Source organism: Ranitomeya variabilis, chromosome 4, assembly GCF_051348905.1.
Source record: "Ranitomeya variabilis isolate aRanVar5 chromosome 4, aRanVar5.hap1, whole genome shotgun sequence".
NCBI lineage: Eukaryota > Metazoa > Chordata > Amphibia > Anura > Dendrobatidae > Ranitomeya > Ranitomeya variabilis.
In genome coordinates, this window is record NC_135235.1 from 144,890,088 (window position 1) to 145,034,266 (window position 144,179).

Genomic DNA, 144,179 nt, shown 5'->3' on the forward strand with positions numbered 1-144,179 from the left:
TCGGAATTCCGATACCGAGATCCGATACTTTTGTGGTATTGGGTATCGGTATCGAAACAACATTAATGTGTAAAAGAAAGAATTAAAATTAAAAATATTGCTATACTCACCTCTCCGACGCAGCCTGGACCTTACCGAGGGAACCGGCAGCGTTCTTTGCGTAAAATGCGCGCGTTTACTGCCTTTCGTGATGTAACGGCTTGTGATTGGTCGCGTGCCGCCCATGTGGCCGCGACGCGACCAATCACAGCAAGCCGTGACGTAATTTTCAGGTCCTGAATGCAGAATTAGGCATTCAGGACCTGAAATTACGTCACGGCCGTAATTTTAAAATGCGCGCGTTTCCTGCCTCCCATGACGTCACGGCTTGTGATTGGTCGCGTCGCCCATGTGACCGCGACGCGACCAATCACAAGCCGTAACGTAATTTTCAAATCCTGAATGCCTAGAATTAGGCATTCAGGACCTGAAAATTACGTCACGGCTTGCTGTGATTGGTCGCGTCGCGGCCACATGGGCGTCACGCGACCAATCACAAGCCGTGACGTCACGGAAGGCAGTAAACGCGCGCATTTTAAGCAAAGAACGCTGCCGGTTCCCTCGGTAAGGTTTAGGCTGCGTCGAAGAGGTGAGTATAGCAATATTTTTTATTTTAATTCTTTCTTTTACACATTAATATGGATCCCAGGGCCTGAAGGAGAGTTTCCTCTCCTTCAGACCCTGGGAACCATCAGGGATACCCAGTTCTGAAAAAACTTTTCACAATTTAAAAAAAAAATAAACAAATAAATAACATTCTTTTTTGCTGCTGTGCATTTCACACTTCCAGGCTGATCTACAGTCCAAATGTCACAATGCCAAGTTAATTCCAAATGTGTAAACCTGCTAAATCTGCAGGGGGTTGAATACTACTTGTAGGCACTGTAGGTACCTTATTTAATTGTATGCAAGTCTTGTTCAATACCATGAGGCACCTCAGAAAATATATGACTTTAATGTTACTAAATTGTAAAATGATACCTATAAATACATAGGAAGCAGATTCCAATTATTTGATGAAAAGATTAGCACAAATGGTTTACTGACCCTCCTTTAATATCATTAAATCACTTGAATTTATTGCTTTGAGAAGTCTAGTGATGTAGGGAATCATTACTTATTGGAAAATCCTATGTTTACGTACTTACGTCAAACTTTAAAAGCACTAACCGCGTGAAAGTTTTTTTTCAAAAATGTAACTTTATTAATGTTGATTCCTCCTCTGTCCTAACTTAGCGACACAAGACCAACTTATCTAAAAGAAAAAATATTGTACACATATATCTTGGCAAGAATATTCCTGTGTTTGCAGATCCGTTTGGTGTATACCCACTGAAAAATATTAAAAAAAATTAAGTGTTTGTCCTACAGTGTTTAATAAAGATTCTTGTAATTTTGAACTTACTTGGCATCTGCTTCCTATGTATTTATAGGTATAGTATTTAATGTGGAAGTGCCATTAATGGCTAGGCCAACTTTTGTTTGTTTTGTAAATTGTAAAATTGCGTAATATAATAGCCGAGTTTCCTACGAGAGAAAAAGCAGTGCAAGGCACATAAAAAATAAAGATACCGTACATCTTATATAGAGATGGGCAAATTTATTTGACTAGAAATTAATTCTAGTCAAATTTTACAAAAGTATGTGTTCTGTTAAATATGGATTTTTTTGTAACTCACTCTCAACTGTGACAATGAGTGTGGACCCACTGCGCCACTGTCCGGGCTTGCCCTGGAGGGATCATAGCTAATTGACTGCCTGGTCTTCACTAGAGCCTCTTGTAGTGAGGTTAGTCTTCGGCGTGCAGTAGCTGACCAGTAGGTTAAAGGCACAAACATGAGGCATAGATGGCGAGAGAAGAGACATGGTCAGACAGTCCGATGATGAGGTGGGTCACACAGATTCAAATACAAAGCCAGGAGCAGAAAGATCAACCTAAAAGAATAAACAGGCCATTTCAGTCACATGAGAGTCAAAACAGATATGCAACTAGACAGGAAACTAGTGACGAACTTCAGCTAAAACCTAATCTCAGGCATAATGAACAGGAAGGAGCTGCTTAATATACCCACTGCTGACAGAAAATATGCCAGACTCTGCAGAACACAGTGGCTTTAAATTCCTGCAGAGGATGACCGCATCTCTCAAAAGCTGGGTGGAGACTCTCCAGCAACAGGAAGATGCAGCAATGCTGGAAGCATATGCATGAGGCAGTTTAGCAAGATGGTCTGACACTGAGAGGAGGGGAGCGATGCACACAGTTAGTAGGATGGCGCTTAAAACTTATGAGCGTCTCCGGCATGACACAATTGAATTCAGTAAACTTGTTGTCAGTTTACTGAACCATAAAGTCCAACAAATGATAAAAAATACCCATCTCACGTCTCCGGAAATCTTGATTCTCACAGACCACTGTCCAATCATTAGGACCTCTTCTTTCCCCAGTTGAGCAAAGTATCTCCAGTGTCTTCACTTTTGAATGGGACTTCTGGTGATGTTACAACATGGTGAGACATCACAGGCCTGGTCATAACCGAAATTCTCCTGAGGAATAGGTGACAGGTAGTGATGGGTGAGCACAAAAATGCTTGGGTCGAGCAAATTGGAATACTCAGCCAGAACAACGAGCCTAATGTAAGTCTATGGGAGACCTGATTATTTTTACCGCAATCCCCCCCCGGGGTCATTTAAGGTCTAAAAACGTCTGAAAATGATGGAAACACTGCTCAAATGACACAGGGACATCAAGGGGTTCGCCCCTGGAAGCATTCCTGACTCCTAGTTGACAGCTTTAAACAATTTTTTCTGAGATTCATGCCATTTTTCCCGATGCCACAAAGAACACATTAAAACAAAACCAAAACGGGTTTTGCTTGGAAATATATCAAGGTACATCATTTGCAGGTTAAAGACTTGCCTGTAAGGCCAAATATTTAACACCTGACAGAAAATTTCCTCCCCCACTTAGGCTTAGTTCATACGCAGCGTTTTTGAAGCGTTTTTCAACTTTAACATTGCTTTCAATCACTACAAATGCCTTCACTGGGAAATGTCATTATAACATTTAAGAACCATAGCTGGCCATGTGGTGTGTGACACATAAGCAGACCCATCTTGTTTCATTTACGAAGGAGGGACTCTTAAAGTCACAGAGCCTATTTTTAAAGGTGCATCAGGTGGGATTAATCTTTTTAACAGGCCATTATGAAACAGTGGATCTCCTAAACTGTTGTATCCTACGCTGTGAGTGGATGGGCTGCCAAGAATTACGATGCACCACAATACCCCTGTGATAAGATGTTGAGGGGGGACTCCTGAAAAAGTGTTGCACTGAATTCAAGGCCTGCCCTGCTACCAATTCATATGCATCCCAATAAGCCTTTGAACCAACATACTGTATAGGCCCATGAAAATCCACTTCACAATATGCATTTTGTGCTCCATACTCCTTTCTTTTACACATTGGCATCAAGGTCAGCCCTGCTGCATAGTCAGTCATATGCACCCCATTACGCCTTGGAACCCACATACTGGATGGGCCCAGGAAAATCCACTTGACAATATGCATTTTGTACTCGCCTACTCATTTGTTTTACACATTGGCAGCAAGGCCAGCCCTGCTGCATAGTCATTTGCACCCCATTAGGCCTTGTAACCCACATACTGGATGGGCCCATGAAAATCAACTTCACAATATGCATTTTATACTCTGTACTCCTTTGTTTTACACATTGGCAGCAAGGCCAGCCCGGCTGCATAGTCATATGCACCCCATTAGGCCTTGTAACCCACATACTGGATGGGCCCATGAAAATCAACTTCACAATATGCATTTTATACTCTGTACTCCTTTGTTTTACACATTGGCAGCAAGGTCAGCCCTGCTGCATAGTCATATGCACCCCATTAGGCCTTGTAACCCACATACTGGATGGGCCCAGGAAAATTCACTTCACAACATGCATTTTTTACTCCCGTACTCCTTAGTTTTACACATTGGCAGCAAAGCCAGCCCTGGTGCATAGTCACATGCACCCCATTCGGCCTTAGAACCCACATACTGGATGGGCCCATGAAAATCCACTTCACAATATGCATTTTATACTCCGTACTATTTTGTTTTACACATTGGCAGCAAAGCCAGCCCAGCTGCATAGTCAGTCATATGCACCCCATTAGGCCTTGGAACCCACATACTGGATGGGCCCAGGAAAATCCACTTCACAATATGCATTTTGTACTCCGTACCATTTTGTTTTACACATTGGCAGTAAGGCCAGCCCTACTGCATAGTCACATGCAACCCATTAGGCCTTGGAACACACATACTGGATGGGCCCATGAAAATGCACTTCACAATATGCATTTCGTACTTCCGTACTCCTTTGTGTTACACATTGGCAGCAAGTCTACCCCAGCTGCATAGTCAGTCACATGCACCCCATTAGGCCTTGGAACCCACATACTGGATGGGCACAGGAAAATCCACAGCACAATATGCATTTTGTACTCCGTACTCCTTTGTTTTACACATTGGCTGCAAGGCCAGCCCTGCTGCTTAGTCACATGCAACATATTAGGCCTTGGAACGCACATACTGGATGGGCCCATGAAAATCCACTTCACAGTATGCATTTTGTACTCCGTACTCCTTTGTTTTACACATTGGCAGCAAGGCCAGCCCAGCTGCATAGTCATATGCACCCCATTAGGCCATGGAACCCACATACTGGATGGGCCCATGAAAATCCACTTCAAAATATGCATTTTGAACTCCGCACTCCTTTGTTTTACACATTGGCAGCAAGGCCAGCCCAGCTGCATAGTCAGTCATATGCACCCCATTGGGCCTTGGAACCCACATACTGGATGGGCCCAGGAAAATCCACTTCACAATATGCATTTAGTACTCCGTACTCCTTTGTTTTACACATTGGCAGTAAGGCCAGCCCTACTGCATAGTCACATGCAACCCATTAGGCCTTGGAACCCACATACTGGATGGGCCCATGAAACTCCACTTCACAATATGCATTTTGTACTTCCGCACTCCTTTGTTTTACACATTGGCAGCAAGTCTAGCCCAGCTGCATAGTCAGTCACATGCACTCCATTAGGCCTTGGAACCCACATACTGGATGGGCCCAGGAAAATCCATTTCACAATATGCATTTTGTACTCCCATACTCCTTAGTTTTACACAATGCAGCAAGTCCAGCCCAGCTGCATAGTTGTATGCTCCCCAATAGGCCTTGGAACCCACATACTGGATGGGCCCATGAAAATCCACTTCACAATATGCATTTTGTACTCTCGTACTCCTTTGTTTTACACATTGGCAGCAAGCCCAGCCCTGCTGCATAGTCATATGCACCCCATTAGGCCTTAGAACCCACATACTGGATGGGCCCATGAAAATCCACTTCACAATATGCATTTTGAACTCTGCACTCCTTTGTTTTACACATTGGCAGCAAGGCCAGCCCAGCTGAATAGTCAGTCATATGCACCCCATTAGTCCTTGGAACCCACATACTGGATGGGCCCAAGAAAATCCACTTCACAATATGCATTTTGTACTCCGTACTCCTTAATTTTACACATCGGCAGTGAGGCCAGCCCAGCTGCATAGTCATTCATATGCACCAAATTAGGCCTTGGAACCCACATACTGGATGGGCCCATGAAAATCCATTTCACAATGTGCATTTTGTACTCCATACTCCTTTGTTTTACACATTGGCAGCAAGGCCAGACCTGCTGTATATTCAGTCATATGCACACCATTAGGCTTTGGAACCCACATACTGGATGGGCCCATGAAAATCCACTCGTATTTTTTAGTGGTATGATGGTTCCCTCTTTGCACAATTATTTACATTAGTATTTGGCAATTTTATTTGTCATGATTTTAACACTACGGCTCAGATATGGCTTTAGAAAAGGCTAATACTTGCAATACAAGGCAATTTTATAGCAAACTAAAAATTTTGAGGCATAGTATGATTGAATCGTGTGAGTGCATACACTTTTGTACATGTTAACATACGCAGGTTAATAATTACATATAAGGATTAAATAAATATAGTGATTACGTATATATGAAGATTAACTGCATACAGTATACTTAGATAATCACCAAGAGGCTTTTAAACATCATCCGTCTGGAATATCAGAGAAGCAACATGAAGACAGAGAACCCCTGGGAGATTACCTACACTGCATGGGCATCCCCAATTATGCAGATATCAGCACACTGTACATGTACAGGTACCCCAGTTTTGGGATCTGTCTTAGTCATGTTTCTCTGGTCTTATATAGCTATTTACAGTATGTAGGAACTCTAGTCTCACCCACACCTTCAAGTGGCCACTTTTCAAGGTTGGATGAAAATGAGATATCATGGAGTCATCAGACGAGGGGCCATAAACCCCCCTATTTGATTTAGATCAAACCACCACAGGCATTGTTTCAGTAAACCTTAATGTTTTACAATGACAAACAGCAAACAGCAAACATATATAGGCTTAGAACTGTTTGTGAAGTGATTAAACAAACATTTATCAAGATTGTGTCACTATGAGCATTGTCTGTCACATCTGTAAATGTTTTACAAGAAATGCAGCTATGTTATTGTCTGAATGCATTCGGTGTACAGTATTTCAATCTTGTTTACATATCGCCATTTGTATATTCACTATTTGTACATTTGAGGCAGCCAAAGTTAAGGCTCTCAAGGAGAGAAACTAATATAGTGGACAAAGAATTAATTTTAAAGAACTACTGAGCCAACTAGCAGCATGGCTTTATCATATTTATATCAAATGTGTTGTGTCCAATGTTAGCAACCAGGCAACACAAAAAGGAGCTTTTCAAGTGAGCTCTTTAAGGTACACAAATGTTATGAAGTGCTTGCCAATAAGGATGTGGTTTCACCAATGTGGGGTACTTTTAAAAAAATATATATTAGTGCCATCACAGCCCCCTTGCCCAAACTTCACCAGCCTACAACAGCACAAATCACGCTCACCCTGGTGATCTAGTGGAAGTTATTCAAGAGATATTGCAGGAGACAGAGTTAAGAATTAGTCCCAGTGTAGTGTTGTTTCTCTGAGACTTGCAATGCAGTGCATGATCTGCCAAACAATTCCCCAATGGGGGTACCTTTTTTAAAAATAGACTAACGCCATCGCAGGCCCCTTGGCCAAATTTCAACGGCCTATAACAGTACAAAGCACGTTCACCCTGGTGATCTACTGGCAGGTACAGGATAGATTCCAGGAGACCGAGTTAAGAAGAAGGCTCAATGGAATGTCATGTCCAATTCCCCAATGTGGTGTCCATTTTGGACTTATTAAAATAGTGCCATTGCAGCCCCCTTGCCCAAAATGCCTAGTAGAGAGCACGTTCACCCTGGTGATCTAGTGGCAGTTAAATTACACATTTCAGGAGACAGATTTAAGAGGTAGGCCCAATGGAATGTCATGCCCAATTCCCCAATATGGTGTCCTTTTTAGACTTATTAAAATAGTACAGAGCACGTTCACCCTAGTGATCTATTGGCAGGAACAGGACAGATTGCAGGAGACCGAGTTAAGAAGAATGCCCAACATTATGTAATACCCAATTCCCCAATGTGGGGTCCTATTTTTACAAAATAAATAGTGCCTTCACAGCCCCGTGCCCAAAAATTACTGGCCTATAACAGTACAGAGCAAGTTCACCCTGGTCATCTAGTGGTTCTGGATGATGAAGATGAGGATAAGGAGGAGGATAACAACAAACAGACCAAATGTGGAAGCGTATACCCATTTGTGGCTTTGAAGAGGTGCATGAGAATACACCTCTTCAAAAGTGAGAATGTATTTGAGGTTATGTTTCGCTGTTTTCACTTGGTGGTGTACAGAAGTCTTTCCCAATCCAGCCCTTGTTCATTTTTATAAGAGTCAGCCTGTCAGCATTTTCAGTTGACAGGCGATGTGCTTATCTGTTATAATTCCACCCGCGGCACTAAAAACACCCTCTGACAGAACGCTAGCAGCAGGGCAGGCCAGGACCTCCAAGGCATAGAGAGCCAGTTCATGCCACGTGTCCAGCTTGGATACCCAATAATTAAAAGGCACAGAGGAATCACGGAGGATGTTTGTACGATCTGCAAGGTACTCCCTCACCATCTTCCCAAACATTGCACTTCCTGTGACTGCATCCCTTGCCTCGGTGCCGCCACGATGGGAGGGTCTGAGAAAACTGTCCCAGAACTTGGCCATTGTTCCCCTGCCTGAGCTGGATTGTACTTCTGTCTCTCTCGCTTGGACTCCTTGGTTGTACAACAAACTCTGACGTCTGCTGCCAGCATTCTCAAATGTGAATTTTCTAAGTAATTCCGCTACAAGGGCCCTTTGGTACTGCAACATTTTAGTACACCTCTCTGCCTCAGGCAGAAGTGATTAAAAGTTCTCCTGGTAGCATGGGTCTAGAAGTGTCACCAACCAGTAATGAGTGTCACCAAAAATTTTGATAATCCGAGGGTCACGTGAAATTCAGCACAGCATAAAGTCAGCCATGCGTGCCAGACTGCTAACGGGCAAGACTTCCGTGTCCACACCAACAGGATGACTGACCATGTTGTCCTCCTCCTCCTCATCCTCAGGTCATCCCCGCTGAACAGAAGCTAATGGAGATATGTCTGCAGTACCGTCTGTGGCGCATGAAAGTAGCTCCTGTTCTTCCTCCTCCTCCTCATTGCCTACCAATCCACATTGAGAAAACATGAGATTGGGCTGAGTTTAATCCCCCTGTATGTTTCCAAAACCTTGCTGCATGTCCTCGTGCTCCGCCTGCAATGCATACTCTTTGATTGTGAGCAGAAAGGTTTTCAGAATGCTGAGAAGCAGAATGGTGAAGCAAATTATGGTGTCATCACCGCTCACCATCTTGGTGTAGTCCTCAAAGTTTTGGAGGATGTTACATACAGTTAGGTCCATATATATTTGGACACAGACAACATTTTTCTAATTTTGGTTATAGACATTACCACAATGAATTTTAAACAAAACAATTCCGATGCAGTTGAAGTTCAGACTTTCAGCTTTTATTTGAGGGTATCCACATTAAAATTGGATGAAGATTTTAGGAGTTTCAACTCCTTAACATGTGCCTCCCTGTTTTTAAAGGGACCAAAAGTAATTGGACAGATTAAATAATTTTAAATAAAATGTTCATTTCTAGTACTTGGTTGAAAACCCTTTGTTGGCAATGACTGCCTGAAGTCTTGAACTCATGGACATCACCAGACGCTGTGTTTCCTCCTTTTTGATGCTCTGCCAGGCCTTCACTGTGGTGGTTTTCAGTTGCTGTTTGTTTGTGGGCCTTACTGTCTGAAGTTTAGTCTTTAACAAGTGAAATGCATGCTCAATTGGGTTGAGATCAGGTGACTGACTTGGCCATTCAAGAATATTCCACTTCTTTGCTTTAATAAACTCCTGGGTTGCTTTGGCTTTATGTTTTGAGTCGTTGTCCATCTGTAGTATGAAATGACGACCAATCAGTTTGGCTGCATTTGGCTGGATCTGAGCACACAGTGTGGGTCTGAATACCTCAGAATTCATTCGGCTGCTTCAGTCCTGTGTGACATCATCAATAAACACTAGTGACCCAGTGCCACTGGCAGCCATGCATGCCCAAGCCATCACACTGCCTCCGCTGTGTTTTACAGATGATGTGGTATGCTTTGGATCATGAGCTGCACCACGCCTTCGCCATACTTTTCTCTTTCCATCATTCTGGTAGAGGATGATCTTGGTTTCATCTGTCCAAAGAATGTTCTTCCAGAACTGTGCTGGCTTTTTTAGTTGTTTTTTTTTAGCAAAGTCCAGTCTAGCCTTTTTATTCTTGATGCTTATGAGTGGCTTGCACCGTGCAGTGAACCCTCTGTATTTACTTTCATGCAGTTTTCTCTTTATAGTAGATTTGGATATTGATACGCCGACCTCCTGGAGAGTGTTGTTCACTTGGTTGGCTGTTGTGAAGAAGTTTCTCTTCACCATGGAGATTATTCTGCGATCATCCCCCACTGTTGTCTTACGTGGGCGCTCAGGTCTTTTTGCATTGATGAGTTCACCAGTGCTTTCTTTCTCAGGATGCACCAAACTGTTGATTTTGCCACTCCTAATATTGTAGCAATTGCTCCTTTGACCGCATGTTTACTTCACAGCAAAACCTTCCAAATGCAAGCACCACACCTCAAATCAACTCCAGGCCTTTTATCTGCTTAATTTAGAATGACATAACGAAGGGATTGCCCACAACTGTCCATGAAATAGCCTTGGAGTCAATTGTCCAATTACTTTTGGTCCCTTTAAAAACAGGGTGGCACTTGTTAAGGAGCTGAAACTCCTAAACCCTTCATCCAATTTTAATGTAGATACCCTCAAATGAAAGCTGAAAGTCTGAACTTCAACTGCATCTGAATTGTTTTGCTTAAAATTCATTGTGGTAATGTCTATAACCAAAATTAGAAAAATGTCGTCTCTGTCCAAATATATATGGACCTAACTGTATGTCTGACATCCATGTCCACTCCTGAGGTCTTATGTATGGAGTCTGACCTGAAATTTGATGGCCTTGTTGATGTTGGTAGTCAACAACAGCACTCTTCTGCTCACAAGTCCTTTCCAACATATGTAGCGTAGAGTTCCAGCACATGGGGACATCACTCAACAGTCAGTGAGCTGGAAGTTGAAAACGCTACTGAAGCACGGCAAGGGCGGCTGAAGCTGTAGCTGACTTTCTAAAATGGGCAGACAGATGAAGTACTTTCACTAGCAGATCCGGCAGTTCTGGGTAGCTTTTCAGAAAACGTTGAACCACAAGGTTAACCACATGGGCCAAGCAAGGTACGTGTGTGAGTTCACCTTGCCTCAGAGCCGCCACCATTTTAGGCCGGTTTTCCTCTTTTTTTGTTGTCTGTTGCTCTACTTACATACAGCACTATTTTGCATTTAAAAAAATGCAATAAAAAAATACAGGCCACATATTTGGCAGTGTGGTATTTTCGTGACAGGCCTCATATATCTACTTGCTCCAAGTTTGGGCATTTTAGGCTGGTTTTCCACTGTTTTGGTGTCTGTTATTCTGCTTATATACTGCACTTTTTTGCATTAAAAAAATGCAATAAAAAAATACAGGCCACATATTTAGCAGTGTGGTATTTTCGTGACAGGCCTCATATATCTGCGTGCTCCAAGTTTGGGCATTTTAGGCCGGTTTTCCACTGTTTTTGCTGTCTCTTACTCTAGTTATATGCAGCATTATTTTGCATTGAAAAAATACAGGCCACATATTTGGCAGTGTGGTATTTCCGTGATAGGCCTCATATATCTGCGTACTCCAAGTTTGGGCATTTTAGGCCGGTTTTCCACTGTTTTTGCTGTCTGTTCCTCTACAAATATACACCACTATTTTGCATGTAAAAAAATACAAGCCATATATTTGGCAGTGTGGTATTTCCTTGACAGGCCTCATATATCTGTGTGTTTCAAGTTTGGGAATTTTAGGCCATAAGTCCAGTTTTTTCCAAGTCTGTCACTCTACTTATAAACAGAACTATTTTGCATTTAATAAATATGTCACTCTACTTATATACAGCACTATTTTGCATTTAAAAAAAAAAGGGCCACATATTTGGCAATGTGGTATTTCCGTGACAGGCCTCATATATCTGTGTGCTCAAAGTTTGGGCATTTTAGGCCTGTTTTCCATGGTTTTGTTGTCTGTTACTCTACTTATATGCAGCAGTGCTTTGCATTTAAAAAAAATACAGGTCACATATTTGGCAGTTTGGTATTTCCGTAACAGGCCCCATATATCTGTGTGCTTCAATTTTGGGCATTTAAGGCTGGCTTTCCACTGTTTTGGTTTCTGTTACTCTACTTATATACAGCACTATTTTGCATTTAAAAAAATACAGGCCACATATTTGGCAGTGTGGTATTTCTGTGACAGGCCTCATATATCAGTGTGCTCCAAATTTGGGCATTTTAGGCCGATTTTCCACTGTTTTGGTGTCTGTTAATCTACTTATATACAGCACTATTTTGCATTTAAAAGAATATAAAACACATATTTGGCAGGGTGGTATTTCAGTGACAGCCCTCATATATCTGAGTGCTCCAAGTTTGGGCATTTTAGGCTATTTGTCCAGTTTTTTCCAGTCTGTTACTCTACTTATATACAGCACTATTTTGCATTAAAAAAAATCTACAAAATCACCCCAAAAATTTAAGACAGTCTGTTATGTCAGACTGAGGCCTGTTGCATCTGTGGTGGAAAAATCGTAGCTTGACAGGCATAAGTTTCAAAGGTCTGTCTGCTAGCCTTGTTCTTTTTATTATATTTTTATTAATTATCCAAAACCCCAAAAAAGTTAATACAATCTGTTATATCAGGCTGAATTCTGTTGTATCTGGTTTAGAAAAATCATATTTCAGCAGGCATACTTAGCATAGTCCTGTGTGCTAGCCTTGTGCCACTTTTTGGGGGGGTTAAATGCAACAAAAAGCCACCAAAAATTTAATACAGTCTGTTATGTCAGGCTGAGGCCTGATGTTTGTGTTTGAAAAATTGTAGCTTTGCAGGCATACTGATCAGATATCATTTCGCTCCAAATATATACATTTGTGTTAAGCTTTTGAAATAGTGCAGTAGTCCATTTAAAATGGGCAAGGCAAGGGTCAAGGGAAGGGGAAGTGGACGTGATGATGCATGCAGAGTACGAGGCCGTGGCCAAGATGAAAGTGGGCCACAGCAAAGAAACACATCTTCTCACTCGACCTTCCTGTCAAAGTTTCTAGGGGACCACAGCACACCACTATTGAAGCCAGAGCAGTGTGAAATGGTTGTTGGTTGGATAGCGGAAAATGTTTCCAGGGAAGGTGCTGTTAGATCTTCCCGAGTCTGGTTATTTTTTAAAGACTCTGCCGATAACCCCAAACAGGCCATTTGCAGCACCTGCCATGCCCGCATCAGAATTGGTATTAAAATAACCAGCCTGACCACCACTAGCATGATCAGGCACATGGCAGCAAAGCACCTGACATTGTGGGCCAAACCCCAGGCTCCAGGAACACTGTCTGCAGGTGACACCACTGCTTCTTCCACTGTTTTGTATAGAAGCCCATACACAGTCCACCGTGTATGTCAAGATGCCTCTAGCTCTGCACCTGTTGTTGCTCACAGTCAAGCAGCACCATCATCAAGCCCGTCCACGTCCTTGTCCCAGCAGAGCCTTCAGTTATCTATACCCCAGTCTTTGTTATACAAATACAGAAATACCCAGCCAATGCCCCACAGGCCACAGTCCTAAATTGCTTGCACTCGAAATGTTGCCTGTTAGGCTCATTGAGACAGAAGCTTTCCACAACCTGATGGCGGCAGCCATCCCACGGTACTCAGTCCCCAGTTGCCACTACTTCTCCAGGTGTGCCATACCGGCATTACACCAGCATGTGTCCCACAGCATTACCCGTGCCCTCAGCAATGCTGCTACAGGGAAAGTCCACCTAATCACGGACATGTGGAAAAGTGCTTGTGGGCAGGGATGGTATATCTCAATGACGGCACACTGGGTTAACATAGTAGAAGCCGGGACCCAGTCAGACCTTGGGATGGAACACATCCTCCTCACGCCAAGGATTGCTAGCCCTACATTAATCAGGGTTGCCCCCACAGTCTACAGCTCCTGCACCTCCTCCTCCTCTTCATCCTCCATCTCTGAAATCAACACATCAGTCAAAGGTTGGACGCACTAGAGCACTGCCTCAGCCAAGTGGCAACAGGCTGTGCTAAAGCTAATCTGCATAGGTGACAAACCGCACAATGCAGAAGAGTTGTGGACAGCGCTGAAAGAACAGTCAGATATTAGGATGACACCACTAAATCTACAGCCAGGCATGGTCGTGTGTGACAATGGCCATAACCTGGTGGCGGCTCTGAGGCAAGGTGAGCTCACACACCTTGCTTGGCCCATGTGCTTAATCTCGTGGTTCAACGTTTTCTGAAAAGCTACCCGGATCTGCTAGTGAAAGTACGCCATCTGTCTGCCCATTTTAGAAAGTCAGCTACAGCTTCAGCCGCCCATGCCGTGCTTCAGCAGCATTTGCAGCTTCCAGATCACCAACTGGTGAGTGATGTCCCCACGTGCTGGAACTCAATGATGCAAATGTTGGAAAGGATTTGTGAGCAGAAGAGGGCAGTTGTTGACTACCAACATCAACAAGGCCATCGATATTCAGTTCAGACTCTACACATAAGACCTCAGGAGTGGACATGGATGTCAGACATATGGACCATCCTCCAAAACTTTGAGGACTGCACCAAGATGTTGATAAATAGGGTCACCATCCCGCTTCTCAGCATTCTGAAAACCTCTCATCTCACAATTAAAGAGGATGCATTGCAGGCAGAGCATGAGGACATGGAGCAAGGAACCATAAAGGGGGATTATGCTCAGCCCATCCTCATGTATTCTCAATGTGGATTGGGAGGCAATGAGGAGGAGGAAGAACAGGAGCTACTTTCATGCTCTATAGACGGTACTACAAGAAAAGCTGCCATTCCATCTGTTCAGTAGGGATGGCCTGACGACAGAGAGGAGGAGGATGAGGATGACGAGAAGGAGGACAGTATCGTCAGCCATCCTGTTGGTGAGGAACCAGAAGTCTTGCCTGTTATCAGTCTGACACCCATGGCTGACGTCATGTTGCACTTCATTGCAGGTGACCCTCACATTATAAAAATTTTGGCTGACACTCATTACTGGTTGGTGACACTTCTAGACCTATGCTACAAGGAGAACTTTCAATCTCTTCTGCCAGAGGCAGAGAGTTGTACTTAAGTGTTGCAGTACCAGAGGGCCCTTGTAGCGGAATTACTTAGAAAATTCCCATGTGAGAATGCTGGCAGCAGATGTCAGAGTTTGTTGTACAACCAAGGATTCCAAGCGAGAGAGACAGAAGTACAATCCAGCTCAGGCAGGGGAACAATGGCCAAGTTCTGGGACAGTTTTCTCAGACCCTCCCATCGTGACAGCACAGAGGCAAGGGGTGCTGTTACAAGAAGTGCAATGTTTGGGAAGATGTGAGGGAGTACCTTACAGATCGCACAAACATCCTCCATGATTCCTCTGTGCCTTTTAACTATTGGGTATCCAAGCTGGACACGTGGCATGAACTGGCTCTCTATGCCTTTGAGGTCCTGGCCTGCCCTGCTGCTAGCGTTCTGTCAGAGTGGGTTCTTAGTGCCGCTGGTGGAATTAAAACAGATAAGCACATCCGCCTGACAACTTGAAAATGCTGACAGGCTGACTCTTATAAAAATGAACAAGGGCTGGATTGGGAAAGACTTCTGTACACCCTCAAGTGAAAACAGCAAAACACAACCTCAAATACATTCTCTGTTTTGGGGAGGTGTATTCTCATGCACCTCTTCACAACCACACATGGGTATACGCTTCCATATTTGGTCTGTTTGTCCTTATCCTCCTTCTTATCCTCATCCTCATCATCCAGAACCACTAGATGACCAGGGTGAATGTGCTCTGTACTGTTATAGGCAGGTGAATTTTGTGCAAGGGGGCTGTGATGGCACTTTTTTACTTATTAAAAAAGGTACCCCCATTGGAGAATTGTTTTTCAGCTCATGCCCTCCATTACAAGTCTCAGGGACCCACACCCATACATTGTGCCTGCTTCTTAACTCTGTCTCCTGCAATGTCTTCTTTAACTGCCACTAGATGACCAGGGTGAATGTGTTCTGTACTGTTATAGGCAGGTGAATTTTGGGCAAGGGGGCCGTGATGGCACTATTTTGTTTATTGAAAAATGTACCCCCATTGGGGAATTGTTTGTCAGCTCATTCACTCCATTACAAGTCTCAGAGACCCACACCTCCCCATTGGGCCTACTTCTTAACTCTGTCTCCTGCAATGTATCTTCTTTAACTTCACTAGATGACCAGGGTGAACGTGCTCTGTACTGTTATGGGCTGGTGAATTTTGGGCAAGGGGGCTGTGATGGCACTATTTTGTTTATTGAAAAAGGTACCCCCATTGGGGAATTGTTTGTCAGCTCATGCACTCCACTAGAAGTCTCAGAGACCCACACCCCTACATTGGGCCTACTTCTTAACTCAGTTTTCTGCATTGTCTTTTTCTTATCTCCGACTACATGACCTGGGTGAACATGTTCTGTACTGATATAGGCCAGTGAATGTTGGGCAAGAGGGGCTGTGATAGTAATAGTATATTTTTAAAAAAGGTACCTCATTAGGGAACTGTTTGCCAGCTCATACACTCCATTACAAGTCTCAGAGACCCACACCCCTATATTGGACCTACTTCTTAACTCGGTTTCCTGCAATGTATCTTCCTTATCTCTGATGACATGACCTGGGTGAACGTGTTCTGTACTGTTATGGGCCACAGAATTTTGAGCAAGGGGAGCTGTGATAGCAATAGTATATTTTTTAAAAAGGTACCCTCCATTGGTGAAACTACATCCTTGTTGGTAACGACTTCATAACATTTGTGTACCTTAAAGAGCTTACTTGAAAAGTTCCTTTTTGTGTTGCCTGGTTGCTCACATTGGACACAATACACTTCATATAAAATTGATAAAGCAATGATGTTAGTTTGGCTCAGTAGTTCATTACAAATATTTCTTTGTCCACTATATTAGTTTCTCTCCCTGAGAGCCATAACTTTGGCTGCATCAAATGTACAAATGGTGAATGTACAAATGGCGAATATACAACTGGCGATTTGGAATCCAGATTAAAATACTGTATACCGAATACAATTACATAGCTGCATTTCTTGTAAAACATTTACAGATGTGACAGACAATGCTCATAGTGACTAGTGTTGAGCATTCCGATGCTGCAAGTATCGGGTATCGGCCGATACTTGCTGTATCGGAATTCCGATACCGGGATTCCGATACTCTTGTGGTATCGGGTATCGGGTATCGGAACAACATTAATGTTAAAATGTGTAAAATAGAGAATTAAAATAAAAAATATCGCTATACTCACCTGTCCGACGCAGCCGGGACCTCAGCGCAGGAACCGGCAGCGTTGTTTGTTTAAAATTCCCGCTTTTACATGGTTACGCGAAGTCCCGGCTTGTGATTGGTCAGGGCGGCCATGTTGCCGGGCCGCGGACCAATCACAGCAAGCCGTGACGAAAATACGTCACGGCTTGCTGTGATTGGTCCGTGTCCCGGCAACATGGCCGCCATTAACCAATCACAAGCCGTGACGTCACGGGAGGCTGGAAACGCGCTCATTTTAAAAAGGGCGCGTGTCCAGCCTCCCGTGACGTCACGGCTTGTGATTGGTTGCGTCGCGGTCAACCAATCACAAGCCGGGAGGCTGGACACGCGCCCATTTCAAAATGAGCGCGTCCAGCCTCCCGGCTTGTGATTGGTTGATCGCGGCGCAACCAATCACAAGCCGTGACGTCACGGGAGGCTGGACACGCGCCCATTTCAAAATGAGCGCGTCCAGCCTCCCGTGACGTCCCGGCTTGTGATTGGTCAGGGCGGCCATATTGCCGGGACGCGGACCAATCACAGCAAGCCGTGACGTAATTTCGTCACGGCTTGCTGTGATTGGTCCGCGTCCCGGCAACATGGCCGACCTGACCAATCACAAGCCGGGAATTCACGTAACCAAGTAATAGCGCGATTTTTAAACAAACAACGCTGCCGGTTCCCTCGCTGAAGTCCCGGCTGCGTCGGACAGGTGAGTATAGCGATATTTTTTATTTTAATTCTTTCTTTTACACATTTATATGGTTCCCAGGGCCTGAAGGAGAGTTTCCTCTCCTTCAGACCCTGGGAACCATCAGGGATACCGTCCGATACATGAGTCCCATTGACTTGTATTGGTATCGGGTATCGGTATCGGATTGGATTCCGATACTGTGACGGTATCGGCCGATACTTTCCGATACCGATACTTTCAAGTATCGGACGGTATCGCTCAACACTAATAGTGACACAATCTTGATAAAAATTTGTTTAATTACTTCACAAACAGTTCTAAGCCTCTATATGTTTGCTGTTTGCCATTGCAAAACATTACGGTTTACTGAAACTCTGCCTGTGGTGGTTTGATCTAAATCCTTGTGGCTTTTATATTCTAGGGGTTTATGGCCCCTCATCTGATGACTCCATGATATTTCAGTTTCATACAACCTTGAAAGCTTGCCACTTGAAGGGCTGGGTAAAACTAGAGTTACTACATAGTGTAAATCACTATATAAGACCAGAGAAACATGACTAAGACAGATGCCAATACTGGGGTACCCGTACATGTACAGTGTGCTCATATCTGCATAATTGGGGACGCCCATGCAGTGTAGGTAATCTCCCAGGGATTGTCTGTTTTCGTGTTGCTTCTTTTATATTCCAAACGGATAATGTTTAAAAGCCTCTTGCTGATGATGTAAGTATACTTTATGTAGCTAATCTTTATATATACTTAATCATTATATGTATTTAATCCTTATATGTACTTATTAACCTTTTTATGTTTAGTACATATACAAAAGTGTGCGCACTCATACTATTCAATCATACTATTCCTTGAATTTTTGTACTTTGCAATAAAATTGTGTTGTATTGCAAGTATTTGCCTTCTTTAACCCCTTCACCCCGAAGCCTGTTTTCACCTAACTGACACGCCAATTTTTACAATTCTGACCACTATCACTTTATGAGGTCATAACTCTGAAACGCTTCAACGGATCCTGGTGATTCTGAGATTGTTTTCTCGTGACATATTTTACTTTATGATAGTGGTAAAACTTCTTCGATATGACTTGCATTTATTTGTGAAAAAAACAAATTTGTCGAAAATTATGAAAATTTCGCAATTTTCAAATTTTTCGTTTTTATGCCCTTAAATTAGAGAGTTATATCACATAATATAGTTAATAAACAACATTTCCCACATGTCTGCTTTACATCAGCACAATTTTGGAAACATAATTTTTTTTTGTTAGGGAGTTATAAGGGTTAAAAGTTGAAAAGCGATTTCTCATTTTTGCAACAAAATTTGCAAAACCATTTTTTTTACGGACCACCTCACACTTGAAGTGACTTTGAGGGGTCTATATGACAGAAAATGCCCAAAAGTGACACTATTCTGAAAACTGCACCCCTCAAGGTACTCAAAACCACATTCAAAAAGTTTATTAACCCTTCAGGTGCTTCACAGGAATTTTTGGAATGTTTAAAAAAAATTGAACATTTAACTTTTTTTTCACAAAATTTTTACTTCAGATCCAATTTGTTTTATTTTACCAAGGGTAACAGGAGAAATTGGACCAAAAAAGTCGTTGTAAAATTTGTCCTGAGTACGCCGATACCCCACATGTTGGGGTAAACCATTGATTGGGCACATGGCAGAGCTCAGAAGGGAAGGAGCGCCATTTGACTTTTCAATGCAAAATTGGCTGGAATTGAGATCGGAACCCATGTAGTGTTTGGAGAGCCCCTGACGTGCCTAAACAGTGGAAACCCCCACAAGTGACACCATATTGGAAAGTAGACCCTCTAAGGAACTAATCTAGATGTGTGGTGAGCACTTTGAACCTCCAAGTGCTTCACAGAAGTTTATAATGTAGAGCCGTAAAAAAAAAATAACAATAATTTTCACAAAAAATGATATTTTTGCCCCCAATTTTTTATTTTCCCAAGGGTAGCAGGATAAATTGGACCCCAAAAGTTGTTGTGAAATTTGTCCTCAGTACGCTGATACTTCATATATGGGGATAAACCACTGTTTGGGCGCATGGCAGAGCTCGGAAGGGAAGGAGCGCCATTTGACTTTTCAATGCAAAATTGGCTAGAATTGAGATCGGAACCCATGTCGTGTTTGGAGAGCCCCTGACGTGCCTAAACAGTGGAAACCCCCACAGGTGACACCATTTTGGAAAGTAGACCCTCTAAGGAACTAATCTAGATGTGTGGTGAGCACTTTGAACCTCCAAGTGCTTCACAGAAGTTTATAATGTAGAGCCGTAAAAAAAAATTAATAATAATTTTCACAAAAAATGATATTTTTGCCCCAAATTTTTTATTTTCCCAAGGGTAGCAGGATAAATTGGACCCCAAAAGTTGTTGTGCAATTTTTCCTGAGTACGCTGATACTTCATATATGGGGATAAACCACTTTTTGGGCGCATGGCAGAGCTCAGAAGGGAAGGAGCGCCATTTGACTTTTCAATGCAAAATTGGCTGGAATTGAGATCGGAACCGATGTCATGTTTGAAGAGCCCCTGACGTGCCTAAACAGTGGAAACCCAAACAAGTGACACCATTTTGGAAAGTAGACCCTCTAAGGAACTAATCTAGATGTGTGGTGAGCACTTTGAACCTCCAAGTGCTTCACAGAAGTTAATAATGTAGAGCCGTAAAAAAAAATTAATATTAATTTTCACAAAAAATGATATTTTTGCCCCAAATTTTTTATTTTCCCAAGGGTAGCAGGATAAATTGGACCCCAAAAGTTGTTGTGCAATTTGTCCTGAGTATGCTGATACTTCATATATGGGGATAAACCACTGTTTGGGCGCATGGCAGAGCTCGGAAGGGAAGGAGCGCCATTTGACTTTTCAATGCAAAATTGGCTGGAATTGAGATCGGAACCCATGTCGTGTTTGGAGAGCCCCTGACATGCCTAAACAGTGGAAACCCCCACAAGTGACACCATTTTGGAAATAAGACCCCCTAAGGAACTTATCTTGATGTGTGTTGAGCACTTTTAACCCCCAATTGTTTCACTAAAGTTTAGAATGTAGCGCTATGAAAATTAAAAAATCATTTTTTCTTTACACTAAATAATGTTTTAGCCCGCAATTTTTTTTACCCAAGGGTAACAGGAGAAATTGGACCACAAAAGTTATTGTCCAATTTGTCCTGAGTACGCTGATACCCCACACATTGGGGGGAACCACTGTTTGGGCGCACGGCAGAGCTCGGAAGGGAAGGAGCGCAGTTGTGAGTTTGGTTTTTGGGCTCCCCCGGTGGTCACTGGTGGTACTGGACTTGTGTGCTTCACTTTCTCTGTTCACCTGTTTCCATCAGGATATGGGTGTATCCTATTTAGCCTTGCTGCTCAGTTATTCTAGTGCCGGCCATCAATGTAACCAGAGCCTTTCTGTTGCATGTTCCTGCTTCTAGACTACTATCAGCTAAGTTGGACTCTTAGTCCTAAGTTTGTTTTGCATTTTTGTTCCAGTTCACAGTTATGTTATTTTTCTGTAGCTGGAAGCTCTTGTGGGCCGAAATTGCCACTCCGGTGTCATGAGTTGACACATGAGTCTTAAAGTAATTTCGGGATGGTACTTTAATAGGGTTTTCTGCCGACCGTGAAGTTCCCTATTATATCTTCTTGCTATCTAGTAAGCGGACCTCGCTTTGCTGAACCTACCTTCATACTGCGTATGTCTTTTCCTCTGAACTCACCGTCAATATATGTGGGGGGCTTCTGTCTCCTTTTTGGGGGAATTTCCCTAGAGGTAAGCCAGGTCTGTCTTTTCCTCTATTAGGGTTAGTTAGTCCTCCGGCTGGCGCTAGGCGTCTAGGGATAAAACGTAGGTACGCCACCCGGCCACTGTTAGTTGTGTGGTAGGTTTAGCTCACGGCCAGCTCGAGATTCCATCACCCAAGAGCTGTTCTGTTATTTATGTTCTCTGACGTTCCCTTGCCATTGGGAACCATGACAGTATGGCCGGCCCAGTGTTAAAACCGTTGGCAGAAGAAAGGAGAGAAAAAGAAGTCTGCAGATTTTTTTATTTTTTTTTTTTCCTCTGAGCTTGCTCTATAGTTGACTTAGTTGCATTTCTGCTCTAATTGCAGCCTTTGTCTCTCTCTCTCCTTCTAATCCTTGAATGGCTCTGATCTCACCTGATTAAAATGGATCCTCAGAGTTCGGCTACAGGTTTGAATAATCTTGCTACGAAGGTTCAAAATTTACAGGATTTTGTTATTCATGCTCCTATATCTGAACCTAGAATTCCTATACCAGAATTTTTCTCCGGGGATAGATCTCGTTTCCTGAATTTCAAAAATAATTGTAAATTATTTCTTTCCCTGAGATCTCGCTCCGCTGGAGATCCCACACAGCAGGTTAGGATAGTAATTTCCTTGCTGCGGGGTGACCCTCAAGACTGGGCATTTGCATTGGCACCCGGGGATCCTGCGTTGCTCAATGTGGATGCGTTTTTTCTGGCTTTGGGGTTGCTTTATGAGGAACCTAACTTAGAGATTCAGGCTGAAAAAGCCTTGATGGCCCTATCTCAAGGGCAAGATGAAGCTGAAATATACTGCCCAAAATTTCGTAAATGGTCTGTGCTTACTCAGTGGAATGAGTGCGCCCTGGCGGCGAATTTCAGAGAGGGTCTCTCTGATGCCATTAAAGATGTTATGGTGGGGTTCCCTGCACCTACAGGTCTGAATGAGTCCATGACAATGGCTATTCAGATTGATCGGCGTTTGCGGGAGCGCAAACCTGTGCACCATTTGGCGGTGTCTTCTGAGAAGGCTCCAGAAAATATGCAATGTGATAGAATTCTGTCCAGAAGCGAACGGCAGAATTTTAGGCGAAAAAATGGGTTGTGCTTCTATTGTGGTGATTCAACTCATGTTATATCAGCATGCTCTAAACGTACAAAAAAGGTTGATAAGTCTATTTCAATTGGCACTTTACAGTCTAAGTTTATTCTGTCTGTGACCTTGATTTGTTCATTATCGTCAATTACCGCGGATGCCTATGTCGACTCTGGCGCCGCTTTGAGTCTAATGGATTGGTCCTTTGCCAGGCGCTGTGGGTTTGATCTAGAGCCTCTGGAAGTTCCTATACCTCTGAAGGGTATTGACTCTACACCATTGGCTAGTAATAAACCACAATACTGGACACAAGTGACTATGCGTATGAATCCAGACCATCAGGAGATGATTCGCTTCCTTGTGTTGTACAATCTACATGACGTTTTGGTGCTCGGATTACCATGGTTACAATCTCATAACCCAGTCCTTGACTGGAAAGCAATGTCTGTGTTAAGCTGGGGATGTCAGGGGGCTCATGGGGATGTACCTTTGGTTTCCATTTCGTCATCTATTCCCTCTGAGATTCCGGAATTTTTATCTGATTATCGTGATGTTTTTGAGGAGCCTAAGCTTGGTTCACTACCTCCTCACAGAGATTGCGATTGTACCATAGACCTGATTCCGGGCAGTAAATTTCCAAAGGGTCGTTTATTTAATCTATCTGTACCTGAACATGCTGCTATGCGAGAATATATTAAGGAGTCCCTGGAAAAGGGACATATTCGTCCTTCTTCATCTCCCTTAGGAGCCGGTTTTTTCTTTGTATCTAAAAAAGATGGCTCTTTGAGGCCGTGTATTGATTATCGACTCTTGAATAAAATTACAGTCAAATATCAGTATCCTCTGCCACTGCTGACTGATTTGTTTGCTCGAATAAAAGGGGCTAAGTGGTTCTCTAAGATTGATCTCCGTGGGGCGTATAATTTGGTGCGAATTAAGCAGGGGGATGAGTGGAAAACCGCATTTAATATGCCCGAGGGCCATTTTGAGTATTTAGTAATGCCTTTTGGTCTTTCAAATGCCCCTTCAGTCTTTCAGTCCTTTATGCACGACATTTTCCGTGAATATTTGGATAAATTTATGATCGTGTATCTGGATGATATTTTGATTTTTTCGGATGACTGGGATTCTCATGTCCAACAGGTCAGGAGGGTTTTTCAGGTTTTGCGGGCTAATTCCTTGTGTGTGAAGGGTTCTAAGTGTATTTTTGGGGTTCAAAAGATTTCTTTTTTGGGGTACATTTTTTCCCCCTGGATCCTGTCAAGGTTCGGGCTATTTGTGATTGGACGCAACCTTCTTCTCTTAAGAGCCTTCAGAAATTTTTGGGCTTTGCTAATTTTTATCGTCGATTTATAACTGGTTTTTCTGATGTTGCTAAACCTTTGACTGATTTGACCAAAAAGGGTGCTGATGTTGCTGATTGGTCCCCTGCTGCTGTGGAGGCCTTTCGGGAGCTTAAGCGCCGCTTTTCTTCCGCCCCTGTGTTGCGTCAGCCTGATGTTACTCTTCCTTTTCAGGTTGAGGTCGATGCTTCCGAGATCGGAGCTGGGGCGGTCTTGTCGCAGAAAAGTTCCGACTGCTCCGTGATGAGACCTTGTGCGTTCTTTTCTTGAAAATTTTCGCCCGCCGAGCGAAATTATGATATTGGTAATCGGGAGCTTTTGGCTATGAAGTGGGCTTTTGAGGAGTGGCGTCATTGGCTTGAGGGGGCTAGACATCAGGTGGTGGTATTGACCGATTACAAGAATTTGATTTATCTTGAGTCTGCCAGGCGCCTGAATCCTAGACAGGCGCGCTGGTCGTTGTTTTTCTCTCGGTTTAATTTTGTGGTCTCATACTTACCAGGTTCTAAAAATGTGAAGGCGGATGCCCTTTCTAGGAGTTTTGAGCCTGATTCCCCTGGTGATTCTGTACCTACAGGTATCCTTAAGGATGGGGTGATATTATCTGCTGTTTCCCCAGACCTGCGACGGGCTTTGCAGGAGTTTCAGGCGGATAGACCTGATCGTTGCCCGCCTGGTAGACTGTTTGTTCCTGATGATTGGACCAGTAGAGTCATCTCGGAGGTTCATTCTTCTGTGTTGGCAGGTCATCCCGGGATCTTTGGTACCAGGGATTTGGTGGCTAGGTCCTTCTGGTGGCCTTCCCTGTCTCGAGATGTACGAGTTTTTGTGCAGTCTTGTGATGTTTGTGCTTGGGCCAAACCTTGTTGTTCTCGGGCTAGCGGATTGTTGTTATCTTTGCCTATTCCGAAGAGGCCTTGGACTCACATCTCTATGGATTTTATTTCTGATCTCCCTGTTTCTCAGAAAATGTCTGTCATCTGGGTGGTGTGTGACCGTTTTTCAAAGATGGTTCATTTGGTGCCCTTGCCTAAGTTGCCTTCCTCATCCGAGTTGGTTCCTCTGTTTTTTCAAAATGTGGTTCGCTTGCATGGTATTCCGGAGAATATCGTTTCTGACAGGGGGACCCAGTTCGTGTCTAGATTTTGGCGGGCGTTCTGTGCTAGGATGGGCATTGATTTGTCTTTTTCGTCTGCGTTCCATCCTCAGACTAATGGCCAGACTGAGCGAACTAATCAGACCTTGGAGACTTATTTGAGGTGTTTTGTGTCTGCGGATCAGGATGACTGGGTTGCCTTTTTGCCGTTGGCGGAGTTTGCCCTCAATAATCGGGCTAGTTCTGCCACTTTGGTTTCTCCTTTCTTTTGCAATTCGGGGTTTCATCCTCGTTTTTCTTCCGGTCAGGTGGAGTCTTCGGATTGTCCTGGAGTGGATACTGTGGTGGATAGGTTGCATCGGATTTGGGGACAGGTGGTGGACAATTTGGAGTTGTCCCAGGAGAAGACTCGGCATTTTGCTAACCGCCGTCGTCGTGTTGGTCCTCGTCTTCGTGTTGGGGACTTGGTGTGGTTGTCTTCTCATTTTGTCCCTATGAGGGTTTCTTCTCCTAAGTTTAAGCCTCGGTTCATCGGCCCGTATAAGATTTTGGAGATTCTTAACCCCGTGTCCTTTCGATTGGACCTCCCAGCATCTTTTTCTATCCATAATGTCTTCCATCGGTCATTATTGCGCAGGTATGAGGTACCGGTTGTGCCTTCCGTTGAGCCTCCCGCTCCGGTGTTGGTTGAGGGTGAATTGGAGTACGTTGTGGAGAAGATCTTGGACTCCCGTGTTTCCAGACGGAAACTTCAGTATCTGGTCAAGTGGAAGGGCTACGGTCAAGAGGATAATTCTTGGGTGACAGCCTCTGATGTTCATGCCTCTGATTTGGTCCGTGCCTTTCATAGGGCTCGTCCTGATCGCCCTGGTGGTTCTTGTGAGGGTTCGGTGCCCCCTCCTTGAGGGGGGGGGTACTGTTGTGAGTTTGGTTTTTGGGCTCCCCCGGTGGTCACTGGTGGTACTGGACTTGTGTGCTTCACTTTCTCTGTTCACCTGTTTCCATCAGGATATGGGTGTATCCTATTTAGCCTTGCTGCTCAGTTATTCTAGTGCCGGCCATCAATGTAACCAGAGCCTTTCTGTTGCATGTTCCTGCTTCTAGACTACTATCAGCTAAGTTGGACTCTTAGTCCTAAGTTTGTTTTGCATTTTTGTTCCAGTTCACAGTTATGTTATTTTTCTGTAGCTGGAAGCTCTTGTGGGCCGAAATTGCCACTCCGGTGTCATGAGTTGACATATGAGTCTTAAAGTAATTTCGGGATGGTACTTTAATAGGGTTTTCAGCCGACCGTGAAGTTCCCTATTGTATCTTCTTGCTATCTAGTAAGCGGACCTCGCTTTGCTGAACCTACCTTCATACTGCGTATGTCTTTTCCTCTGAACTCACCGTCAATATATGTGGGGGGCTTCTGTCTCCTTTTTGGGGGAATTTCCCTAGAGGTAAGCCAGGTCTGTCTTTTCCTCTATTAGGGTTAGTTAGTCCTCCGGCTGGCGCTAGGCGTCTAGGGATAAAACGTAGGTACGCCACCCGGCCACTGTTAGTTGTGTGGTAGGTTTAGCTCACGGTCAGCTCGAGATTCCAGCACCCAAGAGCTGTCCTGTTATTTATGTTCTCTGACGTTCCCTTGCCATTGAGAACCATGACAGAGCGCCGTTTGAAATGCAGACTTAGATGGATTGGTCTGCAGGTGTCATGTTGCATTTGCAGAGCCCCTGATGTACCTAAACAGTAGAAACCCCCCACAAGTGACCCCATATTGGAAACTAGACCCCCCACGGAACTTATCTAGATGTGTTGTGAGAACTTTGAAACAACAAGTGTTTCACTACAGTTTATCACGCAGAGCCGTGAAAATAAAAAATATTTTTTTTTCCACGAAAATTATATTTTAGCCCCCACGTTTTTATTTTCCCAAGGGTAACAGGAGAAATTGGACAACAAAAGTTGTTGTCCAATTTGTCCTGAGTACGCTGATACCCCATATATGGGGGGAACCACTGTTTGTGCGCACGGCAGAGCTCGGAAGGGAAGGAGCGCCGTTTGAAATGCAGACTTAGATGGATTGGTCTGCAGGTGTCATGTTGCATTTGCAGAGCCCCTGATGTACCTAAACAGTAGAAACCCCCCACAAGTGACCCCATATTAGAAACTAGACCCCCCACGGAACTTATCTAGATGTGTTGTGAGAACTTTGAACCCCCAAGTGTTTCACTACAGTTTATAATGCAGAGTCGCAAAAATAAAAAATATATTTTTTTCTACGAAAATTATATTTTAGCCCCCACGTTTTTATTTTCCCAAGGGTAAGGCTGGTTTCACACTTGCGTTTTTATCTGCATGCATTTTTTTAAAAAACGCATGTGTGAAAAAACGCATGTAAACGCGGTAAAACGCATGCATTTTTTAGACGCATGCGTTTTTATAGAAAAACACAAGAAAATGAGAAAAAACCAAAAAACCCTAACCCTACCCCTAACCCTAACCTGAAATACGTGGCACTGAAATACGTGGCACTGAAATACGTGGCACTGAAATACGTTTATATACGTATATACGTATATAAGTGCCACAATATTTCAGTGGCCACGTATTTAAGTGCCATGTATTTAAGTGCCACGTATATAAGTGACACGTATTTCACGTAAATGCCACGATATTTCAGTGCCACATATTTCACTGAAATATTGTGGCACTTAAATACGTGGCACTGAAATATCGTGGCACTGAAAGACGTGGTACTGAAATACGTGGCACTGAAATACGTGGCACTGAAATATCATGGCACTGAAATACATGGCACTGAAATATCGTGGCACTGAAAGACGTGGCACTGAAATATCGTGGCACTGAAATATCGTGGCACTGAAATACGTGGCACTGAAATACGTGGCACTATGATTGTCAGAAAATGTTCATTAAACAGTTAGGGGTGAGTTTAGGGGTAGGGTTAGGGTTAGGGTTTGGATCCCTTTATCACCTTGATGGTGGTGGGTGACTTTTCAGTGTGTGTTCTGTTTTTTTTTTAAAAAACGCATGCGTTTTTAACGCAAACAAACGCGTTGAGATCGGACGCCATGTCGCGTTTGGAGAGCCCCTGATGTGCCTAAACAGTGAAAACTCCCCAATTCTAACTGAAACCCTAACCCCAACCCTAACCCCAGCCCTAACCCTAGCCCTAACCCCAACCCTAACCCTAGCCCTAACCCTAGTCCTAACCCTAGCGCTACTTTCACACTAGCGTTTTTTTGCATACGTCACAATGCGTCGTTTTGGCGAAAAAACGCATCCTGCAAAGTCATCTGCAGGATGCGTTTTTTCCCCATAGACTAACATTAGCGACATATTGACACACGTCGCAAGCATCGTGCGACAGTTGCGTCGTGTTGTGGCGGACCGCTGGCAGCAAAAAACGTTACATGTAACTTTTTTTGTGCCGACGGTCCACCATTTCCGACCGCGCATGCGCGGCTGGAACTCCACCCCCACCTCCCCGCACCTCACAATGGGGCAGCAGATGCTTGGAAAAACAGCATCCGCTGCCCCCATTGTGCGGCGCTTGCACAGTATGCGTCGGTATGTCGGGCCGACGCAGCGCGACGGCCCCGTACCGACGCTAGTGTGAAAGTAGCCTAACGGGAAAATGGAAATAAATATATTTTTTAAAATTGTATTATTTTTCCCTAACTAAGGGGGTGATGAAGGGGGACTTGATTTACTTTTATAGCATTTTTTGGGCGGATTTTTATGGTTGGCAGCCATCACACACTAAAAGACGCTTTTTATTGCAAAAAATTGTTTTTGCATCACCACATTTTGAGAGCTATAATTTTTCCATATTTTGGTCCACAGAGTCATGTGAGAACTTGTTTTTTTGCGGGACGAGTTGACATTTTTATTGGTACCATTTTCGGGTACATGACATTTTTTGATCGCTTTTTATTCCGATTTTTGGGAGGCGGAATGAACAAAAATCAGCAATTCCTGAAATTCTTTTAGGGGGGGCGTTTATACCGTTCCGCGTTTGGTAAAAAGGATAAAGCAGTTTTATTCTTCGGGTCAGTACAATTACAGCGATACCTCATTTATGTACTTTTTTTATGTTTTGGCGCTTTTACACAATAAAAACTATTTTATATAAAAAAATAATTGTTTTTGCATCGCTTTATTCTGAGAGCTATAACTTTTTTATTTTTCTTCTGATGATGCTGTATGGCAGCTTTTTTTTTGCGGGACAAGATGACGTTTTCAGCGGTACCAAGCTTATTTATATCCGTCTTTTTGATCACGTGTTATTCCACTTTTTGTTTGGCGGTATGAGAATAAAGCGTTGTTTTTTGCCTCTTTTTTTTTTTACGGTGTTCACTGAAGGGGTTAACTAGTGATATAGTTTTATAGGTGGTGTCATTACGGACGCGACGATACTAAATATGTGTACTTTTATTGTGTGATTTTTTTTATTTAGATAAAGAAATGTATTTATGGGAATTTTTTTTTTTTTTATTTATTTAGGAATTTTTTTTTTTATTTTTTTTTTACACATGTGGAAATTTTTTTTTTTTACTTTTTTTCTTTGTCCCAGGAGGGGACATCACAGATCGGTGATCTGACAGTGTGCACAGCACTCTGTCAGATCATCGATCTGACAGGCACATTGCAGAGGCTTGCCCGCGCCTGCTATGAGGAATTCTCAGCAGACGCCGGCAAGCAGGGTCATCTCATGACCCGGAAGGAGTCCCGCGGCCATCTTGGATCCGGGGACTCCTTCCAGGTCACCGGAGCAGCGCGATCTCATCGCGTTGCTCCGGTGGGAGAGCGCAGGGAGCCCCCGTTCCTGCGCGATCCCCCTCTATGCCGCTGTCACTATTGACAGCGGCATCAGAGGGGTTAAATGTCTGCGATCGGCGATAGCGCCGATCGTGGGCATTGCTGCGGGATGTCAGCTGTCATATACAGCTGACACCCGCACCCAATCACCGCCGCGCTCAGCGCGAGACCGCGGTGATCGGGGCGCCGTACTAGTACTGCGGCTGTCAGTAATGCAGTGCCGGCAGTGCCGTACTAGTTTGGCGCATGTCGGGAAGGGGTTAAAGCCGTATCTGAACCTGTGTTAAAAACATGGCAAATATAATTGCCAAATTCTCCTGTAAATAATTCTGCAAAGAGGGAAACATCATACCATTAAAAATACAAGAGGATTTTCATGGGCCCTATCCAGTATGTGGGTTCAAAGGCGTAATGGGGTGCATATGAATATGCAGCAGGGCTGGCCTTGCTGCCATTGTGTAAAACAAAGGAGTACGGGAGTACAAAATGCATATTGTGAAGCAGATTTTCATGGGCCCATCCAGTATGTGGGTTCCAAGGCATAATGTGGTAAAAGGGCAGGCCTTGAATTCAATACAACAGTTTTTCAGGAGGCCCTCCTGGACATCATAGGAAAGGGGTATTGTGGTGCATCGTAATTCTTCCCAGCCCATCCACTCACAGTGTAGGCTACAACAGTTTAGGAGATCCACGGTTTAATGATGGCCCTTTAAGAAGATTAATACCACCTAATGCACCAGTAAAAATAGGCTCTGTGACTATAAGAGTCCCTCCTTCATAAATGAAACAAGATGGGTCTGCTTAAATGTCACACACCACATGGCCAGCTAGGGTTGTTAAATGTTACAATGACATTTCCCAGTGAATGCATTTGCAGTGGCTGAAAGCAATGTTAAAATTGAAAAACGCTTCAAAAAAGCTGCATCTGAACTAAGCCCAAGTGGGGAAGGAAATTTTCAGTCTGGAGTTAATTATTTGGCCTTACAGGCAAGTCATTAACCTGCAAATGATGTCCCTTATCCTATTTCCCAGCAAAATCCGTTTTGGTTTCATTTTAGTGTGTTTTTTGTGGCACTGGGAAAAATGGTATGAATCTTGAAAAAAAAATTGTTTAAAGATGTGAACTAGGAGTCAGGAATGCTTCCAGGGGCAATCCCCATGATGTACCTGTGTCATTTGAGCAGTGTTTCCATCATTTTCAGACGTTTTTAGACCTTAAAAGGAGCCCTGGGGGGATCACGGTAAAAATACTCGGATCTCCCATAGACTTACATTGGGCTCAATGCTTGGGTCGAGTACCCGAGTATTCAAATCTACTCGGCCTGAGAAACGAGCACCCGAGCATTTTAGTGCTCGCTTATCACTAACGCCTACCCTTATATTTTTGTTTTTGTCCAAGCGATGCTGTTGCTCTTCAAGAGTCTCATTTGCCCTTCGTTGTCTTCGACGTTGTGACTTTGCTTCTTTCCGTTCATTGTCATTGGTGTACTTTTTAAGAGGAGCTATGCCGGTAGTGATATTTGCTTTTTAAAGGGGTTTTCTCAGGAACAAAAGCTCATTTTAAAAATTTTCTGTGTCTGACCGTGTACCGAACATACCACAGCTCCTGGGCAGGGGAGGAAGCAAAAGACAATAGTGACATTACAGAAGGAGATCGCAGAGGATACATTTTGTGAGGTAAAATATTTTTTAAAAACAGTCAGTGAAATATTTTACCACACAAAATGAATCCACTATGATCCCCTGCTGTAATGTCAGTATTATCTTTTGCTTCCTCCCTTGCCCAGGAGATGCGGTATGCTCCATACATAGTCAGACACAGTCAATCTTTAAAATGAACTTTCATTAGTGGAAAAACCCCTTCAATGTGACCTGCTTCCTCTGCCTGTAGGAACGTCGCACATCTGCTACCAGGATCAGCCGAATGATTCACTGCACCTAATTCGTGCAGGTGCAATAAATCAGACTGCAGCCATCTTTGTGCAAACAGATAGCCGTGGTCACATTAAAACAGCGCAAGCACTCCTCCTGTACAAAGATGGCAGCAGTCAGTGAATCATTCCGCTGATCTTGGCGGTGGTTTGTTCGCAACTGTGTTCTGCTGGTGGTACCGTGCAAGAGTCTGCATGAGTGTGTGAGTGTGTGAGTGTGTGTGTGAGTGTGTGAGTGTATGTGTGTGTTGCATACGGCATATTGAGTGTGTGTGTGTGTGTGGTGCGTGGTGTTCCACTGGTGGTACCGCGCAAAAAGTTTGTACCAGCAGCAGTTTCCATATTGAGACACCTATCACTTGGGTGTCCCAATATGGCGGTCAGTGAACTTCCTCCGCTTGGAATTCTGGGATACGGCGACATCTGGACAGAACAGGAAATGAAAACATTACAAGGCAATTATGTAAATAGATGAGCATCATATTTTCATCATTTAGAAAATGATCCAGTAATTTTTCTTATTGTATCCTTTTCAACAGATAATTATGGGACATATGTGAACTCAGCCTTAGAGAACCATCAACTGAATTATGCACCAGGATGTATTTAAATATATGATAAACATTTTTACTGCTAACAGTGTGTACTTCAAAGAGTTGTTTAAAAGGAAAGCTGAAAATTGTGTGATGCTCTAATGGAAAAATGTGTTGTTTCAAAGCAGAGATGAGTATGTTATCCTACAATTATATCTTGTCCCTGGGGAGAATTAGATTATCTGCCTAAATCTAGTAATTTAAAATGCAAATGTTAATGCGAAGGACTTTATTCAATGACGTTATTCTTTTTGAATCACTTAGCAGTATTTGCATGCTGAGATATAAGATAAAATGAGCTCTAGAAATGGGGACATGTGATTTCTTGAAGACAAGTTCTCCTACAGCCTACATGTAAGAAAACAAAGGGATAGTAAATCTGCCTGTGATCTTCTAAGTCAAACAATGTTAAATATGATGTGTCAGTTTTAGGGACAATGCACAATTGATGATCCTGCCTGAAGCTCCAGCTGTTCTAAACTACACAGCAAAGGTCACAATGTGTGACTTCCGTTTTACGTCATTTTTGTACAGAAATCTACCCCCTAGCAACATGCATTTCACACCTTGATGCTCCTTTTGACAAACTGTCATGTCTCATTAACCCCAATGATGCTGTTGTGTAAAGCCCAAACCGGAGAGCTTCTAAAAGACAACAGGTTAACAAAGATTCCATTAGCATTTGAAGGTCGCTATAATAAAGAGAATAATTAATGTTCTGTTTAATGTTTGAGTACATTTCACAATGTGCTACGTGACAGATAAATTTAATATCTGACGAAAAGAGTAAACTTAGCAATGTTTAATTACTTAACTTAATTAACTTAATTAGTAAAGTTAACCCCTTCTAAACAAAAAACACATAGTGCTATGTTTTGCATCAAGCAAAAATTATTCTATCTTCTATTTTTAGCCCCATCCCGACATGCGCCATACTAGTACTGCTCTGTGGGAGGTGCGTTCCTGCAAACAGCAGTACTGGTATGGCACACCGATCACGCTGCCTCACCCTGAGTGCATGTAACAGCTGACACCTCGCAGCAATGCCCATGGCATAATCGGTACTAGCACCTATCAAGGGCATTTAACCGCTCTGATGCCGCTGTCAGTAGTGATAGCTGCATAGAGAAGCATCGTTCAGGGAGTCGGGTGCCTGCGCGCTTTCATCAGAACATTGCGGTGCGATCACTTTGTCCTTATGGTTTCCATGGAGACACTCGACACCAAGATGGTCACGGGGTCCTTCCGGGTCCTGCAGGGACCTGGCTTTCCTGCCTGTCAGATCCTGATCTGACACTCTGCACAGCAATCTGACATTACATAGTGATGTCCCATCCTGAGACAATGTAAAAAAGTTAAAAATATTGGAATGTGTAAAAATATATTTTTTTACATTCAAAAAATAACTATTTTTTCAATAAATACATTTATTTATGTAAATAAAAAAACAATAGAAGTACACATATTTGGTATCGCCGCGTCCAACCCGCTCTATAAAATTATCCCACTAGTTAACCCCTTCAGCAAACACCGTAAAAAAATAAAAAATGAGGCAAAAACAATGCTTTATCATCAAACCACCGAACAAAAAGTGCAATAAAATGAGATAAAAAAGACAGATGTAAATAAAAATGGTACCTCTGAAAACTGCTTTTTGTCAAGAAAAACATAAGCCACCATATAGCTCCATCAGCAGAAAAATAAAAAAGTTATAGCTCTTAGAATAAAGCAATGCAAAATAATTATTTCTTCTATAAAGTAGTTTTTATCATGTAAAAGCGCCAAAACAGAAAAAAAAGATATAACTGTGGTATCACTATAATCGTACTGACCCGAAGAATAAAGTTGCTATATCAATTTTACCACACAAGGAACGATATGAAAAAACAAAAACAAAAAGCAATTCCTGAATTGCTGTTTTTTGTTCATTCTGTCTCCCAAAAATCAGAATGGAAAGTAAACAAAAAATGTAATGTGCCCGAAAATAGTACCAATAAAAACATCAGCTCGTCCCGCAAAAAACAAGCCAAAACATGACTGTCAGACAAAATGTGAAAAAATTATAGCTCCCAAAATATGGTGATGCAAAAACAAGTTTTTGCAATAAAAATCGTATTTTAGTGTGTGACAGCTGTCAAACATAAGAACCCAGTGTAAATATGATATCGCTGTAATCGCACTGACCCAAAGAATACCGCACTAGGAACGGCATAAAAAATAAATAAAACCAACTCTTCAGATGCTGTTGATTTTTTCATTCTGCCTCCCAAAGATTGCAGTAAGCCTCGGCACACATTTACCAGGCACACTGCGCTGAGCGCTTACACCAGGATTTCTGTGTTAATCTCTGAAATACGTGATTTAGACAGAACCCCCAGCGGAAGATTACCTATAATGAGGCAGATAAAGGCACTGTAGAGCGCCGGATAAATGTGATCCATAATGTTATGTAAAATGTTTCCAATAAAAGCTTCAACTAAATCCATTAAAAAAGCAATCCCTCTCTCAGGTCCGTCATCTGTTAATGGAAATATAGGGGGCTTCCATGTTACTGGTAGCACAAAAGCTCTGGAAAAGCTAAATGGCTCCTCACCCACCATATTCCAGCCCCATCACCACCTATTCCCAGCCTGCACAAACTCCTCATCCTGCTGATACCCCAACACTGAGCCGTTGCTGCCCTATGTGACCCTATTACTGCACCTGATACCCCAATACTGAGCCGCTGCTGCTGTATGTGTCCCTATTACTGCACCTGATACCCCAATACTGAGCCGCTGCTGCCTTATGTGTCCCTATTACTGCACCTGATACCCCAATACTGAGCCACTGGCGCCGTATTTGTCCCTATTACTGCACAGTATACTCACCCCTTAGTAGCCCCTAAACTGTTTGATGGCTCCAGCACCTCACTGTAATCCCCACACTGTACAATGGTCCGCTAGATGGCCTCCATATAGTATAATGCACCAGATAGTCCTCAATATAGTATAATGCACTCCCCATAGGCAGACTCTATAGCACAAGGCAGCACCCATAGGCAGACTCTGTAGTATAAGGTAGCACCCCCAAAGGCAGACCCTGTAGTATAAGGCAGCACCCCAAAGGCAGTCCCTGTATTATAAGACAGCACCCCATAGGCAGACCCTGTAGTATAAGGCAGCACCCCATAGGGAGACCCTGTATTATAAGGCAGCACTCTCATAGGCAGACCCTGTAGAATAAGGCAGCACCACATAGGCAGATTCTGCAGTATAAGGCAGCAACCCCATAGGCAGACCCTGTAGTGTAAGGCAGCAGCCCATAGGCAGACCCTGTAATCCGAACCTCACACCTCCATCTCCAAGACATCTCTCGTGCTGCGCCAGCTCTCTGGAATGCACTTCCCCAGACGATCAGACTGATACCTAGCCCCGACCTATTCAAGCGTGCTTTGAAAACCCATCTCTTCAAACAAGCCTACCACATAAACTACTCAGTAAACTAACTTTGCCCTGTTCCCTCCTTCCAAATATTACTCTGAATCTGCCCCCTACTATTCATCTGTCTCCACACCCTCCATGCACATGATAACTGCACTTGATACTTGACTATTGCACTTAAACACACAGGCTGATGACCGGATCATGCAGCTTTGTATGAGAATCCCTATTTATTATAATTGCCAGACCTGAAATAACAATCACTTTTCATCTATTGTGTCCCCCCATTTCCTTGTAGATTGTAAGCTTGCAAGCAGGGACCTCACTCCTAATGTCACTGTTTAAATTGTCTTAACTCGTACTGAATTTATTGTTTTTACATGTCCCCGCTTAATTGTAAAGTGCTGCGGAATATGTTGGCGCTATATAAATAAAAATTATTATTATTATTATTATAAGACAGTACCCCGTAGGCAGACCGTGTAGTATAATGCAGCCCCATAAAAAACAATAAATACTCACCTCTCTTCCTCCTTGTTCCAGCAGTGCTCTGAGCTCCCGCTTATCTCCTGACAGCGGGTGTCGGGTGGTGACATCACCGCGCCCACTGTCAGTGTCGGCATCAGTGACATCAGACACTGACAGGGGGGTTATGGGAGAAGGAGCGCTGCGCACTCCTTCCCTCATCATTGTGGTCAGCTGTATCAGCTAAATTCCGATGCAGCTGATCTTGCGGTGACAGGCGGGGGGGCTACTGCTGGCACCGGGCCCCCCCGCCTGCTCAGGGGTCCCATAGTGGCTGGGCAGTCCACATCCGGACCTTCATCAGAACAATTTTACTGGTATAGTTGGTAAAGCGTGTATGGGGTTAGTGTTGGTTCCAACTGGATTATTCAACTGGCCTGGATGCAATGGGAGATCCTGTGGATGTCAGCGCACGTGGAATGCGGCGGAAGTTGCTCAGAGATGCGCCTCTGAGTGACTTCCGCCGCATTTCACATGCGCTGATTTTTTTGTGAAAGAAAAGTAAATGTTTATTGTTTTGTTCCACATTCCAAAAATTCCTGTGAAGCACCTGAAGGGTTTATAAACTTCTTGAATGTGGTTTGTAGTACCTTGAGGGGTGCAGTTTTTAGAATGGTGTCATTTTTTAGTATTTTCTGTCATATAGGCCTCTTAAAGTCACTTCAAATGTGATATGGTTCCTAAAATAAATGGTTTTGCAAATTTGTTGTAAATATTAGAAATTGCTAGTCAACTTTGAACCATTATAACTTCCTAACAAAAAAATCATGCTTCCAAAATTGTTCTGATATAATGTGACAGTGGTCAGGAAGGTGAAAACAAGCTTCAGGGTGAAGGGATTAAACTTGTGAAAATATATAAAAAAAAATGAACAAAAGAAAAAAAGCAGCCAATACATCCATTAATCTTTTTTTTGGTACTACAATAAATAAACCTTTTTAAAGTAAACCTTTCAGCAGGATTATGCACAGTAACCTACAGACAGTGTCAGGTTGGCGCCGTTATACTGATTAAAATGATACCTTTTGTTGATAAAATCCATCTTGTGATTGTTTAATCTTTATTTTCAGTTTTGAGTTAATGATATGCTCGTGCTTCGGGGCAGACCTGTGGGGGGTCTTCATGTGGTGCTCTGATAAGGTATTCATCTGTATTGCTTCTGACAGGTCACTGATCCCTCAGTGGCCTGCCCCCTATTATGCATAATGAATATTCTATACATTGTAAAAAAAAACACCTTCTGCATGTACAATGTGCATATAATTCAGTTAGTTGGTGCTATAAATAAATTTGTTAAAAAAAAAAAAAAAATTCCCTTCTCCAAGATGGTGCCAGTGGCGCCTGTGCAGTAGCAGCAATCGATGATCGCCGGTAGAAGCCACTGAGTAGGCGCCACTGGTGCCATCTTGAAGAAGGCAATTATTAATGAGGCAGAGGCTGAGCAAGAGCAGCGGAGTCATTGTGGGACACCCGGGTTCCGCAGCACTCGGACAACGTGACAATCTGGCGGCTATGGAATGAGGTGGCCAAAGCGATGTGGGATGGCTGGGACAACGCCCTGACTCGGGTCTGAAATGCATTTTGTAAGTATTGCAATGCAGTGTGATGCAGCAGTGACCTTGGCCGTGATCACACAACTGTGTATGATGAGAGAAACTCTCAGGAGTTTCTCTCATCACACACAGTTGTGTGATCACGGCCAAAAGTCCAATGTCTAACCATTCTTTTTTGTTTTTTCAACAGTGCTCAAAGTCAAGGCACGTTGGCATTCGATGAAGGATTGCTTCAACAAGGACCTTCGTCAAGAGAGCCGGGTTCCTAGTGGTTATGGAGCAAGGATCCAAAAATATAAATACCACTGCATTCTGGCATTTTTGAGACCGGTCCTTGCCAAGAGAACATAAGTATTTTTTTGGGTGTATTAGGTTGTGTTGTATTGCCTTAAACTGTATGTTTCTATTCCACAAGAGTTGGCGCTTAACTTTTGCAAATGTTTGGTAGTAATATGTTTTTTTTCATCTTTTTTCACAGCACATGGAGCAGCACTCTTGACCCTGGTTCTGGAGCGGTCCTTTATCAGACAGCCACGTACCCGTCCGAGCCATCCAGCAGCGCTGCAGTAAGTGGGCCTGCCACACAAACTGTAGACGAGGAAGCTGGTCCATCAGGTGTTCACCTTTCCCAGTCCTCTGCCTCTGCCCCTTTTTGGGGGCTCTTCCCAGCAGCGGCAGAGGGCCTCGGACAGGTCACTCATGCCCGAGTTTTTGCACTTGAGCTCGGTCTTTCATGATGGACTCAAGGCAATGGGTGACCGACTGGATAATGCCATTAGCCATATGAATACACGTATCCAGGAGGTCACCAAAAGCCTTGACCAATTGAAAGCCGACCTCCAGAGGCCAGCGCATCATTTTTTTAATCAAATTGAACACGTCATGTGGGAACACCTTACTCCTGATCTTCAGCTTAGTATCATGCAGGCCTGCAATGCTGCTTACGTGCAGGCTATGCAGCAGAGCCAGTATTTTCAGCAGACTGTGGCGGCATATCCACGTGTGCCTACACTGTCACGCTTAACCCCAATGCCGAGCTCAGCTGCATACCACTGCACGGCCACCTCAATTCGCCATTCCAAGCACTGCCGAACACCACTACAACACCACCACCATGCCGAGTGCTGTTAGACAGCCCACCCCACCACCATGACAGCTGCTGCTCCTGCTTGGACCTCCTCCACTGACAGCACAATGGAGCAGCAGCAACAGCAGCAACCGGACCCTGGCATGGCCTTCCCCACCACCACAACCATGCAGCAGCAGCTGGACCCTGGCATGGCCTTCCCACCACCACAACCATGCAGCAGCAGTGGCACACGGACCCTGGCATGGCCTTCCCAACCACCACAACCATGCTGTGGTACACGGACCCTGACAGGTCGGCCACCACGGCCAGGCCGCTAGAAATGAGCCCAATGAAGCTCCCCATACCACAGCACCGATCCCAAAAAGGAAAGGAAAAAAAGATACAGAGGACTATCGCTATCCCTGCCCCCTCACCTCTCAATGTATCTGTAATGTCTGGTTTGTCTCACCTTTCCAGTGTGTCTCTGCCCTCTCATGCATCAAGCTCCATCCCGAACTGCCAGACCCCAGTAATTTAATTGCCCCTTATTCTGCCACCCCTGAGTCATCCACAGTTAGTCAAGCTTCACAGCTACATACCCCCATTTCTGGCACTTTACCCCAAGCAGGCACAGTTAAAAATTTTTTGTGTAAAAATAAATAATAATGTTTTTTGCCCCAATAATGTTTGGATAATTGTGTATTTCGCCACCGGCAACACACACCGTGAACCGAATCACCCGCAGTGGGTGATCCTGGCAATCTGGCCTTGGGTTTGCAATTGGTTTATCCAGTTCAATGTTGGGTCGCTCCTTAGCCATAATGTAATTGTGGAGAACCACACAGGCTTTGACCACCTCATCGACTGTCTCCATTTTTAGATTAATGGCTGTTGCAAGAATGCGCCATTTTGAGACTAGAATCCCAAAGGTACACTCTACTGTTCTTCGGGCCCTGATCAGTGTGTAGTTAAAGATCCTTTTAGTGTGGTTCAAGTCCCGACTGGAATATTGCTTCAGTAGGTTTTCACACATCTGAAAGGCTTCATCCCCAACCATAACAAATGGCATTGGTGGGCCTTGAGTGTTGGGGAGAGGTCGTGGCCGTGGAAAATTAAAATTTTTGCCATACACACGTCGGCTCATATCCGAGTTCTTGAAATTCTGGGAATCGTTGCCATGGCCAAAAACTCCAATGTCCACAGCGATGAAGCGACTGTCCGCATCTGCTATTGCCATGAGCACAACAGAAAAATTGTAGTTGAAGTACTCCGCTCCAGTTCTGGCGGGTTTGATAATGCGTATGTGCTTTCCATCCACCGCACCCAAATAGTTGGGGAAATCACACACACACCAGAATTTCTCTGCAATTCCCATTCACATGTCCTTGGTGGGTATGGGTATAAATTCATCCTGGAGAATGTTCCACAAAGCCCGGCAGGTGTCCGCAACTATTCCAGACAGGGTGGAAATTCCAAGCTGGTACTGGAAGTGGAGGGATGATAAGCTCTCTCCGGTTGCCAGAAATCTGTAATAAAATAAATAAAAAATAAATTACAATCAATTCTATTTATGGTGTTGTGCTGCTAAAGACATAAAGGAAAATACAAAGAATACATGTCAGACCAACAATAATTATGACTGGCATTTGTTTAGAATTATTACATACCTTAATGTAACCAGCAGACATTCCTCTGCAGGAATCGCTCTACGGAGCTGTGTGTCCTATCTCCGGATGGCTCCTTGGACATGACCAAGCAAATCCCGAAAAGAGTCTTGCGACATCCAGGTATATTCCGGGAATTTGTCTGGGTTGGCATTAAGCTCGCCATATAGCGTGCGATAGGCTCCACGGCTCTCCCGGAGTTTGATAATGGGGTGTCTCCAAAACCGCCGACACCGTGTCCTTCTCTGTCTTTCTCGATTTCTTTGTTGCTCCCAAGCAAACGCACAGGCAATAAACAGCTTTATGCTTTAATCCAGGTTGAAATAAAAGCTCTCCATGCCAAGATCCATCTTGACACAGGATACAGTAGCACACTGTTAACATTTCAGCAGTCCTAGGGTCTATATATAGATATCCCATAATACACATTAGCGGTGTCTTGATATCTAGATTTTTCCCCTGTAAAATTTTCCACCTTGTGCACCAAAAACGCAAACACATGCAAAATGCATGCAAAAGCATGAAAATGCCGCATTTTTTAAACCGCATGCGTTACTGTATGCGTCTAAAAAACGCTGCGTTTGTACGCATGTCCATGCGTTTTTTCCTTCATTTACAGTTGCGGATTAAATCCTGTGGATACTAACACAAATGTGAAACTAGCCATAGAAGGTACAACATCAACAAGCAGAAGAAACAACATTGTAATGTCACTTGAGGTCAAAGAAAAACCTGGTACATAATTAGAGCAAATAAAGTGACTGAGTGCATATGAGTTTTTTGGCACCGAAAGAGGAAAATTAAATCGATCATCAGTTTATAAACAGGTCTTCCTATAAGATAAATTGTGTGAAAAAATAATGTCCAAAACTTGAATAAATCAATTCCCTGTAAGCTGTCACATGTAATTACTTTATGGTGAGAAATTGGAGTCTTCGATACACAGGGAGTTTGATATGGATATGATTGGTAGTAGGGTTGAGCGAAACGGAAAGTCATAAAAACCCGACCCGATTCTAGTGTGGGATCCTCCATGAGGTCGCCGATCTGCGCGCAAAAGTCGCGTTTCATATGACGCTTTCAGCGCCATTTTTCAGCCAAAGAAGGAGGACGCAGAGTGTGGGCAGCGTGATGACATAGGTCTCGGTCCCCTCCATCTTAGAGAAGGGCATGACAGTGATTGACTTGCTTTCTGTGGCGTCACAGGGGCTATAAAGGGGCGTGCACGCCGACCGCCATCTTACTTCTGCCGATCTTAGCATAGGGAGAGGTTGCTGCAGCTTCATCAGAAGAAGGGATATAGTTAGGGAGGGAATATTAACCCCCAAACTGCTTGTGCTGTAGCGATTTCCACTGTCCAACACCACCTTTGTTTTGCAGGGACAGTCGAGGCTATATTTTTGTGCATCAGCTCTGTAGCTTATTAGGCTGCCTTATAAGGCTCCCTGATAGCTGCATGCTGATGTGCAAACCAACTGCTTTTTTAAAAGCAAAAATCCTGTTGCTCCTTTCTGCACAGTTATCTTGTTTATTTGTCCACACTTTTGTGTGCAGCAGTCCTTTTTATTGCTGCCATATTTGTCCTGACTCTCCTGAGATCATTGTAGGGAGATTGAAATTGTACTACAGTCCTTGTATTTTTTCTTATATCTTCCAGCCACTTACATTGTGTTGTTTTATAAACTGGGCCTGAGTTTTGGTTCAGTCTCCAAAAAAAAAAGTGAGATTCAAATTCTCACAAAGTGGATACACTTCAGTCCAGTTAGTTTGTCGTATGTCAGCCACTTAGATTGCGTTGTTATATACACTGGGCCTGAGTTTTGGTTCAGTCTCCCCCAAAAAAAGTGAGATTCAAATTCTCACAAAGTGGATATGCTTCAGTCCTGTTAGTTTGTCGTATATCAGTCAGCCACTTTCTGCCACTTACATTGTGTTGTTTTATGCACAGGGCCTGAGTTTTGGTTCAGTCTCCCACAAAAAAGGGAGATTTAAATTTTTAACAAGTTTATATACACCTCCTACCTTGTTTTACAGTACCATATTACGGTTGTTACTTTGGTTAGATTTTCCAAAAAATTAGGAAGTCTGGTGGAAGAGCCCATGGGCGGTTGTTGCCAGCTGGCACTGATGGTGGTGGTGGATCTGGTGGTAGTGGCAAAAGCACAATAGCACCTAAGGCTGGAGGTGTTGAGCCAGCGTCATCATCTGGCTACACAAGGCCTCGAAGGCTCCCTTATCTGAGAGTAGGAAAACAGCTTTTAAAGCCGGAGCAGCAGGAAAAAGTTTTGGCTTTCCTTGCTGACTCTAGCCTCTAGCTCTTTCGCCTCCACTTCAGTAAGTTCAAAATATAAAAGCAGCGAGTCGTCAGTGGATGCTCCTGGTCAGGAACAAGATGTTTCCTTTTGTCCTTCACCCAAACCAAAAGTGAAGGATGCGTCAGGCGACACTATAGGTTACTCCATGGAGCTCTTTACACATATCGTGCCTGGGTTAGAAAGGGAAATTGTTAACTGCCTATTACAAGATGAATTGGACATGGAGTTCACTGATGCACAGCCACAGCAAGATTATTATGCTGTTCCATTGACTCAGATCACTACATTGCCCTCGCAGTGTACTGAGCCAGAATCTGACCCTGATGAGACTATGGTGCCCCGTCCCGAACGCTATAGCACCTTACATTTTGACACAGAGGAAGGTGCACATGACATTGAAGAGGAGGTGATAGATGACCCAGTTGTTCACCCAGATTGGCAGCCATTGGGGGAAGAGGGTGCCACTGCCAGTAGCTCAGAAGCGGAGGAGGATGATCCACAGAAGCCATCTGCATCGCAACAGCTGTCATCTGGCAGGCCCGTATCAGGCCAAAAACGTTTGTCAAAAACAAAAACAGTTTTAGGACAGTGTGGCCATCCGGTGAAAGTAGCACAACGTGCAATGTCTGAAAAGGTATTCCATAGTAGGAAGAGTGTAGTGTGGCAATTTTTTAACCAAGATCCAAATGATCAGTCAAAAGTTATCTGTGAGAAATGCTCAAAGATGTTTAGCAGAGGGAAGAATCTTCAAAATTTAAATACAACGTGCATGCTTAGACATTTAACCAGCATGCACTTGCAAGCCTGGACTAACTACCAAACATCCCGTACCGTTGGTGCACCTGTTCAGACTGAAGGTAGTCAACAACGCTACAATGCTTCCCTCACTGTAAGCCCACCGGTTAGGACACCACCAGCAGCAAATGTGGAGATATCGTCGCAAGGCCAAAGCAGTCAGGGAATCACAAGGTTATTGGTAGGAAACACTGTATATAGGCCAACATCAAGAATACCATGACCAGCCCTCTTTCAATCCGCCATGTCCATCACCACCACCACTAGTTCCACCATATGCAGCTCTCCAGTCCAGCTCACCCTACAAGAGACTCTCATTAGGAAAATAAAGTACTCATCCTCTCATCCGCGTACACAGGGTTTGAACGCCCACATTGCTATACTAATCTCATTAGAGATGATGCCCTACCGGTTGGTTGAAAGCGAAGCTTTCAAAGACCTGATGGCCTGCGCAGTACCATGCTATGACCTACCCAGCCAGCACTTCTTTGCGAGAAAAGCCATCCCAGCCCTCCACCAGCATGTCAAAGACCGCATTGTCTATGCACTGAGACAATCAGTCAGTGGAAAGGTGCACCTCACAACAGATGCATGGACCATAGGCATGGCCAGGGACATTACGTGTCCATCATGGCGCACTGGGTTAATGTGGTGGATGCGGGGTCCACAGGGGACAGCCATAGTGGGACAGTGCTGCCTAGCCCACGGTCTAGGAAACAGTTGGCTGTAGGCATTCGCCACCCCTCCTCCTCCTCTTCCTCCAGAAGTGAAAGCTCGTCCACAGAGCTCAGTCGCACGACCACTCCATCCGCAGCTGCCAGTGTTGCACACGAGGTGTCCCATTATCAAAAAGCTAGTGGTAAGCGTCAGCAGGCTGTGTTACAAATGAAGTGTTTGGGCAACAACAGACACACCGTGGAAGTACTGGCCGAGTACTTGCAGCAAGAAACTCAGTCATGGCTGGGCAGTGTACATCTTGAGGCAGGCAAGGTAGTCAGTGATAATGGAAGGAATTTTATGGCTGCCATAGCCCTTTCAGAACTGAAACATATACCTTGCCTGGCTCACAACTTGAACCTGGCGGTGCAGTGCTTCCTCAAAAATTATCCAGAGTTACCAGCCCTGCTCCTGAAGGTGCAAAGACTTTGCTTGCACATCCGTACACTCCAGCCGTATGCAGAACCATCAGTGATCACTGAATCTTCCCCAGCACCACCTAATAATCGACGTTGCAACAAGGTGGAACTCCACACTGCACATGGTTCAGAGGCTGTGCTGTAATTAATTTGTGGGAGGATACACATACACGGGCAGGCACTTGAATGGCAGACATGGAGTTGTCTGGTGTGCAGTGGTCGAAGCTACAAGACCTCTGTCAAGTCCTTCATTGTTTTGAGGAATGCACATGGCCGGTAAGTGCACACGACACCATCATAAGCATGAGCATCCCACTAATGCGTCGCTGATGCAAAGTTTGACGCACATTAAGGAGCAGGTGTCTGCAGCCAAGGAGGAGGGAAGCCTTGATGACACTCAGCCATTGTCTTCTCAGGGAACTCTCCTGGATGAGGTGGCGGACGAAGAGGAGGAGGAGGAGGATGATGGGGATGAATACTTATGGGAGGAGGATGCTTCTCAGGGGGCAATAGAAACTGGTGGCATTGCAAGGTCAGGTACAGGGTTTTTGCAGGACATAAGTGATGTTGATTTGCAAGAAAGTGCTCCTCAACCCAGCACAAGCAGTGAATTGACACCTGGAACATTGGCCCACATGGCTGAGTATGCCTTGCGTATCCTAACAAGGGACCCCCGCATTATCAAAATGATGACCGATGACGATTACTAGTTGGCCTGCCTCCTGGATCCACGATATAAAGGAAAATTACAAAATATCATGCCACATGAGAACCTTGAGCAAATATTGGCTACCAAACAAGCAACTCTTGTAGACCGTTTGGTTCAGGCATTCCCAGCACACAGCGGCGGTGATGGTTCTCACACGAGCCGTAGGGGGCAACATGGTAGAGGTGTTGGAGGTGCACAAATCCAAAATGGCGTTGGACAGAGGGGTTTTATGACCAGGTTGTGGAGTGATTTCACAATGACCGCTGACACAACAGGTATTGCTGCATCGATTCAAAGTGACAGGAGACAGCATTTGTCCAGTATGGTTACGAACTACTTTTCCTCCCTTATCGATGTTCTCCCTCACAGGTCATTCCCCTTTGATTACTGGGCATCTAAAATAGACACCTGGCCTGAATTGGCAGAATATGCATTACAGGAGCTCACTTGCCCTGCTGCTAGTGTGCTATCAGAAAGAGTCTTCAGTGCTGCTGGTTCAATACTGACTGAAAAAAGGACTCGTCTGGCTACCCAAAATGTTGATGATCTAACCTTCATTAAAATGAACCAATTATGGATTTCAAATTATTTTGCCCCACCTTCCCCTGCTGACACGTAGCTTGCCTGAAAAATGTCTTGCTTTTGGCCTCCTCTTACTGACTTCTCCAATTCATCCATTTGCAGCTGCTGAATGTCCATCAAAGGCCATTTTTATACATCCCTAAATGGGCTGACTCCCCCCACAGGGCCGTGGTCACCACCTGGCTCAAGCACCCGTGCGATTGCTGTTTGCCTGGACAGGTGGGTGGGCCCACTCTTTGGCGACGGCACTGGCACAGGGTCCCTCATAGTACAATGAAGTTTCTCTGATGGTGGTGGTGCACAACCAATGTCTGACACACCATCGTAATATGGGGGGCCCTGTGCCAGTACCGCCGCCCACGAGAGAGTGTTCCCCCCAGCTCGAACAGTCCTCTACCACTTGCAATACTTACCTCTCCCTGCTCCACCACTGTGTAGTCTGTGCTGTTAAATCCTTCAATGGCCCTGCCAATAAAAATTTGTTGAAATGATAGTTAAAATATACTGGGACCCTGGCCTCCATTTAGACCAGTTAATACTTTGCGCCAACTAACACTGTCTGCTACTCAGCAGAGGAGCCCACCCCTGTACCTAGCTATGCCACCTGTTTATTTATGAACATTTTTTTGGCAGACATTTAGCCCACTGTATTATTTGGGCCTACTAACTTAGTCTGCTACTCATTACAATTTTCCAACACTGAGCAAAGCAATGTCGCCTGTTTATTTATGAACAATTTTTTGGCAGACATTTAGCCCACTTTATTATTTGGGCCTACTAACTGTGTCTGCCACTCATTACAGTTTTCCTCCACTGAACAAAGCAATGCTGCCTGTGTTGTCCTGTTACCAATTTTGAACTGCATTTAGCCCACTTTATTCTTTGGGCCTATATCTGTGTTTCCTCCTCATCCTGCCCATTGCCCAGCCACTGCTAGATGAGTCTGATGGTACATTGACCCAGACCACTACATTCCCCTTGCACTCTACACAGCCAGAATCTGACCCTGCTGAAAGTCAGGTTCCCCTTCCCGCATACTATACCATCTTACACGGGGACAAAGAGGAAGGTGCAGATGAAAGTGCAGGTTCCCTCATCAGGTGGGGGGGCATACTCGTTGGCGATGTCACTCTCACAGGGCCCCTCATAGTACGCAAAAGTGTCTTTGCCAGTGGGAGACGCCACCCACCGTCAAACACACTGCCGTACTATGAGGGGCCATGTGCCAGTGCCAACGAGTGGGCCCCCCTGCTTGCTCAGGATCACAGCACTTGCAAAGTTGAAATACTTACCTCTCCCTGCTCCACCGCCGTGACGTATTCCGCGTTTCCTGTGCCCACGAAAATCTTGAGCCAGCCCTGCCCCCCCCCCACAACTTTAGCCAAATGACCCCCAGTTTTCAATGCCTAACTATCATTATAAAGTAAATTAAGATTGACAAGCTTAAGTAATAAGAATTGATGTTTTTGGCATTTGGCAAATGGGCACTGTAGGTGTTTTCCTGTCCTCCACTCATTGCTGACTTTGATTCCCCATTGATTTGCATTGGGTTTTGTGTTTCAGTCGGCCCCCGACTTTTCGCAATAATCGGCCGATTTCACCCGACCCGACTTTTGACAAAGTCGGGTTTCGCGAAACCCGACTCGATCCAAAAAAAGTAAAAGTCGCTCAACTCTAATTGGTAGTCATATTCTTCATGATACATAATAGGTCCTAATACACCTCATAAATAAGTCTGTTTTCTGTGGACCCCCTGAAGGCAGATAACCAGACACAGGGCCATTATAAGTAATTCACAACATTATTATTTGTATAATAGCAAATGTGGATTAGGATAGAAAAGGAGTGTGGGGGTGAGCAAAATTTTTTTTGGGGAAAGGAGGGGTTTACAGAATGCATTCATAGTTTAATTGCTAATTCAGACCCCGAGGGTGGCAGGTATCCAACCAGAATATCCATCTTGCCTCCCTTTGTAAAATCATTTTGTCTGTCACCTCACCTAGCTGGTGGTTTGACTTAGTAAATGCCCATAAATCATATAACCTTGACATCACCCCAATCCATCCATTGACATGCTTGGTGAGTGGTGTATCCCTCTTATTCCGGATATCCCCCTACTGCTCCCCCACCCTACTCCTGAATTCCCTAATAGGTTTGCCGACATACATCATACCTCATTCACAGGTCACTCTGTATATGACCCCCTTTGCCTTACAGTTAATGAAGTCCTTAATCTTATATGTTTCACCTGTGTTAGCACTAAGGAACTCTTTTCCCATCTGAATAGAGTCACAGGCTACACAGGTACCACATCTAAAACACCCCATGGGCTTTTTAGGCAGCCAAGATTCTTTTTGAGTAGAGCTGAAATGGCTATGCACAAGACAATCTCCCAACATTTTGCACCTCCTGTAGGTGATGTGTGGTATGTCACCCACAAGATCTTTGATGCCATCATCTATCCTCAGTATATCCCAGTGTATTTTTAGGATTTGTTTTAAAAATGGTTCCCCATTGTCAAATGCACATATTAATCTTGTCTGCTTGTCTGCCATTTTCACATGGCGTCAATAGTGTCCCCTCACTTGTCCACTTGCATGATGGAAGGCCTCCCACAGCACCCGGTTAGGGTAACCCCATGAGAGGAAACTTTGTATCAGGTCATCTGTTTTGACCTTAAAGTATCTCCCATCTGAACAGTTGCGTCTTAACCTTAGGTATTGTCCTTTTGGTATACCTTTTTACTGTGAATATGGATGATGGCTATCCCATCTCAACAAGTTGGTAAAGGTAGGTTTACAATAGATGGTAGTTTCAAGGCCATTCCCCTCCCCTACTTTGTGATCATGACATTCAGAAATGGGAGTCTGTTTTCCTCAATTTCATAGGTGAATTTCAGTTCGATGTCATTCATGTTCAAAGACGCAGTGGTACCCAGGAAGGTTTCTCTTGTGCCTCTCTACAAAACAAATACATCATCAATAAATATGACCCACAAATCAATGCTAGCTGTAAAGTCCTGGTGGGTCTCCGTGAATACACTGGTATCATCTCACCAAGTTTGCATAGCTGGGCACACATGTGTAGAGACCGCAGGTAAAGAAGGATGCAGGGACAAATGGGAGCCAGAAAGCAAACAGCGTTTTTAACTTTTCTTTTAACTTCCAACCAAAAATATAACAACAGTTTTCCACGCAGGGAACTTGAGTACAAGAATACAATATCACAGTAAATCCTAACTACTATATAGGAGGCCTGAACTATACCCGAAGAACGCGGCAGCGCCTCACTAATACCTCCCCTACTAAGGTAAAGTCAACAACGTTCACTTATCAGTGCTGTTTCAGCGATGTAGTCCCGGTGGTGAGGCTCCGTCAGCGACGTAGTCCTAGTGGTGAGGGAAGGCGGTGTCCTCCGACGTCGAGCCCAGGTGTAGATTCGAGTCCAGAATGTCTTTTGCGGTGCTGCGTTACCTCCCGCAGGGGGACGTTGATCCGGGGTAACCGTTTCCACGTCCAGAGAGGAGTCTTTTTGAGGAGAATTAGCAGAATTATCAGTATCAGTCACAGCTAAGAAAAACCCAGGAGGGTCCGGAGCACTCTGTGGCAAGATGCTCCCGGGGAGCGCGGTAATACTGTCCCTGAGCTGATCAGCACTACCCCTCTGCCTGGGGGGTCGCTGACGACGAATGCGCCTCTTTTTGGGGGCTCCAGTAATTGCCCGCAGTGTCTGTTGCACGTTTTCCCCCTGCTTCCAGCAAGTCTCACTGCGGCCTGCACACTCACAACAACTGCGCTGCAGTTTCCTCTCCTCAGAGATTTCCCGCGCTTCTCTGCCCCTGCTTTCGCGCGTTTTTCTTTTTATTCTCTCCTCTCCCTGCATCACTCTGCCTCCTGTCACATGAGCCTGGCTTCCCATGCACCCCTCAAATCCGTCCCCCGGAACCCCGACTCCCGGCAACAATGGTTCCACCCGTCTGCACAGCTCACCAGGTCCCTGTCCCCTACATTCCCCCACCCTGTATGCTCGCCAGTCCCTGGGCGAGGCCTTCGCACTGACAGGTCGCCCACCTGACGGATTGTTCCACACTTGGGTCTGTCTAGTGTGTAAGTCAGGACTGTAGCGAGTTGGGGGTCTACCGGCAGTAGAACGTTCAGAACGTCGTGGCTCGGGTCCTTGTGTAGGGGGTGTTGGGGGAATGTCGTCAGCGGAAGGGTGACTGGTCAGGGGTAGTGTAGTAGTCGAGATAGGGGGAGTATTTTGACGCCGTTCTTCTTCTTCATCATCTTCTTCATCCCACCAATGGTTGTTGGGGGACTCAGTCGTAGGTGGCTCTTCCCTGATTGCGGATTCCGGGGTGCCCGAGTCAACAGAGCGACACAACCGGAGCATGTTGCGATGTAGAATGCGAGTACCTGTACTTCCGAGGGCCTCAGACTGCACTTCATATACAGGTCCATGCGGGGCTATACGGCGAAGCACCCGATAGGGTGTTTTTTCCCAACGATGGTCTAACTTGTTTTGCGGTCTTTGCTCTCGAACGAGTACTCGATCACCTGGCCGGAACTCTGGGGGTTTTGCTGTAGGGGTGCTCCGATGCTCCACTTCCCGAATTCGAGTGTGTACCAGTCGGTGTAAGGTCTGCAGCCGATGCCGATGATCACGCACCCACGAAGCCATCCCTGTTCGGGGGCCTTCTTCCTCCGAAGACAGTTCCAGATCTGTCATGCCTTTTCCTGGGCGCCCAAAGACCACTTCATACGGGGTGCGTCCTGTGACTTGATGAACTCTATTGTTGTAGACCCACACTAGGTCCGACACATACTCCGGCCAGCGGGCCTTCTGATCTTGTTCTAGCGCACGCAGCATTTGAAGCAAAGTCCGGTTAAACCGCTCACAAGCCCCATTTCCCTGGGGATGATACGGTGTGGTGCGTGACTTATCAATGCCGTAGAGGCGATGCAGCTCTTCCATGACTTTGCCCAAGAAACAGGCGCCTTGATCCGAATGTATTCGCCTCGGACAGCCGTAAACTTGAATAAAGTTCTTACAGATAGCGCTCGCCGCCGACTCAGCTGTCTGATCACGGGTAGGGGTGACTACCGCGAATTTTGAAAAATGATCTACCATAACGAGGCAGTGTTCGTAGCCTTGATGCGCTGCTCCAATGGTAATGTAGTCTATCATTAATACTTCAAAAGGGGCAGACGTCGTGATGCTCTGCACAGGCGCCCTTTCCTCCGGTGACTTGGTTAGCTCACATTGTCGACATTGTCTACAGGCAGTTTGTACTTCCGCAAGCAGCCGAGGATGATAGAACCGAGTTTGCAGCCACTTAAACGTCCTCTTCACTCCGAAGTGTGCCCCGGACTCATGAGCTTCTTTAGCAACTGCGGCCACCACGGTAAGACCATCTGCCAGGTCGGCTCGGAATCTGCCTGAGCCATGGTTAAGTGGCATAAGAGCCCGTCCTGAAGAGTTAGGCGCTCCCACTGCCGCAGAAGAAGGTTCAGGTCTGACGGGAGAGTTTGTCCAGGGCTTCTCACGGGCAATAGACCATTCGTTATCCACTGTCGCAATGGAGCTAGTTCCTGGTCTTCCTGTTGCAGCCGTATCCATTCGTCCCGACTCTGAACCAACAGTCCTGTAGCCGTTCCGTTCCCGGTTTGTTCCCGGCTCACAGCCGTCCGAGTAGCGCCCCCGATGGCGTAGGGGATTTCTTCTCCCTCCAGCTCCTCATCTCGGTTAGTTCTTGGGGGTTTCTTCCGCAGACGAGATAATGCGTCAGCATGAACATTCTCCGCTCCTCGCTTGTAGAGGATACGGTATCTGTACTTGGCCATCTGGGCTACCCAGCGCTGTTCCAGGGCACCCAATTTCGCATTTTCCAGATGTGCCAATGGGTTGTTATCCGTGCGTATCAGCACCTCGGAACCGGCCAGGTACTCAGCGAACCGCTCCGTCATAGCCCACACCACGGCCAGCAGCTCCACCTTGAAAGAACTGTAATTGTCCGGGTTCAACTCAGAGTCATGAAGAGACCGACTCGCATAGGCGATCACTCTCTCCCGCCCATCCTGAACCTGAGACAACACAGCCCCCAATCCCTGAGAGCTGCCGTCGGTGTGTAGGATGAACGGTTGCGAAAAGTCCGCATAAGCCAACACCGGCGGCTCCATGAGAGCTGTCTTCAAGTCCCGGAACGCTGCTTCTTGTGGCTCCTGCCATTGTATCTTCTTTCCCCATTCCTTGGGGGAGCTTCCTTTCAGCAGGACTTGTAGATTGTGAGAACGGCGAGCAAAGTTCTTCACGAAGCGCCGGTAGTACCCAGCGAGGCCCAAGAACGCCCGTACATCCTTGGCGGTCTCCGGTGTGGGCCACTCCTGGATTGCGGCAATCTTCTCCTGCGATGGCCGGACTCCTTCGGCGGACACCACATGCCCCAGGTACTCGATCTGTTCCCGGAACAAGTGACACTTCTGGGGCTTCACCTTAAGCCCGTATTTCAGCAACCGGTCTAGTACCTGCTCCAGTCGGCACAGATGTTCCTCGAATGTTGGAGCATAGATGATGATGTCATCCAGATAAATGAGAGTGGCCTCGAAGTTCAAATCCCCCAGACACCGCTCCATTAATCGTTGGAAGGTGCCTGGAGCGTTGGCCAGCCCAAACGGCATTCGATTGAACTCGAATAGTCCCATGGGAAGGATAAACGCTGTCTTAGGACGATCTGCTTCTGTCATCGGGACCTGCCAGTATCCGCTGGCTAGGTCTAAGGTGGAAAAATATTTGGCCCGACCCAGCACGGAGAGAGACTCCTCGATACGGGGAAGTGGATAAGAGTCTCGGACGGTGCATGCATTTAGCTTACGATAGTCCACACAGAACCGGAGCGTGCCGTCCTTTTTCCGCACCAGCACGATCGGGGCAGCCCACGGGCTCTGACTCTCGCGGATCACTCCCTTTTGTAGCATCTGGCCTAACAACATCTTTACTTCCTGGTACATCTGCGGGGGAATCTGTCTGTACCGCTCCCTGATGGGCACTGTATCTCCGGTCGGAATTCCATGTTCGATGGCCGTGGTACAGCCAAAATCATCTTCATGTTGTGCGAACACTTTAGCATAATGTCCAAGGAGTCGCTGCACTTGTGAGATCTGTGATGGATCCAGGCCCGACAATTCCGTCCGCATGTGCTCCAGAATAGTTTGACCCTTTCGAAACGCTATTGGCTCAGGATCCTGCGTAGACCGGACACTGACCATCCAGGGATCAGGGGAATCCACCGTTAACTGCAAAGTATCTGGAGGGGGCATCACTTCTAAAGGTCGTAACACTTTGGCCATCTCACTTCGGACCCGTAGCACGACATCGTGTTCGTCCACATTCACACATCGCACTGGTACGGCCCCATTTTTAACAGTAGCCAGGGATCGGGCCACCAGCAGTCCTGTGGGCAAAGGGGATGTAAAGGTGGGCTCAATCTGTACTTGTACTCCTTCTAGAGGGATGCGAGCTCGTATGGGCAGGGATATAACAGTCTGTCCTGGAGGGAACGTCACCTTTGCTGTCGGGGAAGTAATTACTCTCCCTAGTATGTCTCCCTCCTGACAGGTCTCTTGTACCCGGACTTCCCTCACTAACTGTCTGAACACGGAGCCCTGAGGTGTACTGGTCCCCCACTGATTGAGTGTCTCTTGCGTAGTCTCCCCTAACAGAAAACTGCCAAAATCTTTCAATACGTTCATCCCCAAGGTCACAGTATGTTGTGGGCCGGGATCTCCCCGTGTTAACACAACACCCCGGCGGCCCAGGTCCTTCCCACATAAAGATATTTGCATCCAGGTGACCCCTTCCACTGGGATGGGCAGCTGATTGGCGGCCTGTAACCGAATTACGGGACCCCATTGGGGTCTGACTGTCAAAGGAAAGTGTTTTCTAAAATAAGCCTCGGGCATAGTCGTGACTTGGGACCCGGTGTCCACCAGACAACGGACAGCCCGCCCTTCAAACTCTGCCCAAACCAGGGGGCAGCTGGCCACCAAATTTCCGGGACTTTCACCACCCATCTGCGGGGACTCTGGCTCCGAGCGTCGTCCCCTTAGCTCGGAGCCCTCTAGTTTAACGCCTGACGGGACGAGGCCCTCCCTCTCCGGGGGCACTCCCGTGCGAAATGTCCTGCCTCCCCGCAACCATAGCAAGCACCGGGGACCGGATAATATCCTGGACGAGCGCCACGAGCTGGACTCCCAGACCCTTGCCCCCGGGGTAGCTCCCTTGGGCTTCGCGCATTCTTTTTAACTTCAGCCAGTTCGTCTCTGATTTGTTTGAGCTCCTGCCGCATCTCCTGAACCCACGACGGCTCACCCCCTCCTGGTGCAGCGGTCTGGATAACCCGAGTCTCTCCTGTCAGGACCGTCACCCCCCCCTCTCTTGCTCCCGGGTGCGGGCCTCATTGCCTATGTCGGAGAAAGTCAGGCGCGGGTCGACCCGCACTCGTTCACGTAGAGCCTGTTTGGTCAATTCATCTCGCAGTCCCGTCACCAGTTGGTCGCGCAGGGTCACGTCAACATGTCCCATCCCCATACCATCTTTCCGCACGATTGCAATGTTTAGTTCTTGCAGAGCATTCATGTACTGAGTGACAGACTCGCCCTCTTTTTGTCGCCGTCCAAACAACCGGGCCCGCAGCTCTCCCACGTCGGTGGGATCCCCGTGCGTCCCCTCTAACACATTTAACACACCAGTAAAAGTATTCCGCTCCGTGGGGGGTCTCAACATCACTGAATCCCGAGCCTCTCCGTCTAAGGCCATAATGGCCACGTCTGCTTCCAGGGCTGGGGTCATAGGATGCATTCTCAGCAGCCCCCGCATCCTTTCAGTCCAGCTCCACAACAACATGTTGCTCCCATTAAACTTGGGCAGATTATTTAACATGGCCCCCAATGAGAGAGACGCTCTCGGACCAGCCCCATCCTCCGTATCTTCTGGCTCCCTCTTTGGATCCTGCAATCCTGCCGACTACGCCAAATGTAGAGACGGCAGGTAAAGAAGGATGCAGGGACAAATGGGAGCCAGAAAGCAAACAGCGTTTTTAACTTTTCTTTTAACTTCCAACCAAAAATATAACAACAGTTTTCCACGCAGGGAACTTGAGTACAAGAATACAATATCACAGTAAATCCTAACTACTATATAGGAGGCCTGAACTATACCCGAAGAACGCGGCAGCGCCTCACTAATACCTCCCCTACTAAGGTAAAGTCAACAACGTTCACTTATCAGTGCTGTTTCAGCGATGTAGTCCCGGTGGTGAGGCTCCTTCAGCGACGTAGTCCTAGTGGTGAGGGAAGGCGGTGTCCTCCGACGTCGAGCCCAGGTGTAGATTCGAGTCCAGAATGTCTTTTGCGGTGCTGCGTTACCTCCCGCAGGGGGACGTTGATCCGGGGTAACCGTTTCCACGTCCAGAGAGGAGTCTTTTTGAGGAGAATTAGCAGAATTATCAGTATCAGTCACAGCTAAGAAAAACCCAGGAGGGTCCGGAGCACTCTGTGGCAAGATGCTCCCGGGGAGCGCGGTAATACTGTCCCTGAGCTGATCAGCACTACCCCTCTGCCTGGGGGGTCGCTGACGACGAATGCGCCTCTTTTTGGGGGCTCCAGTAATTGCCCGCAGTGTCTGTTGCACGTTTTCCCCCTGCTTCCAGCAAGTCTCACTGCGGCCTGCACACTCACAACAACTGCGCTGCAGTTTCCTCTCCTCAGAGATTTCCCGCGCTTCTCTGCCCCTGCTTTCGCGCGTTTTTCTTTTTATCCTCTCCTCTCCCTGCGTCACTCTGCCTCCTGTCACATGAGCCTGGCTTCCCATGCACCCCTCAAATCCGTCCCCCGGAACCCCGACTCCCGGCAACAATGGTTCCACCCGTCTGCACAGCTCACCAGGTCCCTGTCCCCTACACATGGACTGCTAATGGTGGTGCCCCTGAGCTGGTGGAGGAATTTACCATCAAAGGAGAAGTCGAGGAGGGTTACCACCAATTCATTGTAAGATGTATATTGGAAGCCTCTTGTAGTGAGGAAGTGTTTTACCCATAGAATCCCAAACTGATGTTGAATGAATGAATAGAGAGTCCTCAATGTCGATGCTACCCAGTAGAACCCCTGGTTCAATGGAGATCACTTCCAGCCTACAAAGGAGGTCCATCGTGTCTCTGATGTGGGATGGGAGTGAGCCCACAAATGGCTTCAAAATGTTGTTGATATAGATGCCCACATTCTGGCCAACACTCCCTATCCTGAACACGATGGGCCTCCCTTCAAGGGGGACCAGGCCCTTATGCAAGTTTGGTAGTACATAGAAGATAGCCATGACCGGGTGCCAAGGGAGGAGGATCAAGAATTCATCTTGGCAAATCAGTTTATACATTTTAGCTTTCAATAAGATCATTTTTAGATAAGACGTACATCTGACAATAGAGTTGTTTGTGACCCGGGCATATGTGGTATGATCAGTCAATAAAGATAGCACATTGCCCCTGTATTTTTCAATACCTATTGCTACCACATTCCCCTCTTTGTCAGAGGGATTCAGAATTATTGATTTATCCCTCTACAAGTTGTAGAGAGCTGTGAGCTGATCCCCAGTGAGGTTATGTCTCCATTGAGTCTGACATTGTTTTTTTATATTTCTTCAGTAGTCAAATTGAGGAAAACATCTATGGCTGAGAAGTCCCCTCCTGCAGATAGCATTTTAGAGCTGGGATATTTTAAATTTGTGAAGGGACCCCATCCCCTAGATGTTTCCGGAACCTGATCAAGGTCAGCCAGCAACTGAACATCTTGTAATGTAACAGGTCTGGAGGAATGTTGAGATTGGCACAAGTCATCTTGTCTTTCTGTTTGAAGAACTTGTGCCATCTCAATTTTCTCACAAATTGAGGTCCCTGATCATATCAAAACCTGCAAAGTCTGTTTCTGTTGTAGGTATAAATGACAATCCTTTACTCAACACTGACATTTCAATATCACTAATGTGTATGTCTGATAAGTTGATAATTTGTGAATCTATTCTCTGCTGAATGGGTTGTGGTTCCGTAATGGGTATGCCCGGTCTAAAAAACCTGGTCTGGAAGGGATGATTGATATCTCTCCCTTCTCAGATAGCCCCTATTTCTACCTCTCTATTGCCCCCATAGGCCTGGATAGTCTAGTCTCAGAGTCTGAAACCTCATGGATGACAACTCTGTCTCTTTTTTCCCTCTTTCTAGGTTATCTCCCAGCACCTGATATATTTTGTTATCTTTAAAGTCCTGTAAATCCCTGAGATATTGTTTGTTTCACTTCCTTTACATTGTAACTGGCTCTCCTTGACACTGAAGTTACTCTCTATTTTGAATTTTTTGGTGATCTCAATTTGCTCCTTTATTTTCACATTGAGCTTTGCAAAATTAGTTTTTTCCTCATTCACCAAGATTTGCATAAATCTCAGGGAGCTACAGGTTGCCTCCTTTTCCCAGAGGTTTATAGGTTGGGAATTTCTACATCACAGGGCTGGTAGTAGGGTAATGCATAAGACTCTAGGGACTATTCCACTTTTAATATAATTTTTCCAAACTTTGCAATTCCCATCAATAAGCTATCTGTTCTTACTTTGGTCCATAAATGCCGCAGTATATGTCGGTGTATATTTTTTCTGTGAAAATGTTTCCCCAGAGAATATCTCTTTAGCCTCTGTTAGCCAAGACTCTGTATCTCGGCCTGCCGACATTTAATAACCATTTCTTACTGACTTCAAGGATAAGAATCACACAATTGCACAGGTCAAGTTTCAAGTTACTGAGCAAATAACGATACCCAGGAAGGGTGGTAATATCAGACAAATCCTCCTCAAGATCAAAATGTGTTGGATACATAGGCTGAATACTTTATCTCCCAGTGGCCTAAATAAGGTTTATCAATTGAATCGGATCATGTGAAGTCAGTCACTTTAGTTTCGGTCTCCTAATCACTTTTTTCTATTTTTATATAAATTATTCCCATTCCATTTTTAAAACATTTTTTGTTTCATTTTTATTATTATTTTTTTTAATTTTCTTGACATCTTGCAGATGTCTTTCGTACGTTGATCCATGATTGATAGAGCTCTCTAGCTGAAGACACAAGTACTTGTAAGGGTATGTTTCCACGTTCAGGAAACGCTGCGTGTTTGATGCTGTGCAGAGCTGCAGCGTCAAACACGCAGCATCCAGATGTTACAGCATAGTGGAGGGGATTTTATCAAATCCCGTCTCCACTATGTGTGGTAACACGCACCCGGCGGCCCTGCGATTCCAGATATGCGGTGCATCCTTTAAGATCGCAGCATGTCTGTTTACCTTGCGGCGACGCTGCGCCACCGCAAGGTAAAACACAGGGCCCTATGTGTTGGGTGCGATGATGCCGGATGTGTGCAATGAACACATCCAGCATCATTGCATCACAAAAGGGGGCGGAGCTTATGGCGGAGCAGGTTTGCCATTCCATCCAAACCACCGGTCATCCTGAAGGTGGACACGTACCCTAACTCTTTTGTGAAGTTTTCCTTCATTTTTTGAAGATTAATATGAGCATCCAATTTATAAAAAACTGGTTGTATAATTCAATAATAATGAAATATAAATATAATACTAAATGTAAGATTTAATGTAATAATTATGATACATATAAAATTATTAAAATAACAATAATACAAAAAAATAACGTTTTTAATTTTTTTTTACAAAACGTTTGTTTACTAGAATAAAATGTAGGCTACATGTATACGCATAAAGAAATGAGAGTAGAAATTGTCTCAACATCTTACTTCACAGAACATAGGAATAGTATATTCTGTACTCATTGTACATTAACGTTTACTTTTTTCTTTTTTTCATTTTTTCACTCATTTAATTGTGCTTGTATATATATAATTTTTCATGAGAAGGGATAACCTTTAATGTTGGAACAATTGTACTTATACTTTATGATTTAATGTTTTTATTTTTACTCTGGGTATATCACAATTAATTACGTGCATGTTTTTTACATATTATTGTAGATTACTTGTTCTATCTCATATGTTAATATAACAGTTATTATTGTGATGTCATTTCCTTGATGTGAATGTATATAAACTTCTAAATTCCATTCCACCTGCGTTATTGATAAAAGCCGAGGATGGGTTTAAATGTCTATAGATTTGCTTTGATTGCAATAAAATAGTTACTACTCATTATGTGAGTACCGGGATTCTTTGCCTTTACATTTATACATCCTCCAAGAGCACAACACCGAAACATGGAGTGCCGATGAGTACTTGCTCTTGCTTTAATCTTAGTGGCTGGAAAGAACCTGCTCCACACTGAACTTTTGGTTCCAAAGTGCCAGCATTGAATGACTGAATATAGCGCCATTTGGTGTGAGAAGCAGATGTCACAGGAGCAGATCCCATAGGAGATGTGACACTCACACTGCTGCATCATCAGAGAGCGGGATTAAGTTATCTTGCATTACTGAGTGAGCTTCCGGTTGTCAGTACCTGTGCCATAACAGATTACCGATTCCCAGTTGAGCACAATTTGTACAGCAAAGTAATTTTTCATCTCTAGAGTCATTGGCTAAATGTATCTCTCCTGCAGAATGTTAGCTCTTATTGGCAGCAAGATCCCCTCACTTGCTCTCTCACTTGTAGAGTATATGCTCTCATGATCATCAGCTTGCTTTCCATCTTTAGAGAGTAAGCACACATGGTAAGTGTGGTCCTCTATTTCTCTCTCTCTCCTGTAGAGTATACAGTAACACTTGTAGTTTGCTGGATCACTGAGTAAGTCTCTGCAGAGTGTTAGCTGCTATGTTCAGCACAGTTCTTTCTCACTCTCCTGTCCCCCACATATATTTTCTGACTAATTACAAGCTTTCCAGTATTGAGATCCAAGTAAATTCAGTTGCCACAAATCAATTTTTGGAGAAAGTCATCAAATTTGAATTTCAAAGGATATCTTCTTTTCTGGTGGCTCCCGATAATATGTAAACATCCCAAAAACAACTATCTTGTCATTAATATGTGCTAAATATTACTTAATAATTTATACTTATCCTGTCATTTTTTTTTTTTTTTTGTACTAGAATGTTTGTGGAAGCTCTTACCTACAACATCATGAAGCACTTTTTAAGAAAAGTCAATTATGTATTTTTATTTCAAAAAGGCAAAAAATCTGAGCTATTTTAGAAAATTACTTAAGTCATTTGCATAACTTTTTTAATAGGATTTTATGCTAGTAGAATTTGCATAAATCTTATTGATGATTCAACAGATTCTTTAAGCCATATATTCATCAGCTCAGGAGATGCAATTCTTTGAGAGGGACTAATACTGATTCTTAGCCCCCTTGGGACAATTCGATTCTTTAGAAACTTTTATAATGTCCTAATCTCCCACCAGGATTTTAGATATTACTTAAAACCACCATATACTTCATTAAATAGATTTTTGATGGCTCAGGGGCCAGTACTATTGTCCCGTGAGCCTCCAACACTAAATGCCTGATTTGCATCTTCCAGCCATAGATCTGAATTTATGGGACCTGCAAGAAAGCTGGCCATCATAAATTCAAATTAATAAATCGCCCTGGCTCATGGGGGCGGCACTATTGCGATGTCTGGCCTGACGGAAATTGGTGAGCGTTTGCAATGTGGCTATGGCGGTAGTTTAAATTGAGGATAGCGTGAAGCATCATACAGGTATTGCACCATTTTGTGACACATTGTATACAATTATCCGGCCTCCAGATGAGGCGAAACGCGTTGAGGCACTAACAGTGATATGGCAGGTGGCGGGTGATATGAAAATAAGATGAGTATCAATATTATATCTATCTGATGTGGGTTTGCAAGATTTTCTTAATTTATGAATCAGACTTCTGATGTTATGTGGGATATATATTGTCCTTATTGTCCCTATAGGATCTTGCATACCAGAGGATATTAAAAATAATCCTGTGTGGTGGTCAGTATATCATATGGGATAGTGATATAATCTCTACTGACACTAAGAGTCTGGTATATAAGAGACCATCTCTAGAATTATAATCAATCACCATATATACCACCGATTTGCCTGTTGTGTTCAAATTGTATTTAAATGATTTTGGGTCTAGGGTCTCCTTTATCATAGGTTGTCTATGTTTATTGAGAGGGGTCTCTCTAGTATCTGGGTAGAGGGCTCCCTAGTGGCTGCAGGGTACATCAGGGCCCCAAGGGTTAGCCATCGTGAAGCGGGGGCGCCAAAACGTTCCCCCCCAGGGTGCCAACCTCCGCAGCCAGGTAGGTGTAAGCTAGGTGATACACCTAGGGACTTCTAGTTTACCCCAATAGTTTTTTATATTGTTTTTCAAGGACGTTTTGAGTTGGTAATTTTGTCACTTCTTTTTGGTGTGGACCCTATTGGGGTTATTTTATTAATAAAGCATTGATTCAATAGGAGATTATATTTGAAGCCCTAATTATATCTCCATTGAAATTTAAACTTTGAAATTGTCCTCAAGTGCAGTGGAAAAACCATCACGCGCTAAAAGAAACTGGCTCACATGAGGACCGCCCCAGGAAAGGTAGACCAAGAGTCATCTCTGCTTCTGAGGATAAGTTTATCTGAGTCACCAGCGTCAGAAATTGCAGGTTAACAGCAGCTCAGATTAGAGATCAGTTCAATGCCACACAGAGTTCTAGCAGCAGACACATCTCTACAACAACTGTTAAGAGGAGACTTTGTGCAGCAGGCCTTCATGGTAAAATATCTGCTAGGAAACCACTGCTAAGGACAGACAACAAGCAGAAGACACTTGTTTGGGCTAAAGAACACAAGGAATGGACATTAGACCAGGGGAAATCTGTGCTTTGGTCTGATTAGTCCAAATTTGAGATCTTTGGTTCCAACTAGAGTTGAGCGACTTTTACTTTTTTGGGATCGAGTCGGGTTTCGCGAAACTCGACTTTGTGAAAAGTCGGGTCGGGTGAAATTGGCCGATTATTGCGAAAAGTCGGGGGCCGACTGAAACACGAAACCCAATGCAAGTCAATGGGGAATCAAAGTTGGCAGTGAGTGGAGGACAGGAAAACACCTACAGTGCCCATTTTAATGCCAAAAACATCAATTCTTATTACTGAAGCTTGTCAATCTTAATTTACTTTATAATAATAGTTAGGCATTGAAAACTGGGGGTCATTTGGCTAAAGTTGTGGGGGGTAGGGCTGGCTCAAGATTTTTGTGGGCTTAGGAAATGTGGAATACGTCACGTCGGTGGAGCAGGGAGAGGTAAGTATTTCAACTTTGCAAGTGCTGTGATCCTGAGCAAGCAGGGGGGGGGGCACTTGTTGGCATTGGCACTGCCACAGGGCCCCTCATAATACGGCGGTGTGTTTGACGGTGGGTGGCGCCTCCCACAGGCAGAGACACTTTTCCGTACTATGAGGGACCCTGTGCCAGTGACGTCACCAATGAGTATGCCCCCACCTGATGAAGGAACCTGCACTTTCATCTGCACCTTCCTCTTTGTCCCCGTGTAAGGTGGTATAGTATGCGGGAAGGGGAACCTGACTTTCAACAGCAGGGTCAGATTCTGGCTGTGTAGAGTGCAAGGGGAATGTAGTGGTCTGGGTCAATGTACCAGCAGACTCATCTAGCAGTGGCTGGGCAATGGGCAGGATGAGGAGGAAACACAGATATAGGCCCAAATAATAAAGTGGGCTAAATGCAGTTCAAAATTGGTAACAGGACTAAACAGGCGGCATAGCTTTGTTTATTGGAGGACATCTGTAATGAGCGGCAGACACATTTAGTAGGCCCAAATAATAAAGTAGGCTAAATGCAGTTCAAAAGTGGTAACAGGACTAAACAGGCGGCATTGTTTTTTTCAGAGGAGGACAACTGTAATGAGTGGCAGACACAGTTAGTAGGCCCAAATAATGAAGTGGGCTAAATGCAGTTCAAAATTGGTAACAGGACTAAACAGGCGGCATTGCTTTGTTCATTGGAGGACAACTGTAATGAGCGGCAGACACAGTTAGCAGGCCCAAATAATAAAGTGGGCTAAATGTCTGCCAAAATATTGATCATAAATAAACAGGTGGCATAGCTAGGTACAGGGGTGGGCTCCTCTGCTGAGTAGCAGACAGTGGTAGTAGGCGCAAAGTATTAACCGGTCTAAATGGAAGCCAGGGCCCCTGTATATTTTAACTGTCATCTATCATTTCAACAAATTTGTATTGGCAGTGCCATTGAAGGATTTAACAGCACAGACTACACAGTGGTGGAGCAGGGAGAGGTAAGTATTGCAAGTGGTAGAGCACTTTTTGAGCTGGGGGAACACTCTCTCGTGGGCGGCGGTACTGGCACAGGGCCCCTCATATTACGACGGTGTGTCTGATGTTGGTTGTGCAAAACCACCGTCAGAGACACTTCATTGTACTATGAGGGACCCTGTGCCAGTGCCGTTGCCCAAGAGTGGGCCCACCCACCAGTCCAGGCAAACGGCACTTGCATGGGTGCTTGCGCCAGGTGGTGACCACGGCCCTGTGGGGGGAGTCAGCCTATTTAGGGAGGTATAAAAATGGCCTGTGGTGGACATTCAGCAGCTGCAAATGGAGGAATTGGAGAAGTCAGTAAGAGGAGGCCAAAAGCAAGACATTTTTCAGGCAAGCTACGTGTCAGCAGGGGAAGGTGGGGCAAAATAATTTGAAATCCACAATTGGTTCATTTTAATGAAGGTTAGATCATTAACATTTTGTGTAGCCAGACAATGACGCTGGCTCAACACCTCCAGCCTTAGGTGCTATTGTGCTTTTGCCACTACCACCAGATGCACCACCACCATCAGTACCAGCTGGCAGCCACCACCCACGGGCTCTTCCACCAGACTTCCTCATTTTTTGGAAAATCTAACTAAAATAACAACCGTTATATGGTACTGTAAAACAAGGTAGAAGGTGTATATAAACTTGTTGAGAATTTAAATCTCCCTTTTTTTTGGAGTCTGAACCAAAAACTCAGGCCCAGTGTATAAAACAACACAATGTAAGTGGCAGAAAGTGGCTGGCTGACATACGACAAACTAACAGGACTGAAGTATATCCACTTTGTGAGAATTTGAATCTCCCTTTTTTGAGGTGGGGAGACTGAACCAAAACTCAGGCCCAGTGTATAAAATAACACAATGTAAGTGGCTGAAAGTGGCTGGCTGATATATGAAAAAATACAAGGACTGTAGTACAATTTCAATCTCCCTACAATGATCTCAGGAAAAGTATGGCAGCAATAAAAAGGACTGCTGCACACAAAAGTGTGGACAAATAAACAAGATAACTGTGCTGAAAGGAGCAACAGGATTTTTGCTTTTAAAAAAGCAGTTGGTTTGCACAGCAGCAGTGCAAACAGCAATGCAGCTATCAGGGAGCCTTATAAGGCAGCCTAATAAGCTACAGAGCTGATGCACAAAAATATAGCCTTAACTGTCCCTGCAAAAAACAAAGGTGGTGTTGGACAGTGGAAATCGCTACAACACAAGCAGTTTGGGGGTTAATCTTCCCTCCCTAACTATAACCCTTTTTCTGGTGAAGCTGCAGCAATCTCTCTCTATGCTACGATCGGCAGAAGTAAGATGGCGGTCGGCGTGCACACCCCTTTATAGCCCCTGTGACGCTGCAGAAAGCAAGCCAATCACTGTCATGCCCTTCTCTAAGATGGTGGGGACGGAGACCTATGTCATCACGCTGCCCACACTCTGCGTCCTCCTTCATTGGCTGAAAAATGGCGCTGAACGCGTTATACGAAAAGCAACTTTGGTGCGCTGATCGCCAACCTCATGGCCGATCCCACACTAGGATCGTGTCGGGTTTCATGAAACCCGACTTTTCCGAAAGTCGGCGATTTTTGAATGTGTCCAATCCGTTTCATTCAACCCTAGTTCCAACCACCGTGTCTTTGTGCGATGCAGAAAAGGTGAACGGATGGACTACATGCCTGGTTCCTACCGTGAAGCATTGAGGAGGAGGTGTGATGGTGTGGCGTTGCTTTGCTGGTGACACTGTTGGGGATTTATTCAAAATTGAAGGCATACTGAACCAGCATGGCTACCACAGCATCTTGCAGCGGCATGCTATTCCATCCAGTTTGCGTTTAGTTGGACCATCATTTATTTTTCAACAGGAAAATGACCCCAAACACACCTCCAAGCTGTGTAAGGGCTATTTGACCAAGAATGAGAGTGATGGGGTGCTTCGCCAGATGACCTGGCCTCCACAGTCACCAGACCTGTACCCAATCGAGATGGTTTGGGGTGAGCTGGACCGCAGAGTGAAAGCAAAAGGGCCAACAAGTGCTAAGCATCTCTGGGAACTCCTTCAAGATTGTTGGAAGACCATTCCCAGTGACTACCTCTTGAAGCTCATAAAGAGAATGCCAAGAGTGTGCAAAGCAGTCATCAAAGCAAAAGGTGACTACTTTGAAGAACCTAGAATATAAGACATAATTTCAGTTGTTTCACACTTTTTTGTTAAGTATATAATTCCACATGTGTTAATTCATAGTTGTGATGCCTTCATTGTGAATGTACAATTTTCATAGTCATGAAAATACAGAAAAATCTATAAATGAGAAGGTGTGTCCAAACGTTTGATCTGTACTGTATATACTTTTCTTGAAAAATTATCACATTGGGCACTGAAGCTTTTTTAGACTTATACTTATTGTTATTTAAGTTGTTTACATCAAGGCTCCATATTACCAGAAGCAGGATTACAATGACATATAAAAACTCTATACACAAGTGATAACACAGGATCCACCAATCACAATAGGGATGCCACAACTGAACCTGTTCCCACTTTCTTAACCCTAGTGATGTAGTCAATTTTTCCTTTAATGACCAGGCCAAATTTTTTAAATCTGACAAGTGTAATTTTATGTGGTAATTAGTGTTGAGCATTCCGATACCGCAAGTATCGGGTATCGGCCGATACTTGCGGTATCGGAATTCCGATACCGGGATTCCGATACTTGCCGCGTATCGGATACCGGAATCGGAAGTTCAAAGATTCAAAATGCAGAAATTCAGCCAATGAGAATGATTCCAAGTGTGGGCACATCCTGTTTAGCATGGAGGGCATGAAACTACTGGCAAGGCTGTGATTGGCTGCTGAAATGATGTCATGCTGCAGTTTAAAAGTCACTGGCGCCATTTTGCGATCACTCTGCTGTGAATTCAGTTAGTGACAGGACGCTGTTTGCTGACTGAGGGACAGTTTAGAGATAGCGATTTGCTTCTTTGTGCTTTCCAAAGGCTAATTTAGCAACCGCTGTGTTCACCTACTATTCACCTTGCTTTTGCCTTGTAGCGCTGTTTTCACAGCGATCTGCAAGGTCTGTGTGTGTGTGTGTGTGTGAGTGCAGCCCACTCTCTAGTCTGAGTGCAGCCACATAGGCCATCCATAGCTGGTTGTATTCAGTTCAGGGAGGGTGGTTCATTGCCTCATACTGTTCTTTTTTTTTTTTTTTTTTTCAAGTAGTGTAGTCTGCTGCTAATTTATTCAAAAAAATCCTATTAGTGTCTTTCCACCCGTCTCCAGCTAATTTGTGGAAAAACACTACATAGGATAATGTAGAGGAGGGTTTTTGGGCCTTGCAGCGCCGTTTACGGCTGTCTGCACGGTCTCCGTGTGACTGCAGCTCGCCCTGTAGTCTGTGAGCAGCCATAGCCTGGTTGTCTCCAGCTCAGGGTTGTTCACTGCGTCATACCGCCAAATCAATTTTAATTTTTTTTCAAGTAGTGTAGTCTGCTGCTAATTTATTTAAAAAAATCCTATTAGTGTCTTTCCACCCGTCTCCAGCTAATTTGTGGAAAAACACTACATAGGATAAAGTAGAGGAGGGTTTTTGGGCCTTGCAGCGCCGTTTACGGCTGTCTGCACGGTCTCCGTGTGACTGCAGCTCGCCCTGTAGTCTGTGAGCAGCCATAGCCTGGTTGTCTCCAGCTCAGGGTTGTTCACTGCGTCATACCGCCAAATCAATTTTAATTTTTTTTCAAGTAGTGTAGTCTGCTGCTAATTTATTTAAAAAAATCCTATTAGTGTCTTTCCACCCGTCTCCAGCTAATTTGTGGAAAAACACTACATAGGATAAAGTAGAGGAGGGTTTTTGGGCCCTGCAGCGCCGTTTACGGCTGTCTGCACGGTCTCCGTGTGATTGCAGCTCGCCCTGTAGTCTGTGAGCAGCCATAGCCTGGTTGTCTCCAGCTCAGGGTTGTTCACTGCGTCATACCGCCAAATCAATTTTCTTTTTTTTTCAAGTAGTGTAGGTTGCTGCTAATTTATTTTAAAAAATCCTATTAGTGTCTTTCCACCCGTCTCCAGCTAACTTGTGGAAAAACACTACATAGGATAACGTAGAGGAGGGTTTTTGGGCCTTGCAGCGCCGTTTACGGCTGTCTGCACGGTCTCCGTGTGACTGCAGCTCTATCTGTTGTCAGTTCAGCCCCCAAAAAAGAAATAAATAATAAAGTTCACCAAACACACCAGTTACACCACTTTACATTTGTGTAGGCCACATTAGCTCATATTAAAGTCTAGTCCACACTTTAGAAAATTAGTGTTTCTTATACCTGTTAGGAGGAGTTGCTCAGGAATAAGCACACAAATCCGTTAGTACTTTTCTGCTTATCTTTATCAGTCAACCAAGATGAAGAAGGCAGTGAGTAAGGCACGTGGGCGTGGGCGTGGGCGCGGAGCAGGGAGGGGACGTGGGGATTCTGTGCCTGCTGCGGGCACCGGTGACTCATCAGCACCCACTTTCACCAGGCAACAGTCGTTCATGCGCAGCTTTGTGTCAGAGCGCCGTACACCGCTGCTGCGTCAAGAACAAATTGAAGCTGTTGTCGGATGGATGGCAGCTAATGCATCAACTTCCATTAGTGCCACATCCTCTCAGACACAGAGCACTGGAGAGCAGCCATCTGTCTCTTCACCACCTGCCAAATTGCCCAGGCAGACAGAGAGCCCAGGACAGGAGCCGTCTCTACTTCTGTTCTCTGAATCTCTTGGCTTGGAAACAGGGGGCCAGCCAAGCAGCATTGGAGAAATGGAAGAAGAGGCAGGGTGCAGTGATGCCCAACAGCTTTTTCTGTCTTCCTCTGAAGAGGCGGGTGGGCCAGTGGCTCCGGTCACCACATCGCAGGCCGCATCAGCTGATGATGACACTCAGGTGCCACTTACTGGTGCGTGCTCTGCTGCTGAGACTACCCAGGAGGAGCAGTTGGGGGCAGAGGGTAGTGTAGATGATGAGGTCCTCGACCCATCTTGGCGTGAGGGACAGGAAGGTGGTGGGAGCAGCTCTGAGGAAGAGATTCCCCGTACGGCCCAAAGAGGGAGAGGGAGGGGGAAGACTGCGGATCCTGCAGCCTCCGCTTTGGCACCCATTAGGAGCATGTCTCTTCCAAAAGCCAAAAAGGGCGCTCCCAAGACTTGCAGTGCCTGGTCCTTTTTTGACACAGTTGCAGATGACATTTGCTATGTCAGATGCAACGTGTGTCATCAAAAAGTCAAAAGAGGGAAAAATGTCAGCAACCTCAATACCTCCAACATGTGGAAACATGTGCGCAACAGGCACCCGGCGGAGTTAGAAAAACACACTGAAGAGGTAGGCCAACCAACAGCGGCAGCTACCACCTCTTCAGCTCGTGTTGCCTCTTCCTCTAGCTCACACGCAGCTGGTTCGGCTTCCTCCCAGGATCGCCGTGGAAGAACCTCTGGCCCTGTTGTCCAGAGACCCGCTGTAATTCCACCCGCAGCACCACTTTCCCAGTCATCCACACACTCCCAGCCCAGTCTACAGCCATCGGTAGTACAGGCATGGGAGAAAAGGCGGCCTTTCTCGTCAAACCACCCACGAGCACAGGCTCTGACTGCAGGCATTGCCAAACTTCTGTCACTGGAAATGCTGTCATTCAGGCTGGTGGAGACTGACAGCTTCCGTGACTTGATGTCATTGGCAGTCCCACAGTACAATGTGCCCAGCCGCTTTTACTTCAGCAGGCAAGCCGTCCCTGCCCTGCACAAGCATGTGGAGGGACACATAAAACACGCGCTACTGAACGCCGTCAGTAGCAAGGTCCACCTCACCACCGATGCGTGGACCAGTCAACATGGACAGGGGCGATACCTTTCCCTCACTGCCCATTGGGTTAATGTCGTTGAGCCGGGTACAGACCGTGCGAGTGGCGCAGGACGTGTCCTGCCCACTCCAAGGATTGCAGGAATCCATTCTGTACGCATTGACTCCTCCTCTTACACCAGTTCCTCAGAATCATCGCTGCAGGAGCCGTCACAGTCCACCTCCACATGGACCCGTGATGAACGTGTACCTGTTACGACCGACATGAGCACAGCCGTGGCCAAACATCAACAGGCCGTGTTGAAATTAATTTTTTTGGGGAATCGTAGCCACACAGCGCAGGAGCTCTGGAATGCCATCAAGCAGGAGAGCGATGTGTGGTTTGTGCCAGCGAATCTCCAGCCAGGCATGGTAGTGTGTGATAATGGCCGAAATCTGGTGGCAGCTCTGGGCCTCGGCAACCTCACTCACATCCCATGTCTGGCACATGTGCTCAATTTGGTCGTGCAGAGCTTTTTGAGGGACTATCCAGATCTTGATGCACTGCTGCACAAGGTCCGCCTAGAGTGTGCTCACTTGCGGCGTTCCAGCACGGCAAAAGCGCGCATTGCGGCTCTGCAGCGCCGACACCGCCTGCCGGAACATCGCATCATATGTGACCTACCTACCAGGTGGAATTCCACGTTACATATGTTGGAGCGGTTGTGTGAGCAGCAGCAAGCTGTAATGGAGTACCAGCTGCTTCAGGCGCAAAAAAGTCGCAGTCAGCGCCGTACAGACTTCACAACCACAGAGTGGGCCACTATGAATGACGTCTGCCAGGTTTTGCGTCCCTTTGATTATTCCACGCGGATGGTGAGTGCAGATGATGCACTAGTCAGCATGACTGTCCCCCTTATCTGCCTGCTTGAAAAATCACTGCAAGCGCTAAGGGATGATGTTGTGGAAGAGGTGGAGGATGAGGATTCACCATTTCCATCATCTTCTGGACAGTCAGCGCCACGTGGTTCCTCACAAACGCGTAGGCAGGGGACAGTTTGTGAGGAGGATGAGGAGGAGTCAATGGAGGAGGAAGACGTCCGTCCAGAGGAGGGAGTTACCGAATTGTCCAGTACTCAGTGTGTACAGCGAGGGTGGGGTGATGACGAGCGGGCAGAGATCACGCCTCCAGCAGGGGACAGCGTTTCTTGGGCAGTTGGCAGTCTGCAGCACATGGTGGATTACATGCTGCAGTGCCTGAGAAACGACCGCCGCATCGCCCACATTCTCAACATGTCTGATTATTGGGTGTTCACCCTCCTCGATCCTCGCTACCGGGACAACGTAGAAAGCCTCATCACACCGTTGAACCGGGAGCGAAAAATGCGGGAGTACCAAGACACACTGGTCAATTCCATCATCTTCTCCATTCCAACTGAGAGAAGTGCTGCTAGTGCATTCCAAAGCAGCTCAGTGCGTCCAGGCAGTGGTGGAGGCTCTGCACAAAGAGGGAGCAGAAGCAGTGCCTCTGCCCAAGGCAAGACCAGTATGGCCCAACTGTGGCACAGTTTTCTGTGCCCCCCACAAAAGTCTACACCATCACAGACGGCTCCAGTCAGCAGGAGGCAACGGTTCCGTCAGATGGTGACAGACTACATGTCTTGCCCTCTTGCTGTACTCCCAGACGGCTCTTCCCCTTTCAAGTTTTGGGTCTCAAAGCTGGATACATGGCCAGAGCTAAGCCAGTATGCATTGGAGGTGCTGTCTTGCCCTGCGGCCAGTGTATTATCGGAACGTGTCTTTAGTGCTGCAGGTGGTGTACTAACTGACCGTCGCATGCGACTATCCTCCGATAACGTTGACCGGCTTACTTTCCTGAAAATGAACAAGGCCTGGATCTCGCAGGAATTTGCCACTCCTCCTCCTGATTAAATAATTAGGTCACTGTATACGTTATCCAGGTCTCCTGTTGTGTTCATCTTTCTACCACCTGAACTTAAATTCCTGGGCTCCAACACCGCCAGTTGAGGCTCAGAAGTGCCGTCTGCACAGTCAAAACATACGACCCAGTGTTATTGGGTTTCAGTAACGTCAGCTGATCCCCAGCTGTGTAGCCGGCAATGTGTCATGCGACCGCCACGCTGACACAACAACTGAAATGTAAGGGAATCTGTCCCCCCCCCCCAAGGCGTTTGTTACTGAAAGAGCCTCCTTGTGCAGCAGTAATGCTGCACAAGGAAAAGGTAGCTATTTTTGTTTAGCACCTTGCACACGCAGAACTTAACACTTATAAAATGTGTCCACTGATACCGTAACACCGTCCCGGAGGTGGGACTTTCCTTCGTAATGTGACGCAGCACAGCCGTCATTCCTACCCCCCCGGCGCCGCGCACCCGCTCCTCAGCGTTGTTTGATTCCGTCCCGGAGCCTGCGCTGTTATGTTATCCCGTGGCCAGGCACACTTAGCGCTGCCCGTCTTCTGGCATCATTTGGTGTCAGGATGGCTGCGCCTGTGCGGCCGCGCTGGCAGAGAGCCCGCCTCGCAGTGTCTTCTGATTTAATCCCACTGGGGGCCTGGGATCCATGGACAAGCGCAGTGCATATCTGAACCTCCACCTCTCACTTATCTCCCTATGGCTTCTTCAGACTGTTCGGTGTCAGCTGGTCCCTAATAGCATGCCACGGCCGTGACACCGCACAGTCTTAAGAAGCCGTAGGGAGGGGAGTGAGAGGCGAGGATATGCACTGCGCATGTCCATGGATCCCAGGCCCGCGGTGGGATTAAATCAGAAGACACTGCGAGGCGGGCTCTCTGCCAGCGCGGCCTCAGCGTTGTTTGAATCTGTCCCGGAGCCTGCGCTGTTAGGTTACCCCTTGGCCATGCACACATTTTGCGCTGCCTGTCTTCTGACATCATTTGCTGTCAGGCTGGCTGCGCCTGTGTGTGTGCGCTGTCCGAGATTCAGCCTCGCAGTGTCGTGTAATGTAATCCCACCGCGGGCCGGGGATCCGTGGCCATGCGCAGTGCATATCCTCGCCTCTCACTCCCCTCCCTACGGCTTCTAAAGACTGTTCGGTGTCAGCTGATCCCTAATAGCATGCCACGGCCGTGACACCGCACAGTCTGAAGAAGCCGTAGGGAGGGGAGTGAGAGGTGAGGATATGCACTGCGCATGGCCACGGATCCCAGGCCCGCGGTGGGATTACATTACACGACACCGCGAGGCTGAATCTCGGACAGCGCACCCACACAGGCGCAGCCAGCCTGACAGCAAATGATGTCAGAAGACGGGCAGCGCGAAATGTGTGCATGGCCAAGGGGTAACCTAACAGCGCAGGCTCCGGGACAGATTCAAACAACGCTGAGGAGGCGGCGCACGGCGCCAAGGGGGTAAAAATGATGGCTGTGCTGCGTCACATGACAAAGGAAAGTTCCACCTACCGGACGGTTGAACGCTGTGAGGGGACACATTTCATAAGTGTTAGGTTCAGCATCTGCAAGGACCATAATTAAAAGAGCTAAGTTTACCTTTTCCAGCATTAGTGGTGTACACGATGGGTCTTCCAGCTACAAACGCCTGGGGGGGGGGTTAAAGGTTTCCTTTCAACTTGCTCCAGTGCAGGCTTCGGCCTACACTCCGCTCCCCCTGCTCCTCCTGCTGACCCTGGGCTCTAACACCGCCAGTTGGGGCCCAGATGTGCTAGCTGCACAGAGAAAAACACCAGCCAATGTGTCAGTGGGGTTCAGCACCGCCAGCTGTTCCCCTGCTGTGCAGCCGGCAACGTGTCCTGCAACTGCCACGCAGGCACAACAGACCCAAAAGCTGCCGCCAGTGCAGGCTTCGGCCTACACTCTGCTCCATCTCCTCCTCCTGCTGACCCCGGGCTCCAACACCGCCAGTTGGGGCCCGGTACTGCTAGCTGCACAGAGAAAAACCCCAGCCAATGTGTCAGTGGGGTTCAGCACCGCCAGCTGTTCCCCTGCTGTGCAGCCGGCATCGTGTCCTGCAAAAGCCACGCAGACACAAGAACTGAAATTGAAGGGAACCTGTCCCCCCTCCCCCAGGCGTTTGTACGTTTTAAAGGCCACCTTGTACAGCGGTAATGCTGCATGTGTGCAAGGTGGCTCATAAACGTATTCTCCTCGCACAGGTGGAACTGAAAACACGTCTAAAATGTGTCCTCTGTGTGACCATTTAACCGTCCTGGTGGTGTGACTTTCCTTTGTAATGACACGCTGCAACCCCCTTGGTAGCGCTGCCCGTCTTCTGGCATCATTGTTTGGCTGCCTGCGCCTCTGCGGCCGCCCTGACCCACACAACGCCCCTCGTTGTCTTATTTATTGGGACTGCGAGGGTGTGATTGACGGGCATGATCAGTGCATCAGTTCGCCTGTCCCTCATCTCCTTCCGCCTTCTGCGGACTGTGCGGCTTCATGGCCGTGGCATGTGATAAGGGATCAGATGACGCCGCACAGTCTGAAGCGGGTGTAAGGACCCGAGTGTCAGAGGCGAACATATGTGCTGCGCCAGGCCCTGAATCCCAGCCCCGCAGTGTTTTAACAATGTTAAGACACTGCGGGGCTGGGATTCATGGTCATCATCGCGAACCGCACCGGCTGACATTAAATGATGCCAGAACATGGGCAGCGCTAACAGCGCTAGGCCAGGGGATCACACGACAGCGCAGACTCCTGTACAGCAAATAACAACGCTCAGGAGGCTGCACCCAGCACCAAGGTGGGATTCTTGACATCTGTGCTGCGTCTCATTACAAAGGGAACTCGCGCCTCCAACACAGTTTGACTGTTTAAAGGGCTAAATGTTATACGTGTTTCATTCAGCGTGTGCAAGGAGCGAAATTAAAAGAGCAACCTTTGATTTGTGCAGCACTACTGCTGCATAAGCTGTGGCTCTTCTACTTTGTAACCCCTGAGGGGGGGTTAAAGGTTACCTTTGAAATTGGTTCAATTAGGCTTCGGCCTACACTCTGCTCCCCCTGCAGAGCCCTGGGCTCCAACACCGCCAGTTGGGGCCCGGTACTGCTAGCTGCACAGAGAAAAACACCAGCCAATGTGTCAGTGGGGTTCAGCACTGCCAGCTGTTCCCCTGCTGTGCAGCCGGCAACGTGTCCTGCAACTGCCACGCAGGCACAACAGACCCAAAAGCTGCCGCCAGTGCAGGCTTCGGCCTACACTCTGCTCCATCTCCTCCTCCTGCTGACCCCGGGCTCCAACACCACCAGTTGGGGCCCGGTACTGCTAGCTGCACAGAGAAAAACCCCAGCCAATGTGTCAGTGGGGTTCAGCACCGCCAGCTGTTCCCCTGCTGTGCAGCCGGCATCGTGTCCTGCAAAAGCCACGTAGACACAAGAACTGAAATTGAAGGGAACCTGTCCCCCCTCCCCCAGGCGTTTGTACGTTTTAAAGGCCACCTTGTACAGCGGTAATGCTGCATGTGTGCAAGGTGGCTCATAAACGTATTCTCCTCGCACAGGTGGAACTGAAAACACGTCTAAAATGTGTCCTCTGTGTGACCATTTAACCGTCCCGGTGGTGTGACTTTCCTTTGTAATGACACGCTGCAACCCCCTTGGTAGCGCTGCCCGTCTTCTGGCATCATTGTTTGGCTGCCTGCGCCTCTGCGGCCGCCCTGACCCACACAACGCCCCTCGTTGTCTTATTTATTGGGACTGCGAGGGTGTGATTGACGGGCATGATCAGTGCATCAGTTCGCCTGTCCCTCATCTCCTTCCGCCTTCTGCGGACTGTGCGGCTTCATGGCCGTGGCATGCGATAAGGGATCAGATGACGCCGCACAGTCTGAAGCGGGTGTAAGGACCCGAGTGTCAGAGGCGAACATATGTGCTGCGCCAGGCCCTGAATCCCAGCCCCGCAGTGTTTTAACAATGTTAAGACACTGCGGGGCTGGGATTCATGGTCATCATCGCGAACCGCACCGGCCGACATTAAATGATGCCAGAACATGGGCAGCGCTAACAGCGCTAGGCCAGGGGATCACACGACAGCACAGACTCCTGTACAGCAAATAACAACGCTCAGGAGGCTGCACCCAGCACCAAGGTGGGATTCTTGACATCTGTGCTGCGTCTCATTACAAAGGGAACTCGCGCCTCCAACACAGTTTGACTGTTTAAAGGGCTAAATGTTATACGTGTTTCATTCAGCGTGTGCAAGGAGCGAAATTAAAAGAGCAACCTTTGACTTGTGCAGCACTACTGCTGCATAAGCTGTGGCTCTTCTACTTTGTAACCCCTGAGGGGGGGTTAAAGGTTACCTTTGAAATTGGTTCAATTAGGCTTCGGCCTACACTCTGCTCCCCCTGCAGAGCCCTGGGCTCCAACACCGCCAGTTGGGGCCCGGTACTGCTAGCTGCACAGAGAAAAACACCAGCCAATGTGTCAGTGGGGTTCAGCACCGCCAGCTGTTCCCCTGCTGTGCAGCCGGCAACGTGTCCTGCAACTGCCACGCAGGCACAACAGACCCAAAAGCTGCCGCCAGTGCAGGCTTCGGCCTACACTCTGCTCCATCTCCTCCTCCTGCTGACCCCGGGCTCCAACACCGCCAGTTGGGGCCCGGTACTGCTAGCTGCACAGAGAAAAACACCAGCCAATGTGTCAGTGGGGTTCAGCACCGCCAGCTGTTCCCCTGCTGTGCAGCCGGCATCGTGTCCTGCAAAAGCCACGCAGACACAAGAACTGAAATTGAAGGGAACCTGTCCCCCCTCCCCCAGGCGTTTGTACGTTTTAAAGGCCACCTTGTACAGCGGTAATGCTGCATGTGTGCAAGGTGGCTCATAAACGTATTCTCCTCGCACAGGTGGAACTGAAAACACGTCTAAAATGTGTCCTCTGTGTGACCATTTAACCGTCCCGGTGGTGTGACTTTCCTTTGTAATGACACGCTGCAACCCCCTTGGTAGCGCTGCCCGTCTTCTGGCATCATTGTTTGGCTGCCTGCGCCTCTGCGGCCGCCCTGACCCACACAACGCCCCTCGTTGTCTTATTTATTGGGACTGCGAGGGTGTGATTGACGGGCATGATCAGTGCATCAGTTCGCCTGTCCCTCATCTCCTTCCGCCTTCTGCGGACTGTGCGGCTTCATGGCCGTGGCATGCGATAAGGGATCAGATGACGCCGCACAGTCTGAAGCGGGTGTAAGGACCCGAGTGTCAGAGGCGAACATATGTGCTGCGCCAGGCCCTGAATCCCAGCCCCGCAGTGTTTTAACAATGTTAAGACACTGCGGGGCTGGGATTCATGGTCATCATCGCGAACCGCACCGGCCGACATTAAATGATGCCAGAACATGGGCAGCGCTAACAGCGCTAGGCCAGGGGATCACACGACAGCGCAGACTCCTGTACAGCAAATAACAACGCTCAGGAGGCTGCACCCAGCACCAAGGTGGGATTCTTGACATCTGTGCTGCGTCTCATTACAAAGGGAACTCGCGCCTCCAACACAGTTTGACTGTTTAAAGGGCTAAATGTTATACGTGTTTCATTCAGCGTGTGCAAGGAGCGAAATTAAAAGAGCAACCTTTGACTTGTGCAGCACTACTGCTGCATAAGCTGTGGCTCTTCTACTTTGTAACCCCTGAGGGGGGGTTAAAGGTTACCTTTGAAATTGGTTCAATTAGGCTTCGGCCTACACTCTGCTCCCCCTGCAGAGCCCTGGGCTCCAACACCGCCAGTTGGGGCCCGGTACTGCTAGCTGCACAGAGAAAAACACCAGCCAATGTGTCAGTGGGGTTCAGCACCGCCAGCTGTTCCCCTGCTGTGCAGCCGGCAACGTGTCCTGCAACTGCCACGCAGGCACAACAGACCCAAAAGCTGCCGCCAGTGCAGGCTTCGGCCTACACTCTGCTCCATCTCCTCCTCCTGCTGACCCCGGGCTCCAACACCGCCAGTTGGGGCCCGGTACTGCTAGCTGCACAGAGAAAAACACCAGCCAATGTGTCAGTGGGGTTCAGCACCGCCAGCTGTTCCCCTGCTGTGCAGCCGGCATCGTGTCCTGCAAAAGCCACGCAGACACAAGAACTGAAATTGAAGGGAACCTGTCCCCCCTCCCCCAGGCGTTTGTACGTTTTAAAGGCCACCTTGTACAGCGGTAATGCTGCATGTGTGCAAGGTGGCTCATAAACGTATTCTCCTCGCACAGGTGGAACTGAAAACACGTCTAAAATGTGTCCTCTGTGTGACCATTTAACCGTCCCGGTGGTGTGACTTTCCTTTGTAATGACACGCTGCAACCCCCTTGGTAGCGCTGCCCGTCTTCTGGCATCATTGTTTGGCTGCCTGCGCCTCTGCGGCCGCCCTGACCCACACAACGCCCCTCGTTGTCTTATTTATTGGGACTGCGAGGGTGTGATTGACGGGCATGATCAGTGCATCAGTTCGCCTGTCCCTCATCTCCTTCCGCCTTCTGCGGACTGTGCGGCTTCATGGCCGTGGCATGCGATAAGGGATCAGATGACGCCGCACAGTCTGAAGCGGGTGTAAGGACCCGAGTGTCAGAGGCGAACATATGTGCTGCGCCAGGCCCTGAATCCCAGCCCCGCAGTGTTTTAACAATGTTAAGACACTGCGGGGCTGGGATTCATGGTCATCATCGCGAACCGCACCGGCCGACATTAAATGATGCCAGAACATGGGCAGCGCTAACAGCGCTAGGCCAGGGGATCACACGACAGCGCAGACTCCTGTACAGCAAATAACAACACTCAGGAGGCTGCACCCAGCACCAAGGTGGGATTCTTGACATCTGTGCTGCGTCTCATTACAAAGGGAACTCGCGCCTCCAACACAGTTTGACTGTTTAAAGGGCTAAATGTTATACGTGTTTCATTCAGCGTGTGCAAGGAGCGAAATTAAAAGAGCAACCTTTGACTTGTGCAGCACTACTGCTGCATAAGCTGTGGCTCTTCTACTTTGTAACCCCTGAGGGGGGGTTAAAGGTTACCTTTGAAATTGGTTCAATTAGGCTTCGGCCTACACTCTGCTCCCCCTGCAGAGCCCTGGGCTCCAACACCGCCAGTTGGGGCCCGGTACTGCTAGCTGCACAGAGAAAAACACCAGCCAATGTGTCAGTGGGGTTCAGCACCGCCAGCTGTTCCCCTGCTGTGCAGCCGGCAACGTGTCCTGCAACTGCCACGCAGGCACAACAGACCCAAAAGCTGCCGCCAGTGCAGGCTTCGGCCTACACTCTGCTCCATCTCCTCCTCCTGCTGACCCCGGGCTCCAACACCGCCAGTTGGGGCCCGGTACTGCTAGCTGCACAGAGAAAAACACCAGCCAATGTGTCAGTGGGGTTCAGCACCGCCAGCTGTTCCCCTGCTGTGCAGCCGGCATCGTGTCCTGCAAAAGCCACGCAGACACAAGAACTGAAATTGAAGGGAACCTGTCCCCCCTCCCCCAGGCGTTTGTACGTTTTAAAGGCCACCTTGTACAGCGGTAATGCTGCATGTGTGCAAGGTGGCTCATAAACGTATTCTCCTCGCACAGGTGGAACTGAAAACACGTCTAAAATGTGTCCTCTGTGTGACCATTTAACCGTCCCGGTGGTGTGACTTTCCTTTGTAATGACACGCTGCAACCCCCTTGGTAGCGCTGCCCGTCTTCTGGCATCATTGTTTGGCTGCCTGCGCCTCTGCGGCCGCCCTGACCCACACAACGCCCCTCGTTGTCTTATTTATTGGGACTGCGAGGGTGTGATTGACGGGCATGATCAGTGCATCAGTTCGCCTGTCCCTCATCTCCTTCCGCCTTCTGCGGACTGTGCGGCTTCATGGCCGTGGCATGCGATAAGGGATCAGATGACGCCGCACAGTCTGAAGCGGGTGTAAGGACCCGAGTGTCAGAGGCGAACATATGTGCTGCGCCAGGCCCTGAATCCCAGCCCCGCAGTGTTTTAACAATGTTAAGACACTGCGGGGCTGGGATTCATGGTCATCATCGCGAACCGCACCGGCCGACATTAAATGATGCCAGAACATGGGCAGCGCTAACAGCGCTAGGCCAGGGGATCACACGACAGCGCAGACTCCTGTACAGCAAATAACAACGCTCAGGAGGCTGCACCCAGCACCAAGGTGGGATTCTTGACATCTGTGCTGCGTCTCATTACAAAGGGAACTCGCGCCTCCAACACAGTTTGACTGTTTAAAGGGCTAAATGTTATACGTGTTTCATTCAGCGTGTGCAAGGAGCGAAATTAAAAGAGCAACCTTTGACTTGTGCAGCACTACTGCTGCATAAGCTGTGGCTCTTCTACTTTGTAACCCCTGAGGGGGGGTTAAAGGTTACCTTTGAAATTGGTTCAATTAGGCTTCGGCCTACACTCTGCTCCCCCTGCAGAGCCCTGGGCTCCAACACCGCCAGTTGGGGCCCGGTACTGCTAGCTGCACAGAGAAAAACACCAGCCAATGTGTCAGTGGGGTTCAGCACCGCCAGCTGTTCCCCTGCTGTGCAGCCGGCAACGTGTCCTGCAACTGCCACGCAGGCACAACAGACCCAAAAGCTGCCGCCAGTGCAGGCTTCGGCCTACACTCTGCTCCATCTCCTCCTCCTGCTGACCCCGGGCTCCAACACCGCCAGTTGGGGCCCGGTACTGCTAGCTGCACAGAGAAAAACACCAGCCAATGTGTCAGTGGGGTTCAGCACCGCCAGCTGTTCCCCTGCTGTGCAGCCGGCATCGTGTCCTGCAAAAGCCACGCAGACACAAGAACTGAAATTGAAGGGAACCTGTCCCCCCTCCCCCAGGCGTTTGTACGTTTTAAAGGCCACCTTGTACAGCGGTAATGCTGCATGTGTGCAAGGTGGCTCATAAACGTATTCTCCTCGCACAGGTGGAACTGAAAACACGTCTAAAATGTGTCCTCTGTGTGACCATTTAACCGTCCCGGTGGTGTGACTTTCCTTTGTAATGACACGCTGCAACCCCCTTGGTAGCGCTGCCCGTCTTCTGGCATCATTGTTTGGCTGCCTGCGCCTCTGCGGCCGCCCTGACCCACACAACGCCCCTCATTGTCTTATTTATTGGGACTGCGAGGGTGTGATTGACGGGCATGATCAGTGCATCAGTTCGCCTGTCCCTCATCTCCTTCCGCCTTCTGCGGACTGTGCGGCTTCATGGCCGTGGCATGCGATGAGGGATCAGATGACGCCGCACAGTCTGAAGCGGGTGTAAGGACCCGAGTGTCAGAGGCGAACATATGTGCTGCGCCAGGCCCTGAATCCCAGCCCCGCAGTGTTTTAACAATGTTAAGACACTGCGGGGCTGGGATTCATGGTCATCATCGCGAACCGCACCGGCCGACATTAAATGATGCCAGAACATGGGCAGCGCTAACAGCGCTAGGCCAGGGGATCACACGACAGCGCAGACTCCTGTACAGCAAATAACAACGCTCAGGAGGCTGCACCCAGCACCAAGGTGGGATTCTTGACATCTGTGCTGCGTCTCATTACAAATGGAACTTGCGCCTCCAACACAGTTTGACTGTTTAAAGGGCTAAATGTTATACGTGTTTCATTCAGCGTGTGCAAGGAGCGAAATTAAAAGAGCAACCTTTGACTTGTGCAGCACTACTGCTGCATAAGCTGTGGCTCTTCTACTTTGTAACCCCTGAGGGGGGGTTAAAGGTTACCTTTGAAATTGGTTCAATTAGGCTTCGGCCTACACTCTGCTCCCCCTGCAGAGCCCTGGGCTCCAACACCGCCAGTTGGGGCCCGGTACTGCTAGCTGCACAGAGAAAAACACCAGCCAATGTGTCAGTGGGGTTCAGCACCGCCAGCTGTTCCCCTGCTGTGCAGCCGGCAACGTGTCCTGCAACTGCCACGCAGGCACAACAGACCCAAAAGCTGCCGCCAGTGCAGGCTTCGGCCTACACTCTGCTCCATCTCCTCCTCCTGCTGACCCCGGGCTCCAACACCGCCAGTTGGGGCCCGGTACTGCTAGCTGCACAGAGAAAAACACCAGCCAATGTGTCAGTGGGGTTCAGCACTGCCAGCTGTTCCCCTGCTGTGCAGCCGGCATCGTGTCCTGCAAAAGCCACGCAGACACAAGAACTGAAATTGAAGGGAACCTGTCCCCCCTCCCCCAGGCGTTTGTACGTTTTAAAGGCCACCTTGTACAGCGGTAATGCTGCATGTGTGCAAGGTGGCTCATAAACGTATTCTCCTCGCACAGGTGGAACTGAAAACACGTCTAAAATGTGTCCTCTGTGTGACCATTTAACCGTCCCGGTGGTGTGACTTTCCTTTGTAATGACACGCTGCAACCCCCTTGGTAGCGCTGCCCGTCTTCTGGCATCATTGTTTGGCTGCCTGCGCCTCTGCGGCCGCCCTGACCCACACAACGCCCCTCGTTGTCTTATTTATTGGGACTGCGAGGGTGTGATTGATGGGCATGATCAGTGCATCAGTTCGCCTGTCCCTCATCTCCTTCCGCCTTCTGCGGACTGTGCGGCTTCATGGCCGTGGCATGCGATAAGGGATCAGATGACGCCGCACAGTCTGAAGCGGGTGTAAGGACCCGAGTGTCAGAGGCGAACATATGTGCTGCGCCAGGCCCTGAATCCCAGCCCCGCAGTGTTTTAACAATGTTAAGACACTGCGGGGCTGGGATTCATGGTCATCATCGCGAACCGCACCGGCCGACATTAAATGATGCCAGAACATGGGCAGCGCTAACAGCGCTAGGCCAGGGGATCACACGACAGCGCAGACTCCTGTACAGCAAATAACAACGCTCAGGAGGCTGCACCCAGCACCAAGGTGGGATTCTTGACATCTGTGCTGCGTCTCATTACAAAGGGAACTCGCGCCTCCAACACAGTTTGACTGTTTAAAGGGCTAAATGTTATACGTGTTTCATTCAGCGTGTGCAAGGAGCGAAATTAAAAGAGCAACCTTTGACTTGTGCAGCACTACTGCTGCATAAGCTGTGGCTCTTCTACTTTGTAACCCCTGAGGGGGGGTTAAAGGTTACCTTTGAAATTGGTTCAATTAGGCTTCGGCCTACACTCTGCTCCCCCTGCAGAGCCCTGGGCTCCAACACCGCCAGTTGGGGCCCGGTACTGCTAGCTGCACAGAGAAAAACACCAGCCAATGTGTCAGTGGGGTTCAGCACCGCCAGCTGTTCCCCTGCTGTGCAGCCGGCAACGTGTCCTGCAACTGCCACGCAGGCACAACAGACCCAAAAGCTGCCGCCAGTGCAGGCTTCGGCCTACACTCTGCTCCATCTCCTCCTCCTGCTGACCCCGGGCTCCAACACCGCCAGTTGGGGCCCGGTACTGCTAGCTGCACAGAGAAAAACACCAGCCAATGTGTCAGTGGGGTTCAGCACCACCAGCTGTTCCCCTGCTGTGCAGCCGGCATCGTGTCCTGCAAAAGCCACGCAGACACAAGAACTGAAATTGAAGGGAACCTGTCCCCCCTCCCCCAGGCGTTTGTACGTTTTAAAGGCCACCTTGTACAGCGGTAATGCTGCATGTGTGCAAGGTGGCTCATAAACGTATTCTCCTCGCACAGGTGGAACTGAAAACACGTCTAAAATGTGTCCTCTGTGTGACCATTTAACCGTCCCGGTGGTGTGACTTTCCTTTGTAATGACACGCTGCAACCCCCTTGGTAGCGCTGCCCGTCTTCTGGCATCATTGTTTGGCTGCCTGCGCCTCTGCGGCCGCCCTGACCCACACAACGCCCCTCGTTGTCTTATTTATTGGGACTGCGAGGGTGTGATTGACGGGCATGATCAGTGCATCAGTTCGCCTGTCCCTCATCTCCTTCCGCCTTCTGCGGACTGTGCGGCTTCATGGCCGTGGCATGCGATAAGGGATCAGATGACGCCGCACAGTCTGAAGCGGGTGTAAGGACCCGAGTGTCAGAGGCGAACATATGTGCTGCGCCAGGCCCTGAATCCCAGCCCCGCAGTGTTTTAACAATGTTAAGACACTGCGGGGCTGGGATTCATGGTCATCATCGCGAACCGCACCGGCCGACATTAAATGATGCCAGAACATGGGCAGCGCTAACAGCGCTAGGCCAGGGGATCACACGACAGCGCAGACTCCTGTACAGCAAATAACAACGCTCAGGAGGCTGCACCCAGCACCAAGGTGGGATTCTTGACATCTGTGCTGCGTCTCATTACAAAGGGAACTCGCGCCTCCAACACAGTTTGACTGTTTAAAGGGCTAAATGTTATACGTGTTTCATTCAGCGTGTGCAAGGAGCGAAATTAAAAGAGCAACCTTTGACTTGTGCAGCACTACTGCTGCATAAGCTGTGGCTCTTCTACTTTGTAACCCCTGAGGGGGGGTTAAAGGTTACCTTTGAAATTGGTTCAATTAGGCTTCGGCCTACACTCTGCTCCCCCTGCAGAGCCCTGGGCTCCAACACCGCCAGTTGGGGCCCGGTACTGCTAGCTGCACAGAGAAAAACACCAGCCAATGTGTCAGTGGGGTTCAGCACCGCCAGCTGTTCCCCTGCTGTGCAGCCGGCAACGTGTCCTGCAACTGCCACGCAGGCACAACAGACCCAAAAGCTGCCGCCAGTGCAGGCTTCGGCCTACACTCTGCTCCATCTCCTCCTCCTGCTGACCCCGGGCTCCAACACCGCCAGTTGGGGCCCGGTACTGCTAGCTGCACAGAGAAAAACACCAGCCAATGTGTCAGTGGGGTTCAGCACCGCCAGCTGTTCCCCTGCTGTGCAGCCGGCATCGTGTCCTGCAAAAGCCACGCAGACACAAGAACTGAAATTGAAGGGAACCTGTCCCCCCTCCCCCAGGCGTTTGTACGTTTTAAAGGCCACCTTGTACAGCGGTAATGCTGCATGTGTGCAAGGTGGCTCATAAACGTATTCTCCTCGCACAGGTGGAACTGAAAACACGTCTAAAATGTGTCCTCTGTGTGACCATTTAACCGTCCCGGTGGTGTGACTTTCCTTTGTAATGACACGCTGCAACCCCCTTGGTAGCGCTGCCCGTCTTCTGGCATCATTGTTTGGCTGCCTGCGCCTCTGCGGCCGCCCTGACCCACACAACGCCCCTCATTGTCTTATTTATTGGGACTGCGAGGGTGTGATTGACGGGCATGATCAGTGCATCAGTTCGCCTGTCCCTCATCTCCTTCCGCCTTCTGCGGACTGTGCGGCTTCATGGCCGTGGCATGCGATGAGGGATCAGATGACGCCGCACAGTCTGAAGCGGGTGTAAGGACCCGAGTGTCAGAGGCGAACATATGTGCTGCGCCAGGCCCTGAATCCCAGCCCCGCAGTGTTTTAACAATGTTAAGACACTGCGGGGCTGGGATTCATGGTCATCATCGCGAACCGCACCGGCCGACATTAAATGATGCCAGAACATGGGCAGCGCTAACAGCGCTAGGCCAGGGGATCACACGACAGCGCAGACTCCTGTACAGCAAATAACAACGCTCAGGAGGCTGCACCCAGCACCAAGGTGGGATTCTTGACATCTGTGCTGCGTCTCATTACAAATGGAACTTGCGCCTCCAACACAGTTTGACTGTTTAAAGGGCTAAATGTTATACGTGTTTCATTCAGCGTGTGCAAGGAGCGAAATTAAAAGAGCAACCTTTGACTTGTGCAGCACTACTGCTGCATAAGCTGTGGCTCTTCTACTTTGTAACCCCTGAGGGGGGGTTAAAGGTTACCTTTGAAATTGGTTCAATTAGGCTTCGGCCTACACTCTGCTCCCCCTGCAGAGCCCTGGGCTCCAACACCGCCAGTTGGGGCCCGGTACTGCTAGCTGCACAGAGAAAAACACCAGCCAATGTGTCAGTGGGGTTCAGCACCGCCAGCTGTTCCCCTGCTGTGCAGCCGGCAACGTGTCCTGCAACTGCCACGCAGGCACAACAGACCCAAAAGCTGCCGCCAGTGCAGGCTTCGGCCTACACTCTGCTCCATCTCCTCCTCCTGCTGACCCCGGGCTCCAACACCGCCAGTTGGGGCCCGGTACTGCTAGCTGCACAGAGAAAAACACCAGCCAATGTGTCAGTGGGGTTCAGCACTGCCAGCTGTTCCCCTGCTGTGCAGCCGGCATCGTGTCCTGCAAAAGCCACGCAGACACAAGAACTGAAATTGAAGGGAACCTGTCCCCCCTCCCCCAGGCGTTTGTACGTTTTAAAGGCCACCTTGTACAGCGGTAATGCTGCATGTGTGCAAGGTGGCTCATAAACGTATTCTCCTCGCACAGGTGGAACTGAAAACACGTCTAAAATGTGTCCTCTGTGTGACCATTTAACCGTCCCGGTGGTGTGACTTTCCTTTGTAATGACACGCTGCAACCCCCTTGGTAGCGCTGCCCGTCTTCTGGCATCATTGTTTGGCTGCCTGCGCCTCTGCGGCCGCCCTGACCCACACAACGCCCCTCGTTGTCTTATTTATTGGGACTGCGAGGGTGTGATTGATGGGCATGATCAGTGCATCAGTTCGCCTGTCCCTCATCTCCTTCCGCCTTCTGCGGACTGTGCGGCTTCATGGCCGTGGCATGCGATAAGGGATCAGATGACGCCGCACAGTCTGAAGCGGGTGTAAGGACCCGAGTGTCAGAGGCGAACATATGTGCTGCGCCAGGCCCTGAATCCCAGCCCCGCAGTGTTTTAACAATGTTAAGACACTGCGGGGCTGGGATTCATGGTCATCATCGCGAACCGCACCGGCCGACATTAAATGATGCCAGAACATGGGCAGCGCTAACAGCGCTAGGCCAGGGGATCACACGACAGCGCAGACTCCTGTACAGCAAATAACAACGCTCAGGAGGCTGCACCCAGCACCAAGGTGGGATTCTTGACATCTGTGCTGCGTCTCATTACAAAGGGAACTCGCGCCTCCAACACAGTTTGACTGTTTAAAGGGCTAAATGTTATACGTGTTTCATTCAGCGTGTGCAAGGAGCGAAATTAAAAGAGCAACCTTTGACTTGTGCAGCACTACTGCTGCATAAGCTGTGGCTCTTCTACTTTGTAACCCCTGAGGGGGGGTTAAAGGTTACCTTTGAAATTGGTTCAATTAGGCTTCGGCCTACACTCTGCTCCCCCTGCAGAGCCCTGGGCTCCAACACCGCCAGTTGGGGCCCGGTACTGCTAGCTGCACAGAGAAAAACACCAGCCAATGTGTCAGTGGGGTTCAGCACCGCCAGCTGTTCCCCTGCTGTGCAGCCGGCAACGTGTCCTGCAACTGCCACGCAGGCACAACAGACCCAAAAGCTGCCGCCAGTGCAGGCTTCGGCCTACACTCTGCTCCATCTCCTCCTCCTGCTGACCCCGGGCTCCAACACCGCCAGTTGGGGCCCGGTACTGCTAGCTGCACAGAGAAAAACACCAGCCAATGTGTCAGTGGGGTTCAGCACCGCCAGCTGTTCCCCTGCTGTGCAGCCGGCATCGTGTCCTGCAAAAGCCACGCAGACACAAGAACTGAAATTGAAGGGAACCTGTCCCCCCTCCCCCAGGCGTTTGTACGTTTTAAAGGCCACCTTGTACAGCGGTAATGCTGCATGTGTGCAAGGTGGCTCATAAACGTATTCTCCTCGCACAGGTGGAACTGAAAACACGTCTAAAATGTGTCCTCTGTGTGACCATTTAACCGTCCCGGTGGTGTGACTTTCCTTTGTAATGACACGCTGCAACCCCCTTGGTAGCGCTGCCCGTCTTCTGGCATCATTGTTTGGCTGCCTGCGCCTCTGCGGCCGCCCTGACCCACACAACGCCCCTCGTTGTCTTATTTATTGGGACTGCGAGGGTGTGATTGACGGGCATGATCAGTGCATCAGTTCGCCTGTCCCTCATCTCCTTCCGCCTTCTGCGGACTGTGCGGCTTCATGGCCGTGGCATGCGATAAGGGATCAGATGACGCCGCACAGTCTGAAGCGGGTGTAAGGACCCGAGTGTCAGAGGCGAACATATGTGCTGCGCCAGGCCCTGAATCCCAGCCCCGCAGTGTTTTAACAATGTTAAGACACTGCGGGGCTGGGATTCATGGTCATCATCGCGAACCGCACCGGCCGACATTAAATGATGCCAGAACATGGGCAGCGCTAACAGCGCTAGGCCAGGGGATCACACGACAGCGCAGACTCCTGTACAGCAAATAACAACGCTCAGGAGGCTGCACCCAGCACCAAGGTGGGATTCTTGACATCTGTGCTGCGTCTCATTACAAAGGGAACTCGCGCCTCCAACACAGTTTGACTGTTTAAAGGGCTAAATGTTATACGTGTTTCATTCAGCGTGTGCAAGGAGCGAAATTAAAAGAGCAACCTTTGACTTGTGCAGCACTACTGCTGCATAAGCTGTGGCTCTTCTACTTTGTAACCCCTGAGGGGGGGTTAAAGGTTACCTTTGAAATTGGTTCAATTAGGCTTCGGCCTACACTCTGCTCCCCCTGCAGAGCCCTGGGCTCCAACACCGCCAGTTGGGGCCCGGTACTGCTAGCTGCACAGAGAAAAACACCAGCCAATGTGTCAGTGGGGTTCAGCACCGCCAGCTGTTCCCCTGCTGTGCAGCCGGCAACGTGTCCTGCAACTGCCACGCAGGCACAACAGACCCAAAAGCTGCCGCCAGTGCAGGCTTCGGCCTACACTCTGCTCCATCTCCTCCTCCTGCTGACCCCGGGCTCCAACACCGCCAGTTGGGGCCCGGTACTGCTAGCTGCACAGAGAAAAACACCAGCCAATGTGTCAGTGGGGTTCAGCACCGCCAGCTGTTCCCCTGCTGTGCAGCCGGCATCGTGTCCTGCAAAAGCCACGCAGACACAAGAACTGAAATTGAAGGGAACCTGTCCCCCCTCCCCCAGGCGTTTGTACGTTTTAAAGGCCACCTTGTACAGCGGTAATGCTGCATGTGTGCAAGGTGGCTCATAAACGTATTCTCCTCGCACAGGTGGAACTGAAAACACGTCTAAAATGTGTCCTCTGTGTGACCATTTAACCGTCCCGGTGGTGTGACTTTCCTTTGTAATGACACGCTGCAACCCCCTTGGTAGCGCTGCCCGTCTTCTGGCATCATTGTTTGGCTGCCTGCGCCTCTGCGGCCGCCCTGACCCACACAACGCCCCTCATTGTCTTATTTATTGGGACTGCGAGGGTGTGATTGACGGGCATGATCAGTGCATCAGTTCGCCTGTCCCTCATCTCCTTCCGCCTTCTGCGGACTGTGCGGCTTCATGGCCGTGGCATGCGATGAGGGATCAGATGACGCCGCACAGTCTGAAGCGGGTGTAAGGACCCGAGTGTCAGAGGCGAACATATGTGCTGCGCCAGGCCCTGAATCCCAGCCCCGCAGTGTTTTAACAATGTTAAGACACTGCGGGGCTGGGATTCATGGTCATCATCGCGAACCGCACCGGCCGACATTAAATGATGCCAGAACATGGGCAGCGCTAACAGCGCTAGGCCAGGGGATCACACGACAGCGCAGACTCCTGTACAGCAAATAACAACGCTCAGGAGGCTGCACCCAGCACCAAGGTGGGATTCTTGACATCTGTGCTGCGTCTCATTACAAATGGAACTTGCGCCTCCAACACAGTTTGACTGTTTAAAGGGCTAAATGTTATACGTGTTTCATTCAGCGTGTGCAAGGAGCGAAATTAAAAGAGCAACCTTTGACTTGTGCAGCACTACTGCTGCATAAGCTGTGGCTCTTCTACTTTGTAACCCCTGAGGGGGGGTTAAAGGTTACCTTTGAAATTGGTTCAATTAGGCTTCGGCCTACACTCTGCTCCCCCTGCAGAGCCCTGGGCTCCAACACCGCCAGTTGGGGCCCGGTACTGCTAGCTGCACAGAGAAAAACACCAGCCAATGTGTCAGTGGGGTTCAGCACCGCCAGCTGTTCCCCTGCTGTGCAGCCGGCAACGTGTCCTGCAACTGCCACGCAGGCACAACAGACCCAAAAGCTGCCGCCAGTGCAGGCTTCGGCCTACACTCTGCTCCATCTCCTCCTCCTGCTGACCCCGGGCTCCAACACCGCCAGTTGGGGCCCGGTACTGCTAGCTGCACAGAGAAAAACACCAGCCAATGTGTCAGTGGGGTTCAGCACTGCCAGCTGTTCCCCTGCTGTGCAGCCGGCATCGTGTCCTGCAAAAGCCACGCAGACACAAGAACTGAAATTGAAGGGAACCTGTCCCCCCTCCCCCAGGCGTTTGTACGTTTTAAAGGCCACCTTGTACAGCGGTAATGCTGCATGTGTGCAAGGTGGCTCATAAACGTATTCTCCTCGCACAGGTGGAACTGAAAACACGTCTAAAATGTGTCCTCTGTGTGACCATTTAACCGTCCCGGTGGTGTGACTTTCCTTTGTAATGACACGCTGCAACCCCCTTGGTAGCGCTGCCCGTCTTCTGGCATCATTGTTTGGCTGCCTGCGCCTCTGCGGCCGCCCTGACCCACACAACGCCCCTCGTTGTCTTATTTATTGGGACTGCGAGGGTGTGATTGATGGGCATGATCAGTGCATCAGTTCGCCTGTCCCTCATCTCCTTCCGCCTTCTGCGGACTGTGCGGCTTCATGGCCGTGGCATGCGATAAGGGATCAGATGACGCCGCACAGTCTGAAGCGGGTGTAAGGACCCGAGTGTCAGAGGCGAACATATGTGCTGCGCCAGGCCCTGAATCCCAGCCCCGCAGTGTTTTAACAATGTTAAGACACTGCGGGGCTGGGATTCATGGTCATCATCGCGAACCGCACCGGCCGACATTAAATGATGCCAGAACATGGGCAGCGCTAACAGCGCTAGGCCAGGGGATCACACGACAGCGCAGACTCCTGTACAGCAAATAACAACGCTCAGGAGGCTGCACCCAGCACCAAGGTGGGATTCTTGACATCTGTGCTGCGTCTCATTACAAAGGGAACTCGCGCCTCCAACACAGTTTGACTGTTTAAAGGGCTAAATGTTATACGTGTTTCATTCAGCGTGTGCAAGGAGCGAAATTAAAAGAGCAACCTTTGACTTGTGCAGCACTACTGCTGCATAAGCTGTGGCTCTTCTACTTTGTAACCCCTGAGGGGGGGTTAAAGGTTACCTTTGAAATTGGTTCAATTAGGCTTCGGCCTACACTCTGCTCCCCCTGCAGAGCCCTGGGCTCCAACACCGCCAGTTGGGGCCCGGTACTGCTAGCTGCACAGAGAAAAACACCAGCCAATGTGTCAGTGGGGTTCAGCACCGCCAGCTGTTCCCCTGCTGTGCAGCCGGCAACGTGTCCTGCAACTGCCACGCAGGCACAACAGACCCAAAAGCTGCCGCCAGTGCAGGCTTCGGCCTACACTCTGCTCCATCTCCTCCTCCTGCTGACCCCGGGCTCCAACACCGCCAGTTGGGGCCCGGTACTGCTAGCTGCACAGAGAAAAACACCAGCCAATGTGTCAGTGGGGTTCAGCACCGCCAGCTGTTCCCCTGCTGTGCAGCCGGCATCGTGTCCTGCAAAAGCCACGCAGACACAAGAACTGAAATTGAAGGGAACCTGTCCCCCCTCCCCCAGGCGTTTGTACGTTTTAAAGGCCACCTTGTACAGCGGTAATGCTGCATGTGTGCAAGGTGGCTCATAAACGTATTCTCCTCGCACAGGTGGAACTGAAAACACGTCTAAAATGTGTCCTCTGTGTGACCATTTAACCGTCCCGGTGGTGTGACTTTCCTTTGTAATGACACGCTGCAACCCCCTTGGTAGCGCTGCCCGTCTTCTGGCATCATTGTTTGGCTGCCTGCGCCTCTGCGGCCGCCCTGACCCACACAACGCCCCTCGTTGTCTTATTTATTGGGACTGCGAGGGTGTGATTGACGGGCATGATCAGTGCATCAGTTCGCCTGTCCCTCATCTCCTTCCGCCTTCTGCGGACTGTGCGGCTTCATGGCCGTGGCATGCGATAAGGGATCAGATGACGCCGCACAGTCTGAAGCGGGTGTAAGGACCCGAGTGTCAGAGGCGAACATATGTGCTGCGCCAGGCCCTGAATCCCAGCCCCGCAGTGTTTTAACAATGTTAAGACACTGCGGGGCTGGGATTCATGGTCATCATCGCGAACCGCACCGGCCGACATTAAATGATGCCAGAACATGGGCAGCGCTAACAGCGCTAGGCCAGGGGATCACACGACAGCACAGACTCCTGTACAGCAAATAACAACGCTCAGGAGGCTGCACCCAGCACCAAGGTGGGATTCTTGACATCTGTGCTGCGTCTCATTACAAAGGGAACTCGCGCCTCCAACACAGTTTGACTGTTTAAAGGGCTAAATGTTATACGTGTTTCATTCAGCGTGTGCAAGGAGCGAAATTAAAAGAGCAACCTTTGACTTGTGCAGCACTACTGCTGCATAAGCTGTGGCTCTTCTACTTTGTAACCCCTGAGGGGGGGTTAAAGGTTACCTTTGAAATTGGTTCAATTAGGCTTCGGCCTACACTCTGCTCCCCCTGCAGAGCCCTGGGCTCCAACACCGCCAGTTGGGGCCCGGTACTGCTAGCTGCACAGAGAAAAACACCAGCCAATGTGTCAGTGGGGTTCAGCACCGCCAGCTGTTCCCCTGCTGTGCAGCCGGCAACGTGTCCTGCAACTGCCACGCAGGCACAACAGACCCAAAAGCTGCCTCCAGTGCAGGCTTCGGCCTACACTCTGCTCCATCTCCTCCTCCTGCTGACCCCGGGCTCCAACACCGCCAGTTGGGGCCCGGTACTGCTAGCTGCACAGAGAAAAACACCAGCCAATGTGTCAGTGGGGTTCAGCACCGCCAGCTGTTCCCCTGCTGTGCAGCCGGCATCGTGTCCTGCAAAAGCCACGCAGACACAAGAACTGAAATTGAAGGGAACCTGTCCCCCCTCCCCCAGGCGTTTGTACGTTTTAAAGGCCACCTTGTACAGCGGTAATGCTGCATGTGTGCAAGGTGGCTCATAAACGTATTCTCCTCGCACAGGTGGAACTGAAAACACGTCTAAAATGTGTCCTCTGTGTGACCATTTAACCGTCCCGGTGGTGTGACTTTCCTTTGTAATGACACGCTGCAACCCCCTTGGTAGCGCTGCCCGTCTTCTGGCATCATTGTTTGGCTGCCTGCGCCTCTGCGGCCGCCCTGACCCACACAACGCCCCTCGTTGTCTTATTTATTGGGACTGCGAGGGTGTGATTGACGGGCATGATCAGTGCATCAGTTCGCCTGTCCCTCATCTCCTTCCGCCTTCTGCGGACTGTGCGGCTTCATGGCCGTGGCATGCGATGAGGGATCAGATGACGCCGCACAGTCTGAAGCGGGTGTAAGGACCCGAGTGTCAGAGGCGAACATATGTGCTGCGCCAGGCCCTGAATCCCAGCCCCGCAGTGTTTTAACAATGTTAAGACACTGCGGGGCTGGGATTCATGGTCATCATCGCGAACCGCACCGGCCGACATTAAATGATGCCAGAACATGGGCAGCGCTAACAGCGCTAGGCCAGGGGATCACACGACAGCGCAGACTCCTGTACAGCAAATAACAACGCTCAGGAGGCTGCACCCAGCACCAAGGTGGGATTCTTGACATCTGTGCTGCGTCTCATTACAAAGGGAACTCGCGCCTCCAACACAGTTTGACTGTTTAAAGGGCTAAATGTTATACGTGTTTCATTCAGCGTGTGCAAGGAGCGAAATTAAAAGAGCAACCTTTGACTTGTGCAGCACTACTGCTGCATAAGCTGTGGCTCTTCTACTTTGTAACCCCTGAGGGGGGGTTAAAGGTTACCTTTGAAATTGGTTCAATTAGGCTTCGGCCTACACTCTGCTCCCCCTGCAGAGCCCTGGGCTCCAACACCGCCAGTTGGGGCCCGGTACTGCTAGCTGCACAGAGAAAAACACCAGCCAATGTGTCAGTGGGGTTCAGCACCGCCAGCTGTTCCCCTGCTGTGCAGCCGGCAACGTGTCCTGCAACTGCCACGCAGGCACAACAGACCCAAAAGCTGCCGCCAGTGCAGGCTTCGGCCTACACTCTGCTCCATCTCCTCCTCCTGCTGACCCCGGGCTCCAACACCGCCAGTTGGGGCCCGGTACTGCTAGCTGCACAGAGAAAAACACCAGCCAATGTGTCAGTGGGGTTCAGCACCGCCAGCTGTTCCCCTGCTGTGCAGCCGGCATCGTGTCCTGCAAAAGCCACGCAGACACGCTAACAGCGCTAGGCCAGGGGATCACACGACAGCGCAGACTCCTGTACAGCAAATAACAACACTCAGGAGGCTGCACCCAGCACCAAGGTGGGATTCTTGACATCTGTGCTGCGTCTCATTACAAAGGGAACTCGCGCCTCCAACACAGTTTGACTGTTTAAAGGGCTAAATGTTATACGTGTTTCATTCAGCGTGTGCAAGGAGCGAAATTAAAAGAGCAACCTTTGACTTGTGCAGCACTACTGCTGCATAAGCTGTGGCTCTTCTACTTTGTAACCCCTGAGGGGGGGTTAAAGGTTACCTTTGAAATTGGTTCAATTAGGCTTCGGCCTACACTCTGCTCCCCCTGCAGAGCCCTGGGCTCCAACACCGCCAGTTGGGGCCCGGTACTGCTAGCTGCACAGAGAAAAACACCAGCCAATGTGTCAGTGGGGTTCAGCACCGCCAGCTGTTCCCCTGCTGTGCAGCCGGCAACGTGTCCTGCAACTGCCACGCAGGCACAACAGACCCAAAAGCTGCCGCCAGTGCAGGCTTCGGCCTACACTCTGCTCCATCTCCTCCTCCTGCTGACCCCGGGCTCCAACACCGCCAGTTGGGGCCCGGTACTGCTAGCTGCACAGAGAAAAACACCAGCCAATGTGTCAGTGGGGTTCAGCACCGCCAGCTGTTCCCCTGCTGTGCAGCCGGCATCGTGTCCTGCAAAAGCCACGCAGACACAAGAACTGAAATTGAAGGGAACCTGTCCCCCCTCCCCCAGGCGTTTGTACGTTTTAAAGGCCACCTTGTACAGCGGTAATGCTGCATGTGTGCAAGGTGGCTCATAAACGTATTCTCCTCGCACAGGTGGAACTGAAAACACGTCTAAAATGTGTCCTCTGTGTGACCATTTAACCGTCCCGGTGGTGTGACTTTCCTTTGTAATGACACGCTGCAACCCCCTTGGTAGCGCTGCCCGTCTTCTGGCATCATTGTTTGGCTGCCTGCGCCTCTGCGGCCGCCCTGACCCACACAACGCCCCTCGTTGTCTTATTTATTGGGACTGCGAGGGTGTGATTGACGGGCATGATCAGTGCATCAGTTCGCCTGTCCCTCATCTCCTTCCGCCTTCTGCGGACTGTGCGGCTTCATGGCCGTGGCATGCGATAAGGGATCAGATGACGCCGCACAGTCTGAAGCGGGTGTAAGGACCCGAGTGTCAGAGGCGAACATATGTGCTGCGCCAGGCCCTGAATCCCAGCCCCGCAGTGTTTTAACAATGTTAAGACACTGCGGGGCTGGGATTCATGGTCATCATCGCGAACCGCACCGGCCGACATTAAATGATGCCAGAACATGGGCAGCGCTAACAGCGCTAGGCCAGGGGATCACACGACAGCGCAGACTCCTGTACAGCAAATAACAACGCTCAGGAGGCTGCACCCAGCACCAAGGTGGGATTCTTGACATCTGTGCTGCGTCTCATTACAAAGGGAACTCGCGCCTCCAACACAGTTTGACTGTTTAAAGGGCTAAATGTTATACGTGTTTCATTCAGCGTGTGCAAGGAGCGAAATTAAAAGAGCAACCTTTGACTTGTGCAGCACTACTGCTGCATAAGCTGTGGCTCTTCTACTTTGTAACCCCTGAGGGGGGGTTAAAGGTTACCTTTGAAATTGGTTCAATTAGGCTTCGGCCTACACTCTGCTCCCCCTGCAGAGCCCTGGGCTCCAACACCGCCAGTTGGGGCCCGGTACTGCTAGCTGCACAGAGAAAAACACCAGCCAATGTGTCAGTGGGGTTCAGCACCGCCAGCTGTTCCCCTGCTGTGCAGCCGGCAACGTGTCCTGCAACTGCCACGCAGGCACAACAGACCCAAAAGCTGCCGCCAGTGCAGGCTTCGGCCTACACTCTGCTCCATCTCCTCCTCCTGCTGACCCCGGGCTCCAACACCGCCAGTTGGGGCCCGGTACTGCTAGCTGCACAGAGAAAAACACCAGCCAATGTGTCAGTGGGGTTCAGCACCGCCAGCTGTTCCCCTGCTGTGCAGCCGGCATCGTGTCCTGCAAAAGCCACGCAGACACAAGAACTGAAATTGAAGGGAACCTGTCCCCCCTCCCCCAGGCGTTTGTACGTTTTAAAGGCCACCTTGTACAGCGGTAATGCTGCATGTGTGCAAGGTGGCTCATAAACGTATTCTCCTCGCACAGGTGGAACTGAAAACACGTCTAAAATGTGTCCTCTGTGTGACCATTTAACCGTCCCGGTGGTGTGACTTTCCTTTGTAATGACACGCTGCAACCCCCTTGGTAGCGCTGCCCGTCTTCTGGCATCATTGTTTGGCTGCCTGCGCCTCTGCGGCCGCCCTGACCCACACAACGCCCCTCATTGTCTTATTTATTGGGACTGCGAGGGTGTGATTGACGGGCATGATCAGTGCATCAGTTCGCCTGTCCCTCATCTCCTTCCGCCTTCTGTGGACTGTGCGGCTTCATGGCCGTGGCATGCGATGAGGGATCAGATGACGCCGCACAGTCTGAAGCGGGTGTAAGGACCCGAGTGTCAGAGGCGAACATATGTGCTGCGCCAGGCCCTGAATCCCAGCCCCGCAGTGTTTTAACAATGTTAAGACACTGCGGGGCTGGGATTCATGGTCATCATCGCGAACCGCACCGGCCGACATTAAATGATGCCAGAACATGGGCAGCGCTAACAGCGCTAGGCCAGGGGATCACACGACAGCGCAGACTCCTGTACAGCAAATAACAACGCTCAGGAGGCTGCACCCAGCACCAAGGTGGGATTCTTGACATCTGTGCTGCGTCTCATTACAAATGGAACTTGCGCCTCCAACACAGTTTGACTGTTTAAAGGGCTAAATGTTATACGTGTTTCATTCAGCGTGTGCAAGGAGCGAAATTAAAAGAGCAACCTTTGACTTGTGCAGCACTACTGCTGCATAAGCTGTGGCTCTTCTACTTTGTAACCCCTGAGGGGGGGTTAAAGGTTACCTTTGAAATTGGTTCAATTAGGCTTCGGCCTACACTCTGCTCCCCCTGCAGAGCCCTGGGCTCCAACACCGCCAGTTGGGGCCCGGTACTGCTAGCTGCACAGAGAAAAACACCAGCCAATGTGTCAGTGGGGTTCAGCACCGCCAGCTGTTCCCCTGCTGTGCAGCCGGCAACGTGTCCTGCAACTGCCACGCAGGCACAACAGACCCAAAAGCTGCCGCCAGTGCAGGCTTCGGCCTACACTCTGCTCCATCTCCTCCTCCTGCTGACCCCGGGCTCCAACACCGCCAGTTGGGGCCCGGTACTGCTAGCTGCACAGAGAAAAACACCAGCCAATGTGTCAGTGGGGTTCAGCACTGCCAGCTGTTCCCCTGCTGTGCAGCCGGCATCGTGTCCTGCAAAAGCCACGCAGACACAAGAACTGAAATTGAAGGGAACCTGTCCCCCCTCCCCCAGGCGTTTGTACGTTTTAAAGGCCACCTTGTACAGCGGTAATGCTGCATGTGTGCAAGGTGGCTCATAAACGTATTCTCCTCGCACAGGTGGAACTGAAAACACGTCTAAAATGTGTCCTCTGTGTGACCATTTAACCGTCCCGGTGGTGTGACTTTCCTTTGTAATGACACGCTGCAACCCCCTTGGTAGCGCTGCCCGTCTTCTGGCATCATTGTTTGGCTGCCTGCGCCTCTGCGGCCGCCCTGACCCACACAACGCCCCTCATTGTCTTATTTATTGGGACTGCGAGGGTGTGATTGACGGGCATGATCAGTGCATCAGTTCGCCTGTCCCTCATCTCCTTCCGCCTTCTGCGGACTGTGCGGCTTCATGGCCGTGGCATGCGATAAGGGATCAGATGACGCCGCACAGTCTGAAGCGGGTGTAAGGACCCGAGTGTCAGAGGCGAACATATGTGCTGCGCCAGGCCCTGAATCCCAGCCCCGCAGTGTTTTAACAATGTTAAGACACTGCGGGGCTGGGATTCATGGTCATCATCGCGAACCGCACCGGCCGACATTAAATGATGCCAGAACATGGGCAGCGCTAACAGCGCTAGGCCAGGGGATCACACGACAGCGCAGACTCCTGTACAGCAAATAACAACGCTCAGGAGGCTGCACCCAGCACCAAGGTGGGATTCTTGACATCTGTGCTGCGTCTCATTACAAAGGGAACTCGCGCCTCCAACACAGTTTGACTGTTTAAAGGGCTAAATGTTATACGTGTTTCATTCAGCGTGTGCAAGGAGCGAAATTAAAAGAGCAACCTTTGACTTGTGCAGCACTACTGCTGCATAAGCTGTGGCTCTTCTACTTTGTAACCCCTGAGGGGGGGTTAAAGGTTACCTTTGAAATTGGTTCAATTAGGCTTCGGCCTACACTCTGCTCCCCCTGCAGAGCCCTGGGCTCCAACACCGCCAGTTGGGGCCCGGTACTGCTAGCTGCACAGAGAAAAACACCAGCCAATGTGTCAGTGGGGTTCAGCACCGCCAGCTGTTCCCCTGCTGTGCAGCCGGCAACGTGTCCTGCAACTGCCACGCAGGCACAACAGACCCAAAAGCTGCCGCCAGTGCAGGCTTCGGCCTACACTCTGCTCCATCTCCTCCTCCTGCTGACCCCGGGCTCCAACACCGCCAGTTGGGGCCCGGTACTGCTAGCTGCACAGAGAAAAACACCAGCCAATGTGTCAGTGGGGTTCAGCACCGCCAGCTGTTCCCCTGCTGTGCAGCCGGCATCGTGTCCTGCAAAAGCCACGCAGACACAAGAACTGAAATTGAAGGGAACCTGTCCCCCCTCCCCCAGGCGTTTGTACGTTTTAAAGGCCACCTTGTACAGCGGTAATGCTGCATGTGTGCAAGGTGGCTCATAAACGTATTCTCCTCGCACAGGTGGAACTGAAAACACGTCTAAAATGTGTCCTCTGTGTGACCATTTAACCGTCCCGGTGGTGTGACTTTCCTTTGTAATGACACGCTGCAACCCCCTTGGTAGCGCTGCCCGTCTTCTGGCATCATTGTTTGGCTGCCTGCGCCTCTGCGGCCGCCCTGACCCACACAACGCCCCTCGTTGTCTTATTTATTGGGACTGCGAGGGTGTGATTGACGGGCATGATCAGTGCATCAGTTCGCCTGTCCCTCATCTCCTTCCGCCTTCTGCGGACTGTGCGGCTTCATGGCCGTGGCATGCGATAAGGGATCAGATGACGCCGCACAGTCTGAAGCGGGTGTAAGGACCCGAGTGTCAGAGGCGAACATATGTGCTGCGCCAGGCCCTGAATCCCAGCCCCGCAGTGTTTTAACAATGTTAAGACACTGCGGGGCTGGGATTCATGGTCATCATCGCGAACCACACCGGCCGACATTAAATGATGCCAGAACATGGGCAGCGCTAACAGCGCTAGGCCAGGGGATCACACGACAGCGCAGACTCCTGTACAGCAAATAACAACGCTCAGGAGGCTGCACCCAGCACCAAGGTGGGATTCTTGACATCTGTGCTGCGTCTCATTACAAAGGGAACTCGCGCCTCCAACACAGTTTGACTGTTTAAAGGGCTAAATGTTATACGTGTTTCATTCAGCGTGTGCAAGGAGCGAAATTAAAAGAGCAACCTTTGACTTGTGCAGCACTACTGCTGCATAAGCTGTGGCTCTTCTACTTTGTAACCCCTGAGGGGGGGTTAAAGGTTACCTTTGAAATTGGTTCAATTAGGCTTCGGCCTACACTCTGCTCCCCCTGCAGAGCCCTGGGCTCCAACACCGCCAGTTGGGGCCCGGTACTGCTAGCTGCACAGAGAAAAACACCAGCCAATGTGTCAGTGGGGTTCAGCACCGCCAGCTGTTCCCCTGCTGTGCAGCCGGCAACGTGTCCTGCAACTGCCACGCAGGCACAACAGACCCAAAAGCTGCCGCCAGTGCAGGCTTCGGCCTACACTCTGCTCCATCTCCTCCTCCTGCTGACCCCGGGCTCCAACACCGCCAGTTGGGGCCCGGTACTGCTAGCTGCACAGAGAAAAACACCAGCCAATGTGTCAGTGGGGTTCAGCACCGCCAGCTGTTCCCCTGCTGTGCAGCCGGCATCGTGTCCTGCAAAAGCCACGCAGACACAAGAACTGAAATTGAAGGGAACCTGTCCCCCCTCCCCCAGGCGTTTGTACGTTTTAAAGGCCACCTTGTACAGCGGTAATGCTGCATGTGTGCAAGGTGGCTCATAAACGTATTCTCCTCGCACAGGTGGAACTGAAAACACGTCTAAAATGTGTCCTCTGTGTGACCATTTAACCGTCCCGGTGGTGTGACTTTCCTTTGTAATGACACGCTGCAACCCCCTTGGTAGCGCTGCCCGTCTTCTGGCATCATTGTTTGGCTGCCTGCGCCTCTGCGGCCGCCCTGACCCACACAACGCCCCTCGTTGTCTTATTTATTGGGACTGCGAGGGTGTGATTGACGGGCATGATCAGTGCATCAGTTTGCCTGTCCCTCATCTCCTTCCGCCTTCTGCGGACTGTGCGGCTTCATGGCCGTGGCATGCGATAAGGGATCAGATGACGCCGCACAGTCTGAAGCGGGTGTAAGGACCCGAGTGTCAGAGGCGAACATATGTGCTGCGCCAGGCCCTGAATCCCAGCCCCGCAGTGTTTTAACAATGTTAAGACACTGCGGGGCTGGGATTCATGGTCATCATCGCGAACCGCACCGGCCGACATTAAATGATGCCAGAACATGGGCAGCGCTAACAGCGCTAGGCCAGGGGATCACACGACAGCGCAGACTCCTGTACAGCAAATAACAACGCTCAGGAGGCTGCACCCAGCACCAAGGTGGGATTCTTGACATCTGTGCTGCGTCTCATTACAAAGGGAACTCGCGCCTCCAACACAGTTTGACTGTTTAAAGGGCTAAATGTTATACGTGTTTCATTCAGCGTGTGCAAGGAGCGAAATTAAAAGAGCAACCTTTGACTTGTGCAGCACTACTGCTGCATAAGCTGTGGCTCTTCTACTTTGTAACCCCTGAGGGGGGGTTAAAGGTTACCTTTGAAATTGGTTCAATTAGGCTTCGGCCTACACTCTGCTCCCCCTGCAGAGCCCTGGGCTCCAACACCGCCAGTTGGGGCCCGGTACTGCTAGCTGCACAGAGAAAAACACCAGCCAATGTGTCAGTGGGGTTCAGCACCGCCAGCTGTTCCCCTGCTGTGCAGCCGGCAACGTGTCCTGCAACTGCCACGCAGGCACAACAGACCCAAAAGCTGCCGCCAGTGCAGGCTTCGGCCTACACTCTGCTCCATCTCCTCCTCCTGCTGACCCCGGGCTCCAACACCGCCAGTTGGGGCCCGGTACTGCTAGCTGCACAGAGAAAAACACCAGCCAATGTGTCAGTGGGGTTCAGCACCGCCAGCTGTTCCCCTGCTGTGCAGCCGGCATCGTGTCCTGCAAAAGCCACGCAGACACAAGAACTGAAATTGAAGGGAACCTGTCCCCCCTCCCCCAGGCGTTTGTACGTTTTAAAGGCCACCTTGTACAGCGGTAATGCTGCATGTGTGCAAGGTGGCTCATAAACGTATTCTCCTCGCACAGGTGGAACTGAAAACACGTCTAAAATGTGTCCTCTGTGTGACCATTTAACCGTCCCGGTGGTGTGACTTTCCTTTGTAATGACACGCTGCAACCCCCTTGGTAGCGCTGCCCGTCTTCTGGCATCATTGTTTGGCTGCCTGCGCCTCTGCGGCCGCCCTGACCCACACAACGCCCCTCGTTGTCTTATTTATTGGGACTGCGAGGGTGTGATTGACGGGCATGATCAGTGCATCAGTTCGCCTGTCCCTCATCTCCTTCCGCCTTCTGCGGACTGTGCGGCTTCATGGCCGTGGCATGCGATAAGGGATCAGATGACGCCGCACAGTCTGAAGCGGGTGTAAGGACCCGAGTGTCAGAGGCGAACATATGTGCTGCGCCAGGCCCTGAATCCCAGCCCCGCAGTGTTTTAACAATGTTAAGACACTGCGGGGCTGGGATTCATGGTCATCATCGCGAACCGCACCGGCCGACATTAAATGATGCCAGAACATGGGCAGCGCTAACAGCGCTAGGCCAGGGGATCACACGACAGCACAGACTCCTGTACAGCAAATAACAACGCTCAGGAGGCTGCACCCAGCACCAAGGTGGGATTCTTGACATCTGTGCTGCGTCTCATTACAAAGGGAACTCGCGCCTCCAACACAGTTTGACTGTTTAAAGGGCTAAATGTTATACGTGTTTCATTCAGCGTGTGCAAGGAGCGAAATTAAAAGAGCAACCTTTGACTTGTGCAGCACTACTGCTGCATAAGCTGTGGCTCTTCTACTTTGTAACCCCTGAGGGGGGGTTAAAGGTTACCTTTGAAATTGGTTCAATTAGGCTTCGGCCTACACTCTGCTCCCCCTGCAGAGCCCTGGGCTCCAACACCGCCAGTTGGGGCCCGGTACTGCTAGCTGCACAGAGAAAAACACCAGCCAATGTGTCAGTGGGGTTCAGCACCGCCAGCTGTTCCCCTGCTGTGCAGCCGGCAACGTGTCCTGCAACTGCCACGCAGGCACAACAGACCCAAAAGCTGCCTCCAGTGCAGGCTTCGGCCTACACTCTGCTCCATCTCCTCCTCCTGCTGACCCCGGGCTCCAACACCGCCAGTTGGGGCCCGGTACTGCTAGCTGCACAGAGAAAAACACCAGCCAATGTGTCAGTGGGGTTCAGCACCGCCAGCTGTTCCCCTGCTGTGCAGCCGGCATCGTGTCCTGCAAAAGCCACGCAGACACAAGAACTGAAATTGAAGGGAACCTGTCCCCCCTCCCCCAGGCGTTTGTACGTTTTAAAGGCCACCTTGTACAGCGGTAATGCTGCATGTGTGCAAGGTGGCTCATAAACGTATTCTCCTCGCACAGGTGGAACTGAAAACACGTCTAAAATGTGTCCTCTGTGTGACCATTTAACCGTCCCGGTGGTGTGACTTTCCTTTGTAATGACACGCTGCAACCCCCTTGGTAGCGCTGCCCGTCTTCTGGCATCATTGTTTGGCTGCCTGCGCCTCTGCGGCCGCCCTGACCCACACAACGCCCCTCGTTGTCTTATTTATTGGGACTGCGAGGGTGTGATTGACGGGCATGATCAGTGCATCAGTTCGCCTGTCCCTCATCTCCTTCCGCCTTCTGCGGACTGTGCGGCTTCATGGCCGTGGCATGCGATGAGGGATCAGATGACGCCGCACAGTCTGAAGCGGGTGTAAGGACCCGAGTGTCAGAGGCGAACATATGTGCTGCGCCAGGCCCTGAATCCCAGCCCCGCAGTGTTTTAACAATGTTAAGACACTGCGGGGCTGGGATTCATGGTCATCATCGCGAACCGCACCGGCCGACATTAAATGATGCCAGAACATGGGCAGCGCTAACAGCGCTAGGCCAGGGGATCACACGACAGCGCAGACTCCTGTACAGCAAATAACAACGCTCAGGAGGCTGCACCCAGCACCAAGGTGGGATTCTTGACATCTGTGCTGCGTCTCATTACAAAGGGAACTCGCGCCTCCAACACAGTTTGACTGTTTAAAGGGCTAAATGTTATACGTGTTTCATTCAGCGTGTGCAAGGAGCGAAATTAAAAGAGCAACCTTTGACTTGTGCAGCACTACTGCTGCATAAGCTGTGGCTCTTCTACTTTGTAACCCCTGAGGGGGGGTTAAAGGTTACCTTTGAAATTGGTTCAATTAGGCTTCGGCCTACACTCTGCTCCCCCTGCAGAGCCCTGGGCTCCAACACCGCCAGTTGGGGCCCGGTACTGCTAGCTGCACAGAGAAAAACACCAGCCAATGTGTCAGTGGGGTTCAGCACCGCCAGCTGTTCCCCTGCTGTGCAGCCGGCAACGTGTCCTGCAACTGCCACGCAGGCACAACAGACCCAAAAGCTGCCGCCAGTGCAGGCTTCGGCCTACACTCTGCTCCATCTCCTCCTCCTGCTGACCCCGGGCTCCAACACCGCCAGTTGGGGCCCGGTACTGCTAGCTGCACAGAGAAAAACACCAGCCAATGTGTCAGTGGGGTTCAGCACCGCCAGCTGTTCCCCTGCTGTGCAGCCGGCATCGTGTCCTGCAAAAGCCACGCAGACACGCTAACAGCGCTAGGCCAGGGGATCACACGACAGCGCAGACTCCTGTACAGCAAATAACAACACTCAGGAGGCTGCACCCAGCACCAAGGTGGGATTCTTGACATCTGTGCTGCGTCTCATTACAAAGGGAACTCGCGCCTCCAACACAGTTTGACTGTTTAAAGGGCTAAATGTTATACGTGTTTCATTCAGCGTGTGCAAGGAGCGAAATTAAAAGAGCAACCTTTGACTTGTGCAGCACTACTGCTGCATAAGCTGTGGCTCTTCTACTTTGTAACCCCTGAGGGGGGGTTAAAGGTTACCTTTGAAATTGGTTCAATTAGGCTTCGGCCTACACTCTGCTCCCCCTGCAGAGCCCTGGGCTCCAACACCGCCAGTTGGGGCCCGGTACTGCTAGCTGCACAGAGAAAAACACCAGCCAATGTGTCAGTGGGGTTCAGCACCGCCAGCTGTTCCCCTGCTGTGCAGCCGGCAACGTGTCCTGCAACTGCCACGCAGGCACAACAGACCCAAAAGCTGCCGCCAGTGCAGGCTTCGGCCTACACTCTGCTCCATCTCCTCCTCCTGCTGACCCCGGGCTCCAACACCGCCAGTTGGGGCCCGGTACTGCTAGCTGCACAGAGAAAAACACCAGCCAATGTGTCAGTGGGGTTCAGCACCGCCAGCTGTTCCCCTGCTGTGCAGCCGGCATCGTGTCCTGCAAAAGCCACGCAGACACAAGAACTGAAATTGAAGGGAACCTGTCCCCCCTCCCCCAGGCGTTTGTACGTTTTAAAGGCCACCTTGTACAGCGGTAATGCTGCATGTGTGCAAGGTGGCTCATAAACGTATTCTCCTCGCACAGGTGGAACTGAAAACACGTCTAAAATGTGTCCTCTGTGTGACCATTTAACCGTCCCGGTGGTGTGACTTTCCTTTGTAATGACACGCTGCAACCCCCTTGGTAGCGCTGCCCGTCTTCTGGCATCATTGTTTGGCTGCCTGCGCCTCTGCGGCCGCCCTGACCCACACAACGCCCCTCGTTGTCTTATTTATTGGGACTGCGAGGGTGTGATTGACGGGCATGATCAGTGCATCAGTTCGCCTGTCCCTCATCTCCTTCCGCCTTCTGCGGACTGTGCGGCTTCATGGCCGTGGCATGCGATAAGGGATCAGATGACGCCGCACAGTCTGAAGCGGGTGTAAGGACCCGAGTGTCAGAGGCGAACATATGTGCTGCGCCAGGCCCTGAATCCCAGCCCCGCAGTGTTTTAACAATGTTAAGACACTGCGGGGCTGGGATTCATGGTCATCATCGCGAACCGCACCGGCCGACATTAAATGATGCCAGAACATGGGCAGCGCTAACAGCGCTAGGCCAGGGGATCACACGACAGCGCAGACTCCTGTACAGCAAATAACAACGCTCAGGAGGCTGCACCCAGCACCAAGGTGGGATTCTTGACATCTGTGCTGCGTCTCATTACAAAGGGAACTCGCGCCTCCAACACAGTTTGACTGTTTAAAGGGCTAAATGTTATACGTGTTTCATTCAGCGTGTGCAAGGAGCGAAATTAAAAGAGCAACCTTTGACTTGTGCAGCACTACTGCTGCATAAGCTGTGGCTCTTCTACTTTGTAACCCCTGAGGGGGGGTTAAAGGTTACCTTTGAAATTGGTTCAATTAGGCTTCGGCCTACACTCTGCTCCCCCTGCAGAGCCCTGGGCTCCAACACCGCCAGTTGGGGCCCGGTACTGCTAGCTGCACAGAGAAAAACACCAGCCAATGTGTCAGTGGGGTTCAGCACCGCCAGCTGTTCCCCTGCTGTGCAGCCGGCAACGTGTCCTGCAACTGCCACGCAGGCACAACAGACCCAAAAGCTGCCGCCAGTGCAGGCTTCGGCCTACACTCTGCTCCATCTCCTCCTCCTGCTGACCCCGGGCTCCAACACCGCCAGTTGGGGCCCGGTACTGCTAGCTGCACAGAGAAAAACACCAGCCAATGTGTCAGTGGGGTTCAGCACCGCCAGCTGTTCCCCTGCTGTGCAGCCGGCATCGTGTCCTGCAAAAGCCACGCAGACACAAGAACTGAAATTGAAGGGAACCTGTCCCCCCTCCCCCAGGCGTTTGTACGTTTTAAAGGCCACCTTGTACAGCGGTAATGCTGCATGTGTGCAAGGTGGCTCATAAACGTATTCTCCTCGCACAGGTGGAACTGAAAACACGTCTAAAATGTGTCCTCTGTGTGACCATTTAACCGTCCCGGTGGTGTGACTTTCCTTTGTAATGACACGCTGCAACCCCCTTGGTAGCGCTGCCCGTCTTCTGGCATCATTGTTTGGCTGCCTGCGCCTCTGCGGCCGCCCTGACCCACACAACGCCCCTCATTGTCTTATTTATTGGGACTGCGAGGGTGTGATTGACGGGCATGATCAGTGCATCAGTTCGCCTGTCTCTCATCTCCTTCCGCCTTCTGCGGACTGTGCGGCTTCATGGCCGTGGCATGCGATGAGGGATCAGATGACGCCGCACAGTCTGAAGCGGGTGTAAGGACCCGAGTGTCAGAGGCGAACATATGTGCTGCGCCAGGCCCTGAATCCCAGCCCCGCAGTGTTTTAACAATGTTAAGACACTGCGGGGCTGGGATTCATGGTCATCATCGCGAACCGCACCGGCCGACATTAAATGATGCCAGAACATGGGCAGCGCTAACAGCGCTAGGCCAGGGGATCACACGACAGCGCAGACTCCTGTACAGCAAATAACAACGCTCAGGAGGCTGCACCCAGCACCAAGGTGGGATTCTTGACATCTGTGCTGCGTCTCATTACAAATGGAACTTGCGCCTCCAACACAGTTTGACTGTTTAAAGGGCTAAATGTTATACGTGTTTCATTCAGCGTGTGCAAGGAGCGAAATTAAAAGAGCAACCTTTGACTTGTGCAGCACTACTGCTGCATAAGCTGTGGCTCTTCTACTTTGTAACCCCTGAGGGGGGGTTAAAGGTTACCTTTGAAATTGGTTCAATTAGGCTTCGGCCTACACTCTGCTCCCCCTGCAGAGCCCTGGGCTCCAACACCGCCAGTTGGGGCCCGGTACTGCTAGCTGCACAGAGAAAAACACCAGCCAATGTGTCAGTGGGGTTCAGCACCGCCAGCTGTTCCCCTGCTGTGCAGCCGGCAACGTGTCCTGCAACTGCCACGCAGGCACAACAGACCCAAAAGCTGCCGCCAGTGCAGGCTTCGGCCTACACTCTGCTCCATCTCCTCCTCCTGCTGACCCCGGGCTCCAACACCGCCAGTTGGGGCCCGGTACTGCTAGCTGCACAGAGAAAAACACCAGCCAATGTGTCAGTGGGGTTCAGCACTGCCAGCTGTTCCCCTGCTGTGCAGCCGGCATCGTGTCCTGCAAAAGCCACGCAGACACAAGAACTGAAATTGAAGGGAACCTGTCCCCCCTCCCCCAGGCGTTTGTACGTTTTAAAGGCCACCTTGTACAGCGGTAATGCTGCATGTGTGCAAGGTGGCTCATAAACGTATTCTCCTCGCACAGGTGGAACTGAAAACACGTCTAAAATGTGTCCTCTGTGTGACCATTTAACCGTCCCGGTGGTGTGACTTTCCTTTGTAATGACACGCTGCAACCCCCTTGGTAGCGCTGCCCGTCTTCTGGCATCATTGTTTGGCTGCCTGCGCCTCTGCGGCCGCCCTGACCCACACAACGCCCCTCGTTGTCTTATTTATTGGGACTGCGAGGGTGTGATTGACGGGCATGATCAGTGCATCAGTTCGCCTGTCCCTCATCTCCTTCCGCCTTCTGCGGACTGTGCGGCTTCATGGCCGTGGCATGCGATAAGGGATCAGATGACGCCGCACAGTCTGAAGCGGGTGTAAGGACCCGAGTGTCAGAGGCGAACATATGTGCTGCGCCAGGCCCTGAATCCCAGCCCCGCAGTGTTTTAACAATGTTAAGACACTGCGGGGCTGGGATTCATGGTCATCATCGCGAACCGCACCGGCTGACATTAAATGATGCCAGAACATGGGCAGCGCTAACAGCGCTAGGCCAGGGGATCACACGACAGCGCAGACTCCTGTACAGCAAATAACAACGCTCAGGAGGCTGCACCCAGCACCAAGGTGGGATTCTTGACATCTGTGCTGCGTCTCATTACAAAGGGAACTCGCGCCTCCAACACAGTTTGACTGTTTAAAGGGCTAAATGTTATACGTGTTTCATTCAGCGTGTGCAAGGAGCGAAATTAAAAGAGCAACCTTTGACTTGTGCAGCACTACTGCTGCATAAGCTGTGGCTCTTCTACTTTGTAACCCCTGAGGGGGGGTTAAAGGTTACCTTTGAAATTGGTTCAATTAGGCTTCGGCCTACACTCTGCTCCCCCTGCAGAGCCCTGGGCTCCAACACCGCCAGTTGGGGCCCGGTACTGCTAGCTGCACAGAGAAAAACACCAGCCAATGTGTCAGTGGGGTTCAGCACCGCCAGCTGTTCCCCTGCTGTGCAGCCGGCAACGTGTCCTGCAACTGCCACGCAGGCACAACAGACCCAAAAGCTGCCGCCAGTGCAGGCTTCGGCCTACACTCTGCTCCATCTCCTCCTCCTGCTGACCCCGGGCTCCAACACCGCCAGTTGGGGCCCGGTACTGCTAGCTGCACAGAGAAAAACACCAGCCAATGTGTCAGTGGGGTTCAGCACCGCCAGCTGTTCCCCTGCTGTGCAGCCGGCATCGTGTCCTGCAAAAGCCACGCAGACACAAGAACTGAAATTGAAGGGAACCTGTCCCCCCTCCCCCAGGCGTTTGTACGTTTTAAAGGCCACCTTGTACAGCGGTAATGCTGCATGTGTGCAAGGTGGCTCATAAACGTATTCTCCTCGCACAGGTGGAACTGAAAACACGTCTAAAATGTGTCCTCTGTGTGACCATTTAACCGTCCCGGTGGTGTGACTTTCCTTTGTAATGACACGCTGCAACCCCCTTGGTAGCGCTGCCCGTCTTCTGGCATCATTGTTTGGCTGCCTGCGCCTCTGCGGCCGCCCTGACCCACACAACGCCCCTCGTTGTCTTATTTATTGGGACTGCGAGGGTGTGATTGACGGGCATGATCAGTGCATCAGTTCGCCTGTCCCTCATCTCCTTCCGCCTTCTGCGGACTGTGCGGCTTCATGGCCGTGGCATGCGATAAGGGATCAGATGACGCCGCACAGTCTGAAGCGGGTGTAAGGACCCGAGTGTCAGAGGCGAACATATGTGCTGCGCCAGGCCCTGAATCCCAGCCCCGCAGTGTTTTAACAATGTTAAGACACTGCGGGGCTGGGATTCATGGTCATCATCGCGAACCGCACCGGCCGACATTAAATGATGCCAGAACATGGGCAGCGCTAACAGCGCTAGGCCAGGGGATCACACGACAGCACAGACTCCTGTACAGCAAATAACAACGCTCAGGAGGCTGCACCCAGCACCAAGGTGGGATTCTTGACATCTGTGCTGCGTCTCATTACAAAGGGAACTCGCGCCTCCAACACAGTTTGACTGTTTAAAGGGCTAAATGTTATACGTGTTTCATTCAGCGTGTGCAAGGAGCGAAATTAAAAGAGCAACCTTTGACTTGTGCAGCACTACTGCTGCATAAGCTGTGGCTCTTCTACTTTGTAACCCCTGAGGGGGGGTTAAAGGTTACCTTTGAAATTGGTTCAATTAGGCTTCGGCCTACAATCTGCTCCCCCTGCAGAGCCCTGGGCTCCAACACCGCCAGTTGGGGCCCGGTACTGCTAGCTGCACAGAGAAAAACACCAGCCAATGTGTCAGTGGGGTTCAGCACCGCCAGCTGTTCCCCTGCTGTGCAGCCGGCAACGTGTCCTGCAACTGCCACGCAGGCACAACAGACCCAAAAGCTGCCGCCAGTGCAGGCTTCGGCCTACACTCTGCTCCATCTCCTCCTCCTGCTGACCCCGGGCTCCAACACCGCCAGTTGGGGCCCGGTACTGCTAGCTGCACAGAGAAAAACACCAGCCAATGTGTCAGTGGGGTTCAGCACCGCCAGCTGTTCCCCTGCTGTGCAGCCGGCATCGTGTCCTGCAAAAGCCACGCAGACACAAGAACTGAAATTGAAGGGAACCTGTCCCCCCTCCCCCAGGCGTTTGTACGTTTTAAAGGCCACCTTGTACAGCGGTAATGCTGCATGTGTGCAAGGTGGCTCATAAACGTATTCTCCTCGCACAGGTGGAACTGAAAACACGTCTAAAATGTGTCCTCTGTGTGACCATTTAACCGTCCCGGTGGTGTGACTTTCCTTTGTAATGACACGCTGCAACCCCCTTGGTAGCGCTGCCCGTCTTCTGGCATCATTGTTTGGCTGCCTGCGCCTCTGCGGCCGCCCTGACCCACACAACGCCCCTCGTTGTCTTATTTATTGGGACTGCGAGGGTGTGATTGACGGGCATGATCAGTGCATCAGTTCGCCTGTCCCTCATCTCCTTCCGCCTTCTGCGGACTGTGCGGCTTCATGGCCGTGGCATGCGATAAGGGATCAGATGACGCCGCACAGTCTGAAGCGGGTGTAAGGACCCGAGTGTCAGAGGCGAACATATGTGCTGCGCCAGGCCCTGAATCCCAGCCCCGCAGTGTTTTAACAATGTTAAGACACTGCGGGGCTGGGATTCATGGTCATCATCGCGAACCGCACCGGCCGACATTAAATGATGCCAGAACATGGGCAGCGCTAACAGCGCTAGGCCAGGGGATCACACGACAGCGCAGACTCCTGTACAGCAAATAACAACGCTCAGGAGGCTGCACCCAGCACCAAGGTGGGATTCTTGACATCTGTGCTGCGTCTCATTACAAAGGGAACTCGCGCCTCCAACACAGTTTGACTGTTTAAAGGGCTAAATGTTATACGTGTTTCATTCAGCGTGTGCAAGGAGCGAAATTAAAAGAGCAACCTTTGACTTGTGCAGCACTACTGCTGCATAAGCTGTGGCTCTTCTACTTTGTAACCCCTGAGGGGGGGTTAAAGGTTACCTTTGAAATTGGTTCAATTAGGCTTCGGCCTACACTCTGCTCCCCCTGCAGAGCCCTGGGCTCCAACACCGCCAGTTGGGGCCCGGTACTGCTAGCTGCACAGAGAAAAACACCAGCCAATGTGTCAGTGGGGTTCAGCACCGCCAGCTGTTCCCCTGCTGTGCAGCCGGCAACGTGTCCTGCAACTGCCACGCAGGCACAACAGACCCAAAAGCTGCCGCCAGTGCAGGCTTCGGCCTACACTCTGCTCCATCTCCTCCTCCTGCTGACCCCGGGCTCCAACACCGCCAGTTGGGGCCCGGTACTGCTAGCTGCACAGAGAAAAACACCAGCCAATGTGTCAGTGGGGTTCAGCACCGCCAGCTGTTCCCCTGCTGTGCAGCCGGCATCGTGTCCTGCAAAAGCCACGCAGAAACAAGAACTGAAATTGAAGGGAACCTGTCCCCCCTCCCCCAGGCGTTTGTACGTTTTAAAGGCCACCTTGTACAGCGGTAATGCTGCATGTGTGCAAGGTGGCTCATAAACGTATTCTCCTCGCACAGGTGGAACTGAAAACACGTCTAAAATGTGTCCTCTGTGTGACCATTTAACCGTCCCGGTGGTGTGACTTTCCTTTGTAATGACACGCTGCAACCCCCTTGGTAGCGCTGCCCGTCTTCTGGCATCATTGTTTGGCTGCCTGCGCCTCTGCGGCCGCCCTGACCCACACAACGCCCCTCGTTGTCTTATTTATTGGGACTGCGAGGGTGTGATTGACGGGCATGATCAGTGCATCAGTTCGCCTGTCCCTCATCTCCTTCCGCCTTCTGCGGACTGTGCGGCTTCATGGCCGTGGCATGCGATAAGGGATCAGATGACGCCGCACAGTCTGAAGCGGGTGTAAGGACCCGAGTGTCAGAGGCGAACATATGTGCTGCGCCAGGCCCTGAATCCCAGCCCCGCAGTGTTTTAACAATGTTAAGACACTGCGGGGCTGGGATTCATGGTCATCATCGCGAACCGCACCGGCCGACATTAAATGATGCCAGAACATGGGCAGCACTAACAGCGCTAGGCCAGGGGATCACACGACAGCACAGACTCCTGTACAGCAAATAACAACGCTCAGGAGGCTGCACCCAGCACCAAGGTGGGATTCTTGACATCTGTGCTGCGTCTCATTACAAAGGGAACTCGCGCCTCCAACACAGTTTGACTGTTTAAAGGGCTAAATGTTATACGTGTTTCATTCAGCGTGTGCAAGGAGCGAAATTAAAAGAGCAACCTTTGACTTGTGCAGCACTACTGCTGCATAAGCTGTGGCTCTTCTACTTTGTAACCCCTGAGGGGGGGTTAAAGGTTACCTTTGAAATTGGTTCAATTAGGCTTCGGCCTACACTCTGCTCCCCCTGCAGAGCCCTGGGCTCCAACACCGCCAGTTGGGGCCCGGTACTGCTAGCTGCACAGAGAAAAACACCAGCCAATGTGTCAGTGGGGTTCAGCACCGCCAGCTGTTCCCCTGCTGTGCAGCCGGCAACGTGTCCTGCAACTGCCACGCAGGCACAACAGACCCAAAAGCTGCCGCCAGTGCAGGCTTCGGCCTACACTCTGCTCCATCTCCTCCTCCTGCTGACCCCGGGCTCCAACACCGCCAGTTGGGGCCCGGTACTGCTAGCTGCACAGAGAAAAACACCAGCCAATGTGTCAGTGGGGTTCAGCACCGCCAGCTGTTCCCCTGCTGTGCAGCCGGCATCGTGTCCTGCAAAATCCACGCAGACACAAGAACTGAAATTGAAGGGAACCTGTCCCCCCTCCCCCAGGCGTTTGTACGTTTTAAAGGCCACCTTGTACAGCGGTAATGCTGCATGTGTGCAAGGTGGCTCATAAACGTATTCTCCTCGCACAGGTGGAACTGAAAACACGTCTAAAATGTGTCCTCTGTGTGACCATTTAACCGTCCCGGTGATGTGACTTTCCTTTGTAATGACACGCTGCAACCCCCTTGGTAGCGCTGCCCGTCTTCTGGCATCATTGTTTGGCTGCCTGCGCCTCTGCGGCCGCCCTGACCCACACAACGCCCCTCGTTGTCTTATTTATTGGGACTGCGAGGGTGTGATTGACGGGCATGATCAGTGCATCAGTTCGCCTGTCCCTCATCTCCTTCCGCCTTCTGCGGACTGTGCGGCTTCATGGCCGTGGCATGCGATGAGGGATCAGATGACGCCGCACAGTCTGAAGCGGGTGTAAGGACCCGAGTGTCAGAGGCGAACATATGTGCTGCGCCAGGCCCTGAATCCCAGCCCCGCAGTGTTTTAACAATGTTAAGACACTGCGGGGCTGGGATTCATGGTCATCATCGCGAACCGCACCGGCCGACATTAAATGATGCCAGAACATGGGCAGCGCTAACAGCGCTAGGCCAGGGGATCACACGACAGCGCAGACTCCTGTACAGCAAATAACAACGCTCAGGAGGCTGCACCCAGCACCAAGGTGGGATTCTTGACATCTGTGCTGCGTCTCATTACAAAGGGAACTCGCGCCTCCAACACAGTTTGACTGTTTAAAGGGCTAAATGTTATACGTGTTTCATTCAGCGTGTGCAAGGAGCGAAATTAAAAGAGCAACCTTTGACTTGTGCAGCACTACTGCTGCATAAGCTGTGGCTCTTCTACTTTGTAACCCCTGAGGGGGGGTTAAAGGTTACCTTTGAAATTGGTTCAATTAGGCTTCGGCCTACACTCTGCTCCCCCTGCAGAGCCCTGGGCTCCAACACCGCCAGTTGGGGCCCGGTACTGCTAGCTGCACAGAGAAAAACACCAGCCAATGTGTCAGTGGGGTTCAGCACCGCCAGCTGTTCCCCTGCTGTGCAGCCGGCAACGTGTCCTGCAACTGCCACGCAGGCACAACAGACCCAAAAGCTGCCGCCAGTGCAGGCTTCGGCCTACACTCTGCTCCATCTCCTCCTCCTGCTGACCCCGGGCTCCAACACCGCCAGTTGGGGCCCGGTACTGCTAGCTGCACAGAGAAAAACACCAGCCAATGTGTCAGTGGGGTTCAGCACCGCCAGCTGTTCCCCTGCTGTGCAGCCGGCATCGTGTCCTGCAAAAGCCACGCAGACACAAGAACTGAAATTGAAGGGAACCTGTCCCCCCTCCCCCAGGCGTTTGTACATTTTAAAGGCCACCTTGTACAGCGGTAATGCTGCATGTGTGCAAGGTGGCTCATAAACGTATTCTCCTCGCACAGGTGGAACTGAAAACACGTCTAAAATGTGTCCTCTGTGTGACCATTTAACCGTCCCGGTGGTGTGACTTTCCTTTGTAATGACACGCTGCAACCCCCTTGGTAGCGCTGCCCGTCTTCTGGCATCATTGTTTGGCTGCCTGCGCCTCTGCGGCCGCCCTGACCCACACAACGCCCCTCGTTGTCTTATTTATTGGGACTGCGAGGGTGTGATTGACGGGCATGATCAGTGCATCAGTTCGCCTGTCCCTCATCTCCTTCCGCCTTCTGCGGACTGTGCGGCTTCATGGCCGTGGCATGCGATAAGGGATCAGATGACGCCGCACAGTCTGAAGCGGGTGTAAGGACCCGAGTGTCAGAGGCGAACATATGTGCTGCGCCAGGCCCTGAATCCCAGCCCCGCAGTGTTTTAACAATGTTAAGACACTGCGGGGCTGGGATTCATGGTCATCATCGCGAACCGCACCGGCCGACATTAAATGATGCCAGAACATGGGCAGCGCTAACAGCGCTAGGCCAGGGGATCACACGACAGCGCAGACTCCTGTACAGCAAATAACAACGCTCAGGAGGCTGCACCCAGCACCAAGGTGGGATTCTTGACATCTGTGCTGCGTCTCATTACAAAGGGAACTCGCGCCTCCAACACAGTTTGACTGTTTAAAGGGCTAAATGTTATACGTGTTTCATTCAGCGTGTGCAAGGAGCGAAATTAAAAGAGCAACCTTTGACTTGTGCAGCACTACTGCTGCATAAGCTGTGGCTCTTCTACTTTGTAACCCCTGAGGGGGGGTTAAAGGTTACCTTTGAAATTGGTTCAATTAGGCTTCGGCCTACACTCTGCTCCCCCTGCAGAGCCCTGGGCTCCAACACCGCCAGTTGGGGCCCGGTACTGCTAGCTGCACAGAGAAAAACACCAGCCAATGTGTCAGTGGGGTTCAGCACCGCCAGCTGTTCCCCTGCTGTGCAGCCGGCAACGTGTCCTGCAACTGCCACGCAGGCACAACAGACCCAAAAGCTGCCGCCAGTGCAGGCTTCGGCCTACACTCTGCTCCATCTCCTCCTCCTGCTGACCCCGGGCTCCAACACCGCCAGTTGGGGCCCGGTACTGCTAGCTGCACAGAGAAAAACACCAGCCAATGTGTCAGTGGGGTTCAGCACCGCCAGCTGTTCCCCTGCTGTGCAGCCGGCATCGTGTCCTGCAAAAGCCACGCAGACACAAGAACTGAAATTGAAGGGAACCTGTCCCCCCTCCCCCAGGCGTTTGTACGTTTTAAAGGCCACCTTGTACAGCGGTAATGCTGCATGTGTGCAAGGTGGCTCATAAACGTATTCTCCTCGCACAGGTGGAACTGAAAACACGTCTAAAATGTGTCCTCTGTGTGACCATTTAACCGTCCCGGTGGTGTGACTTTCCTTTGTAATGACACGCTGCAACCCCCTTGGTAGCGCTGCCCGTCTTCTGGCATCATTGTTTGGCTGCCTGCGCCTCTGCGGCCGCCCTGACCCACACAACGCCCCTCGTTGTCTTATTTATTGGGACTGCGAGGGTGTGATTGACGGGCATGATCAGTGCATCAGTTCGCCTGTCCCTCATCTCCTTCCGCCTTCTGCGGACTGTGCGGCTTCATGGCCGTGGCATGCGATAAGGGATCAGATGACGCCGCACAGTCTGAAGCGGGTGTAAGGACCCGAGTGTCAGAGGCGAACATATGTGCTGCGCCAGGCCCTGAATCCCAGCCCCGCAGTGTTTTAACAATGTTAAGACACTGCGGGGCTGGGATTCATGGTCATCATCGCGAACCGCACCGGCCGACATTAAATGATGCCAGAACATGGGCAGCGCTAACAGCGCTAGGCCAGGGGATCACACGACAGCGCAGACTCCTGTACAGCAAATAACAACGCTCAGGAGGCTGCACCCAGCACCAAGGTGGGATTCTTGACATCTGTGCTGCGTCTCATTACAAAGGGAACTCGCGCCTCCAACACAGTTTGACTGTTTAAAGGGCTAAATGTTATACGTGTTTCATTCAGCGTGTGCAAGGAGCGAAATTAAAAGAGCAACCTTTGACTTGTGCAGCACTACTGCTGCATAAGCTGTGGCTCTTCTACTTTGTAACCCCTGAGGGGGGGTTAAAGGTTACCTTTGAAATTGGTTCAATTAGGCTTCGGCCTACACTCTGCTCCCCCTGCAGAGCCCTGGGCTCCAACACCGCCAGTTGGGGCCCGGTACTGCTAGCTGCACAGAGAAAAACACCAGCCAATGTGTCAGTGGGGTTCAGCACCGCCAGCTGTTCCCCTGCTGTGCAGCCGGCAACGTGTCCTGCAACTGCCACGCAGGCACAACAGACCCAAAAGCTGCCGCCAGTGCAGGCTTCGGCCTACACTCTGCTCCATCTCCTCCTCCTGCTGACCCCGGGCTCCAACACCGCCAGTTGGGGCCCGGTACTGCTAGCTGCACAGAGAAAAACACCAGCCAATGTGTCAGTGGGGTTCAGCACCGCCAGCTGTTCCCCTGCTGTGCAGCCGGCATCGTGTCCTGCAAAAGCCACGCAGACACAAGAACTGAAATTGAAGGGAACCTGTCCCCCCTCCCCCAGGCGTTTGTACGTTTTAAAGGCCACCTTGTACAGCGGTAATGCTGCATGTGTGCAAGGTGGCTCATAAACGTATTCTCCTCGCACAGGTGGAACTGAAAACACGTCTAAAATGTGTCCTCTGTGTGACCATTTAACCGTCCCGGTGGTGTGACTTTCCTTTGTAATGACACGCTGCAACCCCCTTGGTAGCGCTGCCCGTCTTCTGGCATCATTGTTTGGCTGCCTGCGCCTCTGCGGCCGCCCTGACCCACACAACGCCCCTCGTTGTCTTATTTATTGGGACTGCGAGGGTGTGATTGACGGGCATGATCAGTGCATCAGTTCGCCTGTCCCTCATCTCCTTCCGCCTTCTGCGGACTGTGCGGCTTCATGGCCGTGGCATGCGATAAGGGATCAGATGACGCCGCACAGTCTGAAGCGGGTGTAAGGACCCGAGTGTCAGAGGCGAACATATGTGCTGCGCCAGGCCCTGAATCCCAGCCCCGCAGTGTTTTAACAATGTTAAGACACTGCGGGGCTGGGATTCATGGTCATCATCGCGAACCGCACCGGCCGACATTAAATGATGCCAGAACATGGGCAGCGCTAACAGCGCTAGGCCAGGGGATCACACGACAGCGCAGACTCCTGTACAGCAAATAACAACGCTCAGGAGGCTGCACCCAGCACCAAGGTGGGATTCTTGACATCTGTGCTGCGTCTCATTACAAAGGGAACTCGCGCCTCCAACACAGTTTGACTGTTTAAAGGGCTAAATGTTATACGTATTTCATTCAGCGTGTGCAAGGAGCGAAATTAAAAGAGCAACCTTTGACTTGTGCAGCACTACTGCTGCATAAGCTGTGGCTCTTCTACTTTGTAACCCCTGAGGGGGGGTAAAAGGTTACCTTTGAAATTGGTTCAATTAGGCTTCGGCCTACACTCTGCTCCCCCTGCAGAGCCCTGGGCTCCAACACCGCCAGTTGGGGCCCGGTACTGCTAGCTGCACAGAGAAAAACACCAGCCAATGTGTCAGTGGGGTTCAGCACCGCCAGCTGTTCCCCTGCTGTGCAGCCGGCAACGTGTCCTGCAACTGCCACGCAGGCACAACAGACCCAAAAGCTGCCGCCAGTGCAGGCTTCGGCCTACACTCTGCTCCATCTCCTCCTCCTGCTGACCCCGGGCTCCAACACCGCCAGTTGGGGCCCGGTACTGCTAGCTGCACAGAGAAAAACACCAGCCAATGTGTCAGTGGGGTTCAGCACCGCCAGCTGTTCCCCTGCTGTGCAGCCGGCATCGTGTCCTGCAAAAGCCACGCAGACACTTGCTCTTGTACCTTCTGCTCCCCATCCTGGTTCCAGTACCGTCAGCTGGTTCCGGGCAGAGCCTTTGGCTTAGGTGCCTCCCTCTGGGTATCCGAGTTCCACCAACGTCAGGTGGTCCTTGGTAGTGCTTTCAGGCACGGGTACCTCCTGCTTAGTAACCGGGTTCCAGTAACGTCAGCTGGTCCTCGGTAGTTCCATTGGCTCTTGGACCTTCGGCTACCCATCCGGGTTCCAGCACCGTCAGCTGGTTCTCGGCAGTGTCTTTTGCTCTTGTACCTTCTGCTCCCCATCCTGGTTCCAGTACCGTCAGCTGGTTCCGGGCAGAGCCTTTGGCTTAGGTGCCTCCCTCTGGGTATCTGAGTTCCACCAACGTCAGGTGGTCCTTGGTAGTGCTTTCAGGCACGGGTACCTCCTGCTTAGTAACCGGGTTCCAGTAACGTCAGCTGGTCCTCGGTAGTTCCATTGGCTCTTGGACCTTCGGGTAGCCATCCGAGTTCCAGTTCCATCAGCTGGTTCTCGGCATTTTCTCAGCCTTCTTGTACCTTCTGCTACATTTCCAAGTTCAAGAGACTAAACACGATGACCCGGAAGACCACCCCTAAGATGACGACGACACCAGAGACGACAACCACTGTGATGACGACGACCCTGGAGACGATGACCCCGAAGACCACCCCGATGACGACGACCCCGGAGACGACGACCCTGAAGACCACCCCGATGACGACGACCCCGGAGACGACGACCCTGGAGACGACGACGACCTGGAAGACCGAGAAGCAGAAGAACAAGAGGCTGCAGAACAAAGAGCAGAAGAACATTAAGCATAACACTAAATATCAGAGCAAAAAATATTATCTAAATTATAAGCAGAAGAAGACTAAGCAGTGTATGGGGGTGAGTCCGTTCCTCCTCGTGGTGCCCCTGGATAAAGCCTGATGCTGCAGGCCAAACTGAACACGGACAAATGTAACTGTTTTGTGACAGGCAGAACGGAAGGTGTAATCTTCAAACTTTTATAGATAACAACTACGGGAATGCCTGTCACAAATAAGAATATGATGAAGAAGTAGAATATGATGAAGATAATAGTAAAATAAAAAGAATATGAACAATGTAACCAAAAAAATAATAGGTAGAAGATGAAGAAGAAGATGAATAAGGTGAAGAAGTTGATGTCAAAGAAGCTGATGATGAGGATAATGAAGAAGAAAGTGTGGGAGAAGTAAAAAAGAAGGTGAAGGGCGTGGAAGTAGTGAAACATCAATATCTGACAAAATAAAAAAAAAAATTAACATAGTCAAAATCTTTCTACCGCCGAACGTCATAAAAAAACCCCAAAATCCTGCTATTCTATTACATTGGGCTAAACCTCTGTGCCTTTAATGTCTCCGCCACGTCCCCCAATACATCCTACATTATTCTTAGTTGTTTTCCTTCATGTAGAATGAACCTACAAGTTTATAAAGGGTTTATTTTAATTCCGATATTTTCGTCCCATTGACTTGCATTGGGATCGGGTATCGGTATCGGATTGGATCCGATATTTTGACGGTATCGGCCGATACTTTCCGATACCGATACTTTCCGATATCGGAAAGTATCGCTCAACACTAGTGGTAATAACTCTGAAACACTTCAATGCATCTTAGTGATTTTGAGAATATTTTCTTTGTGACACATTGCAATTTATGTTAATAGTAAATTTAGGTAAATCTTCTTTGCAATTATTTGTGAAAATATCTGAATTTCAGCCAAAATGCAGAAAATTTCTAAATTTTCAAACTTTAATTTTTATGTCCTTCAACCAATTCATGCTGTTTAACCCTAGAATGCGTGACCATAGAAATCTACACTATTATGTACCTGGGGCCTTTGAGGCCTGTTTTCAAATAACATGGAATAACTCAAAAAATTTTTTTTTCAAAGTTATTTGAAAGTAAGCATGCATTCCCACTAGCTCTGGGGTCCGCCTGGACGGGATTTTGTAATGGATCTGACCTCCTGGTGACCCCGGCTAAGGCTCGTAGAACGCGTACCTGGGGCCTCGCAGGCCTGTCAGGTTACTTTTTCATTATTTTCTGTAAAACTACTTTAGTTACAATTTTGAAACTCTAGGTATTCCTCAGCTATATAGTTGTTAGTAATTTCCAGTTGTTCGTATATTTTTATGTTATAGGCATTTCGTATAGCAACGCTTTTTTTGTGACTACCCCATATTCACGTACCTGGGGCCTTTTAGGCCTGTGTGCAAATAACATGGAATAACTCAAATAAAAATACTTTTCAAAGTTTATTTTAAATTTCCAAAATAAGGATGCATTCCCACTAGCGCTGGGGTCCACCAGGAGGGGATCCGTAATGGATCTGACCTCCTGGTGACCTCAGCTAAGGCTGGTGGAATCCCGGCATTCCATCAGCCTTAGCTGGAGTTACCAGGAGGTCAGATCCATTATGGATCCCATTCTGGTGAACCCCAGCACTACTTGGAATATAGCCTAAGATGTGTATAATTCCAAAAAAAAATTATGTACATAAAACAACAAAAATTTAACTAAACGGGCACGCCCAATATATTCACTCAGTACAATTTTTTATGATGGATACATTTTTTCTTATAAAAAGTTTTTACATAAAGTCTGTAGCAAACTTGGTGCAGGAATATTTATTTTCCACTTTCCATATTCCCCCGACAATTCTTGCATATTATTTTTTCTTCAGAATGTTCCCTGCATACATTTTGTCCGCAAGTAGAACAGAAACACTCCGATTTTCTTTCTTTCTTTGCTGGACAAATATAGCAGCGCTTTCTTTTTTTTTCTCTTTGCTCTGGCTGTTCCTGAAAGCATATTCCACATCAGATCATTGCCTCTGTAATTTGCCTTGATAAGCATTTTGTGCTGCTTCTCTCTAGCATAGTAGGCATCAAAAGTTCAGGCCAACGTTTAGTCTGCCTTTTACACGAATATTCAGTAATCATTTCGTCCATCTTGTCGACACCTCCTTTTGTCTTATTATAATGAAGTATAATTTCAGGTTTTTGTTTCCTGTCATTGGTGTCAATACTTTCATCGTGATGCATTGTGCTCAGTAATATCACAGATTTTTCTTTCTTGGCTTTATAGGACACCATTGTTGCCTCATTGCAGAAACCGAATACACTCTCGTAGATTGGTCGCTGTGCATTGTGCTTCATTATTGGTGGAATTTCGCGGCGGTTTGGTCTCATTGTACCAACAAGTGTTAGTTGTTTCTGAAGCAAAAAATTGGCCAGTTCTAAATTAGTAAAATAATTATTCATAGTGATATTTTTTCCAGAATGGAAAATTGGTAAAGCTAGTGTTTTCACTATGTTGGAACATAGATCTTTCTGGACTGGAGCGTCAGCTTCTTTTCCACAGTCAATCATGCCATTCATCCCATAATAAGTTGCTGAATCGCACATCCAGAAAATTTTTATGCTGTATTTAGCTGGCTTACTGGGCATATATTGGATAAATTTGCAACGTCCCCTAAAGGCAAGAAGTTGTTCGTCCACTGTCACATATTCGCTAGAATTGTAAAGTTTGTAACAGTTCTTGATAAAAAGATTCCATATATAGCTAATAGGCACTAATTTATCGGTTGCCAACCTCACAGGCCGAGTTCTCTTTTCATCAAAACGAATGCATCTCCGAATAGCCTCAAATCTATCTACGGACATAGTGGCTTTGTAATGTGGATCTGCAAATGGGTTCAGAAATAACTCTCTGATTGGCACATCATATGATTTAGTCGACCCTGCCAGAAGAGTAAGGCCAATATAGGCATATAACCTCTTTAGTTAAATTTTTCCAAGTTTTTTTTTTTTCTGAAGCAATACGTTTACCTTCCACATTCGTACACAAAACTACCTCATCTGCAATATCATCTGAAACAAATTTACTGAAAACATCTTTTTTGGACATGAATTGGGAAATTCCAACAGCTCCTTGAGTAACTCTAATAATGTTATGTGATGGGGTGCGTGCATGAGCCACAGCAGTACTGTTCCAAAAAACATTTGTTTTAGATGTTCTACTTGCACATTCTGCTGGATCCATTACTTCTTCATCATCTGAGGAATCGCTGGACGATGAAGTTGATACATTAGCTGGTGGAATATACTCTTCATCCGACAAAGAAATGTCACTGTCTTCATCACTATTGAAAATAATCGCCTTGATGTAGACTGTGCCATTGTAATCTTAGATGTGAGTAAACTAAAATGAAAAGTAAAAAATAAAGATTACAATCAGGCTTGTGCACTATACACTGTGTGTGCTAAGACTTTGTTAGTGTTTGTGTGCTTAGGGTAAAGTACAGCCCCCCTACTCTTACCTTCAACAGATCACTTTCTTGTAAGTGCAGTAGAAGCCTCTGGTTTTGGAGCTCAGAAAGGTTCTTTGTTACAGACCAAAGAAAGCTGACTTCTTCCTCCAAAGTCTCTCCAGCAACTAGGATTTAGGACTAAAGGACCTGTACTGACATCATAATCACGTTACTTTGTGAGGGGAAACTCCCTTCCAGGATCACATTACCATGTCATGCAGAATCCACACTCTTCCCAGCAACAGCCATCGACCAATAGTCATAAAGACTGAGTCATAAGTTCTTCCCCAACAACAGTACAGACAAAAAGACTGAGGAGTACATGTAAACCAAAGCAGGCCTCAAAGGCCCCAGGTACGTGAATCTGGGGTAGTCACAAAAAAAGTGTTGCTATACGAGATGCCTATAACATAAAAATATATGAACAACTGGATATTACTAACAACTATATACCTGAGGATTACCTTGAGTTTCAAAATTCTAACTAATGTAGTTTTACAGATAATAGAAAACAAGTACGGTAACCTAGCAGGCCTGCGAGGCCCCAGGTACGCGTTCTAGGGTTAAAATAAATAAAGAATAACATTTCCAATACTTTACAATAGTATAATTTTTAAATGCAATTTTATTTTGTTATGGTGTTAGAGAAGTTAAAATTTAGCAGCAATTTCAAATTTTTTCAAGAAATTTACAAAACCTGTTTCTTTAGGGACCTATTCAGATTTAAATGGACTTTGAGGGGCCTAGATATTCTAAACTTCCTAAAAGTGATACCATTTTAAAAACCGCACTTCTCAAATATTTCATAATTCTGGATTTATTTTAACCTTTCAGGTGCTACACAGGACTTAATGCAAAGTGGAATGAAAAAAAAATGAATTGTAATTTTTCCTCTAAAATGTTGCTTTTGCTAAATTTTTTTCAAATTGATTGTATAATGTGTATCCCTATTTCTCCTGAGTTCGCTGATACCCCACATGACACCTCTATTTGGACATATAACAGGGCTCAGAAGGCAAGTGGCACCATTTGAATTTTGGAACAAAAAATTTGTTTGAAATACATTGCTGGCAAAATGTCGCATTTGCAGGGCCCTTTGAGTGCTTAAAAAGCAGAAGCCAGATAACAAGCGACCTCCTTTTCTATACTACGCGCCTTAAAAATTTTATCCATGGGTACAATAAGCATTTTGAATTCACTGGTTCAACACAGCATTTGAGAACATTAGGTCATCATATTGAAGCTTTTTGAACTTTATTGAACTTGTTGAACTTGTTGCTTTTGCCCCCGATTTTTCACTTTTGCAAAAGTTAACACAAAAAAGTAGATTCCATTGTTTTTTATCTACTTTCTACTGAGCATGATACCCCATATGCAGTCAAAAAAATTCTGTTTGGACATGTGGCAGGGCTCGAAAGGGAAGATGAAACATTTGGTATCTGAAATGTAAATTTGGTTGCGAAAGGTTGCAAACAGCATGCCATATTTGGAGAACCTTTGAGGTACCAAAACAGCAGAAAACCCACAAGTGACAGGATTTTGAAAACTTGACCCATGAAGGAATTCATCTTGTGGTATGTTGAGCTTGTTAAAACTCTAGGTGCTTCACAGTGCTTCACAGCTCTTTTTCAAATGTGGATGGGAAAATGAAAATGTTGTTTTTTCCACTAAAATGTTGTTATGGGCTCAAAAATTTGTAATTCTCACAATGGATAATGGGAAAGAAAAGACCCCAGAATTTGTTATGCAATTTCTCCTGTACTTGATGATATCCCATATTTGGCTAAAACATGTTGAATGGGCACATGGCAGGGCACAGAAAGGAAGAAGTGCTATTTGACTTTTGGAGTGTAAATGTTTCTGGAATAGATTGAGAATTCCATGTCACATTTGTATAGCCCATGAAATGATAAAAGAGATGACACCCCCAGTTTTTGAAAATAGACCCCCTCAATGAATTTGTATATTGTTTTACTAAACATTTTTAACCTACATGTGATGCACAAAACTTTAGAACAATTACATGCGAAAAAGAAAATAAATATTTTTCCCACTAAAATACTGTTTTAACATGAAGTTTATCATTTACATGATGGTTAAAATGGGACCCATAAATTGGCATGCAATTTTAAGCAATCATGGCAATACCCTATATGTGGTTGTATACTACTATTTGAGAACACGGCAGGGATCAGATGGGAAAGAGTGCTACTTGACTTTTAGAACACAGATTCAGATTGAAGAGACTGGGGGTGCCATTAGACGAGCCCCTATGTTGCCAGATCAGCAGAAACCCCCCATATGTGATCATATTGGAAACGTTACTGCTTATGGAATTCATATAGGGGTGTAGTGAGTATTTTGAACCGACAAGTGCCTCACACAACTTTATAATATTTGGAAATAGAAATATAACATTTTAGAGGTAAAATTTATTTTTTTAATTCTGAAAATTTGTCAGTTACACAAGAGTTAATAGATGAAACTGGACTGGACAATTTATTGAGCAATTTCGCATTGATCACGTTGATGCCCCATATGTCATCAGACACTACTGCCAGGCCACACATCAGGGCTGAGAAGGTAGGAGCACTATTCTACTTTTGGAGCACACATTTTGTTAGAATAATTTTCAGGCAACATTTGTAGAGTCCCAAAAATGCCAGAGCAGCAGAAAATCCTCAAAAGAGCCCATAAGACCATGCTTATAGCTGGATCTTACAGAGCACTGTAACATGGGGGTCATCATATGAACTTAGGTTACCATGGCAACTATCAGCACCAGTGATTGCGACTGCGGGTGTTGATCCTGTCATAGGGGAACTTTTAACCCTCTTTTAACCACTTAGCTATCACTGTCCCAAATGACAGCAGTGTTTAACCCCTTTCTGACATTGGATGTGACCTGGGTCTATTTGACTATGGATGGAACATTACGCCATCACGATCGCCTACGCTCATGTGGGGTGCACAGGCAATGGCCCTGGGTGTCAGCTGATTCTGACAGCCGACACCCAGCACTAGGTGACAGGAGTGGTCACAGACCACTCCTGGTACTATAACCCCTGAAATACTGCGATTGAACATGATTACAGCATTCCAGAAGCCGACAGAGGGCTGAAAGCTCCTCTACCTTAGGATCGGAGACCCTGCGGCATGAAGCAGGGTCCTGATCATTGCCATGGTGACTCAATGTTGTCATGGTGACATCTGGGTCACCACAGCTAGGAAACTTGGTGATCATGCTCAGTGCATGATCAGCAAGTCTCTCTGTTGGTGCAACGCTGACAGTTTCTATAGCATGCAGATGATGCTTCATCTGGATGCTATAGAAGTGATCAGCCTGCAAAACATGATTGTCCCATAGTGGGACAAAGTAAAAAACTTGGAAAAAAGTAAAACAAGTTTTTGGAATATTTGTAAAAATATTTAAAAAGAATAAAAAATAATATTAAAAAAATTATATATTTTCTATCTCTAAATAAATATTTGAATGGAAAAAAAACAATAAAAGTACACATATTTGGTATTGCCGTGTCCACAATGACTAGTTAACCCCTTCAGTGAACACCATAAAAAATAAAAATAAAAAACAAGGGAAAAAACAATGCTTCATCATCAAATTGCAGAACAAAAAGTGGAATAACACGCGATAAAAAAGACGGATATAAATAATCAGGGTACTGCTGAAAACACCATCCTGTCCCGCCAAAAACAAGCTGCAATACAGCTCTATCAGCAGAAAAATAAAAAAGTTATAGCTCTCAGAATAAAGTGATGCAAAAATTATTTTTTGTATAAAATAGCTTTTATTAATGCAAAAATACCCAGACTCATATTGTTCAGTATGTCAAGCAATTAATGCCTAGCTACTTACATACCACTCCATGATAATGATATTAAAAAGGGGAAACACTGGAGTTTTTGGCAAAATTTCTATAACAACGTTTATTGAAACAGACCATCAAACATATATTAACAAACAAGATTTAAAAGATGTGATTAAAAAGGACACCAACACTGGCCACACTCAGTACCATATGTAATACTAAAGGGCTTCAACACATAATATTTAAAGGACCCCATCACCTACAATGTCCATCCACCTGCTCCCAAAGGTTAATGGAGCGAGGACATTAATCAATAAAGCCCAGTGGCTGTTGTAGAATCTTCTCCAGTCATTCATCTTTTAAATCTTGTTTGTTAATATATGTTTGATGGTCTGTTTCAATAAAGGTTGTTATAGAAATTTTGCCCAAACCTCCAATGTTTCTCCTTTTTAATAAAATACACTGTATTCCAAATTATTATGCAAATAATATTTCCTCATATTTTCTCTAAATTACCTATCTGAATTGCAGTCATTATTATTTTCCAGTCATCTACTATTCTAGTATAATTGCAATGTTTTGGAACAAACTGCGTATGAGAACAGTATCTTTTAAAAAAAAATAAACACTCAAAATGCATGTTCCAAATTATTATGCACAGCAGAGTTTTTAACCTTTTTTTATTTTATTTTGAACAACACAATGGTCAATTGTGAAGTTATAAGCATTATCAGCTTATTACAAAATGAAATCAAACAGTTTTTAAGTGAAAACTTTATTCTAGGTGATGTTACATTTGCATATAGGACCCCTTGTTTGAATGAAGCTTCTGAACTCTCTCGTCCATTGAATTTGTCAGTTTTTGGATGGTTTCTGCTTCAATTGTTTTGCATGTGGACAGAATACCCTCCCAGAGCTGTTGCTTAGATGTGAACTGCCTCCCGCCATCATAGACACTCCTTTTGATGATGCTCCAGAGGTTCTCAATGGGGTTGAGGCCAGGGGAAGATGGTGGCCACACCATAAGTTTGTCCTCTTTTATGCCATAGCAGCCAGAGATGCAGATGTGTTTTTTGCACAATGAGACGGTGCATTATCATGCATGAAAATGTTCTTGCTGCGGAAAGCACAGTTCTTCCTCTTGAACCATGGCAGGAAGTGTTTTTAGAAACTCCACATAGATTATGGAGTTCATCTTTACCCCTTCAGGGATCATAAAGGGGCCAACAATCTCTCTCCCCATGATTCCAGCCCAAAACATTACTCCACCTCCTCCTTGTTGGCACCTTAGCCGTGTTTTCATGGGGTGTCCATCAACCAGCCATCCTCCACTCCATCCATCTGGACCATTGAGCATTGCACGGCACTCATCGGTGAACAAAACAGTTTGGAAGTCTTCATGTATCGTTTGGCCCACTGGAGCTGTTTCTGCTTGTGTGCAGTGGATAGAGGTGATCGACAGGATGGCTTAGGCACCTCTGAAGGACCCTGCATCTTGTTCTGGGGACGTTGGAGGAACCAGCAGCTTCAAAAACTTGTCTGCTGCTATGACCAGGCATTTTTTCAGCTGCTCTTTTAACCTTACGCAATTGCCTGTTGGAAAGGGTCCTCAATTTTTCCTCATCAGCACGCACACGTGTGTGCTGGGAATCAGCTACATACTTCTTGATTGTGCGATGATCACGATGAAGTGTCTTGGCAATGTTGATTGTAGTCATGCCTTGACCTAAATACTCCACAATTTGTTGCTTCTCAGCAGCCGACACATTCTTTTTGTTTCCCATTTTGGCCAAAAATGTAGGCTGCTTAATAATGTGGAACAGCCTTCTTAAGTAGTCTTGCCTTTATTTGGACACAACTGCCAAACTAATTTGCACAGGTATCTGCAATTGCTTTCAGTGATATAAAGAGCCCTGACACACATCACCATCAATGAGTTTAAATGACAAACAAAAAAATTCTAACCTTATCACTCCTAAACTCTTTGTGCATAATAATTTGGAACACAGTGTAGTTTATATTGTATAAAAGCACCAAAACTTAAAAAAAAGATATAAATGAGGTATCGCTGTAATCGTACTGACCTGAAGAATAAAACTGCCTTATCAATTTTACAACATACGGAAAGAAATTCATGAATAGCTGGTTTTTGCTAATTCCGCCTCCCAAAAATTGGAATGGAAAGCAATCGAAAAATGTCATGTGCCCGAAAATGGTACCAATAAAAACGTCAGCTCATCCCACATAAAACAAAATTTCACATGACTGTGAGCCAAAATATGGAAAAATTATATCTCTCAAAATGTGGTGATGCAAAAACTATTTTTTGCAATAAAAGTGTTTTTTAGTAAGTGAGAGCTGCCAAACATAAAAACCCGCTATAATCCCTCTTTCACACTTCCTGATATTTCTGGTACCGGAGATGTCAGTGTCCGTGTTTGTAATACTTGCGGCACACGTGTAGCAGCTGTTTGCTGCATCAGTACCACATGGATGGGCGCCAGGGAAGAAGCGCTACAGTAAGCACTGTTCCCTGTCATCGGGTGCTGTACACGGCTCTCATCATTCTTCCGTGCTGTCGGCAATCGGCACAAGCAGGGGAGAATTTTGAGAGTTTTATTTAATTGATAAAAGAGACAGCAGGCAGCGGCTTATGGGACTATTACTCCCATCATCCTACCCCTGCTGCTGCTAATAACAGTGACATCAGGAGCGAATGATGAGGGTATTCATCAACTGCCGCCTGTGTTTTAAATAAATTAATGAAAAAACAGTGTGGGTTCTCCCTATTTTCTATAACCAGCCAGGCAAAACTCACAGCTGTGGGCTGCAACCCTCAGCTGTCAGCTTCAGCAAGTCTATTTATCAAGAAAAGAGGGGTCCTTATGCTGTCTTTTTAAAATTATTTAATTAAATAATTTAAAAAATGACATGGGTTCACCTCAATTTTTGAAATTAGCTTTGCTAAAGATCATAGCTGGGGGCTGGTATTCATTCTCAGGCTGGTAAGGGGCCATGGTTTTGATCCCCTCAGCTTAAAAATAGCAGCCCACAGGTTCCCATAAAAGGCACATCTATTAGATACACCAATTTTGGTGCATTGCCCTGCTCTTCCCACTTGCCCTGTAGCTATGGTAAGTGGGGTTCATATTTGTGGGGTTGATGTCACCTTTGTATTATTACAGGGTAAATAAAGGCACAACCAGAATAAAGTATTTTATTATAAATAAAACAAAACACATTTTCATGTTTTTATTTAAAAATAACAAACACAGTTATACTCACCAAACGCCTATTCCACTGAAGCCCTCTTTCTCCTGTAATAAAACTAAAATAAAAAAAACAACAATATACCATACTAGATGGTGGCCTGATTCAAACGCATCGGGTATTCTAGAATATTTATGTAGTTTACAGCCACGTAGTATATTGCCCAGCCATGTAGCATATTGCCCAGCCACATAGTATATTGCCCAGCCACGTAGTATATAGCACAGCCATGTAGTATATAGCACAGCCACGTAGTATATTGCCCAGCCACGTAGTGTATAACACAGCCATGTAGTATATTGCCCAGCCACGTAGTATATTGCCCAGCCACGTAGTATATTGCCCAGCCACATAGTATATTGCCCAGCCACATAGTATATAGCATAGCCACGTAGTATATATCACAGCCACATAGTATATTGCCAAGACACATAGTATAGCACAGCCACATAGTATATAGCACAGCCACGTAGTATATTGTCCAGCCATGTAGTATATAGCACAGACACATAGTATATTGCCCAGCCACATAGTATATTGCATAGCCATGTATATAGCACAGCCACATAGTATATAGCACAAAGACGTAGTATATAACACAGCCCACGTAGTATATAACACAGCCCATGTAGTATAGAGCACAGCCACGTCGTATATAGCACAGCCACATAGTATATTTCCCAGCCACGTAGTATATAGCACAGACACGTAGTATATTGCCCAGTCATGTAGTATATTGCACAGCCACATATATAGCACAGCCACATAGTATATAGCACAGAGATGTAGTATATAGCACAACCCATGCAGTATATAACACAGGCCATGTAGTATAGAGCACAGTGATGTAGTATATTGCCCAGCCACGTAATATATACCACAGCCACATAGTATATAGCACAGCCCATATGGTATATAGCACAGAGATGTAGTATATAACACAGCCCACGCAGTATGTAACACAGCCCACGCAGTATCTAACACAGCCCACGTAGTATATAGCAATGTGGGCACCATATCCCTGTTAAAAAAAAGAATTAAAATAAAAAATAGTTATATACTCACCTTCCGGAGCCCCTGGATCCAGCCGAGGCGTTTACCGATGCTCCTCGCAACGCTCTGGTCCCAAGAGTGCATTGCGGTCTCGTGATATGATGACGTAGTGGTCTCGCGAGACTGCTACGTCATCATCTCGCGAGACCGCAATGCATGGACCAGTCACCGGAACGTCGCGAGGATGCCTCGGCTGGATTCGGGGGCCGACGAAAGGTGAGTATAAAATGATTTTTTATTTTTTTATTATTTTTAACATTAGATCTTTTTACTATTGATGCCACATAGGCAGCATCAATAGTAAAAAGTTGGTCACACAGGGTTAATAGCAGTGTTAACGGACTGCGTTACACCGCAGCATAATGCTGTCCGTTAACACTGCCATTAACCCTGTGTGAGCACTGACTGGGGGTGAGTATGGAGCGGGCTCTGACTGTGGGGAGAAAGGAGTGGCCATTTTGCCACCGGACTGTGCCCGTCGTTGATTGGTCGTGGCTGTTTTGCCGCGACCAATCAGTGATTTGGGATTTCCGTGACAGAAAGAAAGACAGAAAGACGGAAGTGACCCATAGACAATTATATAGTAGATACCTGTATGTCGTTCTGTCCTATGATTCAATCCATGTCTTGATTTTGTATTTTCGGTGACATATCTATGGGATTTAAGGGCATGAAATTTCAAAGTTGGAAAATTGCAACATTTTCAACATTTTGGCCATATTTCCATTTTTTTCACAAATAAACGCAAGTCATATCAAATAAATTTTATCACAATCATGAAGTACAATATGAGTCGAGAAAACATTCTCATAATCACCGGCATCCATTGAAGCATTCCAGCGTTATTGTCTCATAAAGAGACGCAATTGTAAAAATTAGTCCGTCATTAATATGCAAATCAACCCTCCCAGGTAAAGTGGTTAAAGGGTTAATCGGTCTCAATTGGTAAAGCTGGTCAGGGCCAATACTGCAGGGCGTCAACTGTCATATGCAGCTGTTAGTCATGGGAATTGTGCCTGCTGGGCAACACTTTTCACTTATTCCTCATCAACATTTAAAAGCATGGCTAAGGAATAATGGTCTCAAATTACAGTTGTTAAGGGGTTAAGAATGGACTTTGCACAGGCTCACTAGAAAATTCAAATCAAAAGTTGTTTAAGGATCTGATCATTGTGTTTATGTGCATATGTTCTTTCTAGGAACAATATGAATTTAAAGTTTAACCCCTTAATGACCGGGCCAAATTTTTGAAATCTGACCACTGTCACTTTATGTGGTAATAACCCTGGAACGCTTCAACAAATCCCATTGATTTTGAGATTGTTTTTTCATGGCACATTATAACTTATGATAATGGTAAATTAAGGTTGATATGTTTTGTGTTTAATTATAAAAAAATTGACAAAAATGTAACTAAAACTTTGAATGATTATCCTTTTAATCCAGATAGTCATACCATAGATAAACATTAGTAAATAAAATTTCCCTCATGTCTGCTCTACATCAGCACTATTTGTAAAATGCAATTTTATTGTATTAGCATTTTATGAGGGTTAAGAATGTAGCAGTGATTTTTAATTTTTTCAATGGAATGTACAACATTTATTTTTTTTTAGGAACCTATCTAGGTTTGAAGTGACTGCTGTGGTCCTATATATTGGAAAACCCCCAAAAGTGATACCATTTTAAAAACAGCACTCCTCCACATATTGAAAACTGCAGTCAGGTAGTTTATTAACCCTTCTGGTAATTTTCAGGAATTAATGCAAAGTGACATTACAGAAATGAAAAAGTGTGGTTATACTACCTAAATGTTGCTAACTTCCGAACAGGCTGCTATGACCAGCGGACTCTAGGGCTGCTATTTGGCCATGCATGGCCATGGCAAACATCAGGACCACACAACCATGATCTCAGGGTTCCAATGAGGTTATATAGGAAGCCCATACACTTTGTTAACCATTTATATGATGTAGTCAATTTTGACAGCAGCATCTAAGGGGTTAAACAGATATGGATGGTGCCAATTCTGATCATGGCTGATGCAGTAAGTTGTCAGCTATAATGTACAGCGACAGCTGCTGCATTGTCACCTGTGTGGAGATGCTATTCTCTTATATCTCAGGTCAATAAAAGACATATTGGTGATCATTAAGGGGTTTTAAGCAAAGCCCCAGTGCCAAGTGTAAAAATTTGAAGAGATCTATTTTTCATCTTTAAAACACATTACAATATGTGAATAATACAGTCAAATATTGAGACAGCTTCTTTTTTTGTTAATTTTTTATTGTCAACAATAATTAATGCATGCTCGGGTTTTCCAAAACTTAACAACATGGCTTAGTTTGGGAATTTGATCTGCTGACCCGTTGCTCTGTGGTCGGTTTCCCTTTCTGCTGAGATATTGCCTTTATTCCTTGTCTAAAAGCTGATGGTTTCAATTATCTTTGTTCCCTCTTCTTGGTTTTCTCCTCACCAGGTGTTTTCCATTTTCCCATTTCTGTCTTCCCTATCACAATTTTTTTGGGGGGTTTATATGTTAATACTTCACTATGCTTCCTTGATGGCTATTCCTCTAAGTGTACTTGGGATTAGGAGTTCCAACCATTCAGCTAAAGGGTTTACCTTGTATGGTAAACACCAGTTGATTTACTGCAGTCAGTCTGCTTGTTTTCTTTCCCAGTTTCTTTTCTTTTCATCTTTTTAGGTTTCTGTGAGGTTATGCTTGTTTTGCTTACTTTTGGTTCTCCTTAGCTGTCTCAGATGTGCTCGATTAGATTCAGGCCTGGGGAATGGGCAGACCAGTCCATAGCATCAATGCCTTCATTATGCAGGAATTGCTGACACGCTTCAGCCACATGACGCCTTGTATTGTCATGCATCAGAGCGAACCCAATGCCCAGTGCACCTGCATAGGGTATCACAATGGGTATGATTATTTCATACTGGTACCTAATGGCAGAAAGGGTACCTCTGGCTAGCACATGGGGTACTGTGCATCCCTACAAAGAAATATCTTCCCACACCATTACTGAACCACGGCCAAACTGGTCATGCTGGAGGATGTTGCAGGCAGCAGAATGTTCTCCACAATGTCTCCAGACTTTGTCACATCTGTCACATGTGTTCAGTGTGAGCCTGCTCTCATCTGTGAAGGGCATAGGGTACAAATGTCGAATTTGACAATCTGGGTGTTCTCTTGCAAATGGAAATCACCCTGCATGGTGTTGAGTTGTAAGCACAGCACCCACTTGTAGATATCAGGCCCTCATACCACCGTCATGGAGTCTGTTTCTGTCAGTTTGTGCAGACACGTGGTTGTTGGAGGCCTGCTGTAGGTCATTTTGCGGGGCTCTGGCACTGCTCTTCCTGTTTTTATTTGCATAAAGGAGGTGGTAGAGGTCCTGTTATTGGGTTGTTGCCATCCTACAGCCCCCTCAACATTTCCTGGCATTCAGGCCTGTCTCCTGGTATCTAGGGTTGAGCGAAACAGATCGGCACTTTTCAAAAGTCGCCGACTTTTAGCAAAGTCGGGATTCATGAAACCCGACCCGATCCCACTCTGGGATCGGGTCGGCGGTACACGATCTGTAATCCAAAGTCGGGTTTCGTTTTATATATATATATATACTGTATATATATATATATATATATATATATATATGTCATAGAGACACATATATATATATATATATTTATATTTACTTCAGCGCGATAATGTTTAAAAGCCGGTAATTCAATTGCCGGCTTTTCATTTCTCCTGCCTAAACCCGACATGATATGAGACATGGTTTACATACAGTAAACCATGTCATATCCCCCTTTTTTTTCCATATTCCACACTACTAATGTTAGTAGTGTGTATGTGCAAAATTTTGGCGCTGTAGCTATTAAATTTAAGGGTTAAATCGCGGAAAAAAATGGCGTGGGCTCTCGCGCAATTTTCTCCGCCAGAGCGGTAAAGCCAGTGACTGAGGGCAGATATTAATAGCCAGGAGAGGGTCCATGGTTATTGGCCCCCCCGTGGCTAAAAACATCTGCCCCCAGCCACCCCAGAAAAGGCACATCTGGAAGATGCACCTATTCTGGCACTTGGCCACTCTCTTCCCACTCCCGTGTAGCAGTGGGATATGGGGTAATGAAGGGTTAATGCCACCTTGCCATTGTAAGGTGACATTAAGCCAGATTAATAATGGAGAGGCGTCAATTCTGACACCTATCCATTATTAATCCAATTGTATGAAAGGGTTAAAAAAACACACACACATGATTAAAAAGTATTTTAATGAAATAAACACACAGGTTGTTTTAATATTTTATTGCTCTCTCAATCCAACTGAAGACCCTCGCTTGGAAAAATAATAAACCAACAATATACATACCCTCTGATGAACTGTCATGTCCCACGAGGTAAATCCATCTGAAGGGGTTAAAATAGTTTACAGGCAGGAGCTCTGCTATAATGCAGCTGTGCTTGTGCCTGTAAACCCCGGCGAATGAAGGAAATGTAGGTCAATGACCTATAGTTACCTTCAGTCGTGGTGATGCGCCCCCTGGTGGATGTCCTCATGAACTGCAGCCTGGGAACTTTTTCCCACGCTCCAGGTCATATGAGGACATCCACCAGGGGGCGCATCACCACGACTGAAGGTAACAATAGGTCATTGACCTACATTTCCTTCATTCGCCGGGGTTTACAGGCACAAGCACAGCTGCATTATAGCAGAGCTCCTGCCTGTAAACTATTTTAACCTCTTCAGATGGATTTACCTCGTGGGACGTGACAGTTCATCAGAGGGTATGTTGTTATGACCCCAATGGCAGAGGGTCTCAGAAATAATTACTAAGTCTGCAAACACAAAAAAACAGCTCATAGGGCAGTGGTAACTGAGCTGACCATATATCTAATCCTAGCACCACAAATAGCAGCAGCCGGGGAACGTGCCTACGTTGGTTCTAGACGTCTCGCGCCAGCCGGAGAACTAACTAACCCTAGAAGGGAAAAGAAAGACCTTTCTTGCCTCCAGAGAAAAGACCCCAAAAGTTGGATACAAGCCCCCAACAAATAATAACGGTGAGGTAAGAGGAAAAGACAAATGTAAGAATGAGCTAGGTATTTAGCAAAGAGAGGCCCACTAGCTAATAGCAGAATATAGTAAGATGACTTATATGGTCAGCAAAAACCCTATCAAAATATCCACGCTGGATATTCAAGAACCCCCGAACTGTCTAACGGCCCGGGGGGAGAACACCAGCCCCCTAGAGCTTCCAGCAAAGACAGGAATCACATTTAGTACAAGCTGGATCAAAAATAAGAGCAAAGCAAATAACCAAAAAAACAAAGAAGCAGGACTTAGCTTAATTATGCACGAACCAGGACCATCAGACAGGAGCAAACAGAAAAGATCTGATTACAACGATGCCAGGCACTGGACTAAGGATCCAGGAAGTTTATATAGCAACACCCCTGGACTAACGACCCAGGTGGGTGCCAAACTGAGGAAAGACAATCCCAGAGTCATATCACTAGTAACCACAAGAGGGAGCCAAAAAGTCTAATTCACAACAGTACCCCCCCCTTAAGGAGGGGTCACCGAACCCTCACCAAGACCACCAGGGCGATCAGGATGAGCAGCGTGAAAGGCACGAACTAAATCGGCCGCATGCACATCAGAAGCAACCACCCAGGAATTATCCTCCTGACCATAGCCCTTCCACTTGACCAGATACTGAAGCCTCCGTCTGGAGAGACGAGAATCCAAGATCTTCTCCACCACGTACTCCAACTCGCCCTCAACCAACACCGGAGCAGGAGGCTCAACAGAAGGAACCACAGGTACAACGTACCGCCGCAACAAAGACCTATGGAACACGTTGTGAATGGCAAACGACACCGGAAGATCCAAGCGAAAGGACACAGGATTAAGGATTTCCAATATCTTGTAAGGACCGATGAAGCGAGGCTTAAATTTAGGAGAGGAGACCTTCATAGGAACAAATCGAGAAGACAGCCATACCAAATCCCCAACACGAAGTCGGGGACCCACACCGCGGCGGCGATTGGCAAAATGCTGAGCCTTCTCCTGTGACAACTTTAAGTTGTCCACCACATGATTCCAGATCTGCTGCAACCTATCCACCACAGAATCTACCCCAGGACAGTCAGAAGGCTCCACATGTCCCGATGAAAAACGAGGATGGAAACCAGAGTTGCAGAAAAATGGCGAAACCAAAGTAGCGAAACTAGCCCGATTATTAAGGGCAAACTCAGCCAACGGCAAGAAGGTCACCCAATCATCCTGATCTGCCAAAACAAAACACCTCAAATAAGCCTCCAGAGTCTGATTAGTTCGCTCCGTTTGTCCATTAGTCTGAGGATGAAAGGCAGACGAAAACGACAAATCAATGCCCATCCTAGCACAAAAGGATCGCCAGAACCTGGAAACAAACTGGGATCCTCTGTCAGACACAATATTCTCAGGAATGCCGTGTAAACGAACCACATTCTGAAAGAACACAGGAACCAGATCGGAAGAGGAAGGCAGCTTAGGCAAAGGCACCAAATGGACCATTTTAGAAAAGCGATCACATACCACCCAGATGACAGACATGCCCTGAGACACCGGGAGATCTGAAATGAAATCCATGGAAATGTGTGTCCAAGGCCTCTTCGGGACAGGCAAGGGCAAGAGCAACCCGCTGGCATGAGAACAGCAAGGCTTAGCTCGAGCACAAGTCCCACAGGACTGCACAAATGACCGCACATCCCGTGACAAGGAAGGCCACCAAAAGGACCTAGCCACCAGATCTCTGGTGCCAAAAATTCCTGGATGCCCTGCCAACACCGAGGAATGAACCTCGGAAATGACTCTGCTGGTCCACTTATCAGGAACAAACAGTCTGTCAGGTGGACAAGAGTCAGGTCTACCAGCCTGAAATCTCTGCAACACACGTCGCAAATCAGGAGAAATGGCCGACAAGATAACTCCCTCTTTAAGAATACCAACTGGTTCTGCGACTCCAGGAGAGTCAGGCACAAAGCTCCTTGAAAGAGCATCAGCCTTCACATTCTTTGAACCTGGTAAATACGAGACCACAAAGTCAAAACGGGAGAAAAACAATGACCAGCGGGCCTGTCTAGGATTCAGGCGTTTAGCAGACTCGAGATACATCAAATTTTTGTGATCAGTCAAGACCACCACACGATGCTTAGCACCCTCGAGCCAATGACGCCACTCCTCAAATGCCCACTTCATGGCCAGCAACTCCCGATTGCCAACATCATAATTCCGCTCAGCAGGCGAAAACTTCCTAGAGAAGAAAGCACATGGTCTCATTACCGAGCAACCAGGGCCTCTCTGCGACAAAACGGCCCCTGCCCCAATCTCAGAAGCATCCACTTCAACCTGAAAGGGAAGTGAGACATCAGGCTGGCACAAAACAGGCGCCGAAGTAAACCGGCGCTTCAACTCTTGGAACGCCTCCACGGCTGCAGGAGCCCAGTTAGCAACATCAGAACCTTTCTTGGTCATATCCGTCAAAGGTTTAACAACGCTAGAAAAATTAGCGATAAAACGACGGTAAAAGTTAGCAAAACCCAAGAACTTCTGAAGACTCTTAACTGACGTGGGTTGAGTCCAATCATGAATAGCTCGGACCTTGACTGGGTCCATCTCCACAGCAGAAGGGGAAAAAATAAACCCCAAAAAGGGAACCTTCTGTACTCCAAAGAGACACTTTGAGCCCTTAACAAACAAAGCATTCTCACGCAAAACCTGAAACACCATCCTGACCTGCTCCACATGTGAGTCCCAATCTTCAGAGAAAACCAGAATATCATCCAGATAAACAATCATAAATTTATCCAGATACTTCCGGAAAATATCATGCATAAAGGACTGAAACACTGAGGGAGCATTAGAGAGCCCAAAAGGCATCACCAAGTACTCAAAATGACCTTCGGGCATATTAAATGCTGTCTTCCATTCATCTCCTTGCTTAATGCGCACAAGGTTGTACGCACCACGAAGATCTATCTTGGTGAACCACTTGGCACCTTTAATCCGGGCAAACAAGTCCGACAACAGAGGCAAAGGATACTGAAATTTAACAGTGATTTTATTCAGAAGCCGATAGTCAATACAAGGTCTCAAAGATCCGTCCTTCTTGGCCACAAAAAAGAATCCCTCACCAAGAGGGGAAGAGGATGGACGGATATGCCCCTTCTCCAGAGACTCCTTGATATACGAACGCATTGCGGCATGCTCAGGTACAGACAGATTAAATAGTCTTCCCTTAGGAAATTTACTACCTGGAATCAAATCTATGGCGCAGTCACAGTCCCTATGAGGAGGCAGAGCACTGGACCTGGACTCGCTGAATACATCCTGATAATCATACAAATACTCAGGAACTTCCGAAGGAGTAGAGGAAGCAATAGACACCGGCGGGGAATCAGCATGAATTCCCTGACAGCCCCAACTTGACATAGACATTGCCTTCCAATCCAAGACTGGATTGTGGGTCTGTAACCATGGCAGACCCAAAACGACCAAATCATGCATTTTATGCAGAACAAGAAAACGAATCACCTCCCGATGTTCAGGAGTCATGCACATGGTTACCTGCGTCCAAAACTGCGGTTTATTTTCCGCCAATGGCGTAGCATCAATACCTCTAAGAGGAATAGGATTTACCAACGGTTCAAGAACAAAACCACAGCGCTTGGCAAATGACAGATCCATAAGACTCAGGGCAGCACCTGAATCCACAAATGCCATAACAGGGTAAGAAGACAATGAGCAAATTAAAGTCACAGACAAAATAAATTTAGGTTGCAAATTACCAATGGCGACAGGACTAACAACCCTTGTTAGGCGTTTAGAGCATGCTGATATAACATGTGTAGAATCACCACAGTAAAAACACAACCCATTCTGACGTCTATGATTTTTCCGCTCATTTCTAGTCTGAATTCTATCACATTGCATTAAATCAGGTGTTTGTTCAGACAACACCACCAGAGGATTAGCGGTTTTGTGCTCCCGCAAACGCCAGTCAATTTGAATAGCCAGCGCCATGGAATCATTCAGACTTGTAGGAATGTGGAAACCCACCATCACATTCTTAATGGCTTCAGAAAGGCCATTTCTGAAATTTGCGGCCAGAGCACACTCATTCCACTGAGTAAGCACGGACCATTTCCGAAATTTTTGGCAATACACTTCAGCTTCATCCTGGCCCTGAGAAATAGCCAGCAAGGCTTTTTCTGCCTGAACTTCAAGATTGGGTTCCTCGTAAAGCAATCCGAGCGCCAGAAAAAAACGCATCAATATTTGCCAATGCCGGATCTCCTGGCGCTAGCAAGAAAGCCCAATCCTGAGGGTCGCCCCGTAAAAAAGAGATAACAATTTTAACTTGCTGAGCTGAATCTCCAGATGAACGGGGTCTCAGAGATAGAAACAATTTACAATTATTCCTGAAATTCCTAAACTTAAATCGGTCTCCAGAAAACAGTTCAGGAATAGGTATTTTAGGTTCAGACATTGGACTACTGGTAACAAAATCTTGTATGCCCTGCACACGAGCAGCAAGCTGGTCTACACTTGTAATCAAGGTCTGGACATTCATGTCTGCAGCAAGCACAAGCCACTCAGAGGTAAAGGGGAGGAAGAGAGGAAAAAAAAAAAACAACTCAGAATTTCCTTTCTTATTATCCCACTTCTGCAATGCATTAAACATTCAATGTTGGCCTGGCATACTGTTATGACCCCAATGGCAGAGGGTCTCAGAAATAATTACTAAGTCTGCAAACACAAAAAACCAGCTCATAGGGCAGTGGTAACTGAGCTGACCATATATCTAATCCTAGCACCACAAATAGCAGCAGCCGGGGAACGTGCCTACATTGGTTCTAGACGTCTCGCGCCAGCCAGAGAACTAACTAACCCTAGAAGGGAAAAGAAAGACCTTTCTTGCCTCCAGAGAAAAGACCCCAAAAGTTGGATACAAGCCCCCAACAAATAATAACGGTGAGGTAAGAGGAAAAGACAAACGTAAGAATGAGCTAGGTATTTAGCAAAGAGAGGCCCACTAGCTAATAGCAGAATATAGTAAGATTACTTATATGGTCAGCAAAAACCCTATCAAAATATCCACGCTGGATATTCAAGAACCCCCGAACCGTCTAACGGCCCGGGGGGAGAACACCAGCCCCCTAGAGCTTCCAGCAAAGACAGGAATCACATTTAGTACAAGCTGGACCAAAAATAAGAGCAAAGCAAATAACCAAAAAAACAAAGAAGCAGGACTTAGCTTAATTATGCACGAACCAGGACCATCAGACAGGAGCAAACAGAAAGGATCTGATTACAACGATGCCAGGCACTGGACTAAGGATCCAGGAAGTTTATATAGCAACACCCCTGGACTAACGACCCAGGTGGGTGCCAAACTGAGGAAAGACAATCCCAGAGTCATATCACTAGTAACCACAAGAGGGAGCCAAAAAGTCTAATTCACAACAGTATGTATATTGTTGGTTTATTATTTTTCCAAGCGAGGGTCTTCAGTTGGATTGAGAGAGCAATAAAATATTAAAACAACCTGTGTGTTTATTTCATTAAAGTACTTTTTAATCATGTGTGTGTGTGTTTTTTAACCCTTTCATACAATTGGATTAATAATGGATAGGTGTCAGAATTGACGCCTCTCCATTATTAATCTGGCTTAATGTCACCTTACAATAGCAAGGTGGCATTAACCCTTCATTACCCCATATCCCACTGCTACACGGGAGTGGGAAGAGAGTGGCCAAGTGCCAGAATAGACGCTTCCAGATGTGCCTTTTCTTGGGTGGCTGGGGGCAGATGTTTTTAGCCACGGGGGGCCAATAACCATGGACCCTCTCCTGGCTATTAATATCTGCCCTCAGTCACTGGCTTTACCGCTCTGACGGAGAAAATTGCGCGTGAGCCCACGCCAATTTTTTCCGCGATTTAACCCTTAAATTTAATAGCTACAGCGCCGAAATTTTGCACATACACACTACTAACATTAGTAGTGTGGAATATGCAAAAAAAAGGGGGATATGACATGGTTTACTGTATGTAAACCATGTCTCATATCATGTCGGGTTTAGGCAGGAGAAATGAAAAGCCGGCAATTGAATTACCGGCTTTTCAACATTATCGCGCTGAAGCAAATATTAAAAAAGTATGCTTCCCCATTGAATTGCATTGGGTTTCGTGTTTTGGCCGATCCCCAACCATGACTTTTCAATAAGATTGGCCGATTTCACTCGACCCGACTTTTGAGAAAGTTGGGTTTCGTGAAACCCGACTCGATCTCAAAAAATGAAAAGTCGCTCAACCCTACTGGTATCTACTCCATGCTCTGGACACTGTGCTGACAGATGCAGCTACCCTTCTTATCACAACTTACACTTACAGCTATGTCAAAAATTAAGAGACCATCACATCAAAACCTCATGGGGAGCCCAATCACCAGACCTGAACCCCATTGAAAACCTCTGGAATGTAATCAAGAGGATGATGGATAGTCACAAGCCATCAAACAAAGAAGAACTGCTTACATTTTTGTGCCAGAAGCAGTGTGAAAGACTGGTGGAAAGCATGCCAAGACGCATGAAAGCTGTGATTAAAAATGAAGGTTATTCCACAAAATATTGATATCTGAACTGTTCCTGAGTTAAAACATTAGTATTGTTGTTTCTAAATGATTATGAACTTGTTTTCTTTGCATTATTGGATGTCTGAAAGCACTGGATTTTTTTCAAATTTTGACCATTTCTCCTTTTCAGAAAAAAGCAAACAAAATGTATTGCTTGGAAATTCGGAGACATGTTGTCAGAAGCTTATAGACTAAAAAAACTATTTACATTTTGCTCAAAAATATACATACAAAGAGAAAAATCAGACAAACTGAACATTTTGCAGTGCTCTCTTAATTTTTGCCAGAGTTGTATGTGTCATCTTGGATGAGCAGCACTATCTAGGCAACTTCTGTATGTTGTACAGTAGACACTGCCTCACACTACTGTACCTCTAGGGGTGAGAGCAATGACAAAATGCAAAGTGACCAAAATAACAGCCAAAAAGGATGTAAACAGAGAAATGGTGGTGACCTGCAGAACCACTCTGTTATAGGGGTTGGTTTGATAATTGCCTATAATTTCTACCCGTTGTCTATTCCATTTGCACAGCAGAAGAAAGTGTTGCTTCATAACTGATTTCACAGAAGTGTGATTGGCTTGAAGGTACATTGTGCTGTTTAAGTGTTCCCTTTATTTTTTGAGCAGTGTATATTTAAAACATTTTTTTATGAAATAATTCTTACATAAGCAGAGTTATAAACTTAACTTATAAAAAAACTTTGTTAAGAATGAATGCAGCAGATAACATAGATATACGCACACATTATTAAAAAGGCAGTATGTTACAAACAAAGCAACAAATCCTAGACATAAGGTTTAGTTTCTAGTCTTTGAAGACTAATCATGTGTTATTGTCCATCCTTAATTAGACAACGGAGGTGCAAATATTACCAGGCCATCTGCTGTAGTTCTAATAATATATTGTAATTCACTTCAAGGTTACTGGAAATACACTGCACAAGTTTATTTTTCCATTCTAGAAATGCACATTTGTTGACAAATGCAACTTTAGTGTCATTAAAGTCATTTATAAAAAATGGTTTAGACTGAAATAGGGGTAAATTGCCACTGAAAACTGTTACAAAACCACAAATTTTCTAAACAGTATTTCCGACTGACACAATAGAGCGGCATACTGGGTTTATGCATATGTTTTATTCTGCAAATTATACCAGTTGCAATCTCCCGACATGCATGTTAAAATACCATTTAAAATAAATAGAAATTCTTCTGCTAAACAATGCATCATAATCTCAAAAAAACTTTATTTATCATTCAAGAAATTATAAAATTAAAATGGAAACAGTGACAATTATGTCACAATACTATAACAGGAAAAAATAATTCAAAATAATTAACCATGACAGATTATTTTCTAGATTACTAATTTAAAATCTCTTGTAAAGTCATGTTGCATCCAAATGCCGTCATATGTTACAGTGTTACTGGTAAAAAAACCTCAAACTTTATTTGATCCCCCATGACACTACTAGGAGGAAATTACAGAGAGGTAAGAATTTAGGGAGAGACCACAGCCTGAAGCACCCTTATTCCAAATGTGAGATCGGAAAAGGCACCCAGATCAAGCCTATAATGCTTATAAAAAGTGGATGGAGAAGACCATACAGCTGCCTTACATATTTGCTCAATCAAAACCTCCTTTCTTTCTGCCCAGGAGGCTGCCACGACCCATGTCAAGTGAGCCCTCAGACCTACTGGTGCTGCCTTACCACTTGACTTATAAAATGACCTCCCTGATCTCACATTGCTAAAGTGCCTTTTGAAAATTTTAACTGATGCTTGGGAGAGGTGCCTGTTGTGAACTCTGTTTCCGGGCTCCCTCCTGTGGTCATGAGTGGTACTGTGTGAGTTCTCTCTTTGGGCTCCTCCTGGTGGCTCTTTTTGTTATTTTGCAGGTTTCTGGCAGGATCAGCTGTCTCATCATCTGCTAGTTAGGTTTCCTATTTAATCCACCTGGTCCTTCATTCCTTGCCTATTGCCGTTGTATTCAGTGCTATTCTGATTGCTCCTGTCTACATCCGTTATCAGTCTCTCCAAGAGAAGCTAAGTTCTGTTTGCTTATTTTTGCTCATCTGTGTTCAAGATGTTTCCTAGTATATGATGAGTTTTTGTCCAGC